Consider the following 126997-nt stretch of genomic DNA (forward strand, 5'->3'; position numbering starts at 1 on the left):
TGATAAATACATACTTTTTTAAGACGGAGTCTCACACTGTCGCCTGGGCTGGAGTGCAACAGCGCGATGTCGCCTCACTGCAACCTCCACCTCCTGGCTTTAAGCAATTCTCTTGCCTCAGCCTCCCAAATGGCTGGGATTACAGGCGCCCGCCACCACACCCGGCTAATTTTTGTATTTTTAGTAGAGACGTGGTTTCACTATGTTGGCCAGGCTGGCCTTGAACTCCTGACCTCATGATCCACCTGCCTCAGCCTCCCAAAGAGATGGGATTACAGGCGTAAGCCACTGTGCCCAGCCTGAGAAATAATCTTGAAAAGCCTATTAATACACTTGCAGTTCCAGCAACATAAATTTGGCTTTCCTACATTCTGGATATACCAATAATAAACAAAGGCATCATGGTTTTTAAAACTTTATTTCGACATTAACTATGCTTACAGAAATACACTCATATTGGTTAATAGAATGCAATTTAACTTATCCTACACAATTTGGACCAAAAACTTGGTACATGGTTTAAGATTTTAAAAAAGGATTTGCAATCTGGTTTATTTTTATCTATTACAAATGTATAAAAGATCTTCCATCAAATGCTGCTAAAGAAGGCAGCAAGAACCTTGAGAAATTTACCTTTGGTTTGCCTCAGAAAAGTAACACGTATTGCACTGCATAAGTTTATAAAATTGGTGCAACAAAACATTGTTGTAATGTTTCAATGCCAGTTTAGAAAGTTCAATAACTAATGGATATGCAAGGGACTGGGAGGGAACCTATGTACACATGTGAAACTGTAAAAGCTAACTGATTTAGTTAATATTGCATGTAGATTGTAAATCTACACAAACCAAGATTCAGATAATTTCTTCAATCTGAATTAACACTATCTGTTCACTTCATCTGCTGAGGTCAACCAGGAAACTAGGAACACCAGCTGTTAAGTTTTTCTAACTTATGTAAAAAAGAAAATTAACTTTCTTCCTCAGCTTTTCAGTCCAGAAGTGACAGTATGCTACAGGCAAGGTATTCCTTCCATTGTCAACATTCATAGGGTGACATGCAATGAGGTCTACCTGGGTTTTAATTTGTATCAACACTCATATGCAAAATAGTCTCCAAAGTTAATTACCACATGACTTTAGAAGTGACTCTAAAAAATAAAATGGCCCTTCTTAGAAGACTAGAGCAAAAGATCCAGCCATACTTATAAGTCTTATTAAAAAAAAAAATGCAGGCCCTTGTGAATTACACAATTTTTAAAAAAAGTAGCCCTAGAATAAGAAGCAGCTCTGAAAAGAGGAAAAAATATAACTTAAAATATCTTGAAAACCAATGTGAATACAGGTTCAAAAGATAGTTAAGAGATTCATTTTCATAAGACTACCTAAGATTAAGGCTTATAATATACGCTAGTATTTCAAGTTTATCACTAATTGCTAAACATCAATTTACAAATAACATGTTCAATTTTTGTTCTTTTATCCAAAGGGAAAATTCTAGGTTAAATTCTATCCAGTGTGGGGGAGGGGGACTAGAAAATAAAAATATTCAAACAGTTCCATGCAAATATCACATTTTTCAAATGGAAGAACTTCCACCTAGACCAGAAGTTCATACTGCTAATGTACTTTTCATTGAAACAATTTTTAGTAAGTACAAATACACGGCATTAAGGTTCAGAACCTAATATAGGCCTGACAATCAAGTCCTTATTTTCTGGAAGAAGGCCTCAAGTCCAATCAATTTCCAGTAACAATGTTTTTACAAATCAATCAAATAATAAGGGGTTTTAATTTCCTTCATGTTTTTCTTTTTAGCACTTTAGTCTTAAGACTAGATTAGAATTAGAATTCCCCAAAAGGCAAATGGTTTTTCTTTGCAGTATGAAAGAATCCACAAAAAAACCTCTTCCCCAAACTAATTCCTAATAACCAATCTGTGCTTAAGATGAATCTTTCTCTATACAATGTAAACGGTAACTTAGGTAAAATGTACCCATGAACATTAAAACTAGTCGTTAGTAAGACTTAACTAGCTTTATAATTTAAGTTTTAAAACATAAATATTTGCAGCTTGATCTTCTGTTGACAATGATTGTCGGAGCCTAGAATTCAACATTTACAACGTCCATTCATGCACACAAAACACACACCATTATCACACAACTTACTCCTCATGTCTTAAGAGAAGAATCTTCTGCTTCTTTAAATCTTTGGCCTCCCAGTCAATTCCATGTTCAAACAACTTTTAACTCAAACTTCACTCTCAGATTTTTAACAAGCTTTCTACCCACACATTATTAATGCGTTTCCTAATCTTTCATGTTGTACTGCCAAAATCTGAAACCTGCCTCAAAGAGATCATCAGATTTTTTTAAAAATGATATATAAAGTGGTTATTTCAAAACAGAATATGGGAGGTCAGAATTCAAGATTCCCTAATGGGATCGTATTTTATTTTACTGCAATTAATGACTGCTATCAGTAAGAAAAATCCTCTATTGGATTCTTTCATACACTTTGGCAACTGGCCAAAGAACCTACAAAAATGTTTTGAAGTACATGCCCTTTTTCATACAAAGTGCCCTCATAGGAACACTAGGATAGCTGCAATTCATTTGAGGCCTCACCTGTAGAAAGAGGCTATCACACAGACAGCCAGGACACCCACCAGTTTGTGGAGATCCCTGAGAAAGTATGATTTTTAAAAATCTGGACTGTACTTGTTTCACCAGCCTTTAAGTTGCAGCTGGTCTACCAGCACTCATACTACCTCTCTTATCCTAGGTTTGCCGCGTAATAGCTATGGCTTTGGAATCTCCCAAGTGATATTCTATAAATGAAGGAATAATTATGTCTCCTAATTCCAGGTTTGCAGTTTCCAAATAACACTTACAGTTCTTTATTGTAAAGTAGCCATATGGACACCAACCATCTATGAGAAAAGGTTTTCCTCAAGCATTTAACACTCTACAATTAGGAATTAGCTGTACCAAAACACACAGAAAAAAAACCAAAAAACTGATGGTTGGTATTTGAGATAAAAATTTGTTCGATATGGAACCTAGTGATTTATTGCAAAATCAAAACTGATAGCTGTGAATTTACTACATCCACTCAAAATAAATAAGTTATATGAAATACAGATTCTGGCATAGATATAAGATGTAAAAATCAAAATCAATGGATTGAACCTGCATGTTTCATTTGCTCACAAACTTGCACACACTATTATTCTGCAAAATAGACAACTGCAGCAAAGAAAAAGAAAACTGTCCTTTTGCAAACAAGTCTAAAAGCATCCCTCCAAAGCGCCGAACAAAATAAACATGCATATATATGTATAAAGTGTTACTGTTCAACACAAATGCTATTTCTAGGAAAAATTTAACTGCATAGGCAAAAAAAACAAAAACAGAAACCAAAAGAAAAAAAAATGTGCAACATCTTAAGCCATTAAAGCACCAAAATAAAAAACACACCAAAATCACTGTTTTTATGATGATTAACATACACAAATAAAAAATATTGATCAAAACTCAGGAAGTAAATACTTGGACTGACAGAAATGTCTATTGTTGGGAAAATTTTCTTCAATTTAAATGTCTTATCTCTAAAAAAAAAATCTTAAAGTGCTAACTTTATATAAAGCAGGCAAATTCTTCAAGTAATTTGCTATTAAGTAAGCCAATTTTTTATAGATCTCAATAAAAAATGAATAAACTAAAGTGAAACAGGAAGATAAGACATGGAGGAAAAAAATGACAAGTTGTAGCTGGATAAAGCAATAAAATGCTGTTATACCATCTTAGGCTTCTAATTTCAATTAAACACATAAGCTAACAGATTTAGGTATCTGCTGGTTTAGTACACTAACTCTCTTACATTTGCTAAAATTTACACAACAATCAACAAACAGGTACACATAAAAAGTCCTAAGGAAAAGAATGCCACTTAAAAATCAACATCAGATACTAATTAAAGCAATCTTAAAAGGTTGTCTGCTACTATAAATGAATATAAAATGTAATATACCTTACAAACTAAGAACCGAAACCTTGTTCAAAGTTTCATTACTCCTGCCCTTGAGCTGCTTCTTCAAGATAGTACACATTAACCAAATGGCGATTGAGGTGTTTGCTGTAATCTTTTCCCTTTCTGAAAGAACGATCACAGAAGATACAAACAAAATCTCCCTTAGCCGCTTTGACTGCCAAGGCTTCCTTTGCATTTTTTCTGCTAGATTCTTGTGGAACTGGCCGAGCCCCATGCAATCCAGAATCATCACTACCCTCTGACATGTTGTCACTTAGGTCACTTCCTTCATGGCTGTGGATGCCTTCATCTTCATCAATTTCCTGAGACTCATTTACTGCCATGGTAGCAGGAGGTGATGCCAGTGCAGTTTTGGACACTGCTTCATGTTCTTCTACTGCTGAAGGGGGAAGCACTGGTGAAACTGCTTCTTCAACTGTTGAATTTATACCAGGGAGATTCTCTCTTATGTTCTGATCAGTGTCCATTTTCATTTCACAAACCATAGTGTCAGTCTGATGTTTACCATTTAAAGTTTCACCCTCTGGCGTATTCAAGTTTTGTCCAGAGGATGAAACATTGGTAGATTCGTTGATATTAGCAGCAAGACCAGGTAGGCTCTCATCTGCCTCTTCTGCTCCTACTTTCTGAAGAGGGGCTTCTTTATTTCCTTCACCTATGTTGAGTAATTTTTGGTCTCCTGATGCCTCTTCTCTTAAATTTTCCTTTGGCAGCGGTGGTGATGGTGGTGAGAGATCCTCTGTGCTTACACTTTCCTTTAGAAGCCGGCTATCTTTAACAGGCACTAAGCCAACTTCAATAAGGACTTGCTCCTTCCGTGCCCTTTCACTCTGCATGTTAGACTTTTCCTTTTTATCTTTTCGGAGAGGAGGCTTTTTGGAAACTGACTCCATATGAAGGGGAGGCTCTCTGGGAGGTGGCTCCCTCTGATCAGGCTCCTTCTGAACCACCCCCATGGGAGGAGATGCCTCCATCTGAACAGGCTCGTTCTGGACCACCTCTATGGGAGGAGACAGCTCTATCTGAACAGGTTCCTTCTGAACCACCTCCATGGGAGGAGACAGCTCTATCTGAACAGGTTCCTTCTGAACCACCTCCATGGGATGAGACAGCTCCATCTGAACAGGCTCCTTCTGGACCACCTGCATGGGAGCAGGTTCTACCTGGGCAACCTCCATCTGAGCAGGTTCCACGGGAGCAGGCCCCATTTGGGCAACCTCCGTCTGAGCAGTCTCCATGGGAGGAGGCAGCTCCATGTGAGCAGGTACCATTTGGGCACCCGCCATCTGAGCAGGCTCCAGGGGAGGCAGCAGCTCCTTCTGAGCAGGCCCCTCCTGAGCCACCTCCATCTGAATAGGCTCGTCATGAGCAGGCTGTATCTGGGCACCCTCTACCTGAGCAGGATCTATGGGAGGTGGCGGCTCCACCTGAACAGGTCCCTTCTGAATCGCCTCTGTGGGAGCAGGCTCCACCTGAGGAGGGTCCATCTGAGCAGATTCCTTCTCAACAGGTTCCTTCTGAGGAGGCTTACTGCTTTTCTTACTTGATTTATTTTTCAGAGTTTTCTTCTTTGTACTTTTTTTCAAGCAAGTATTTTGCTTTTTATTCTCCTCCACTTTGCTGTCACCCTTTGGCACTTCCTGACTATTATTTTTGGATTTGCTTTCTACCTTCTTTTTCTTTTTTGTTGAAGATTCCTCATCAGCATCATGTAAAGAATGGGTGTCAACTTCCAGCTTCCTTTTGCTTTTCTTAGTTTTACTGAATTTTTCTGAATTGCTTCCTGTATGCACATCCATTTCTTTCGTCTCTGTTACTGATTTTCGAGTTCTGGTAGTCACCTGAATCATTGACACATTATTAGAAGGCTTCTTCTCTTTTGAGACATCTCTTTTCTCTGCTTTGACGGACTTTTCGTTTTTCTTTCCAGCCACATCCCCTTTTATTTTTGTTTGTTCTATTTCTGTTTTTTCATTGGTAATATCAGGCAAGTCCACCTCTCGTTTTTTGGTTTTCTTTAGTTTCACTTTTGAGACATCCATTGTTTTATTAGGACAAGTAGGATGCTTAGATTTGAAGTGATACTGTAGATTACACTTCTTGGAAGCTGCATAGTCACACACAGGGCAATTGAACTGCCGTGGGTTCACATGTAGCTCTACGTGTTTTTTGAAGTTGCTTCTATCTGCTGTTTTGTAATCACAGTGTGGGCAATTAAGAGGTTTAGGCCCATTGTGAACCTGTCTTGCATGGCGGGTTACTTCGTGTTGATTAGAGGCCACGTAACTGCACTGATCACATTTAAATGGCTTCTCACCTGAAGACAAATCAAAAGTATGAGAGAAGACATAGATTAAGACAAATTCAAGATTAAAATATAAGGAACTGTATATGTAAAGTAACAACAAAGACTATTTATTGAAAATGCTGTATCATGCACCTTACATTTATCATATTTATTTGTATAACATTTCTCTTATCCTTTGACATTGATTCTCAAAAGAGAGGAATAAATCTCAGTCAACCACAAGCTTCAAAAAAGTTCAAGTTAGAGTCCTCAAGTACTATTAAAGAACAGAGATTCTTTAAGACATACACAACTATTGGCAAAGTTCAATTGGGCTCTGGATGTTAATTTGGGGGAAAATTATCAATTTTAATTTTTTGTGTGTGTTTAGTTAAAACAAATACCTAATGAAGTAGAAAATAAAATTCTGGCCAGGTGCAGTGGCTCACGACTAGAATCTCAACTCTATGGGAGGCCATGGCAGAAGGACTGCTTGAGCCCAGAAGCTACAGAACAACCTGAGCAAAATAAATAAAAACAAAAATTAACTTTGGGAGGCCAAGATGGGCGGATACCTTTTGGCCAGGAGTTTGAGACCAGCCTGGCCAACATGGTGAAACCCCATCTCTACTAAAAAATACAAAAAAAATTAGCTGGACATGGTGCTGCACACCAGTAATCCCACCTAATCGGGAGGCTGAGACACGAGAATTGCTTTAACTCAGGAGGCGGAGGTTGCAGTGAGCTGAGATCGCACCACTTCACTCCAGCCTGGGCAACAGTAAGACTCTGTCTAAAAAAAAAAATTAGCCAGGCATGGTGGAGTGCACCTGTAGAAGTCCCAGCTACTTCGGAGACAAAGGCAGGAGGACCGCTTAAGCCCAGGAATTTGAAGTAGCAGTGAGTTGTGAATGTGCTACTGTACTCCAACCTGGGCAACAGAGCAAGGCCCTGACTCAAAAATAAATCTATAAATAAAATTCCCAGCCAGGCATGGTGGCTCACACCTGTAATCCCAGCACTTTGGGAGGCCAAGGCAGTGGATCACCTGAGGTCAGGAGTTCAAGACCAGCCTGGTCAACACGGTGAAACCCTGTTTCTACTAAAAATACAAAAAATTAGCCGGGTGTGGTGGCAGACGCCTGTAATCCCAGCTACTCGGGAGGCTGAAGCAGGAGAATTGCTTGAACCCAGAAGGTGAGGTTACAGTGAGCCAAGATCGCTCCACTGCACTATAGCCTGGGCAACCAGAGCGAAATTTTGTCTCAAAAATAAATAAAAATAAAATAAAATTCCCGTACTCCCTCCACCCTAATTTTCTTATGGTAAATCTTGAGAAAAATATCTTTCACGCTGGGCTATACTCCCAAATCCTAGATGCAAAAGTTTTGAAATTCTGCTTTAGCCTGAGCAAAGGCTTTTTCTTGAAATTTAATCCTTCTGTCCATCATGGCAAGAGCTGAGTAAATTTTCACTTAGCAAACTTCCTGTGCTAGCATTGCTATTTTAAAGCAAAAATACAAGCCAAGGTAATTATTCAGAAAACTTTCCTGATTTCCTCCCCTCCTCTTTCTATAAAACACATAAAGGAACTAGGTAATGAGAAGTGGCACACAAATAGATATGGTATATAAATAAAGTCACAATCACTGATACATACAAAACCAGAACCACCCCCACCCCCAAATTAAAGGCATAAGAGTAATACATTCTACCTGAATACATACCCATCTAGATCACACTCTAGTAAATATTACCAAATGGTATCCATACCCCACTGGTCCAATGGAATGCATAGTAGAAAAACGGAAATTGACATTTATGAAAATTCATCTCAAACATTCTCAAATTCATATCAAATCTTACTAAAACTTTTCATAAAACAAAACTCAGACATTAGGTAAAACCATGTAGATGTTAAGTTTTACATGATTAGAAAATGCCTGGTGATAAAATAATCACCTTATCCAGGTAGTCAAATTGGATATTCAGCTGACTGGACAATTCTTCTCCATGTTGGTCTACTAACAGATTTATAAATATGCAAGTTTCTACAACATGCTACATTACTCTAAACCTGGTTCTATACTGTCCTCTCCAGTGAATGATTTAAATGAAGACAAACATTTTCTTAACATATATGGACATAGAACATAGAAAGATAGGTAGCATAAGGCCTAAGAACTTCTAGATAGAGCTAGACTGGGAGATAAAACAACGAGCTCTGCAAGTTGCTTACTCTGAGACTTTGAGCAAAGTCCTGAAACCTCTCTCGAGTTCAGTTTCTTTTTTTCTTTTTTTTGAGACAGAGTTTCGCTCTTGTTGCCCATGCTGGAGTGTAATGGCACAATCTCGGCTCACCACAACCTCCGCCTCCCAGGTTCAAACGATTATCCTGGCTCACCCTCCCTAGTAGCTGGGATTACAGGCATGTGCCACTAAGCCTGGCTAATTTTGTATTTTTAGTAGAGATGCGGTTTCTCCATGTTGATCAGGCTGGTCTCGAATTCCCGACCTCAGGTAAGCCGCCCTCCTCAGCCTCCCAAAGTGCTGGGATTACAGGCATGAGCCACCATGCCCAGTCTCAATTTCATCTATAAAATACTCTCTAAGTGTTGTCAGCTATAAATAATCTTATCTATGTAAAGTCCTTAACATGAAACAGAGAGCAAGAACTCAAAATGAATTATCTATAATTGTTCACTTTTGGAACCAACTGGTAACTCTGAGTATGGATAAATAAAAGGCGGACTTGGCCGGGCACAGTCGGTCACACCTGTAATCCCAGAACTCTAGGAGGCATTTTTGCAAAAATATAAAATTTTGGGAGGCATTTTGTAAAAACAAAAAAAAATTAGCTAGGCATAGTGATGTGCATCTACAGTCCCAGCTACTTGGGAGGTTGAGGCAGGAGAATCCCTTGAACCCGGGAGGCAGAGGGTGCAGTGAGCCGAGATTGCACCACTGCACTCCAGCCTTGGCAACAGAGCGAGACTCCATCTCAAAAAATAAAAAAATAAAAAAGGCTGGGTGCAGTGGCTCATGCCTGTAATCCCAGCACTTTGGAAGACCGAAGCAGGCGAATCAAGAGGTCAAGAGTTGGAGACCAGGAGTTCGAGACCAGTCTAGCCAACATGGTGAAACTCCATCTCTACTAAAGATACAAAAAATTAGCTGGGCATGGTGGCACGTGCCTGTAATCCCAGCTACTCGGGAGGCTGAGGCAGGAGAATCGCTTGAACCCAGGAGGCAGAGGTTGCAGTGAGCTGAGATTGCACCACTGCACTCCAGCCTGGACAACAAGGTGAGACTCCATCTCAATCAATCAATCAATTAATGAGAAGACTCTTACGTATCCTGTCTTTCCTACATTATGACTAAATAGATAAGTAGAATTTATCTCTCCTCTTCAAATTTACACTAATAATAAAATAATTATAATTAAAATAGGACTGTTTTATAACTCTAATGAATAAGGAGATCTATACAGCAAGCAAGCATCAATCAAGGTACAAGGGTCTACCTAAGGAATGGTGAACGGAAAGGGAGGATGTAGAAATTTTCTGTTTAAAATTTGATGGCATGATTTATTTGCTCCATTGTTTTTCTCCCATAATTTTTACTTTATTGCCATTAAATCTTGCTTATATCATGTTCATCAAGATTTTCTAATTAGTACCTACCTGAATATTAATCTTTTTGCCCTGTACAAACAATTTTAAATTCTTTTTCCCAATTCTAGTAACAGCTTCTCTTCTTTATAAATCTGCCAGTCGTCTGTTTTATGCCTCCGAAATGAATTTATAGGTGTAAGCCAAGACAAAAAGGGAAAGCGTTTTCCAAGATTTATACATATGTAACAAAAATATTTTTAGAAGAATGGCCAGGCATAGTGGTTCACACCTGTAATCCTAGCACTTTTGGGAGGATGAGGTGAGGAAGATTGCTTGAGCTAAGGAGTTTGAGACCAGCCTGGGCAACCTAGTAAGACCCTGTCTACAAAAAAATTTAAAACTTAGACAGATGTTGTAGCACAAGCCTACAGCGCCATCTACTCCAGAGGCGGAGGTGGGAGTACCGTTTGAGCCTAGGAGGTCAAAGCTGCAGTGAAAAATACACAAATACAAGCCTCTCAATTTTTAAAAAATTTTTGAATTAATTCTATTAAAAATAAAAACAAAACAAAAATCTAGAGAGAATGGCAAATAAATTTTTCTCTCTCTTTTTTTTTTTGAGACTGAGTCTCTCTCAGCCGCCCAGGCAGGAGTGCAGTGGTGCGATCTCGGCTCACTGCAACCCCTATCTCCCAGGTTCAAGTGATTCTCCCGTCTCAGCCTCCCGAGCAGCTGGGATTACAGGCACCTGCCATCATGCCAGGCTGATTTTTGTGTTTTAGGAGTGATGGGGTACCACCATGTTGGCCAGCCTGGTCTTGAACTCCTGACCTCAGGTAATCCGCCCACCTTGCCTTCCCAAAGCGCTAGGATTACAGGTGTGAACCACCATGCACAGCCAGCAAAGAAAATTTTTAAGTAAAAAGTAATGGGGACATACAATACATTACCAGCAATAAAATGAAGTCCAATAATGCAACATGGATAAGTCTCAAGAACACTTTATAAAAGAATGTTCTAAAACTAGGTACAGTGGCCCATGCCTGTATTCCTAGCACTTTGGCAGGCTGAGGCAGGTGAACTGCTTGAGCCCAGGAGTTCAAAACCAGCCTAGGCAACATAGTAAGACTCCATCTCTACAAAAACAAAAAAACAAAAAAACAGGCATGGCAGCGCACACCTGTAGTCCCAGCTACTTGGAAGGTTAAGGTGGGAGGACTACGTGAGCCCAAGAGGTTTAGGCAGCTGTAATTGCACCCACTGCACTCCAGCCTAGGTGACAGTAAGATCCCATCTCAAACAAACAAACAAAAAATGCTATAATGTTCTTTGGTAGGAGACAAAATATCATCCAGGGGAAAGACTGAGTGGAAAGGGCAAAGTGTTTCTGAGCAGAAATATTCCATCTCTTGTTCTTGAGTGATAATCAAATAGGTGAAAGCACAGTCACTGCGCTGTACACTTAAGATCTGTGCATTTTTAAATTTATAAATTATACCTCAATAAAATATTGTTTTTAAAATTTATTCTACAAAGGCTCTCAAACCATTACAATATCTTTCAAACAATCCCAGCTATTAAAAGAGTCCCTTGGAACCAACTTTATCAATAGAAAAAATAAAAAATATGTATGTCTGGGCAGTGATTCATACCTGTAAGAGACAAGAGAATTGCTTGAGGCCAGGAGTTAGAGGCCAGCCTGGGCAACACAGAATGACCCAGTCTCCATAAAAAGAAATAGGATATTGGCTGCACGCAGTGGCTCCCCCCCCCCCTGTAATCCCAGCACTTTGGGAGGCTGAGGTGGGCGAATCACAAGGTCAGGAGATTGAGACCATCCTGGCTAACATGGTGAAACCCTGTCTCTACTAAAAATACAAAAAATTAGCCTGGCATGGTAGCACAAGCCTGTAGTCCCAGCTACTCAGAGGCAGGAGAATCGCTTGAACCCAGGAGGCAGAGGTTGCAGTGAGCCGAGGTCGCGCCATTGCACTCCAGCCTGGGTGACAGTGAGACTCGGTCTCAATAAATGAATAGTATATTTAAATAAAAATAATAGTCCCAGCCAAACGCGGTGACTCATGCCTGTAATCCCAGCACTTTGGGAGACTGAGATGGGTGGATCACCTGAGGTCAGGAGTTCAAGACCAGCCTAGTCAACACCTCTACTAAAAATACAAAAATTTGGCCGGGCATGGTGGCTCACGTCTGTAATCCCAGCACTTTGGGAGGCCAAGGCAGGCAGATCACGAGGTCAGGAGATCAAGACCATCCTCGTTAACACGGTGAAACCCCATCTCTACTAAAAATACAAAAAAATCAGCCGGGTGTGGCGACGGGCACCTGTAGTCCCAGCTACCCGGGAGGCTGAGGCAGGAGAATGGCGTGAACCCGGGAGGTGGAGCTTGCAGTGAGCAGAGATCGCGCCATTGCACTCCAGCCTGGGCGACAGAGCAAGACCCTGTCTCCAAAAAAAACAAACAATTAGCCAGGCATGGTGGCAGGCACCTGTAATTTCAGCTACACAGGAGGCTGAGGAAGAATCTATAGCTTGAACCCGGGAGGCAGAAGTCGCAGTGAGCCGAGATCGCGCCATTGTACTCCAGCTGGGTGACAAGAGCGAAACTGTCTTGAAAATAATAATAATCCCCAATTAGCTGAAGTGGTGGCATGTGCCAGTAGACCTAGCTACTCAGGAGACTGAGGCAAGAGGATGGCTTGAGCCCAGGCATTTGAAGTTGCAGTAAGGCATGATCACAACACTGCATTCCAGCCTGCACAACAGAGTCCCCAACTCCAAAAACAACAACAAAATTACTTATTTGTGAGCTTGTATCCTATAATATGTAATCTGAAACTCAGTATCTTCTTAGTACTAAGATTGGAGACAGCAAATACTTGTTTTTAGTACCCAGCATACATACAATAGCTAGTGGCTACTACTAGTTTTTAAGATACCATTAAAATACTTGCTATACTGTTAACAACAAATACTAAAAATCATTTTTAAAATATAGCAGGCAAAACTCAAAACATTTTGCAAACCCAAATACAATGGTTTCAGGCAAAGATTATTAACTGGTATAAAACATCATAAACATTTAAACAGTGACAAGACAAAGTATTACTAATTGAACAAAAGGATAAAAGTATGTAGTCATTCTAAATACAGTGACCTAACATTATATTAATGGATCAACCACATGTGACTTTAAATGAGGCTTATCATTTGTGAGAAAGATTATCAAGCATTTAAATTTAATTTACAATAATTAAACTTAGTTTACAATATAAGGGACAGAAGAAAAGCTAAATGACACCATGAAAAAACAAGTGGACATATCCAGAAGGAAGGACATTCTACAGGAAAAAAGGTCTGTAAAATGGGGATAATAGAACTCATGCAACATAAAACAGTTATGAAGACTAAAACTAGTTAACTAATATAAAGCTCTTGGCCAGGAGCAGTGGCTCACACCTGTAATCCCAGCACGTTGGGAGGCTGAGGCAGGCGGATCACCTGACATCAGGAATTTGAGACCACGCTGGCCAACATGGTAAAACCCCATCTCTACTAAAAATACAAAATTAGCCAGGTGTGGTGGCGCATGCCTGTAATCCCAGTTACTCGGGAGGCTGAGGCAGGAGAATCACTTGAACCCAGGAGACAGAGGTTGCAGTGAGCTGTGATCACACCATTGTAATCCAGCCTGGGCAACAAGAGCGAAACTCCATCTCAGAAAAAAAGTAATATTACTGCTACTACAAAACTCTTAAATATTTCACTAAAAAGCTAGAGTACAACTATCAACAGGACATGATGCCTACCTCCAAAGTCTGAGATTGCATCCACGTTACCATCAGAGAATGAAACCAAAAAAAACACCCAAAAATAATAAAACCAGGTTTCTGGTTAAGTGGCACCACTCAATGGCTTAGAGGTTTAGGAAAAAAAAACACTCAAAGTACATTAGTGTGACAACCATGTAGGGTCAAGAAAGGCTAGCAAGCATACTATAGGACACCTTCATAGCTGTTCAAATAAATCAGAATCTGCAATATAATCAAGTCTGATTATCAAGTCTTGTTACTAACTCATGGCAGCAATGTCCAGTAGAAATATAATGCATATCACACATGTAATCTTAAATTTTCTAGTAGTCATACTACAAACGTAAAAAGGAAACAGGTAAAATTAATTTTATTACTTTTTAAAGCCAATGTATATAACAGTTTTGCCATATGATCAACTTGAAAAATAAATATTTAACATTCTTTATTTTTTCTCTAACCTGCTTCAGAGAAAGATAGTCTTTTCTTCATACTGTTTGAAATCTGTGGCCGGGCACAGTGGCTCACACCTGTAATCCTAGCACTTTGGGAGGCCAAGATGGGCAGATCACTTTAGGCCAGGAGTTCAAGACAAATTACAAAAATTAGCTGGGCATGGTGGCACCTGCTTGTAATCCCAGCTACTAGGGAGGCTGAGGCATGAGAATTGCTTGAACCCGGAAGGCAGAGGTTGCAGTGAGCTGAAATCTATGCCACTGCACTCCAGCCTGGGGGACAGAGTAAGACTCTGTCTCAACAACAACAACAAAAAATCTGGTAAGTACATATTTTATAAGTATCAATTTAAACTACTACTGCTTCAAAAGCTTAATGTGGCTAATGGCTACTCAGCTGAATAGCACACATCTAAGGTAAGGTAATCACTAACTTAAGGGGGACAGGCCTACATAGGCTTTTGTAACAGCAAGATTGAAAATACTTTTCCCACAGGGATATACTTTCTAAATCTGTATTCTAATCAGAAGCGGTAGTTCGGCCAGGCGTGATGGCTCATGCCTGTAATCCCAGTACTTTGGGAGGCCAAGGTGGGCAGATCAGGAGGTCAGGAGTTCGAGACCAGCCTGATCAACATGGTGAAACCCCATCTCCACTAAAAATACAAGAATTAATCGGGCGTGGTGATGTGCGCCTGTAATCCCAGCTACTCAGGAGGCTGAGGCAGGAGAATCGCTTGAACCCGGAGGCAGAGGTTGTGGTGAACTGAGATCACACCACTGCACTCCAGCCTAGGCAAAAGAGCAAGACTGTCTCCAAAAAATAAAAAATAAAAAGTAAAAGTGGTAGTTCACCAAGAGTCAATCAGGGCTACCCATTCAAGCAAGATCACCGATGCTAACATTACTTTTTAACTTGGCCACTTACATACTTTAATAGGGACTTCTTTATCGAGATGGAGTTTTGCTCTTAATGGCATGATCTTGGCTCACCGCAACCTCTGCCTCCCAAGGTTCAAGCAATTCTCCTGCCTCAGCCTCCTGAGTAGCTGGGATTACAGGCATGCACCACCATGCCTGGCTAATTTTGTATTTTTAGTAGAGATAAGACTTCTCCATGTTCGTCAGGGTGGTCTCGAACTCCCAGCCTCAGGTGATCTGCCCACCTTGGCATCCCAAAGTGCTGGGATTACAGACTTGAGCCACAGTGCTGGCCAATGGAGACTAACTCTGAGCGGTGATGGTGATTGTTTCAGTCCCTGCAGTGGACGAATCTCTCATGTCACGGTCCTACACTCTTACTATAGCTTAATAAATTGGCATCCTAGATTGTCATTTTCTTTTTCAAGCTAAGATTTTGCAGTCAGTCCTCAAAAGCTCTACCAAACCCTGAAACAGAACAAACCTAAATTTCAGGACCTGAGAAGCTAAGAAGGAATCCCTGACACTTGTCAACCACACATTGTGAGTCTCAGCTTTATACTGTTAGGAGAAATGTGAGAAGTAGGGGTTAAAGGATCAATCAGCCTTGGTGTACATTAGTTTAACTTTTGTTGGAGTCACGGAACACTTCAAAGATTTGATGAGAATTAAGGCCCCTCCTCCCAGAAAAAGTGTACAAAAAAATTTCATTTTCAGGAAGTCCACCTTTGGATTCCATGTCCTCAGATTGACAGAACATTGATTTTCAAATTCTGACTTCTAAATTATATTAAAAATAAATAATAAATAAACGACTCGGTTACAAGCCCTTAGAAGAACTTCCCTAAAATGGTCGTTGACTGAAAATGATAGGAAAGTTCCCATTTCTTACCAACCTGAATGAGTACGCATATGTCTAGTTAGATGAGTCTTCTGAGAACTTGAGTAAGGACAAAGTTCACATTTATATGGGCGTTCTCCTGCAAATTTCAATAATGAAGAGTGTTTAAATGTCACAAAATAAGCCAAATACAATTCTTACTAACAATGCAACAATATTCAGTGCTCAGCACATTTTAACAAGAATTTTTTTTTTCCTATTTCTGGCAAAAAGATCAATTTATCATGTATTTAAAATGTAAGTTATTTATTTCAGAAACTATGACTACATTATTTTGGCTTTGCTGACAAAAAAACATTGACTTTCTGAATTCTCAAAGCCCTTTGAATTTTCACAGTGATACTGCATGTTAATACATTAAGTAGTGAGAAGTGAAAAACTATCTTTATAAGGTACAAAGCATATTTTTGTTATATAAGATTCACCTTTTAAAAAAGTCTACCCCAACTGTCTGATGCTATTAACAGTTTTTTTTTAACTTGTAAATGACGAATCTACTACCATTTGAAAGTGTGAGCTTAAAACAACAATACTTTTGAGTGAGAATGTAACTGCTTTATGCTAAAAATTTTCAAGTGGTAGAGTTCCAGACCAGACTGGGCAATACAGCAATACCCCATTTCTAAAATTTTTTTTTTTTTTTTTGAGACGGAGTCTTGCTGTGTCGCCCAGGCTGGAGTGCAGTGGCCGGATCTCAGCTCACTGCAAGCTCCGCCTCCCGGGTTTTTACGCCATTCTCCTGCCTCAGCCTCCCGAGTAGCTGGGACTACAGGCGCCCACCACCTCGCCCGGCTAGTTTTTTGTATTTTTTAGTAGAGACGGGGTTTCACCGTGTTAGCCAGGATGGTCTCGAACTCCTGACGTCATGATCCGCCCGTCTCGGCCTCCCAAAGTGCTGGGATTACAGGCTTGAGCCACCGCGCCCGGCCCATTTCTAAAAATTTATTTTAAAAAACTAGCCTGGGGCTGGGCACGGTGGCTCATGCCTGAAATCCCAGCACTTTGGGAGGCCGAGGCTGACAGATCACGAGGTCAGGAGTTCAAGACCATCCTGGCCAACATAATTAAACCCCACCTCTACTAAAAATAGAAAAAAAAAAAAATTAGCCAGGCACGGTGACATGTGCCTATTGTCCCAGCTACTCAGGAGGCTGAGTGAGTCAGGAGAATCGCTTGACCCCGGGAGGTGGAGGTTGCAGTGAGTGAGACCTCATCTCATTAAAAATAAAAAATAAAAAAAAAAGCCTGGGCTGAGCATGGGGATTGAGGCCCCCAACTGTAACCCCAACACTTTGGGAGGCCAAGACAGGTCAATCACTTGAGCCCAGGAGTTCAAGACTAGCCTGGGCAACATAGCAAGACCTCCTCTCTACAAAAAACAGAAAAATTAGCTAGGTGTGGTGGCGCATGCCTGTGGTCCCCGCTACTTGGGAGGAACGAGATGGGAGGATTGCTTGAGCCCAGGAAGGATGAGGCTAGTGTGAGTCATGAGGCTAGTGTGAGTCATGATTGTACCACTGTGCTCCAGCCTGGGTGAAAGTGAGACCCCATAGTCTCACTTGGGAGGCTGAGGCAGGATGATCACTTGAGCCCAGAGTTTGAGGTTGCAGTGAGCTATGATGGCACCACTATACTCCAGCCTCGAGTACAGAGAGAGGTCCTGTCTCTAAAAGTAAAAATAAATAAAAAACAGTAAGTTAAAAAGAAAAATGTAAGAGAAGATCATCAATTTTCTTTTTATTGTTTTTTATGAGATAGGGTCTCACTCTGTCGCCCAGACTGGAGTGCGGTGGCGTGAACATAGCTCCTGCAGCCTGGACCTCCCGGGCTCAACAGATCCTCCCACTTCAGCCTCCTAAGTAGCTGGGACCATAGGTGTGGCAACCAAGCCCAGATAATTTTTTTTTTTTTGGTAGAGACCAGGTTTTGCCATGTTGCCCAGACTGGTCTCTAACCCCTGGGCTTAAGCAATCTACCTGTCTTGGCCTCCCAGAGTGCTGGGATTACAGGCATAAGCCACCATGCCCAACCAGTTACCAATTTTTAAAACAAATTACAAAAGTTACAGGGACTGAAGACTAGAAGCCAGTGATTTAATACTGAATAATTTTAAGACTCAAAGGTAGGACACGTATATTCTTTTTAGACACGGCTATCAACAACAAAACAAGGTTTTTTTTTGAGACGGAGTCTCCCTCTGTTGTCTATGCTAGAGTGCAGTGGCGAGATCTCAGCTCACTGCAAGCTCCGCCTCCTGGGTTCACACCATTCTCCTGCCTCAGCCTCCTGAGCAGCTGGGACTACAGGCGCCCGCCACCATGCCCGGCTAATTTTTTTTGTATTTTTAGCAGACACAGGGTTTCACCTTGTTAGCCAGGATGGGCTCGATCTCCTGCCCTCGTGATCCACCCGTCTCGGCCTCCCAAAGTGCAGGAATTACAGGCGTGAGCCACCACACCCAGCAAAACAAGCTTTTAAAAAAAGGTGTACAATTTGTTTTAATATAGTCTCCAGACACAAGATAATTATGACCTTGGTAAAGTTACTAAAACACCCCGTTTCCCCATCTGCAAAACTAACAGAATCTTCATTCCCTGTAATTGCAAAAGTTTAAATAATACATGCAGAGCATTTAACACTGTGTCTGGCACATAGTAAAGCCCTCAATAAATGTCAGCTATCAATTTTGTCTAAGACAGAAACAAATGTTGTCTAATAAAATAAGGAAAAGGTGGTACACAGAAAACAAGAATAGGCCAGGCATGGTGGCTCATGCCTGTAATCCCAGCACTTTGGGAGGCAGGCGGATCGTTTGAGCCCAGAAGGTCGAGGCTTCAGTGAGCCGTGATCATGCCACTGCACTCCACACAGGGCAACAGAGCGAGACCCTGTCTCAAAACAAAAAACAAACAACAACAACAAAAAGAATGGTGATAGGTGGGAAATGTGTTCCTAGTAACTATTCTTCTGTAATTCGCTGGTAGCTATGTATTAGCTGTAAAGAGCTGGTAGCAACAGAATGCCTACCTTATGACCTGGAACAATCAAGATAGTTTTACATTAATGGAATTCTGTAAAAAAGGGATATACAAATAGCCAATAAACACATGAAAAGATGAACATTGGCCAGGCGCGGTGGCTCACGCCTGTAATCCCTGCACTTTGGGAGGCCGAGATGGGCGGATCACGAGGTCAGGAGATCGAGACCATCCTGGCTAACACGGTGAAACCCCGTCTCTACTAAAATACAAAAAAAAAAATTAGCCGGGCGCGGTGGCGGGCGCCTGTAGTCCCAGCTACTCGGGAGGCTGAGGCAGGAGAATGGCGCGAACCCGGGAGGCGGAGCTTGCAGTGAGCCGAGATGGTGCCACTGCACTCCAGCCTGGGCGACAGAGTGAAGACTCCGCCTCAAAAAAAAAAAAAAAAAAAAAAAAAAGATGAACATTATCATTAGCTGTGAGGGAAACGCAAATCAAAACCACATGAGATGAAGACTTCATATCCACTAGGATAGCTGTAATCACAAAGACAGATGTTAACGATATTATTGCTGAGGATGTGCTGAAATTGGAACCCTCACACATTGCTGGTGGGACTGTAAAATGGCATGGCTAATTTGGAAAACAGTTTGGCAGTTACCCAAAATGTTGCTACTATACTGCCCCACAATCTCACTCTTAGGTATACATCCAAAAGAAACAAAAACATATGTCCACACAACACTTAAACATGAATATTCATAGCAGCATTATTCAGATTGCATATTATGATGCCACTTATATGAAATATTCAGAATAGGCCAATCTATAGTGAACTGTATATGTAAATTGTATCTCAATGAAGTTGGAAAAAATTAAATACCATTGCAGATAAACTTGAAGAATCAAAAATAATTTACTTTTAAATTCTTTTGTTTTATTGTTTTTTGAGACAGAGTCTCATTCTGTCGCCCAGGCTGGAGTGCAGTGGCACGATCTTGGCTCACTGCAACCTCTGCCTCTCGGGTTCAAGCGATTCTCCTGCCTCAGTCTCCCAAGAAGCTGGGACTTCTCGTATTTTTAGTAGAGACAGGGTTTCACCATGCCAACCAGGCTAGTCTTGAATTCCCAACCTCAGGTGATCTGCCTGCCTCCCAAGGCGCTGGGATTATAGGCATGAGCCACCTCATCCAGCCTGCTTTTAAATTCTTTACAACAGATGACTTTATCTGTGTAATTCCACAAACTAGGCATAACTCTCCTCTAGAAAGCTTAGTTACCTACAGATTTTTCAGTTACACATACAGGCAAAAAGGTTTTCTTTTTTTTTTTTTTTTTTTTTTGAGACGGAGTCTCGCTCTGTCGCCCAGGCTGGAGTGCAGTGGCCGGATCTCGGCTCACTGCAAGCTCTGCCTCCCGGGTTCACGCCATTCTCCTGCCTCAGCCTCCCGAGTAGCTGGGACTACAGGCGCCGCCACCTCGCCCGGCTAGTTTTTTTGTATTTTTTAGTAGAGACGGGGTTTCACCGTGTTAGCCAGGATGGTCTCGATCTCCTGACCTCGTGATCCGCCCGTCTCGGCCTCCCAAAGTGCTGGGATTACAGGCTTGAGCCACCGCACCCGGCCAGGTTTTCTTTAAAAGTAGATTTTGTGAACTAGTTAAATAACAAAATCAAGGCTGGGCGCGGTGGCTCAAGCCTGTAATCCCAGCACTTTGGGAGGCCGAGACGGGTGGATCACGAGGTCAGGAGATCGAGACCATCCTGGCTAACACGGTGAAACCCCGTCTCTACTAAAAAATACAAAAAACTAGCCGGGCGAGGTGGCAGGCGCCTGTAGTCCCAGCTACTCGGGAGGCTGAGGCAGGAGAATGGCGGGAACCCGGGAGGCGGAGCTTGCAGTGAGCTGAGATCCGGCCACAGCACTCCAGCCTGGGCGACAGAGCGAGACTCCGTCTCAAAAAAAAAAAAAAACAAACAAACAAACTCACTAAACTAAAGAGGTCAACCTGAATGAAAGTAATCCCCAGCTCCCAACTTCCCCTGGTTTTGGTGGAGGCTGCAGTGAGTGGAGATTGCTGAACTTTAAATGCTACTTTTGTTTTTGGCTTTTTTTGAGACAGAGTCTCATTCTGTCGCCCAGGCTGGAGTGCAGATGCGCAATCTCGACTCACTGCAACCTCCACCTCCCAGGTTTAAGCGATTCTCCTGCCTCAGCCTCCCAAAGTGCTAGGATTACAGACGTGAGCCATCGTGGAAGGCTTTAAATGTGATACTTGTATATAACCTTGGGAACATCACTTCAGGCTTTTAAATCTGAAGTTTTCCCCTCTGCAAACATGAACTATCATCACAGATGCTATTTTCCTCAATGGATTGTTCTGAAGATTAGCACAGAAAAGAAGACAGCACCTAACACTGGGCACAAGAAACACAATTAAGCCCATTAAGTCAATCAGAAAACTGGGCTACTTAGAAGTGGAAATGAGAAGTAATTCCTGAACACTATCAATTTAAGTGATTCCTGTCTTTTCTACTCTTCCGCACCAGATGAATTTATTTTCCATAATTTTCAGAACTATCCATTTAATACAAGAGATACTTTCGGAATTTACATAGTCAAAATATTAACCTTCAATCTATACATCACCCAATTGTTTTAAAATGTAAAAAAAGGCCAGGTTCAGTGGCTCACGCTTGTAATTCCAGCACCCTGAGAGGCCGAGGCGGGCTGATCACAAGGTCAGGAGTCTGAGACCAGCCTGGCCAACACAGTGAAATCCTGTCTCTATTAAAAAATTTTTTAAAAATTAGCTGGGCGTGATGGCACGCGCCTGTAATCCCAGCTACTCGGGAGGCTGAGGCAGGAGAATTACTTAAGCCTGGGAGGCGGAGGTTGCAGTGAGCCGAGATCGCGCCATTGCACTCCAGCACGAGCAACAGAGCAAGACTCCGTCTAAAAAAAAATATATATATATATATATACACACACACACACATATACATACATAAAAAACTGGATGGACACGGTGGCTCATGCCTGTAATCTTTGGGAGGCCGCGGCGGGCATATCACTTGAGGCCGGGAGTTTGAGACCAGCCTGACCAACATGGAGAAACCCCATCTCTAATAAAAATACAAAATTAGTCAGGTGTGGTGGCACATGCCTGGAATCCCAGCTACTCAGGAGGCTGAGGCAGGAGAACTGCTTGTACCTGGGAGGCGGAGGTTGCAGTGAGCCAAGATTGCGCCACTGCACTCCAGCCTGGGTAACAAGAGTAAAACTGTCACACACACACAAAAAAAGAATCAGAATGAAGGTAATACCGGGCAAAAATAAGCATTAAGACCAAATAAACCAGGCATGGTGGCTCATACCTGCAATCCCAGCACTTCATTAGGCTGAGGTGGGCAGATCACCTGAGGTCAGGAGTTCAAGACTAGCCTGGGCAACATGGGAAACCACATCTCTACTGAAAATACAAAAATTAGCCGGACATGATGGAAGGCACCTGTAATTCCAGCTAAATGAATATGATGTACTTATTTATGAGTTTAGTATACATGATGGCTGGGATTTAAGATATTGTAGGTGAGGCTGGTTTAGTCTAACAATTTGTCTAATTCAAACTGTCAAGTGATTAATGGGGTTGTATCCCCAAGTAACTTTCATTTCCTACTCTACATATTTTTATAATGCTTGACCTTTACTTCTGAAATCAAATTATTTCAAAGCATGGAGACAATCACAGGTTATGATGAATTCCAAAGGGACTACAAATTCTTTTACTGGACTAAATTTTAAAGCATTCGACACATGAGCCATCTATCTGCTGGGGCCTAGCAATCTTGTAACAGAGGTCATTCTTGTAATGGAATCTCACCTGCAAGTTTTATTGTTTAAGCCTACCACTTAATAGTTTCAAGTCTTTGGGATGTAAAAAATAACTAAATAAAATAAATTTTTAAAAATTAAGTCGGCTGGATATGGTGGCTCACACCCATAATCCCAGCACTTTGGGAGACTGAGGGCAGATTACTTGAGTTCAGGAGTTAGAGACCAACCTGGGCAGCATGGCAGAAACCCTGTATCTACAAAAAATACAAATATTAGCCAGGTGTGGTGGCATGCATCTGTGGTCCCAGCTACTTGGGAGACTGAGGCAAGAGGGTCACTTGAGTCCAGGAGGTCGAGGGTGCAGTGAGCAGTGATCACACCACTGCACTCCAGGATGGGTGACGAAGTAAAGCTATCTCAAAAAAAAAAAAAAAATTGGCCAGGTGCGGTGGCTCACACCTGTCATCCCAGCACTTTGGGAGGCTGCGGTGGGTGGATCACGAAGTCAGGAGTTTGAGATCAGCCTGGTCAACGTGGTGAAACCCTGTCTCTACTAAAAATACAAAAACTTAGCTAGGCATGGTGGTGGGCACCTACAATCCCAGCTACTCGGGAGGCTGAGGCATGAGAACTGCTTGAACCTGGGAGACAGAGGTTGCAGTGAGCCAAGACCATGCCATTGTACTCCAGCCTGGGGAACAGAATGACACTCCGTGTCAAAAAAAAAAAAAAAATTAGCCAGACACAGTGGTGGGCGCCTGTAATCCCAGCTACTTGGGAGGCTGAGCCAGGGAGGTGGAGGCAGGAGAATCGCTTGAACCTTGAGGCAGAGGTTACACTGAGCCGAGATTGTGCCACTGCATTCCAGCCTGGGCGACAGAGCCAGACTCCGTCTCAAAAAAAAAAAAAAAAACAGTTTCAACTTTTTTTATACAGTTGCGCTTAGTATGAGTTCAAACACGCTAAACACAATTGTCTGAAAAATACATTTTCTACATGTGTTTGCTTTCATAGCAAAATAGTTTCAATTGGTGATAATCCCACCCATGTTTTAAAAACTATCTTCTCACATTTCTTTTTTGTGGACAAAGACAAGTTGTTCCATTTAGGAACTCAATGCTATAAGTCAAATGTTTCCAAGTTTGAGGCTTTTGTTAAGTGGAGATATGCAAGGTTAATCACTGAGTTTTCCTTTTTATTTAAGCCCTCAATTCCTTTCAGAAACTATACTGCATCTTAAATGTGTTCACTGTCACAGAAATAAATATAGAAACTTTTTTTTTCTGTTTTCTTTTTGAGACGGGGGTCTTTCCATGTTTCCCAGACTAGTCTAGAACTTCTGGGCTCAGGCAGTCCTTCCGCCTTGGCCTCCTGAAGTGATGGAATTACAGGCATGAGCCACCATGCACGGCCAGTCTAATTTGCTGAAGGTAAATCCCAAGTTAGGATATGTACTTTAGGAAGAGCATGGTAAGATCTCTTGGCTGTTTCTCCCAGGTAACATTCTGTGCTTTACATGTAACTTCACATAATCCTCCCATCCCAGATATTGTTACTCCATGGAGAAATTTCTGAACAAAGAGATTAAACAACTTGTGCAAGGTCACAAAGATAGCAAAAATGGAACCTGGATTTGAACCAGAGTCCTTTTTCTCAAGCACTACTTAACCACTCAAGTAACAATCAGAAAAGAGAACTGAACTTATGGACTAGAAAGCTTCTCTTACCTGTATGAGTTCTAACATGCTGAACATAATTGTTTTTTCTGTCTGAAAAATAGTTGCATTTTCCACATGTGTACACTTTCCTTGGAAAATGGTTTCTTAAATGTTTCCTCCAGTGATACTCGCTCACTGTTGTGTATGTACAAATGATGCACTTGTAGACTCGCTCATTATCCCCAGCTCTGGTGTGGTGTTTCAGGTGTGCAGTATAGTGATCGTATCGATTGGTATTGTAGCCGCAGCGGTCACAGCGAATGGGGCCCTTGGAGAAATCTCCCTCTTCTGCAGTGGAAGAGCCAGATTCCCTGGCTTTTGCCTGCTTCTCCGCACTCTCTTCCACAAAAAATTTCTTAGCACTGTGAACTCTGATGTGATGCACAAACTGTTCTTCAGATTCTGCTTCATACTGGCATGGCTTACAGCGAAAGGGTTTGGTCTTCGAGCTCTTGCCTTTGTCCTCTGCTCCAGGTGTTTCAGGAGAAAGATCTTTATTTGAGCTGTAAATCTCTGGAGCACCTGATGCCTCAAATACAGGCTGAGGTTCTACAACGCTGAGTTCCAAACTTCTCAGTTCCATGTTTTCCAGTCCATGAGGTTCACCTTTTATTTCAGCAGACTCTTCAAGTCCTTCTCCTTCTTCACTATCTGAAAAGTTGTTATCCCCAACAGGCATCAATTCTGCCATCTGTCTTTCTTCACCGACCAGGTAATCACAGCAGCTGCCATTTACTTCCCCAGTTAAGGCTACGTTTGCCAGCATAATAAGCTGAGGTGCGGCCAGTTCAGCTTTGGAAAGGTCATGCAAGTCATACATGTCGTTAGGCAAGGCCATTCCAATGTTGCCACTGCTGGTAAACAGCCCTCCTCCTCCAGAAGACTGCCCCATTACCTGGGTGGCCATAACTGTATTCTGAATTAAAAACAAAACAAAACAAGAGCACCAGTTTAAACACTGCTGTTACTGGCTTAAAACCACATCACTGTAAATCTTCATAACTTAAAAATTTTCCAATATGATCTTTATAACTCAGTAAACTTCATCACCTATTAAAAACAAATCTTTAAAACAGCAGTTAATTCCCAATAGTCTTTACGGCAATCACCAAAAAAAAATGTCTACTATCCCTAGAAAACACTTCTACCAATTGTTTGACGTAACTCATTCACCATCCAGCCACTGGCATGTGGTCCCTCAAGCACTTTTAATTGTTCTGGTGGGGATAAAAAGTAACCTTCATATTTACTGTTAAAATTACTCCAAAAATTCAAAACATTAGTAAATTATTGTCCTCCCAACTTTTCCCCCCTTCAACAGTTCAATGGTCTGAATCAGAAAGCCCAGAAATCCACAAGCCATTCAGTGCATTTATTAAGTACACAAACACATCTGGAAAGTAGAAGCCTGCAATAATTGTTCAACTTAATTGGATTTCGCATGAACTCAACTAACTCCAAAAGAATAAACTACTGTGAAAAACTACCACTACCAGTCAGTCCCTTAATTTTTCGACAACTCCACAGGCTTAAAAGGAAAAACATTATGGACCCCTTTTCTTGTGAAAAAGGAAGTTTGATTTATTCAAAACTTCACAAATAAAAATTAATAAGCTTATTTTTCTGCAGGCTGAAGTTCCACAACACTGAATTCCAAGCTTTTCAATACGAATAAAATCATCGTGGAACTCAACTCGACAATCAGCAACTTTCTTGCATTGTGCTTGACTTGGCCTACTTGCCTAGTGGAAGCCATTACAAGATCACCTTCTTGAAAACAAGTTGGGCTTTCTAAATGCTACGTTACTTCTCAATCTAAAAGGTGCCATTCTCAAACGAAGTGTTCACTTGCAAATTAAAAGAAGTAACAAGTTCTAAGAAAATAAAGTTAAACCGAAAATACAAAAAGTAATCCGCCTCATCCAAGTGTATAAACACAAACCGGTTTAGTTCTACGTACCAACAAAAGTTGGAAGCAAATGCCATCACAGAAAACAGGGCGAAGGCTGTCCTGGGGCTGAACAGCCCAAGCTACTCGGCAATTTGGCCCAACATCGACTTTTCTAATCGCTCCCTACCCCCTAACTGCCACCCCAAATGGAATTTTAACGATTGTTAGGAAGACCATCCAAGCACAGCCCGAAAGCCCAACATGCCGCACGAATTCCTCCGTGCTGCTGCCACCAGCGCCTGCCTCGGCGGCGGCATTCCTAACTGAAATAGGCATTCGGCCATTTTCTCAAAATACCAAACACAAAGCAGCTCTTTGCAAACTCGGGCGCTCTCGCTTCCTCTCGCCTCGGCCCGCTCACTGCACATATTTACACACCAACTCGCGGGAGTCGCCCTGACACTCGTCCCGAGCCTTTTCCTGCGCTCTCCAACACTAAAACGGGGGAAGGGAGCAAGCTCGGGACGCTGTTTGGCCGGACCGAGTCCTCCCGGAGTCCAGGCAGCCCCCTCCCCAGCCCTAGGGCCCCCGTCCCGAGAAAGAACGGAAAGTTACCGCGCAGCCGGCGTCCGGGCTTCTCCGACCTCCCCCGGGCCCCTCCGACTGCCCCGGGACTCGCCCAACGCCCAGGGCCGGGGAGGCTCCGCGGGCGCCCTCGCGAGGCGTCGGGCTCCGAGCACCGGAGAGGGCCCCCACGCGGGCCAGCCGCCGCCCCCGCGCCCCGGAAGTTTGCGAACTTCACTCCCACACGGCGCCCGGCAGGACGCGCGCCCCAGCCCCGCCAGCTCCAGCGGTCGGGTAGCCGGACGCGGGGGCCAGCGGCGCCGGGCGGCCGAAGCGCAGAAATCGCTGTCCAGCCCCGCTGGCGGAACCGCCCGGGCCCCGGGGCTGACTCAACCCGCCCGGCCGCACTCAACGGCGCCTTCCGGCGACAGGGAGAAGCCCTGGGGGAGGGGACCAGGAGGGCCGCGGGCCGGCGCGGGGCTGCGGTGGGACCCGGGGGCAGGAGGAGGAAGCAGAGGAAGTTTCAGGACTAGGGGCCCGAGCAGCTCCGCTCCTTGGTCTCAGAGGACCCGACTCGGAGGAGCGTCCAGTCAGCGCGGAGGCGGCGTCCCGGCCTCCAGTGGGGAGGGGGTCCAGGCGACGCGCCGCTCCCAACAAACACCCCCAGCCCCCGGGCGGCGGCTGTGTAACCCGATCCTGCTCGGCCGCCAGCCCCCGCCCGGCGCGGCCGCCGCCGCCGGAGCCACAGTATCTGCAAATCAGCCCTGGACAGCGCCTGGCTCCTAGTCCTTCCGCGCCCTCCCCCTCCCGCCACCGCCGCCACCCGGCCGGCCCTCCCCCAACCCTGACCGAGCCCCCAGCCGCGCGCCGCACTTACCGGCCTTCCTCGGGGAGGAGGGGCGGGCGACCCCAAGTCGCCGCTCCTTCTCCTACTACTTTTCTTTGTTGCTGGAGTTTCGGGGGAGGGGTGGGGGAGGGTGGAAAAGTTGGGTGCTGGGGCCGTCGAGGACGAAGAAGGCCAACGAGTGGGGCTACAGAGGGTGCTCAGACCTCCGGGCCTCGCCCTGCCGTCTCGGCTGCCGCCGCCGCCGCCGGGGTCTGGGGCCCCGGGCCTCGGCGGCGCTCGCTCCGCTGCTGCGCCGCGAGCTCGCGGGAGCCGCACATTCCAACACAGGACGCTGCGCCGCGCACCCAGTCCGCGTCGCCGCCGCCGCCGCCGCCGCCGCCCGCGGGACACGCCCCCTCCGACGCCCGCGCGCGCCCCCGAGACACGCCCCCTCCGACGCCCGCGCGCGTGGCCGCTAGGCGCGCCCCGCCCCCCGACCAAGCAGGGAGTGCCCCAGTCTCCAGCCCGCCTGGGGGTGCGTCTAGGGGGAGCCGCCCGTAATCCTCGCTGCCCCTCACTCCTGCCCTTAGGTCAGAAAAGAGGCGGGCCCCACTCCCTTTCTCGATTTCTTTTACAAACAAACAACAAAAGTTCCCCCCAGCCCTGGCGTGCATACATGAGAATAGAGCTGTTAAAAGAAGAATCCGCAGGCTTTGACTGGTCTCTTTAGAGCTATTGTCACCGGCCTCTCAAGTATAAAGCGCTCCAAGATACCCTTCAGATCTTTTCAAGTCTCCACCCATAGCTATCCTTGACTAATTAAGCTTCGTTTTAAGCATTTGCGGTAAAAAAAAAAAAAAAAAAAAAGCCTTCCAAATTTCAAACTTCCGGAGGGGGAATGTAGTCAGTTTGGAAGACGTGAGAAGACGTTTCGGGAAGGAGGTTATGGACTCAGAAAGTGAGCGTGAGGACTGAGGGGACAGATCCCTAGACGTAGCAGGTTGCAAGTCATTGCTGAGCCCGGAAAGCACGACTACAGGGGAGGAATTACCCTCAGATGACAGAAGAAAAGGTGCTGAGGACGGGAAGGCTGCCTGGAACCACGTTGTGTCGGAGTAACCCGGCTCACGTCTATGAAGCGAGATAACGAAGCGGAATGCCTGGCCCATGGTCATGTGCTGAGAAAAACAAAAACAAACAACAGGAACAGAGAGAGAAAGAGTAATTCCACCCCCTTTCTCACCTGAAATAGCTTATCCAGTCGGCCTTTGAAACACCTTCCTAAATGTCTGTCATAAGTCACACCTGTCCTCAGAAGCATAATGGCTCCCCATGACTACCAACTTAAAGCTTAAACCTCTTAGTGTGGCGTTCAAGCCCCTACTTAACTTGACCTAGATAAGCCTATTGCTGGTATTAGAACATAAGTAGCAAGTGCTATGGGGGTTTGCCAGTAGGGAGATGGATCCCAAGAGGTTCTAGAAACTCTTCACAGTAGACGCATTCTGTCTGAACTTGGAGAATGAGGAAAACTTCAACAGGTGGAAAGTAGGGCAAGGAACACTCCACACTGTGAAAAGGGCAAGCTCAAAACCTCAAAGCAGTTGTTAAGACATCCCAGCTTCTCTTCAGGGTACCTCACTTCCTTCTCTTTGAAGTTCCTTTATTTGTTTCTCTTGGGGCAGGGCTTCCAGACTCTTCATTTCCTGGTATACCCACATAGGACCTCTGTTTCCCTCTATCTGGACAATATATTACTAATTAATGCAGTCTCCGATGCAAGATGAAATGAAGACTCTAAGGTGCTCGGCCACCAAAAGTTTCAGTGAGGCGATTTCAAATGTAAGACCTCTCCATGAATCAAACTCGAAAAGTACTCATTTTCATTCAACCAAAGAGACAGGAAGGGAGGGAGGGAGGGAGGAAAGGAAGATCAACATTTTTAGGACTGGTACAAACTTTTCTATATATATTTTATTTGTTTAACTAAAATCGAATTTGAGGTCACATGGCTTTTTTGGATGCTGTAGCCCAGGGTACAGTTCAGGTCTCTACCAAGGTTGTCAAAGACATGAACTTGTTTTCTTTCCCTTTTTTGTGTCCAAAAAGGCAAAAATGAAATATCTCTTGTTAAACTTGCTAAACGTCCTTCATTTCCTCAATCTGCTTACTGGAAATGTCTTATTAATTGCAAATTTATTCCCACATATTGTGATGCAAATAGAAGAATGGCAAACGGGCAGCTGCATTCATTTAAAATTAGCAGAGGCCCTTGTTCAAAGGATGGCATATTGAGAGTGACCCAAATTATCATGACATGAAGGCCACAGGTCAAATTCAAGGCCAAATTACAAATCAATAGAAAATTTCCTTGGGGGAAGCTGTTACTATGAACTTGAATTCCCAATTGTTTTTCAAAAGTCTGTATTTTACTTTGCTGTATCCAAACGTTAGGATCTTCTGCAAGATAAAAACTTTGAGAATGAGTTCTGCTTTTCTTATATGGTTTTTGCCCTGCAGATTTAACTTGTCGATTTTTTTATTTTAATTATCATATGTTCTTAATAATATTTTCTCTAGAGATTTATTTCTTTTTTTTTTTTTTTTTGCAAGACAGAGTTTCGCTCTTGTTGCCCAGGCTGGAGTGCAATAGTACGATCTCGGCTCACCACAACCTCCGCCTCCCAGGTTCAAGCAATTCTCCTGCCTCAGCCTCCCGAATAGCTGGGCTTATAGGCATGCGCCACTACGCCAAGCTAATTTTGTAGTTTTAGTTAGAAACGGGGGTTTCTCCATGTTGGTCAGGCTAGTCTCAAACTCCTGGCCTTAGGTGATCTGCCTGCCTCGGCTTCCCCAAGTGCTGGAATTACAGGCGTCAGCCACGGCACAGGGCCAATTATATATATATATACATATATATATATATATATTTTTTTTTTCTTTTCTTTTCTTTTTTTTTCAAGACAGAGTCTTGCTCTGTCGCCCAGGCTGGAATGCAAAGGTGCAATTTCGGCTCACTGCAACCTTCACCTCCCGGGTTCAAGCGATTCTCCTGCCTCAGCCTCCCGAGTAGCTGGGATTATAGGCACGTGCCACCTCGCCTGGCTAATTTTTGTATTTTCAGTAGAGACGGGGTTTCACCATGTTGGCCAGGCTGGTCTTGAACTCCTGACCTCAGATGATCCACCTGACTGGGCCTCCCAAAGTGCTAGGATTACAGGTGTGAGCCACCGTGCCCGGCCGGCCAATTATATATTTTTTAAAGTTCGGTATACCTGGTCTGCCTAATTTCTTCTCTATATCTCTCCTTTGCCTTCTATAGAGACCCACCAACAGGCCCTGAGCTACACTGGCTTCAAGATTGATGGTATCTGAAGACAGACAGATTAAAGGCCTGGTCTAGTCCTGTTTGATTGTTTGATGCAGCATCATCTACTCTTTTTTTCTTTTTTCTTTTTTGATAGGGAGTCTCGCTCTGTTGCCCAGGCTAGAATGCAGTGACGAGATCTTGGCTCACTGGAACCTCTGCCTCCTGGGTTCAAGCAATTCTCCTGCCTCAGCCTCCCAAGCAGCTGAGATTACGGGCACCTGCCAGGACGCCCAGCTAATTTTTGTATTTTAGTAGAGATGGGAATTCACCATGTTAGTCAGGCTAGTCTCGAACTCCTGACCTCAAGTGATCCACCCGCCTCGGCCTCCCAAAGTGCTGGGATTACCTGTGTAAGCCACTGAGTCCAGCCAGCATCATCTACTCATGCTGCCGGTTGGACTCTGACCTCTTATTCTGGTTCTGATAACTGGAATAGTGTCTTATTCCTTATAGGCATCAACAGCTTGAGCCAGGGAGGTGTTCCCTACATGCTGAGAAGGGAAAGAGGTGAACAAGAGAACTTGAGACTTGAGCTGGGCTCCTTCCTGCCTTCTTTTGAAGCCTAGATCACATTTGGAACTACTCTCTCCATTGTTCTCTTCCCTTCAGCCACTCTGGCCTCCTTGAACCCTGGCTAGTCTTCTAACTCAGATCCATTGCTTTGCTTGCTGTTCTTCTTTTGAAAGACTATCCAGGGGCTGGGCGCGGTGGCTCATGCCTGTAATCCCAGGGCTTTGGGTAGGCCGAGGCAGGCAGATCATGAGGTCAGGGGTTCGAAACCAGCCAGACCAACATGGTGAAGCTCCGTCTCTACTAAAGATACAAAAAATTAGTGGGGAGTGGTGGTGCATGCCTGTAATCCCAGCTACTTAGGAGGCTGAGGCAGGAGAATCACTTGAACCTGGGAGGCGGAGCGTGCAGTGAGCCAAGATCATGCAATTGCACTCCAGCCTAGGCGACAGGGCAAGACTCTGTCAAAAAAAAAAAAAAGAAAGAAAGAAAAGAAAGGAAAGGAGAGGAGAGGAGAGGAGAGGAGAGGAGAGGAGAGGAGAGGAGAGGAGAGGAGAGGAGAGGAGAGGAGAGGAGAGGAAAGGAAAGGAAAGGAAAGGAAAGGAAAGGAAAGGAGGGGAGGGGAGGGGAGGGGAGGGGAGGGGACGGGGGGGGGGAGGGGAGGGGAAGGGACTACCCAGGCAGTGGTTTACACCTGTAATCCCAGCACTTTGGGAGGCCGAGGCAGGCGGATCACAAGGTTAGGAGATCAAGACCATCCTGGCTAACATGGTGAAACCCCGTCTCTACTAAAAATACAAAAATCGTTAGCCAGGTGTGGTGGCAGGCGCCTGTAGTCCCAGCTACTCAGGAGGTTGAGGCAGGAGAATGGCATGAACCTGGGAGGCGAAGCTTGCAGTGAGCCAACATCGCACCACTATACTCCAGCCAGGGCAACAGAGTGAGACTCCGTCTCAACCAAAAAAAAAAAAAAAAAAGACTATCCAGGACCTCTCCATCACTGCTGCTCATCCCTTCACCTCCTTGACACAAATGTCATTTTCTCAGCAGCCATACTATTTAAAATTATAATCCTCTCCCATTTTCATCCAATCCTGATGCCCTTCCCTGCTGTTTCTGTCTCTAGCATTTATTACTAACTTGCTAGGTATTTTTATTTATTTACCCTACTTATTGTTTCTCTTCCTTCACTGGAACTTAAGCTCCAGAAAGGTAGAGACATTTCTTTATTCCCAGCACCTATAACTTGGCAGTTCCTCAACAAATATTAGTTAGATGAATGGTTACAAAATCCTAGCTTGGTATCACAATCTCTCAAAGTGGGGACCATCTTTACCCATGTTGGTACCCACCATTCAGTACCCATCACAGTCTTCCCTCATGCTAAGCGTGAGCTTGCCTCCTTGAATCTCATAATAACTACTGTTAAATAAATAAATGCTCCTGGATCTCTGGTCTCGGCGTTCTGCCCTCCTGGTGAAAATCTCCCTGCCTGCTCTTCTTCATATTGTATTCCTAGCACATTCCTGGTTTCACACATCAGCCTCTGGTTGGATTTTCCTTGGTGATCATTAACAATCTGTTTTGGCCAGGTGTGGTGGCTCACGCCTGTAATCCCAGCACTTTGGGAGGCCGAAGCGGGCAGATCACCTGAAGTCGGGAGTTCTAGACCAGCCTGAGCAACATAGAGAAACCCTGTCTCTACTAAAAATACAAAAAGAGCCGGGGCATGGTGGCACATAACTGTAATCCCAGTTACTCAGGAGACTAAGGCAGGAGAATGGCTTGAACGTGGCAGGCGGAGGTTGCGTGAGCCGAGATCGCACCAGTGCACTCCAGCCTGGGCAACAAGAATGAAACTGCATCTCAAAAAAAAAAAAAAAATCTGCTTCAACCTTAGGTGTCACTCCATTTGATGGGTTTAAATACAAGTTGCATAGCCCATCATCTGCATTTCTCTGCCCCTCTCCTCTCTGGCCTTCACCATTGTCCTTTTTTCCAGAATTCTCCCTCCATGTGGTATGTAGACCACAAAACGTCACAAATGCGAGAGATCTTAGAGGTGCAGGCTCTTGTTTTATGTATAAAAGGAGACAGGCCTTCAAGCTTTTGGCTTGTCCAAGTTACAACTAGTTAGGGCACAGATGGAAGTAGGACCCGTGACTCAATTTCCAGTCAGTCCAGTGCTCTTTCCATGTCTCTCAGACACTTTGTCCAGTCTTCTTTCTGCTCTTCCCTGGCCCCATTCCCAAAAACATCTTTTAATCTTTGGGACCTGATGGGTGACTATGTACAATGGCTTTAGAGATGTATGTATTTGAGATACGGGGACTTTTCGGATCCCCAATTCCATAACTCTGAAGCCTACTTTTTTTTTTTTTTTTTTGAGACGGAGTCTCGCTCTGTCGCCCAGGCTGGAGTGCAGTGGCCGGATCTCAGCTCACTGCAAGCTCCGCCTCCCGGGTTTACGCCATTCTCCTGCCTCAGGCTCCCAAGTAGCTGGGACTACAGGCGCCCGCCACCTCGCCCGGCTAGTTTTTTTTTTTTGTAGTTTTTAGTAGAGACGGGGTTTCACCATGTTAGCCAGGATGGTCTCGATCTCCTGACCTCGTGATCCACCTGTCTCAGCCTCCCAAAGCGCTGGGATTACAAGCTTGAGCCACCGCACCCGGCCGAAGCCTACTTTTTATATTATGATTAATTACCTTCTGGGTCGGGCCCAGTGGCTCACACCTATAATCCCAGCACTTTGGGAGGCCGAAGTGGGAAGATCACTTGAGCCCAAGAGTTCGAGACCAGCCTGGGCAACATAGTGAAACCTCATCTCTAGTAAAAATCGTTTTTTAAAAATAGCTGTTGTGGCCAGGCGCAGTGGCTCATGCCTGTAATCCCAGCACTTTGGGAGGCCAAGGCGGGTGGATCACGAGGTCAGGAGATCGAGACCATCCTGGTTAACATGGTGAAACCCCGTTTCTACTAAAAATACAAAAAATTAGCCAGGTGTGGTGGCAGGCACCATGTAGTCCCAGCTACTCTAAACGCTGAGGCAGGAGAATCACTTGAACCTGGGAGGCAGAGGTTGCAGTGAGCCAAGATCGCACCACTGCACTCCAGCCTGGCAATAGAGACTCCGTCTCAAAAAAAAAAAAAAAAAAAAAAAAAAAAGCTGGTGTGGTGGGGTGTGCCTGTAGCCCCAGCTACTTGGGAGGCTGAGGTGGGAAGATTGCTTGAGTCCAGGAGATTTAGGCTGCAGTGAGCCAGGATTACACCACTGCGCTCCAGCTGGGTAACACAGCAAGACCATGTCTCAAAAAAAAAAAAAAAGATTTATTACCTTCTGGCTTGGGAAGCAGAAGCCCTTATTGTCTCCCATGGCATTTAAAACACTCAAGAGCCAACATTGACATGTTAATTTACAAAGCTAATCATCAATTTAGAGGAATATGGACTTGACTCAGAAGACAACTTCTGGCAACCTTTCCTTCTTCCCAAGGAGAGGTTAAAACCTTCCCACATGAGCTCCTAAAGTGCCATAAGTATACTCTTGTACCTGTATTCTTTCCCATGTCTTTCTCATCTGTCTGAGAGGGTCTAGAGACAAGAAACCGTATTGTGTGTTCTCAACATGCTGATATTTCTGACACAGTAATTAAAATCAAACTCCTGGCAAAGTGTATCAACCCAGACAAAGCTCAAGCCAGGCACTGGTTTTATGCATAAATGTTTCCTAGATTAATGAGCCTGTACATTTTCCTTGTTTGTCTAAAAATTATCACTAAACCTACTAGAATGGCTAAAAGTTTAAAAAACTAAGTATAAAATGCAACAAGGACTGGGTGCAGTTCTCATGTGGGGCTAGGAGGTGGGTAAAGAAGTATAAAATGGGTTTTGACTTTCACCAGCTCATTATCTAGTTGAGGAAATAAAATATATCCTGCGTTAGTAAAAGCACAGTCAGTAAGAGCTTTTAGAGTTTGAAGAATTTGCTTCCAGCTAGTAGATTTAAGTAAGCTTCAAGGAGGAGGTGGGATTTGTTTTGCCAGAAACGATGCAGTCCATGGCACAGTTTACATGGGGAGAGTCCAAAGTACAGAGATCAGTTACCTTAAGGTCATTCCTAATGCATCACTCCATGAAAGGCAGGGAAACTGGTCCTCACGAAAGATGAAAAGGCAGAAGAAGCAATGCAGGAAAAACAGCTAAACCAAGATGGCACATCAGCTGGAGTTGGAGCAAAAGAAGACTGAAGATGAAGTGTACAGGATCAATGGGGTACAGAAGCCCTTTTACATATTGGTGTGGCCTGCTCCAAAGAGGTATTTAAAAAGCAGAGATCCGACCAGGCACAGTGGCTCACACCTGTAATCTCACCGAGATCGCACCACTGCACGACAGCCTGGTGACAGAGCGAGAGACTCCGTCTCAAAAAAAACAAAAAACAAACAACAATAACTACAACAAAAAATGGCTGGTTGCAGTGGCTCACACCTGTAATCCCAGCACTTTGGGAGGCTGAGGCGGGCAGATCACAAAGTTGGAGTTCAAGACCAGCCTGTCCAGCATGGTGAAACCCCATCTCTACTAAAAATACGAAAATTAGCCAGGCATGGTGGAGGGTGCCTATAGTCCCAGCTACTGAGGAGGCCAAGGTAGGAAAATTGCTTGACCCTGGGAGTTGGAGGTTGCAGTGAGCCCAGATTACACCACTGTACTCCAGTCTGGGCAACAGAGTGAGACTCTGTCTCAAAAAAAAAAAAAAAAAAAAAAGCAGGGATCAAGTCTTTCAGCAAAGCACAACCAACAGCACTACAATCCAATCATAAGCATGGATGTCACAGACAAACCGTGAACTAATGAAGTGCATGAATTTCGATGAAGATTAAGTCTAAATTCCTGGATTATACTAAGAAGAAATAATGTATTTCCCTAAGAAGCTAGTCTGCATGTAATCTATAAGGACAAAAATGAAGGTGAAACATTGGGCACTATTAGGCCAGGCGCAGTGGCTCACACCTGTAATCCCACCACTTTGGGAGGCAGAGGCGGGTGGATCACCTGAGGTCAGGAGTTCAAGACCAGCCTTGCCAACATGGTGAAACCCCATCTCTACTAAAAAATACAAAAATTAGCTGGGCGTTGTGGCGAGTGCCTGTAATTCCAGCTACTTGGGAGGCTGAGGCAGGAGAATCACTTGAACCTACGAGGCAGAGGTTGCAGTGAGCCCAGATCACACCACTGTACTCCAGCCTGGGAAACAAGAGAGAAACTCTGTCTCAAAAAAGAAAAAAAACAAAGAAAAAGAAAAATTTTACACTACTCACCTGAAATTGTCTAACAATGATTGAGACACTGAATCTGGTAGACAGAGATGCATAATCTAGGTTTAGGACAGGGATAGTTCACTCAGATTTTTCATGGCTTAGAATAAATGTCAAGTTTTTGTTTTGTTTTGTTTTGTTTTGAGACAGAGTCTTGCTCTGTCACCTAGGCTGGAGTGCAGTGGCACGATCTTGGCTCACTGCAACCTCCACCTCCCGGATTCACACAATTCTCCTGCCTTAGCCTCCCAAGTAGCTGGGACTACAGGCATGAGTCACCATGCCTGGCTAATTTTTGTGTTTTTAGTTGAGATGGAATTTCACCATGTTGACCAGGCTGGGTGCGAACACCTGACCTCAAGTGATCCACCCATTTCTGCCTCCCAATTACAGGTGTGAGCCACTGCGACTGGCCAAATGTCAAGATTCTTTATCTCTTCTGGCATTAAGTCCATACTCAGCCGGGCACAGTGGCTCACGCCTGTAATCCCAGCACTCTGGGAGGCCGAGGCAGGTGGATTACCTGAGGTCAGGAGTTCGAGACCAGCCAGGCCAACATGGTGAAACCCCGTCTCAACTAAAAATACAAAAATTAGCCAGGTGTGGTGGTGCAGTCCTGTGATCCCGGCTACTGGGGAGGCTGAGGCAGGAGAATTGCTTGAACCCGGGAGACCGAGGTTGCAGTGAGCCAAGATCGCGCCACTGTACTCCAGCCTGGGCGGCAGTGAGAGACCAAAAAACAAACAAAAAAATTAGCCGGGCATCATGGCAGGTCCCTGTAATCCCAGCTACTTGGGAAGCTGAAGCAGGAGAATCACTGGAACCTGGGAGATGGAGGTTTCGGTGAGCTGAGATCATGCCATTGCACTGCAGCTTGAGACAGAGCCAAACTCTGTCTCAAAAAAAATAAAATAAAATAAAATAAAGGCTGGTGGCTCATACCTGTAATCCCAGCACTTTGGGAGGCCGAGGGCGGGGGATGGTGGGAGATCACCTGAGGTCAGGAGTTCGAGACTAGCCTGGTCAACATGGCGAAACTCCATCTCTACTATAAATACAAAAATTAGCTGGACCTAGTGGCAGGTGCCTGTAATCCCAGCTACTTGAGAGGCTAAGGCAGGAGAATTGATTGAACCTGTTAGGCGAAGGTTGCAGTGAGCTGAGATTGTGCCACTGCCCTCTAGCCTGGGCAACAGAGTGAGACTCTATCTCAAAAAAAAAAAAGAGTCCCTACTCATCAAGTAACTTAATGGTTAATAACATGCCCTTCCCAGTATTTTGATTTCTAGCCACAATTAATTCATTTATCAACTAGTATTCTAAATTACGCATGTCTTCCTTCTATTCCCTTATATCTCCTGCCATATCACTTCCTTTTCTCACATTCATTAAACTCCAGCCACACATGCCAGCCTTTGCAGATGCAATCATTATTATTATTGTTGTTATTTTTGAGACAAGGTATCACTCTGTCACCCAGGCTGGAGTACAGTGGTGGGATCTCAACTCACTGCACCTCCGCCTCCCAGGCTCATATGATCCTCCTGCCTCTAAACACGTGACACTGCCTGGCACAGTAGCTCACGCCTATAATCCCAGCACTTTGGGAGGCGTAGGTGGGTGGATCACCTGAAGTCAGGAGGCCAACATGGTGAAACCCCATCTCTACTAAAAATATAAAAACTGTCCGGGTGTGGTGGTGTGCGCCTGTAATCCCAGCTACTCCAGAGGCTGAGGCAGGAGAATCGCTTGAACCCAGGAGGCGGAGGGTGCAGTGAGCTGAGATCGTGCCACTGCACTCCAGCCTAGGTGACAGAGTGAGATGCTATCTCAAGAAAATAAATAAATAAATAATAAACACATAAGACCCTTCCTGGCTAATTAAAATATGTATATATATATATTTGTAGAGACAAGCTATATTGCCCAAGCTGATCTTAAACCCCTGGGTTCAAGCAATCCTCCCAATCTTAGCCTCTCAAAGTGCTGGGATTACAGGTATGAGCCACTAAGACTGGCCATATTATCATTATTTTAGAGACAGGGTCTTGCTATGTTGCCCAGGTTGAACTTGAACTCTGGGTTCAAGGGATCCCTCCACCTTGGCCTCCCAAAGTGTTGGGATTATAGATGTGAGCCACTACACTTGGCCAAGTTGTTAATTTTGATAAACTATTTTATTTATTTATTTATTTGAGATGGAGTCTCACTCTGTCACCCAGGCTGGAGTGCAGTGACGTGAATTCAGCTCACTGCAACCTCCGCTGTCCTTGGTTCAAGCAATTCTCCTGTCTCAACCTTCCAAGTAGCTGGGATTACAGGTATATGCCACCATGCCTGGTTAAGTTTTGTATTTTTAGTAGAGACAGGGTTTTGCCATGTTGGCCAGGCTGGTCTCAAACTCCTTAGCTCAAGTGATCTGCCTGCTTTGGCCTTCCAAAATGCTGGGATTACGGGCGTAAGCCACTGTGTCTGGCCCTAAACTAGCTATTTTAGTTGGTTCATAGTGACATCTTCCATCAGCAAAAATTTCATAGAATAAATAGCTAAATTATTTTTGCCTAATCCGAGAATTGTTTAGCACAGGAAAAGGAAGATGTTTGTTCAGAGAATATAGCACAGAGACAAGAAAGTTAATTTCAGTTCTCAAGGCAAACAATTTTAAAATACACATTAAGGGATTAGATTAACAATTGATTGGAGGGACATGGTGGCTCATGCCTGTAATCCCAGCACTTTAGGAAGCCTAGGCAGGTGGATTACTTGAGTCCAAGAGTTCAAGACCAGCCTGAGCAACATGGTAAAACTCAGCCTCTACAAAATATACAAAAAGTAGCCAGATAGGTGCCTGTAGTCCCAGTTACTAGGGAGGCTGAGGTGGAAGGATCTCTTGAGCACAGAAGGTTGAGGTTCCAATGAGTCATGGTTGCCCCACTGTACTTCAGCCTGAGCCTGGGTGACTGAGCAAAACCCTGTCTCAAAAAAAAAAAAAAACCCAGAAACCAAAAAAACAAAAAAACCCATGGTACATCAACAAGAAAAAAATATTATCAGCCATTAAATAGGAAAATTATTTAAAATACTCAAAAATATGTTTATGTCTTTATAATGTTAAATGATCAAAACAGAAGACAAAATACTAACTTATGTGGCTGTGATAATGTCAAAACATGTGAGCATGTAGAAGAAAGTATGCTAAGAAAATAATGCTAGGATGGTGACGTGATCAGCATGTCAGTCAGGGTTCTACTAGGAAACAGAATTCTTTCAAAGTACTTAAAACAGGGAATTTGAGGCAATTAATTTTTTATGGAGGTGATATGGTTTGGCTGTGTCCCCACCCAAATCTCATTTTGAGTTGTAGCTCCCATAATCCCCAAATGTTGTGAGAAGGACCCAGTGGGAAGTAATTGAATCTTGGGGACAGGTTTTTCCATGCTGTTCTGGTGATAGTGAATAATTCTCAAAAGATCTCATGGTTTTATAAAGGGCAGTTCCCCTAAACACACTCTCTTGCCTGCCACCATGTAAGATGTTCCTTTGCTCCTCATTGACCTTCTGCCATGATTGTGAGGCCTCCCCAGCTATGTGGAGCTGTGAGTCCATTAAACCTCTTCACTTCATAAATTACCCAGTCTTGGGTATGTCTTTATTAGCATCATGAGAATGGACTAATGCAAGAGGTGATTGAAGTGTTGAGTATACAAGCAGGACAGTCAAGGAGATGGGGACACCAACAGAAGCTGGAACCACCCCAGGCCTGTTTACCAGGAGGGGAAGTCATGGAAGAGCTGGAGCAAACGAGTAAGTAACTGCTCTTGCTATAAGACACTGCCCAGGACAATCTCTTGCCAGTGCTTCCCACTGACCAAACCCAGCCTGATGCCAACTTATATGAAGCCTGGGAAATAAAGGCAGCAAAGACCAGCCCCACTGAGATTCAGAAGAGTGCAGAGACCAGATCTGAGGCCACATTGGCAGCTTTTCATTTGCTTTAAAAAATATTTATTTAGGCCAGGCGCGGTGGCTCATGCCTGTAAACCCACCACTTTGGGAGGCCAAGGTGGATGGATCACCTGAGGTCAGGAGTTTGAGACCAGCCTGACCAACATAGGCTCTATTAAAACTACAAAATTAGCCGGGTATGGTGGCATTTAGGATAGTTAGCTCTTCTTGTTGAACTGATTCCTTTTCCATTATGTAATGGCCTTCTTTGTCTCTTTTGATCTTTGTTGGTTTAAAGTCTGTTTTATCAGAGACTAGGATTGCAACCCCTGCTTTTTTTTTTTCTTTCCATTTGCTTGGTAGATCTTCTTCCACTCTTTTATTTTGAGGCCATGTGTGTCCCTGCACTTGAGATGGGTCTCCTGAATACAGCACACTGATGGGTCTTGACTCTTTATCCAATTTGCCAGTCTGTGTCTTTTAATTGGGGCATTTAGACCATTTACATTTAAGGTTAATATTGTTATGTGTGATTCTGATCCTGTCATTATGATGTTACTTCGTTATTTTGCCTGTTAGTTGATACAGTTTCTTCCTAGTATCGATGGTCTTTACAATTTGGCATGTTTTTGCAGTGGCTGGTAATGGTTTTCCTTTCCATGTTTAGTGCTTCTTTAAGGAACTGTTGTAGGGCAGGCCTGGTGGTGACAGAATCTCTCAGCATTTGCTTGTCTGTAAAGGATTTTATTTCTCCTTCATTTATGAAGCTTACTTTGGCAGGATATGAAATTCTGGGTTGAAAATTCTTTTCTTTAAGAAGGTTGAATATTGGCCCCCACTCTCTTCTGACTTGTAGAGTTTCTGCTGAGAGATCTGCTGTTAGTGTGATGGGCTTCCCTTTGTGGGTAACCCGACCTTTCTCTCTGGCTGCCCTTAACAGTTTTTCCTTCATTTCAACCATGGTGAATCTGACAATTATGTGTCTTGGGGTTGCTCTTCTTGAGGAATATCTTTGTGATGTTCTCTGTATTTCCTGAATTTGAATGTTGGCTTGCCTTGCTAGGTTGCGGAAGTTCTCCTGGATAATATCCTGAAGAGTGTTTTCCAGTTTTATTCCATTCTCCCCCTCACTTTCAGGTACACCAATCAATCGTAGATTTGGTCTTTTCACATAGTCCCATATTTCTTGGAGGCTTTGTTTGTTTCTTTTTACTCTTTTTTCTCTAACCTTGACTTCTAGCTTTATTTCATTAATTTGATCTTCAAACACTGATACCCTTTCTTCCACTTGATCGAATCAGCTATTGAAGCTTGTGCATGTGTCATGAAGTTCTCATGCCATGATTTTCAGATCCATCAGGTCATTTATGGTCTTCTCTACACTGTTTATTCTAGTCAGCCATTTGTCTAACCTTTTTTCAAGGTTTTTAGCTTCTTTGCAATGGGTTAGAATATGCTCCTTTAGCTCGGAGAAGTTTATTACTGACCTTCTGAAGCCTACTTCTGTCAACTTGTCGAAGTCATTCTCTGTCCAGCGTTGTTCCATTGCTGGTGAGGAGCTGCAATCCTTTGGAGGAGAAAAGATGCTTGGTTTTTAGAATTTTCAGCATTTCTGCTCTGTTTTTTCCCCATCTTTGTGGTTTTATCTACCTTTGGTGTTTGATGTTGGTGACATACAGATGGGGTTTTGGTGTAGATGTCCTTTTTGTTGATGTGAATGCTATTCCTTTCTGTTTGTTAGTTTTCTTTCTAACAGGTCCCTCAGCTGCAAGTCTGTTGGAGTTTGCTGGAGGTCCATCCACTCCAGACCCTGTTTGCCTGGTTATCACCAGCGGAGGCTGCAGAACAGCAAATATTGCTGCCTGATCCTTCCTCTGGAAGCTTCGTCTCAGAGGAGCACCCGCCTATATGAGGTGTCTGTCGGCCCCTACTGGGAGGTGTCTCCCACTTAGGCTACACAGGGGTCAGGGACCCACTTGAGGAGGCAGTCTGTCTGTTCTCAGAGCTCAAACGCCATGCTGGGAGAATGACTGCTCTCTTCAGAGCTGTGAGACAGGGATGTTTAATGACTTTTGTTCAGCTATGCCCTGCCCACAGAGGTGGAGTCTATCGAGATAGTAGGCCTTGCTGAGCTATGGTTGGCTCTGCCCAGTTCAAGCTTCTCAGCCACTTTGTTTACCTACTCAAGCCTCAGCAACAGCAGAAACACCTCTCCTCCAGCCAGGCTGCCACCTTGCAGTTCGATCTCAGACTGCTGTGCTAGCAGTGAGCAAGGCTCCGTGGGTGTGGGGAATCTCCTTGATTGCAGGTTGCTAAGACCCTGGGAAAAGTGCAGTATTTGGGTGAGAGTGTCCCATTTTTCCAGGTACAGTCTGTCATGGCTTCCCTTGGCTAGGAAAGGGAAATCCCCCAACCCCTTGCACTTCCCAGGTGAGGCAATGCCCCACCCTGCTTCAGCTCACCCTCCGTGGGCTGTACCCACTGTCCAACTAGTCCCAATGAGATGAACCAGGTACCTCAGTTGGAAATGCAGAAATCACCTGTCTTCTGCATTGATCATGCTGGGAGCTGCAGACTGGAGCTGTTCCTATTCGGCCATCTTGGAACCCACTAGACTTCTACTTTCAAATAATACTTTTCTTACTGTCTGAACCTTTTTTTTTTTTTTTTTTTGGAGACAGAGTCTCACTCTTTCACCCAGACTGGAGACTGTCTGAACTTTTTATTTATAATAAGTATAATTATTTTATTTATTTTTTATTTGGCTAAAAAATTTTTTTTTGAGACAGTCTCTTGCTCCGTCACCCAAGCTCAGTGCAGCGGCACAATCGTGGCTTGCTGCAGCCTGGAACACCTAGACTCAATCAATCCTTCTGCCTCCCTAGTAGCTAGGAATATAGGAATGAGCCACCCCATCATGCTCAGCTAATTTTTTTGTTTTTGTTTGAGACAGAGTCTTGCTCTGCCACCCAGGATGGAGTGCAGTGGCATGATCTTGGCTCACTGCAACCTCCACCTCTTGGGTTTAAGTGATTCTCCTGCCTCAGCCTCCTGAGTGGCTGGGATTACAGGCACATGCCACCACACCCAGCTAATGCCCAGTTGAGCTAATTTTTAAATTTTTTGTAGAGAGGAGAGTCTCTGTTTATTTCCCAGGCTGGTCTGGAACTCCTGGCCTCAAGTAATCCTCCCACTTTGGCCTTCCAATGTGCTGTGATTACATATGTGAGAAGTTGAGGCTGGCCGGCTAAGATCATAACATCTTTTTTTTTTTTTGAGATAGGGTCTCACTCTGTCACCATGCTGGACAGGCTGGAGTGCAGTGGTGTGGACATGGCTCACTGAAGTCTCGATCTATTTTTTTCTTTTTTTTCCTGTAGTATGTGTAACCAACCTATGTCACTGCTAAAGCATTCTGTGAGAGACCTGTTTAGGCCTCCTAGGCCCTCAGCTGTCTTAATTTTGAAGATCCTACCAATCATTTTCAAATGCACTCACCCACATAAAATATATATACATACACACACATAGCGTACAAATATATTTATTTATTTGAAATAATGTAACATTCTTTTCTATTAAAAATACTTGGCTATTAGTAACTTATTTAATTTACCAGCAATGATTTCTGAATAATTGTTCTTCCCTTTTAGGATATCTTGGAAGTGGGAAAATGTAACTTTTTTCCTGAAATATAAGGATATTTTTATAAATACTAAATCTATGACTAAGTAAGCTGACATAATGTATTTCATAGACATTTTATTAAATCTTTACTAATTTCTGTCTTACAGTTTACCTTTCAAATTTTGGAGCCACCAAAATAAATAACTTCCAGGTTCTAACATTTTCATAAATTCTCGTAATCTGGTAGACATGTTTGATTCACTTAGAAATGATTGTAGCAGGCTGGGTGTGGTCACACATGTGTGTAATCTCAGCACTTTGAGAGGCTGAGGCTGGAGGATCACTTGAGCCCAAGAGTTCCAGATCAGCCTAGGCAACATAATGAGACTTCCTCTCAAAATAAAAGGCCAGGCAAGGTCAACATCATAAAACCCTATCTCTACTAAAAATACAAAAAATTAGCAGGGTGTGGTGGTAGATGCCTGTAATCCCAGCTACTTAGAGGCTGCAGCAGGAGAATTGCTTGAGCCTGGGAGGTGGAGGTTGCAGTGAGCCGAGATCGCACCATTGCACTGCAGCCTGGGAAACAAAAGCCAGACTCCATCTCAAAAAAAAAAAAAAAGAAAAAAGAAATTATAGAGCTCACATTTGCTTATTCATTGCTTCATTTGCTCAACAACTTTTTTTCTTTTTTTGAGACAGAGTCTTGCTCTATGGCCTAGGCTAGAGTGCAGTGGTGCGATCTCTGCTCACTGCAAGCTCCGCCTCCTGGGTTCACACCATTCTGCCTCAGCCTCCCCAGTAGCTGGGACTACAGGCACCCGCCACCACACCCTGATAATTTATTTTTGAATTTTTAGTAGAGATGGGTTTTCACAGTGTTAGCCAGGAAGTTCTCGATCTCCTGACCTCGTGATCCACCCGCCTCGGCCTCCCAAAGTGCTGGGATTACAGGCATGAGCCACTGCGCCTGGGCTCAACAACTATTATGTAGTTGTAACATGCCAGATTTGCCCCTCGAATCTGCCCTCACCAGTTTAAGACTGGAATAAAAAGGACATGTGTTAAAGAAGAGAAAATGGAGAGGTGACTAGTCAAATGTCTTCTGTATACCAGAGTGTCTATGTGGAGTAGAAATATTGGGAAGAGGATAAAATTGAAGGTGCTATTTGAAGAGCTACTTGAGCACATTCTCTAAAGAAGGCCAACCAGCCACTTGAAAATAAGCCGATTAATTTTTATTTATTTACTTATTTTGAGATGGAGTCTGTCTCTGTTGCCTAGGCAGGAGTGCAGTGGCAGGACCTTGGCTCACTACAAGCTCCGCCTCCTAGGTTCACGCCATTCTTCTGCCTCAGCCTCCCGAGTAGCTGGGAATACAGGTGCCCACCACCATGCCTGGCTAATTTTTTTATATTTTCAGTAGAGATGGGATTTCACCATGTTAGCCAGATGGTCTTGATCTCCTGACCTCGTGATCCACGTGCCTTGGCCTCCCAATGTGCTGGGATTACAGGCCTGAGCCACCATGCTGGGCCTAAAGCTGATTAATTTTTTTTAACTGTCCACCACCAGCCTCCAAGACCCAGAGACTTCAGATCAAAAGCAAATCTCCACCTTCCACATCATTGTTTTAGCAACGTAAATGTTACCTTTGCTTTCTATATTGTGAGGGTTTAAGACGAATAACAATCCCCGAATTAAATAAAAAATAAAAATAAAAACACAGACTGTCTTTAAGGTTAACATGTAATGTAAATCATGTATAGACAACTATGCCAGCCTGGCCAACATGGTGAACCCCCGTCTCTACTGAAAATACAAAAATTAGCTGGGTGTGGCGGCAGGCGCCTGTAATCCCAGCTACTTGGGAGGCTGAGGCACAAGAATCACTTGAATCCAGGAGGTGGAGGTTGCAGTGAGCCAAGATCATGCCACTGCACTCCAGTCTGAGTGAACAAGAGAGAGATTCTGTCTCAAAAAAAAAAAAAAAGAAAGAAAAGAAAAGAAAAAAGGCCAGCAAGGTGGCTCACACCTATAATCCCAGCACTTTTCGAGGCCGAAGTGGGCAGATCACCTGAAGTGTGGAGTTCGAGACCAGCCTGATCAACACGGAGAAACCCCATCTCTACTAAAAATACAAAATTAGCTGGGCATGGTGGCACATGTCTGTAATCCCAGCTACTCAGGAGGCTAAGGCAGGAGAATCCCTTGAACCCAGAAGGCAGAGGTTCTGGTGAGCCAAGATCGTGCCATTGCACTCCAGTCTGGGCAAAAAGTATGAAACTTCGTCTCAAAAAAAGAAAAAAAAAAGAAAAAAACAAAAAACCCCACAACTATGTGGTCACTCTTGGTGGTTTATGCAGACAGCTGTGGTGACATTACCCAATTTCAAGGAAAGTTTTTTTGTAAAATAACATTCATTTGATAGGGAATGAGGGGCAGACAGGAACTTGTAAATACTTCAATCTCACAACATTCTTTGTGTTATAGGCATGGACTCCTATTTTACAGAAGATCCAAAGAGAGGTTCTGTGTCTTGCCCGAGGCAAGTGTCATGGAGTCCAGCAGTCTAGCCTTGTGTATGACTGTGGCAATAGGTACAAACACAGCCGAGCTGAGTCAGGCTGCGGATTAGTGAGTGCCATGTAAGGATGTGAGTGCCAAGAAGCCCTGGACCTCTTCCCTTTCCCAGACTGTTTGAAAGGCCTTGAGTTAGCACCTATGCCACAACAGTTTTAAAATGTTGCTTCTTATAAACCTGATTACTATTGACATTTTCAAACAAGTCAATGTAGAGAGAATAGTGTAGTGAACTTCATATATCCATCGCTTGGTAAAGCACTGCTTTTAATTCAAAAGCTAGCTGAGTCACATGGGAAGGTCCAGGAAAAAAGAGGAAAAGACACAAAGTGCACGACTGGTTTGTCGTCCTAACTGTGCTGTGAATGAGCTGGAACGCACTGAGTCAGTTATGGTTCCACTGTGGGACTCAGTTTCCTAGTTAACTGAGATGGGATTTCTGGGGACTTTCCAGGCCTTGCATCCTATACTTTGGTTCTCATTCACTCCACATACACTCATGAAGCCACCATTCTCTCTTGCCTTAACTAACTAATCTCCCTTTGCCGATTCCTGCTTCTCTACATTCCATTCTTCTTCTAGCAGCCTAAGAAAGGTCAACTTTCAGAAATCCAAATCTCATCATCTGATCACATCATCATTCTCTGCTAAAATCTCCTCAGTGCCTTCACATTTCTTTTTTTTTTTTTTTTTTTGAGGCAGAGTTTTGCTCTTGTTGCCCAAGCTGGAGTGGTGCAATGGCACAACGTTGGCTCACTGCAACCTCCACCTCCTGGGTTCAAGCGATTCTCCTGCCTCAGCCTCCTGAGTAGCTAGGATAACAGGCGCACACCACCACCATGCCTGGCTAATTTTTTGTATTTTTAGTAGAAATTTGTTTTCACCATGTTAGCCAGACTGGTCTTGAACTCCTGACCTCAGGTGATCTGCCCACTTCGGCCTCCCAAAGTGCTGGGATTGCAGGCATGAGCCACCACACCCGGTCCACATTTCTTTTCTTTTTTTCTTTTTTTTTTTTGAGGTGGAGTCTTGCTCTGTTGCCCAGCTAGAGTGCAATATCACAGTCTTGGCTCACTGCAACATCTGCCTCCCAGGTTCAAGTGATTTTCCAGCCTCAGCTTCCCAAGTAGCTGGGACTACAGGTGTGTGCCACCACACCCACCTAATTTTTGTATTTTTAGTAGAGATGGGGGTTTCACTATGTTGGCCAGGCTGGTCTTGAACTCCTGACCTCGTGATCTGCCCACCTTGACTCCCCACAGTGCTGGGATTACAGGCGTGAGCCACTGCACCTGGCCGGCCCACATTTCTTTTAATGTTTGAACTGCTTAACAAGGTCTGTGAGGAACTGCCTAATCTTGACCTCTCTTCTCAGCAGCTCAGCCACACTGACCACTTCCAGCTTCAGCCTCCTTCTGTGTGCTGTTCCAACTACTTGAAGGGTTCTTCTCGGTCTCAGCACCCCACCTATCCCCATTTCACCACAGACACACTTTGCTTGGGCAACTTGCTCTCATTTTTCAGAAATCAGTTTAAATGTCATATCCTCCAGGAAGCGTTCATCTGAACTCAACCAAGTCCTGTTAAAGCTACATATGCTCTGTTAGCCCCCAGTACTTGGATTAAGTGGCCCTAAACACCATCTTAATTAATTAGTTACTTATGTATCTTTTTAATGACTGATTCCCCCAACAAACTGTAAATCCCATAATGTCAGTATTTACTGTTTTGGTCACCATTGCAACTCCAGCACCTAGCACAGTGCCTGGCACAGAATAGACATTCAAATAAATATTTGTGGACACATGACTAATTCCCTGCTAGGCCTTAGGGATAAAAAGAATCTCACAATTTAGTGGAGAGTACAGACTGATAAGTCAGTGGGAAGATGAAAACACATTTCTAGAAGTGCTAGCTGGGGAAAGAATGCATGACATCTGAGGAGACCCATGAAAGGGGTGCTTAATTCAGGCTGGGTCAGAATAGGCCTACGGGAGAGGCAACGGTGACTTTGTGGAGGAAATCCATCCATAAGCCTCAAACGCAGAGGGGAGAGGGGTGGGGTGACCCTTTAAGAATGTTTAGAGATTCCTATTTGATATTCAATATTCTCCCTGACTTTATTGGCCTGGCACCATCCGTTAGAGAATTAACACTGAAAATTTGTCTGCTAGCAAGTTTAAGGTTATCTTGAACTGAAAGTCGAAATAAAATGGACTTAAATGAAATAAGCCAGTCACAGAAAAGTAAATACCCTATGTTCTCACTCATATATGGAAGCTAAAAAAGTTGATCTTGGGCTGGGCATGGTGGCTTACGCCTGTAATCCCAGCACTTTGGGAGGCTGAGGCAGATGGATCATGAGGTCAGGAGTTCGAGACCAGACTGGCCAAAATGGTGAAACCCCGTCTCTACCAAAAATACAAAAAATAGCTGGGCGTGGTGGTGGCGTGCACCTGTAGTCCCAGCTACCCAGGAGGCTGAGGCAGGAGAATCGCTTAAACCCGGGAGGCGGAGGTTGCAGTGAACCGAGATCATGCCACTGCACTCCAGCCTGGGCGACAGAACGAGACTCCGTCTCGAGGGGGAAAAAAAGTTGATCTCATAGAAGTAGGGAGTAGAGGCCAGGTGTGATGACTCATGCCTGTGATCCCAGCACTTTGGGAAGTCAAGGGGGAGTTGAAGCCAGGATTTCCAGACCAGCTTGGCAAATATGGTGAAACCCCATCTCTCCTAAAAATACAAAAAATTAGCCAGGCATAGTGGTATGTGCCTGTAGTCCCAGCCACTTGAGAGGCTGAGACTTGAGAATCACTTGAGCCTGGGAAGTGGAGGTTGCAATGAGCTTACATCGTGCCACTACACTGCAGCCTGGGTGATAGAGGGAGACTCTGTCTCAAACAACAACAATAACAAAAACAAAAAAAAAGTAGGGAGTAGAATAGTAGTTACTACACCTGGGGAAGGCGGATAGGAAGGGAGGAATAGACAAAGGTTGGTTAATGGAGGCAAAAGCACAGCTAGATATGAGGAATAAGTTACAGTATTCCATAGCACTATAGGGGGATTGTAATTAACAACAATTTATTGCATATTTTCAAATAGTGAGACCGGCCACAGTGGCTCACACCTGTAATCCCAGCACTCTGGGAGGCCGAGGCAGGCGGATCACCTGAGGTCAGGAGTTCAAGACCAGCTTGACCAGCATGGAGAAACCCTGTCTCTACCAAAAATACAAAATTAGCCGGGCGTGGTGGAGCATGCCTGTAATCCCAGCTACTCGGGAGGCTGAGGCAGGAGAATCACTTGAACCTGGGAGGCGGAGCTTGTGGTGAGCCGAGATTGCGCACTATTGTACTCCAGACTGGGCAACAAGAGCGAAACTCCAATTCAAAACAAAACAAAACAAAAAAAAACAAATAGCGAGAAGAGCAGATATTAAGTGTCCCAACACGAAAAAATGATAAATGTTTGTTTGGATAGGTATGGATATGTTAATTTCCTGGATTTGATCATTACACATTGTATACATGTATTGCCACATCACACTATACCCCATAAATACAATTATTATATGTCAATGAAAAACAATAAAAGCAAGCAAAAAAATGGATCCTTCACATCCAGAAATAAATTTTAATCCAATCATTGGCCATCATTTTATGATAGTCTCTTTTTTTTTTTCTGAGACGGAGTCTTGCTCTATCACCAGGCTGGAGTGCAGTGGTGTTATCTCGGCTCCTGGGCTCAATTGAACCCCCTACCTCAGCCTCCCAAAGTGCTACATAACAGGCATGAGTCACCATGTCCAGCCCAAAATAAATTTATTTATTTATTTATTTTGAGACAAGGTCTCACTCTGTATTAGCTCAGGCTGGAGTACAGTGACACAACCACAGCCCACTGCAACCTTGATCTCCTGGGCTCAAGGGATCCTCTCACCTCAGCCGACCGAGTGCCTGGGACCACAGGCGCATGCCACCATGCCCAGATAATTTTTGTGTTTTTTGTAGAGACAGGGGTTTCACCATGTTGCCCAGACTGGTCTTGAACTCCTAGACTCAAGCAATCCTCCCACCTTGGCTTCCCAAAGTGCTAGGGTTACAGCATGAGCCACGTTGCCCAGTTCAAAATAAACATCTTTTTTTTTTTTTTTTTTGAGAAGGAGTCTCGCTTTGTTGCCCAGGCTGCAGTGCAGTGGCACCATCTCAGCTCACTGCAAGCTCCGCCTCCTGGGTTCACGCCATTCTCCTGCCTCAGCCTCAGAGTAGCTGGGATTACAGGCACGCACCACCACGCCTGGCTAATTTTTTGTATTTTTAGTAGAGACGGGGTTTCACCCTGTTAGCCGGGATGGTCTCGATCTCCTGACCTCGTGATCCACCCGCCTCGGCCTCCCAAAGTGCTGGGATTACAGGCGTGAGCCACTGCGCCCGGCCAAAATAAACATCTTTAAACTAAAATTGTTTCATACTGTCCTAAAACTTTTTTCCTTAAATAATACATCTTGAATCTCTGAATCTGTTTTTTTGTTTTGTTTTGTTTTTGAGACGGAGTCTCACTCTGTCACTCAGGCTGGAGCGCAGTGGCACAATCTTAGCTCACTGCAACCTCTGCCTCCTGGGCTCAAGAAATGCTCCTGCCTCAGCCTCCTGGGTAGCTGGGATTACAGGTGCGTGCCACAACATTTGACTAATTTTTGTATTTTTAATAGAGACAGGGTTTCACCATGTTGGCCAGGTTGGTCTCGAACTCCTGACCTCAGGTGATCCGCCCGCCTTGGCCTCCGAGAGTGCTAGGATTACAGGCGCAAGCCACCGAGCCCAGCCTGAATCAGTTTTTGTATAAAGATCTATCCAATGTTTTAAACAACTTCCCAGAAATCTGCTAGGCGTGGAGGCTTTATGTATATAAATACCAGCTCTTTTTTTATTTTTTTTTTGAAATGGAGTTTCGCTCTTGTTGCCCAGGCTGCAACCTCCACCTCCCGGGTTCAAGTGATTCTCCTGCCTCAGCCTCCCAAGTAGCTGGGATTACAGGCATGTGCCACCACGCCTGGCTAATTTTGTATTTTTAGTAGGGACGGGGTTTCTCCATGTTGGTTAGGTTGATCTTGAACTCCCAACCTTAGCTGATCTGCCCACCTCGGCCTCCCAAAGTGCTGGGATTACAGACGTGAGCCACCACGCCTGGCCAAGACCAGATCTTTATATACATAAAGACCAAACTGAATTTCATGGAGAAATCTCCCTAGCATAGGGTTCTGAGAGGATAGAATCAAAAGGGTCCAAAAGGTCAGTATAAAAGTGTAAATAAAGGGAATGTTCCACAAACCTCTTTTTTTCACTTGGTGCATTTGTGATATGCAGTTTCAGGGATAAGATGAAAACTTCTTCATTTACAGGAAGGAGGCCTTTAAATGGAGACAAGTTTTGACCAAATAGATAAACTGAATCCCACCACCCCCTCCCACCTCCACCCCACCCTCACTTCCTTAATCACTGTAGGTAAAAAATCCTTTTGAGAAAAAAGATACATTTTATTTTCAAATTGACCTATTTTGCTGAAATTATTTGTCTTTTCTTTTGTCTTTCTTGTCTTTCTTTTCCGGTTTTTTTTTTTTTTTTTTTTTTTTCGGGGTCTTGCTCTGTGGTTGGTAGCCCAGGCTGGAGTGCAGTGGTGCGATCATGGCTTACTGCAGCCTCCACTGCCTGGGCTCAAGAAATCCTCCCACCTCAGCCTACTGAGTAGCTGAGACTATAGATAGGCACACAACACTATTATATATAAAGTTTCGGTGCCCCAAAAGAAATAGCACTCGAATATAAAATTTTCTTTTTAATTCTCAGCAAGGCAAGGTACTTCTATAGAAGGGTGCAACCTTACAGATGGAGAAAAGGTGAGCGCACACTTGGACAAGGGAGGGGAAGGGATTCTTATCTCTGAGGCATGTGGCCCCTGCTGTGTGTTCCCCTATTGGCTAGGGTTAGACCGAAAAGGCTAAACTAATTCCGATTGGCTGATTTAAAGAGAGTGACGGGGTGAGTGCTTTGGCAGGAAAAATGGTTATGACAGAGCAGGTAATCGGAATTAGTCAGGGTGGAGTAGGTAATCGGAATGAGTCAGGGTAACGCAGGTAATCGAAAAAGGTTGCTTTACGAGGAAGTTAAGTTTAAAGGTAGAAGGCAAAGAATTGAACATACTGACATACTGATTCTTTGAAAAGAAATTTAGAACTTATATCTAACACCACCACACCTGGCTAATTTTTTGTTTCGTTTTGTTTTTTGGGACGGAGTTTCGTTCTTGTTGCCCAGGCACTATCTTGACTCACTGCAGCCTCCACTTCTCCGGTACAAGCGATTCTCCTGCCTCAGCCTCCCGAGTAGCTGGGATTACAGGCTTGTGCCACCAAGTCCAGCTAATTTTTTGTATTTTTAGTAGAGACAGGGTTTCTTCATGATGGTCAGGCTGGTCTCAAACTCCTGACCTCAGGTGATCTGTTTGCCTTGGTCTCCCAAAGTGTTGGGATTACAGGCATGAGCCACTGCGCCTGGCTAATTTTTTTTACTTCTTTCTTTCTGTTTTTTTCTTTGAGACAGAGTCTTATTTTGTTTTCCAGGCTGGAGTGCAATGGCATGATCTTGGTTCACTGCAACCTCCACCTCCAGAGGTTCAAATGATTCTCCTGCCTCAGCTTCCCAAGTAGCTGGGATTATAGGTGCCTGCCAAAACTCCAGCCCAATTTTTGTATTTTTAGTAAAGATGGGTTTTACCATGCTCGCCAGGCAGATCTCGAACTCCCTACCTCAGTTGATCTACCAGCCTCGGCCTCCCAAAGTGTTGAGAATATAGGCGTGAGCCACCACTCCAGGTCTTTATTTCTATTTTTTAGTAGAGAGGAGGTCTTGCTATCTTGCCCTAGCTGGTCTCAGACTCCTAAGCAATTTTTTTTTTTTTTTTTTTTTTGAGATGGAGTCATGCTCTGTCCCTCAGGCAGGAGTGCAGTGGCCTGATCTCAGTTCACTGCAACCTCTGCCTCTTGGGTTCAAGTGATTCTCCTGCCTCAGCCTCCTGAGTAGCTGGGATTACAGGCTTGAGCCACCACACCTGGCTAATTTCTGTATTTTTTGTAGAGATGGGGTTTCACCAGGCTGGTCTTGAACTTCTGAGCTCAAGAGATCTGCCAGCCCTGGCCTTGCAAAGTGCTAGGATTACAGGGGTGCGCCACTGTGCCCAGTTGATTTTTGTATATTTAGTAGAGATGGGGTTTCACCATATTGGCCAGGCTGGTCTCGAACTCCTGACCTCAAGTGCTCTGCCTGCTTTGGCCTCCCAAAGTGCTGGGATTACAGACATGAGCCACCATGCCCGGCCTTTTTTATTTTTTTGAGAAGGAGTCTTGCTCTGTTGCCAGGCTGAAGTGCAGTGGCGCAATACCAGCTCACTGTAACCTCTGCCTCCCGGGTTCAAGCAATTCTCCTTCCTCAGCCTCCCCAGTGGCTGGAACTACAGGTGTGCACCACCACGTCCAGCTAATTTTTATATTTTTAGTAGAGACGGGGTTTCACCATGTTGGCCAGGATGGTGTCGATTTCTTGACCTCATGATCCACACACTTTGGCCTCCGAAAGTGCTGGGATTACAGGCATGATTTTTTTTTCTTCATAAAATTTTATTGTTCTTTCTTTCTTTTTTTTACTATTTATTTTAATTTATCTTTTAAAATGTATTATTTTTTGTTTTTCCTTTTTGAAACTTCCAGGTTCTAAGAGCACTAAGTCCTGGTGAGGGATATTTCAGCTGAACCCTAGAACCTGAAAATCTCAATACTCTCTCTCCCTCCAAAACATATATTATATGCCAATGGAGTGTGAGGAAGGAGTATGACCTTCAGATCTTTATTTTTTTTAAAGATTGGGTTTCACTATGTTGCCCAGGCTGGTCTCGAATACCTGAGCTCAAGGGATCCACCTGCCTTGGCCTCCCAAAGTGCTGTGATTACAGGCACGAGCCACCACACCCGGCCATGAGGTTGGCAGGGGCACATGACTGTAATCCTAGCTACTCGGGAGGCTGAGGTGAGAAGATCGCTTCATCCTGGGAGGCGGAGGTTGTAGTGAGTCGAGATTGCACCACTGCACTCCAGCCTTGGCGACAGAGTGAATCTCTATCTGGAAAAAAAAAAAAAAAAAAAAAAAAAAAAAAATCCCAGCTCTATTAAAAACTCTGTGCTCAGGAAAAAAAAAGTGTGGAGGTTCTGACACTTGTTAAAAATTATACAAAACATGGAAGAGAGGCAAGAAAGAGGGCCATATGTTTTCAGTGTCATACTTGAGTTCTGTATGACAGACCTACCCACAGATGATTTAATTCCCTAAGGAAATGATCGTTTTTGGCATGCTATTTACTGTTGACTAGGCCCAGACTCTGGGAAGTTGCATGTTAACTTGCAGATTTTTGTCTGGTAAAGATGCAAATGACTTCTCTTTAGTAGAAAAAGTACCCCAAATGGCCATAATCTTATTATCCTGTAGCATATTAACTAGTTTCAGTCTCTAACCTAGCAAATTTACTCCAGCATGTCTTTCCTGGAGAACTTTATAAATCTCTGTTTATCAAATGCTCTTTGAACCAGCTTTACTATCTGCAGATTCCTTCACTGATAAGTCAAACAAATCTTTCTTTCTCTCTCTCTCTCAAACACATACTAACACGCACATATGTATATATTTTCTGGGAACCATATTTTAACTTTGGGCAAGTTACTGATACAGGAGCTAGAAAGAAATTATTTAGGCAGATGGTGAGGGTAAAAGAGTCTTCAGTAAGGTTTCCTTTCAATAAAAAGCAGTCCCGAAATAATTTCTTTTCTAACAAAGAGCAGCCTGAAAAATCAAGCTGCAAGTAGAGATGAATAAGCAAGCTAAAAGCTTGCATAGGTAAATGCTGGCAGCTGTGCCAATAGAAAATGGATACCTGGAAGACAGGGATGTTCAACATAGAAGTTCCCTCTTTCCTTTTCTTTGTCACCATATGTGCAGTAAGAAAGCAGGCAACATGGCACTGGCCAGGTAGAGACTCCATCTGCATAATAAAAGATTAGGGTGGGACTGCCAACTTCTTTGCGTGGTGTGCTATGCAAACAGCACACCTGGTCTGACCAATCTTTTGTGCCCTATGTAAATCAGACACTGCCTCCTCAAGCTTGTCTATAAAATCCTGTGCATTTCACCATGGAACTAGAAGACCCACTAGGGTGTGCCATTTCTCTCTGCAGGGAGAGAGAGCTATTCTCTTTTCTCTTTCTTTTGCCTATTAAACCTCCACTCTTTTTTTTTTTTTTTTTTTTTTTGACAGACTCCTGCTCTGTTGCCCAGGCTGGAGTGCAGTGGCACGATCTCAGCTCACTGCAACTTTTATCTCCTGGGCTCAAGCAATTCTCCTGCCTCAGCCTCCTGACTAGCTGGGATTACAGGCACCTACCACCACGCCTGGCTAATTTTTGTATTTTTAGTATAGATGGGATTTCACCATATTGGACAGGCTGGTCTCAAACTCCCAACCTCAGGTGATCTGCTCACCTTGGCCTCTCAAAGTGCTGGGATTACAGGCATGAACCACTGCACCTGGCCTAAACCTCTGCTCTTAAACTCACTTCTTTTGTCTCCGTGTCCTCGATTTCCCTCGTGTGAGACAACGAACCTTGGGTATTTAACCAGACAACGATGTTGCTTCATTACTAATAAATATGATTTTCCTTACCCCTTAGTTTTCTCTTGTAGTCAGTGCCATATGGAAAAATACCTTTTTCTTGGTAGGAGATTTTTCCAGTCTCCACAGCTTCGAGGGCTTATTTTACTCAGCTCATAATTTACAATTGGGTTTTGAACATGTGAGGTTTAAGATGTCCTTGAAACATGCCAGAGGGAATTTATTTTATTTTATTTTGTAGAGGTGGGGCTCTCACCGTGTTGCCCAGGCTGGTCTCAAATTCCTGGGCTCTGGTGATCCACCCTTCTTGGCCTCCCAAAGTGCTGGGATTACAGGCATAAGCCGCCACACCTCATCAGAAAATTTCAAGTAAATTCTGAGTTTGGAATTCAGGAAGAGGTCTGAGCTGCCAATATATGTTTGTGAGTCATTGGCATCATCGAGAAGGTACTTAATAAAGCGAAATGGGGCCAGGCGCAGTGGCGCACACCTGTAATCCCAGCACTTTGGGAGGCCAAGGCTGGCTCTTCATCTCTACAAAAAAAAATATTTCCTGGACATGATGGTATGTGTCTGTAGTCCTAATTACCCAAGAAACGGAGGGGGTAGGATTGCTTGAGCCCAGGAGGTTGAAGCTGTAGTTAGCCATGATCACACCACTGCACTCCAGCCTGGGTGCCAGAATGAGACCTCATCTCAAAAAATAAAATAAGAAGTGAAGGTGGGGCGCGGTGGTTCACACCTGTAATCCCAGCACTTTAGGAGGCTGAGGCGGGCGGATCATGAGGTCAGGAGATCGAGACCATCCTGGCTAACATGGTGAAACCCCATCTCTACTAAAAATACAAAAAATTAGCTGGGCGTGGCAGCAGGCGCCTGTAGTCCCAGCTACTCGAGAGGCTGAGGCAGGAGAATGGCGTGAACCCAGGAAGCGCAGCTTGCAGTGAGCCGAGATTGTGCCACTGCACTCAAGCCTGGGCGACAGAGCGAGACTCCGTCTCAAAAATAAATAAATAAAAATAAATTTTAAAAAAAGAAGTGAAATTGCCATATCGTTTATTTCTTTTCTTTTACATTTTTTTTTCTGCAGAGACTCTATTGCAGAGACATTTATTATTTTTCCTTCCAGAATCAACCGTAGCCAATTTAAAAAATATTTTTCTATTTGTAAAGAACTCATCTTACATTGCTTGTATAAAACCTAACATTCTCTGTGTCAATTTGTTCTTGTACTATTTCACACAATTAAGAATTTGATGTTTGTTTGTTTGTTTGTTTCTGTAGAGCCAAGGCCTCACCATGTTGCCAAGGCTGGTCTCAAACTCTTGAGCTCAAGTGATACTCTTGCCTTAGCCTCCCGAAGTGCTGGGATAAGTGCTGGGATAACAGGCGTGAGGCCGGGCGCGGTGGCTCAAGCCTGTAATCCCAGCACTTTGGGAGGCCGAGACGGGCGGATCACGAGGTCAGGAGATAGAGACCATCCTGGCTAACACGGTGAAACCCCGTCTCTACTAAAAAAAAATACAAAAAACTAGCCGGGCGAGGTGGCGGGCGCCTGTAGTCCCAGCTACTCGGGAGGCTGAGGCAGGAGAATGGCGTGAACCCAGGAGGCGGAGCTTGCAGTGAGCTGAGATCCGGCCACTGCACTCCAGCCTGGGCGACAGAGCGAGACTCCGTCTCAAAAAAAAAAAAAAAAAAAAAAAACACAGGCGTGATAGGTGTGAGCCACTGCACCTGGCCTGTTTGTTTGTTGAAACTACTTTTTATTTTCTGTGATCCTCTTGGCTTCGTGGAATTTTTTTGTAATCACTTGTTTCTGCAAATCTTTGTCAGGTTTCCAAATACATTTTAAATATCATTTATAAGAAATAGCTTGTCGGCCGGGCGCGGTGGCTCAAGCCTGTAATCCCAGCACTTTGGGAGGCCGAGACGGGCGGATCACGAGGTCAGGAGATCGAGACCATCCTGGCTAACACCGTGAAACCCCGTCTCTACTAAAAATACAAAAAAACTAGCCGGGCGAGGTGGCGGGCGCCTGTAGTCCCAGCTACTCCGGAGGCTGAGGCAGGAGAATGGCCTAACCCCGGGAGGCGGAGCTTGCAGTGAGCTGAGATCCGGCCACTGCACTCCAGCCCCGGCTACAGAGCAAGACTCCGTCTCAAAAAAAAAAAAAAAAAAAAAAAAAAAAAAGAAATAGCTTGTCAATTTTAAACAATGCTAGGGCTGGGCTCAGAAAGATGTTGAAAAGTTCATAATGATAAGTGTAACTTAAACTACTTTGGCATGTTTGAAGTATAATTAATATTGGAAGACAATGGGAACAGAATACAATGTTATTTAATACGGCCGGAGTCTCTGGTTTTCCTTATAGGGAAATGACCAACAGTGGAAACTGGAGAGCAAGGATCAGCAAATAGGGCCTCTCATCCTTCTAGATGCTTTCCTTGATTAATTAGCTGTGATGGCCTGGGAATCAAGATATTTAGCAAACTGTTTAAAAGTTCATAATGAGGTTCCTTCAATCGTTGTTTTTGTTTGTTTGTTTCGAGATAAGAGTTTTGCTCTTGTTGCCCATGCTGGAGTACAATGGCGCAATCTCGGCTCACTGCAACCTCCACTCCTGGGTTCAAGCGATTCTCATGCCTCAGCCTCCCACGTAGCTGGAATTACAGATGCCGCCCCCATGCCAGTCTAATTCTTTGTATTTTTAGTAGAGATGGGGTAACACCATGTTGGCCAAGCTGGTCTCAAACTCCTGACCTCAGGTGATCCACCAGCATTGGTCTCTTGAAGTGCTGGGATTACAAGTGTGAGCCACCGCGTCTGGCCCCTGCCTGAAATATCTTAATCCTTCAAAAAACATTGCTGGCTGTGGAAGGTGGAAATGCTTACGGAAGGCAGCCTCTGGGGCAGCGCCATCACTTTAGCCAGGGTTTCCTCTTTCCCCTACTCTGTCCTCTGAATTCCCCAGCTGCAGCCGCGTAATGTTAAGAATCACTTTGCCTCGCAGGCAGCTTGGGGATCTGGCTGAGATCTGAGATTGAAATGCCACCTAAAATCGTGGGTCAGTGGTCATACATAGTAGAAAGGAAAATCACAGATTTCAGGGAAGGCAAAGCCTTGGAAGTCCCCTTAGCTCACAGTGTAGCCCTCAGCACAGCCTGCAGCCACTTGGCACCGCTGATACTGAAGGCCTAGGCGGCTGTTACTGAGGCAATAGTCTCCATTGTTGTGGGCAGCCTCCCAGGGTAATTGACAGCGACAGGGGTGAGGCAAGGGAGAAAGACCGAAGAACAGACATCAAAGGCAATTATCGCAAAACCCAGCTTGTCCTGAATGGAGGCAGTCACTCAGAATGTCATTTTGGAGATAAATTCCTGCGACCGATTAAAAATTTTGATAGTTACCAAGGTAAAAATAAAACCCTAGGGTTTTCTATGAAAAGGATGTTTTCACCAACAGCAAAGCAGCATCTGCTTCCTGGGGTTGGTTATTTCCTGGTTTGCAAATACACTCCTCTCCAGTACCTCAAACACTGTTTGATCACATTTCCAAAGTGGTCCCATCTGTTTTTCATTCCTCAGTAAATTCATACATTCTTTTCTGCTAGCTTGCATCAAATAGTTATGCAGCATCTACTACGTGCAAAGCATTGCTTCAGCTGATATGAAAATTTTACCTTGGATGTGGGCAGGGGAACACATTAATGCAAGATCTTGCTTTAATTATCACCCTGCCAATTATTTTTGTCAGTATTGGCTCCAGGCCATCAGGAAAAAATCCTCTCCAGGGGCTGTAAAATCTGATAGACCAGATGTTTGGATGTTTCTTGAGAATTAAGCTCTTCCTATTTTTCTCCTCCTTTTTCATTTATTTATTTTTTGTTTTGAGATGGAGTCTCGCTCTGTCACCCAGGCTGGAGTGCAATGGCGCAATCTCAGCTCATTACAACGTCTGCAACTGATTCTCATGCCCCAACCTCCTGAGTAGCTAGAACTACAGGCACACACCACCACACCTGGCTATTTTTTGTATTTTTAGTAGAGATGGGTTTTCACCTTGTTGGCTAGGCTGGTCTCGAACTCCTGAGATCAAGTGATCCTCCTACCTCGGCCTCTCGAAGTGTTGGGACTACAGGAGTGAGGCACTGTGCCTAGCCTCTTCTCCTCAATATTGGGAAATAGATCCCAAATTCAAATGCCTTTGTTTCAAAAATATTTTAACATACTTATATTTTAGTGTATGTACGTCTCAACTTTCCTTTCTTGGTAATACACATGCATATTAACTCCCCCTTTTTTTTTTGAGACAGGGTCTCACTGTTGCCCAGGCTGAAGTCCAGTGGTGTGATGTCAGCTCACTGGAGCCTCAACCTTCTAGGCTCAAGTGATCTTCCCACCTTAGCCTCTCAAAGTGCTGGGATTACAGGTGTTAGCTACCACACCCAGCCCCATTTTCACTTAACAATATACCCTAAAGGTTTTTTCATACCAATAAAATATCCAAATTTGTATGTTTTATTCATTTCATATCACTAGCTGATATTATTTTACTATGTTATTTATCCTTAGTTCTTAGATGTCCTGTCTAGAACATTTAAAAGGAAAAAAAAAAAAAAAGAAAAAATAATTATATATTACTTATAGATCTTCTCCTTACCTCTGTTTATTGTCATGTTTTCCCACCATAATGCAAGGTTTAAAATGCAGAGACTTTGTCTGGTGTGTTCCGTGTGTCTGGAACAATGCCTGGCACACAGTAGATACTTCATAAATATTTGTTAAATGAATAATTGAAAAAACAAGTCACAAAAATATTTTACTTGTATTTATTTATTTTTGAGGCAGGGTTGCATTCTGTGGCTCAGGCTGGAGTGCAGTGATCTTGGCTCAAGGCAACCTCCACCCCTCTGGTTCAAGCGATTCTCCTGCCTTAGCCTCCTGAGTAGTTGAGACTACAGCCTCCTGCCACCACACCCAGATAATTTTTTTTTTTGAGATGGAGTCTTGCTCTGTCACCCAGGCTGGAGTGCAGTAGTGTGATCTTGGCTCACTGCAACCTCCGCCTCCTGGGTTCAAGCGATTCTCCTGCCTCTGCCTCCGCCTCCCGACTAGCCGGGATTATAGGCACATGCCACCACACCCAGCTAATTTTTGTATTCTTAGTAGAGACGGGGTTTTACCATGTTGGCCAGGCTGGTTTCAAACTCTTGATCTCAAATGATCTGCCCGCCTCAGCCTCACAAAGTATGGGATTACAGGCATGAGCCACTGTGCCCTGTCCATGCCCAGCTGATTTTTGTATTTTTAGTAGAGATGGTGTTTCGCCATGTTAGCTAGGCTGGTCTCCAGCTCCTGAGCTCAAGTGATCTGCCTGCCTTGGCCTCCCAAAGTGCGGGGATTACAGGTATGAGGCACCGTGCTGGCTGAAAATCTTTTGCTTTGTTTATTTTTGTTTGTTTCTTTTTTTTTTTTTTTTTTTGAGACGGAGTCTCTCTCTGTCGCCCAGCCTGGAGTGCAGTGGCCGGATCTCAGCTCACTGCAAGCTCCGCCTCCCGGGTTTACGCCAGTCTCCTGCCTCAGTCTCCCGAGTAGCTGGGACTACAGGCGCCCGCCACCTCGCCCGGCTAGTTTTTTTTGTATTTTTTTTAGTAGAGACGGGGTTTCACCGTGTTAGCCAGGCTGGTCTCGATCTTCTGACCTCGTGATCTGCCCGTCTCGGCCTCCCAAAGTGCTGGGATTACAGGCTTGAGCCACCACGCCCGGCCGTGTTTCTATTTTTAATCAATCAATTAATTTTTTTATTTTTTAATTTTTGAGACAGAGTCTTGCTCTGTCACCCAGGCTGGAGTGCAGTGGTCTGATGTTGGCTTACTTCAATCTCTGCCTCCCCGTTTAAAGCAATTCTCCTGCCTCAGCCTCCTGAGTAGCTGGTACTACGCCAGGCTAATTTTTTGTATTTTTAGTAGAGATGGGGTTTCACTATATTATCCAGGCTGGTCTGGAACTTCTGACCTCAGGTGATCCATCCGCCTCGGCCTTCCAAAGTATTGAGATTACAGGCATGAGCCACTGCACCCACCCAAAAATCTTTTACTTTAAATGTTAAGATGTAGCTACTATTTTATTAAATGTTTACTATTTGACTTTTCTGAACTTTTAGTTTACTCCGCTAACCATAAAAGATACTTTCCCCCCCCCCCCCGAGATGGAGTCTTACTCTGTCACCCAGGCTGGCGTGTTGTGGTGCTATCTCAGCTCACTGCAACCTCTGCCTCACAGGTTCAAACGATCCTCCTGCCTCAGCCTCCCCAATAGCTGGGACTACAGGTGCCCACCACCACGCCCGACTAATTTTTTTTTTTTTTTTGAGAAGGAGTCCCACTGTGTTGCCTAGCCCGGAGTGCAGTGGCACAATCTCAACTCACGGCAACCTCTGCCTCCCAGGTTCAAGCGATTCTCCTGCCTCAGCCTCCCAAGTAGGTGGGATTACAGGCACACGCCAATACGGTTGGCTAATTTTTGTATTTTTAGCAGAGGCAGGGTTTCACCATGTTTGTCAGGCTGGTCTCGAACTCCTGATCTCAAGTGATCTGCCAGCCTTGGCCTCCCAAAGTGCTGGGATTCCAGGTGTGAGTCACTGCGCCCGGCCTAAAAGATACCTTCTTGCCGGGCGCGGTGGCTCAAGCCTGGAATCCCAGCACTTTGGGAGGCCGAGACGGGCGGATCACAAGGTCAGGAGATCGAGACCATCCTGGCTAACACGGTGAAACCCCGTCTCTACTAAAAAATACAAAAAACTAGCCGGGCGAGGTGGCGGGCGCCTGTGGTCCCAGCTACTCGGGAGACTGAGGCAGGAGAATGGCGTAAACCCGGGAGGCAGAGCTTGCAGTGAGCTGAGATCCGGCCATTGCACTCCAGCCTGGGCAACAGAGCTAGACTCCGTCTCAAAAAAAAAAAAAAAAAAAAAAAAGATACCTTCTTAACAACTTATAAAACTTTAGGAAGTAATGTAAACATTTGGGGGAAATTTTCTTTAACATTTTGGGGGCATAACTTAAAGAAAGGCCTGAACTACCTCCAAACATAAATTTGGAAATGTTGAGAATTTGACTGAAAATAAGCTATTCTGCTGGGCATGGTGGCTCACACGTATAATCCCACCAATTTGTGAGGCTGCCATGGGAGGATTGCTTGAGCCCAGGAACTGGTGACCAGCCTGCGCAACATAGTGAGACCCCATCTCTATAAAAATTTTTTAAAAAAATTTGCTGGGCATGGTGGCACATTCCTGTAGTCCTAGCTACTTGGGAGATTGAGGTGGGAGGATCCCTTGAGACCAGGAATTCGAGCCTGCAAAGAGCTATGATTGTGCTGTAGCAGGATGAGCCGCAGACAAAACTCCTCAGACACCGGATTAAAGAAGGAAGAGGTTTTTTATTCGGCTGGGAGCGTCGGCAGACTCGCGTCTTAAGAGCCGAGCTCCCTGAAGAAGAAATACGTGGCCTTTTTAAAGGCTTACAACTTTAAGGGATCCATGTAAAAGGGTCATGATAAATCAAGCAAGCGTGGAAAACGTGACGGGGGGGCTACATGCATCAGCTAACAGAACAAAAAGTTTTACAGTGCTTTCTCATACAATGTCTGGAATTTACAGATAACACTAGTAGTTTTGGTCAGGGGTTAATATTATCATTATTATTTTAACCACCAGGGCCAGGTGGTGGTGCCAAGGTCGTCTAGCTATTTATCTTATTTCTGTTTCTTTCCAGCTTTTTGCTTTCTCCCCCTTCTCCTCTCTTATAAACTAGGGAAAAGGCGAGACGGGGAAAAGCTGGGAAAGACAGCAGGAGAAGTGGTGGTCTCATTCTATAGTGCCATTACATTCCAACCTGTGTGACAGAGTGAGACCCTGTCTCCAAAAATAAAATAAGACATTCTAATAAAGTTAACCAGAACAATCTGAAATCTTTTATGTTCTTTTCAAGAAGTGATGGTAAATATTCCCATGACTGAAATTCAAGGAACTTTGAACAACTGAAAGTATCCAGAAAAATCAGTGACTAAAATTGGACAGACAAAAAATGTAAAATATCATAGTTATATGCTCCATCATATATTCACTAGCTCCTACTGCTTGCCTGAAAATATGAACTTAGTGCATAGCTCACAATTCTTCTTTGAGTACAGCTATTGTTGATACATTGAGCTTATAAGCTTCAAGTGGCTGAAATTGTTGCTTCTTGAGAGTGTTTATAGATCTCTCTAAATGAGAAACAGAAAACAATATTCTTCCTTTGTTTCTTGCTTGGAATAAATAAAGCTCAAAGTAACATACAAAGATCAGAGGGAAAATGGGACTCCAACATAATAATTCTGGAGGGCTGGGCATGGTAATTCACGCCTGTAATCCCAGCACTTTGGGAGGCAGAGGTGGGCAGATCATGAGATCAGGAGTTCGAGACCAGCCTGGTCAACATGGTGAAACCCCGTCTCTACTAAAAATACAAAAATTAACCGGGCATGGTGGCACACACCTGTAATCCTTAGGAGGCTGAGACAGAAGAACTACTTGAACCTGGGGGACAGAGGTCGCAGTGAGCCGAGAGCACGCCACTGTACTCCAGTCTGGACGACAGAGTGAGACTCCGTCTCAAATAAATAAATAAATAAATAAATAAATAAATAAATAAATAAATTCTGGAGGCTTCCGTGTGTGTTGATCATCACTAAACATATCTGTATATGGCTTCACAAAACAAAAACAAACAATAAGAAGAAAAGCCCTTCAGAGATAAGGAGTTTTCCCTTCATGTTTTGTTGTTGTTGTTGTTGGTTTGGTTTGTTTTTGGGGTGGAGTCTCACTGTTGCCCAGGCTGGAGTACAGTGGTGTGATCTCAGCTCACTGTAACCTCTGCCTGCCAGGTTCAAGTGATTCTCCTGCCTCAGCCTCCTGAGTTGGGACTATAGGCTCCCACCACCATGCCTGGCTAATTTTTGTATTTTTAGTAGAGACGGGGTTTCACCATGTTGGCCAGGCTGGTTTTGAACTGCTGACCTCAGGTGATCTGCCTGCCTCGGCCTCCCAAAGTGCTGGGATTACAGGTGTGAGTCATGGCACCCAGCTCCTTCATGTTAAAAACATTTACTGGCCGGGCGCGGTGGCTCACGCCTGTAATCCCAGCACTTTGGGAGGCCGAGACGGGCGGATCACGAGGTCAGGAGATCGAGACCATCCTGGCTAACACGGTGAAACCCCGTCTCTACTAAAAAATACAAAAAATAGCCGGGCGATGTGGCGGGCGCCTGTAGTCCCAGCTACTCGGGAGGCTGAGGCAGGAGAATGGCGTGAACCCAGGAGGCGGAGCTTGCAGTGAGCTGAGATCCGGCCACTGCACCCCAGCCTGGGCGACAGAGCGAGACTCCGTCTCAAAAAAAAAAAAAAAAAAAAAAAAAAAAAACATTTACTGTGAGGCCGGGCGTGGTGGCTCAAGCCTGTAATCCCAGCACTTTGGGAGGCCGAGACGGGCGGATCACGAGGTCGGGAGATCCAGACCATCCTGACTAATACGGTGAAACCCCGTCTCTACTAAAAAATACAAAAAAAAACTAGCTAGGCAAGGTGGCGGGCACCTGTAGTCCCAGCTACTCGGGAGGCTGAGGCAGGAGAATGGCGTAAACCCGGGAGGCAGAGCTTGCAGTGAGCCGAGATGGCGCCACTGCACTCCAGCCTGGGAGACAGAGTGAGACTCCGCCTCAAAAAAAAAAAAAAAAAAAAAAAGACATTTACTGTGGGCATTCTCAAGGTGCCGTGAGGAATTCAAAGGTGTCCATGACAAGATCTTAGCCCTGGGTCTCTGCCAGGATATTCTAGGATAGATAAATCTGAAAGCCAATATAAAATGAAAATGTGAAACCCTTGTTAATTTTTTTTTGAAAGAGAATTTCAAGACAGTGACAACAGAGCATTATATCCAGCACAGGGTGCTTCTAACTGCAGGGCTCCATATGGCTATACATGTTGCATACTGATACAGTTTGGATATTTGTTGCCTCCAAATCTCATGTTGAAATGTGATTTCCAGTGTTGGAGGTGGGGCCTGGTGGGAGGTGACTGGATCACTGGGTGGATTCCTCATGAATGATTTAACACTATTCCCTTGATGATGAGTGAGTTCTCCTTCAGTGAATTCACGTGAGATCTTGTTGTTGAAGAGTGTGGGAACTACCCCACCCTCTTTTTCACTCCCACTCTGGCCATGTGACATGCTGGCTCCCCATCACCTTGCAACATGATTGGAAGCTTCCTGAGGCCTTGCCAGAAGTGGATGCCAGCACTATGCTTCCTGTAGAGCCTGCAGAACCGTGAGCCAATTAAACCTCTTTTCTTAAATTACGCTGTCTCAAGTACTCCTTTCTAGTAATGCAACGACTGACTAATACACATACCCATGAAGTGGTTCCTGAAGAAAACCATTAAGATAAAATAGAATGAAATAAACGCTAAAGAAATACAAAGGTGCTGAGGAAATAAAAAGGAAGAAGCAATTATGTACCTGCACTACAGAAAAGGAGCTAAAAGGCCAAACACAGTGGCTCAAGTCTGTACAATCCCAGCACTTTGGGAGGCTGAGGAGGGTGGATCACCTGAGGTCAGGAGTTCGAGACCAGCCTGGCCAACATGACAAAACTTCGTCTCTACTAAAAATACAAAAATTGGCCTGGTGTGGTGGCTACTCAGGAGGCTGAGGCACAAGGATCACTTGAACCTGGGAGACGGAGATTGCAGTGAGTCGAGATCACACCACTGCACTCCAGCCTGGGTGACAGAGCAAGACTCTGTCTCAAAAAAAAAAAGAAAAGAAAAGAAAAGAAAGAAAAAAAAAGGGGCTAATAGATTATAGACAAACATGTTGCTACCTCACACTTCCCTCTCCTAGGGGTCGGTCTCTAACATTTCTGTTAGTGCACTTACCACCTCAAATGGTAATTATCTGTTTGGGAGCCAGCCTGCTCCACTACAACACTAAAGCTCCTGGAGGTCCGGGCTGGGCACTGCTCCCTCTTTGGCCTTGTGCTAGCACAGCAGCAGCTATAAGCACCACAATAGCAAGAGCTCATGAACGTTTGTCCATGGATCTAATTATGCGCCTGTCTGGGAGTGGCAGGAAAGTTTGACTTCACTGAGCAGGAGACGTCTGAACAGGTCTTAAAAAAGTGGTTCAAAAGAGGAAAGTACTTAAGTAGAGGAAAGACGGCAAGAGAAGTGAAGACAGATAAGTGTAACAAAGAAAAAAACCATTAGGTATAAGCAGCAGTATAGCTGTTGATTATCTACCTGATGAATGATCATGATCTGCTTTTCTTAAAAGTCTGTGCCACCAGACAGGATTCTTTTGGCTGCAGATGGCAGAAGCCCACCTGGAGGAGAAACAAGGAAGAGTAGAGGTGCAAGTGGGTCCCAGGACTGCCTGAAATCCCACTGTGATGTCGCAGGAATCTGTTTATCCTGATTTCCCCCACTACTCTGCCTATGTATGGGCTACGTGGCCTCTGGGAGGCCCCAGGAAAGGAATCTTTTTCTTTTTCTTTTTTTTTCTTTTTGAAATGGAGTCTCTCTCTTGTTGCTCAGGCTGGAGTGCATTGGCGCAGTCTTGGCACCATTGCAATCTCCTGCGTTCAAGCGATTCTCCTGTCTCAGCCTCCTGAGTAGCTGGGATTACAGGTGCCGGCCACCACACCCAGCTAATTTTTGTATATTTAGTAGAGACGAGGTTTTGCCATGTTGGCCAGGCTGATTTCAAACTCCTGACCTCAGGTGATCCACCTGCCTCGGCCTCCAAAAGTGCTGAGATTATAGGCATGAGCCATTGCGCCTGGCCAGGAGTCTTTTTCTTTAAGTATGAATAGAAAAAATTCCAGGAAATGATTCTGATTGGTCTAGATTGAGTCACAGGTCTTGTGGTGATGGTTGGAAGTTGGAGGTACCCACTAGAACCCCTGACTTGAGTCAGAGTAGTACTACTTCCCCAAAAGAAGCAGGACGCTATTACTAATGGAAAAGTGGTGTGCTATGTAAATACTACAAACTGGTAGTATCTACTGTAGAAACGGCTTTTAAATCTTTTTAACCTTGGTTCCCAGCAAGAAATGCATTTGATCATTAGGACTTGCTATACTAGCAGGCTAGATTCCCTTGGAAGGAGATCTGGGCTGGGGAGTTACATGCAACTTGTTCATTGGGGAGCACCCTAGGAGCAGCACCTGTCAGAGAAGGGAAGCAGGACTGGACAGAGGCAGAGGTTGAACTGTGATGCCCTTACAACCCAGGGGGAGCCTCAGTTGATCCCAGAGAGAGTTCTGAGGGTGGGTCATCAGTGGTATCCCAAACTGAGGCAAGAGTAGGGTGGCCAATCATCCCAGTTTACCTAGTTTGCCCTGGGTTTTCAGGACATGGGACTTTCTGTTTTAAAGCCAGGAAAGTCCCAGGCAAACCAGGACAAGTTGGTCACTCTGGGAGGGCTGGGCCTTTGTACCTACCTTTCACATTGGCCAGTCATTGGACGTGGGCTTTTCCTGGGAAGGAGTCCTGACCCTGGGTTTACTCAGCTCTCTCAGACCATGGGCAGCTCCTGGGCAGGGATTAAATTATGAGTAGTCAGCAAGCAGCATTCCTGGGAGCTGGGGACTGTGTGCCTTAGTCCTGAAGGACAGACTCTGGGTAGTACATCACAGCATCTTCTGCAATCCGCAATATATAAAACTAAAACTAGGCCAGGCGCGGTGGCTCATGCCTGTAATCCCAGCACTTTGGGAAGCCAAGGCAGGCAGATCACAAGATCAAGAGATCGAGACCATCCTGGCCAACATGGTGAAACCCTGTCTCTACTAAAAGCACAAAAATTAGCTAGGCATGGTGACATGCATCTCTAGTCCCAGCTACTCAGGAGGCTGAGACAGGAGAATTGCTTGACCTCAGGAGGCAGAGGTTGCAGTGAGCTGAGATCACACCACTGCACTCTAGACTGGTGACAGAGCAAGACTCTGTCTCAAACAACAACAAACCCTAAAACTAATATATATAAAACATATATATATGTAAAATTATGTGTGCATGCTGTGTGTGTGTGTATATGTGTAAACTTATATAACTGTTTCAGTAAAAAATACCTATTCTTGCTATATACGATGTACCTTGATATTTTCTTTTTTCTTTTCTTTTTCTTTCTTTCTTTTTTTTACATGGAGTTTCACTCTTGTTGCTCAGGCTGGAGTACAATGACTCCATCTTGGCTCACTGCAACCTCTGCCTCCCAAGTTCAAGCGATTCGCCTGCCTCAGCTCCTGAGTAGCTGGAACTACAGTCATGCGCCACCATACCCGGCTAACTTTTTGTATTTTTAGTAAAGATGGGGTTTCACCATGTTGGCCAGGCTGCTCTCAAACTCCTGACCTCAGGTGATCCATCCACCTTGGCCTCCCAAAGTGCTGGGATTACAGGCGTGAGCCACCACACCTGGCCTCTTTCTTTCTTTCTTTCTTTCTTTCTTTCTTTCTTTCTTTCTTTCTTTCTTTCTTTCTTTCTTTCTTTCTTTCTTTCTCTTTCTTTCTCCTTCTTTCTTTTTCTTTCTTTCTCTCTCTCTCTTCCTCCCTCCCTCCCTCCCTCCTTTCCTTCCTTCCTTTCTTTTTTGAGACAGGGTCTCACTGTGTCACCCAGGCTGTAGTGCAATGGGGAAATCTCAGCTCACTGCAGCCTCAGGTTCAAGCGATTCTCCTGCCTCAGCCTCCCGAGCAGCTGGGATTACAGGCATGCGCCACCACGCCCAGCTAATTTTGTATTTCCAGTAGAGACAGGGTTTCTCCATGTTGGTCAGGCTGGTCTCGAACTCCAGACCTTAGGTAATCCGCCCGCCTCGGCCTCCCAAAGTTCTGGGATTATAGGCGTGAGCCACTGCACCTGGCGTAATTTTTGTATTTTCAGTAGAGATGTGGGATTTAGCCATGTTAGCCAGGCTGGTCTTGAACTCCTGGCCTCAAGTGATCTGCCCACCTCAGCCTCCCAAAGTGCTGGGATTATAGGCATGAGTTACCTTGCCTGGCCTACCCGGCCTAGTTTTCTTTTCCTTTTTATACTGTTGTTACCTTTGTTTTCCTTCTACAAATAACTTGTTTCAGAGGAACAATTGTTGAATTCATTTTCCCTCCTGATCTTGGTATGATTAGCTTCTTTGTATCATTCAGGTCTCTGGTCAGATGCTACCGGCACAGAAAGCTCTTTCCCGACCACCTTTTCTAGAAGATCCTTCTGGCCTCTCTCTAACTCCTTTTATTGTTCTTTATTTTTCATCTAAGTACAGTAAGCTCTCTCTGTCTGTGGGTTTCGTATCTGCGAGTGTGACATCTGTGGATTCAACCAACCATGGATCCAAAATATTCAACTAGAAAAAATAGGTGACTGCTGCTGTACAGACTGAATAAGTATAGGCCTTTTTTCCCTTTGTCATATTGTCTAACAAGAGAGTATAAAAACTACTTATATAGCCAGGCGCGGTGGGTCACGCCTGTAATCCCAGCACTTTGGGAGGCCAAGGCGGTGGATCACGAGGTTAGGAGCTCAAGACCAGCCGGCCAAGATGGTGAAACCCCGTCTCTACTAAAAATACAAAAATTAGCTGAGCATGGTGGCAGGTACCTGTAATCCCAGCTGCTGGGGAGGTAGAGAACTGCTTGAAGAGGCAGATGTTGCAGTACAGAACTGAAACCTGTTGACAGAGCCATACTCCGGCTCAAAAAAAAAAAAACAACAAAAAACTGGCCGGGCACGGTGGCTCACTCCCGAAATCCCAGCACTTTGGGAGGCTGAGGCGGGTGGTTCACCTGAGCTCAGGAGTTCAAGACCAGCCTGGTCAACATGGTGAAACCCTGTCTCTACTAAAAATAGAAAAATTAGCTGGGTGTGCTGGCGGGTGCCTGTAGTCCCAACTACTCAGGACGCTGAGGCAGGAGAATCACTTGAACCTGGGAGGCAGAGGTTGCAGTGAGCCAAGATCAGGACACTGCACTCCAGCCTGGGCAACAGAGCATGACTCCGTCTCAAACAAAACAAAATAAAAAACAAACAAACAAACAAAAACACTACTTATATGTATTTACATTGTATTAGGTATTATAACTACACTAGAGATTATTTAAAGCACACGAGAGGGTTGGGCAGACTGGCTCATGCCTGTCTTGGGAGGCTGAGGTTGGAGGATCACTTGAGGCCAGGAGTTTGAGACCAGCCTGGGGAACATCGCAAGACCTTGTCTCTATAAAAAAAATAAAAACAGGCCAGGCATGGTGGCTCACGTCTGTAATCCCAGCACTTTGGGAGGTCAAGGCGGGTGGATCACGAGGTCAGGAGATCAAGACCATCCTGGCTAACACGGTGAAACCCTGTCACTATACAAAAAATTAGCCGGGTTTGGTGGCGGGTGCCTATAGTCCCAGCTACTCGGGAGGCTGAGGCAGGAGAATGGCGTGAACCCAGGAGGCGGAACTTGCCGTGAGTCGAGATCACACCACTGCACTCCAGTCTGGGAGACACAGAGAGACTCCGTCTCAAAATAAATAAAAAATAAATAAAAATAAAAACAAAAATAGCCCTGCGTGGTGTCACATGCCTGTAGTCCTAGCTTCTTGGGAGGCTGAGGCAGGAGTTTAAGCCCAGGGACTTAAGGCTGTGGTGAGCTGTGTTTATGCTACTGCACTCCAGCCTGGGTGACATGGTGAGACTGTCTCAAAGAAAAACTCAAACTTTTTTTTTATTAAGAAAAAAATGTATGCGGGAGGATGTGTATAGGTTATATACAAGTACTATTCCATTTCATATAAGGGTCTTGAGCATCTTTGGATTTTCTTATCCATGGGGGGGTCCTGGAACCAATCCTTCATGGATACCGAGGGACAGCTGTATTAATCAGTGCTTGAAATCTTATTATTTATTTGTCTACTGCCTGTGTTACCCATGGTAAGATGAGCTTCATGAGGGCAAAGATTTGTCTGCTTTGTTCACCCAGGATCCCCAGTGCCTAGAACAATGCCTGGAAAAAATATACTGGATATTCCATTTGTACTGGGAAAGGAAGGAAAGAATGAATGAAGCATGGAAGGAAAGAAGGGGAAAAGGAGGAAGACAGAAGGAGGAAGTGGGAACGAGAGGGAGAGAGAGGGAGGAAAGAAGGGGCTGATGTGAACACATTCGAGGTCTGGGAGATGGCATTTTGTGTTTGAGGTTGTATTGGTAATACTAGCTGCTACAGTAAATACTGCTCCCGCCCCACCCAATCTCCGTAGCTTAATACAAAAAAGGTTATTTCTCACTCACAATGTACTCTAACACAGATGTTCCTGGTTGGGCAGTTCTCCTCCAGGAGTGATTCAGGGACCCACATTTCTTCCTTCTAGCTTTTTTGCCGTATTAAAAAGGTAGCTGGCCGATGTGGTGGCTCACGCCTGTAATCCCAGCACTTTGAGAGGCCGAGGTGGGTGGATCATTTGAGGTCAGAAGTTTGAGACCAGCCTAGACAACATGCCAAAACCCCATCCGTATTAAAAGTACAAAAATTAGCCGGGCCTGGTGGCGTGTGCCTGTAATCCCAGCTACTCAAGGAGGCCGAGGCAGGAGAATTGCTTTCACCTGGGAGGCGGAGGTTGCAGTGAGCCGAGATCCCACCATTGCACTCCAGCCTGGGCAGCAGAGCAAGACTCAGTCTCAAAAAAAAAAAAAAAAAAAAATAGCTCCCAGGATTGTCCGGGGAGTCATGTTCCTTCCTTTCATCCGGTAAGGTTAAACGGCATGCAGTTCTAATGGACCAGGTCTGGAAGTGATATATATATATATATATATGTGTGTGTGTGTGTGTGTGTGCTGAAGTCATATATATAGATACACACACACATATGTATGTATATGACTTCTCCCACCCCCACTCTGTTGCACAGGCTGGAGTGCAGTGGTGTGATCACAGCTCACTGCAGCCACAACCTCCTGGGGTCAAGTGATCCTCCTATCTTAGCCTCCTGAGTAACTGGGACTACAGGTGAATGCCAGCCACCATGCCCAGTTAATTTTTGTAATTGTTGTACAGACAGGGTCTTGCTATGTTGCCCATGTTAGTCTTGAACTCCTGGGTTCCAGCAATTCTCCTGCCTTGGCCTGCCAAAGTGCTGGAATTACAGGCATGAGCCACCACACCCGGCTGTATATCATTTTTGACCACATTCTACTTGGCACATCCTAAGTGCAAGTGAAGTTGAGAAATATAGTCTAGCTGCATGCCCAGGAGAAAAACAGGTTTGGTGAATAGCTAGCCAATGTCTGCCACTATGGTTAAATTGGTTCCTGTTAGGTTTCTACAAATAAATAATTTGAATTAAAGTAATTCACTACTGTATATTTGAACTGTATTTATAACATCTCAAAACCATTTGTTTCAGATAATTTCTAAAGTCTCTGTCTATGATAAAATCATTTCCTATTTTTGGGAGCTGTCTTTTATATTCTCTAGGGAGAGGAAAGAAAAGAGAAACTTGAACCTGATTTTGTAAAACATCTATTTGTATCTAAATTGCTTTACAAGATTGTGAAATGTTTAAATATAAGCTGCAGTTTTGACTTGATTACAAAACCTGTTAGAGTTGCCCCCAGAAGTATGGATTTTCTCACAGAGGGGCTGTCGACACTGCAAAATACATTTCAGAAGGTTTGAAAATCTTACCACATTGAAAGGAATGGATTTTTAGAAAAATTCCAAATTCTAGTTTAGGTACAGCTGCAGCCGGTGTTTCCACTTAGATTACCTTACCATAATGCTTCTTTTCTAACTTAACACTAGTCAAGACCATAAACTCCAGAAGAATGAGTTTTAGGCCATCGGTAAGAGGGGTAGAAAGGTGATAATATGAAAGGAACTAACATTTACTGAGCCTTATTTGTCAGAACCATGCAAGACACCGTGCCCATAGTTGATTTTCTTTAATCCTCACTTCAACACTGACAGGAAGGTAGAGCAGGATAGCGTGCTCCCGGTCTTATTGGTGGAGACCCTATCTCTAGGAGGCTAATTCGCCCGTGATCCCACAGCCAACAAGGGACAAACATGGATGTGGCTAAGGTTCATCTGACTCCAAAGCCCACACTCTTGACTAGACCAGACTAAGCAAGAGAGTGAAAATGAAGAACTTGGGAAATGAGCTAGAGACTAACACTAAGAAGCCATGGAACTCAGCTCCTCTGTCTTTTCTTTCCTAAGAAATTCCCAAAGATGATTAATTCCTTTGTTAGCCACTAGCCCTGTAGAAAGACTCAAGTCAGGTGTATGGTTAGAGCTTCAGATCCAACATGTATCAGCTTTCTGATGTTTCTCATCCCTTATCAAAATTGCCTTGCAAGGAGTTTTTCCAAACCAGCTGTCTGTGGGAGCAATTAAGTTCCAATCCTGATTCTGATGGTGAAGGTCTGGCTGCCCTGACCACACCTCCATTGGGAAAAAACTGAAACTGACAGATGAAGGGAGCAATTCCAAGAATAATTTTGGCACTTGATTTAAGACTGGAAAATAATTTCCTTCTTATTTGGGCAAGGAAAATGCCTCAAGGACAGTAAGAGCTTGCAGGAGCGCTCCAGCGGAGAGGCCCTTTACCTCTTCTCTTCTGCCAGGGCTCAGGTCTGCAAAACAGCTGAACTATTTGCCACTTTCCTGAGTTTTGCTCTCTGTAGTTTATAGTGCAACTGGAAATATGTACATTATTTAAATAAAAAATTAAGCCAAATAGCAAGACTTTGGAGTGTTAGAAACAACAATATTTACAGTACTTGTACAACACTTGTACATGAATTAAACTAAAATTTTAATGTCATCTATAAGGTAAGTTTTTGAACTCTAAGAATTTTATATTGGCCAGGCACAGTGGCTCATGCCTGTAATCCCAGCACTTTGGGAGGCCGAGGCAGGTGGATCACCTGAGGTCAGGAGTTTGAGACCAGCCTGACCAACATAGCGAAATCCCCTCTCTACTAAAAATACAAAAATTAGCCGGGAAAGGTGGTGTAATCCCAACCACTTGGGAGACTGAGGCAGGAGAATTGTTTGAACCCGGGAGGCGAAGATTGCAGTGAGTTGAGATTGCATCATTGCACTCCAGCCTGGGTGACAGAGCAAGACTCCATCTGAAAAAAAAAAAAAAAAAAAAAAGAGGCTGACACTTAATGTACCGATATTTAATGATCTCCAGGTTGTATTGTTAAATTGTTAAATGAAAAAAGACAAATGCAGAACAGTGTGGAAAGTATACACAAAAGCAACAGTAGAGAAAGGGGAGTGGAGAGAATATATGTTTTTGCTTTATACGCATGCCATGGTTTGAATGATTGTGTCTCCCCCAACCCCCTTCCCCAAATTCATATATTGAAACCTAATCCCCAATGTAATGGTATTTGGAGGTAGGGCTTTTGGGTAGTGATTAAGTCATGAGGGTGGAGCCCTCATAATGGGATCAATGCTCTTATAAAAGTGGCCCCAGAGAGATTTTTTACTGCTTTCAGCCATGTGAGGACACAGCAAGATGGCTGGCTATGAACCAGGACGTGGGTTCTCATCAAATACCCAATCTGGGCCAGGTACTGGTAGCACACATCTGTAATCCCAGCACTTTGGGAGGCTGAGGCAAAAGGATTGATTGAGGTCAGGGTTCGAGACCAGCCTGGACATCATGGTGAGACCTTGTCTCTACAAAAAAAAAAAAAAGTAAAAAATAAAAAAATAACTGGTTGTAGTGGTATGTGCCTGTAGTCCCAGCTACTTGGGAGGCTGAGGTGGGAGGATACCTTGAGCCCAGGAGTTTGAGGCTGGAGTGAACCATGATCCCGCCACCGCACTCCAGCCTGGGCAACAGAGTGAGACCTTGTCTCAAACAAACCAAACAAACGAATGAGAAAACACCTAATCTGCTGAACCTAGATTTGGACTTTCCAGCTCCCAGGACTGTGAGAAATAAATTTCTGTTGTTTATAAGTCACACAGGCTATAATATTTTGTTATAGCACCCCATATGAACTAAGATAATGTAAAAATTGTCTCTAAAAGGACACAGAGAAACTTGTAACATTAGTATTTCCAGAGGAGAACTGGGTAGCTGGATTACAGGGGTGAGAGGTAAACTCTTTGTATCTTTTGAGTTTTGAACCATTCAACTATATTAACAATTTAACAGATTTTTTTTTTTTTTAATTAAAAGGCTTGAGAATTTAAAAACAGCCGGGTGCGTTGGCTCACACCTGTAATCCCAGCACTTTGGGAGGCCGAGGTGGGAGGATCACAAGGTCAGGAGATCGAGACCATCCTGGCTAACACGGCGAAACCCCGTCTCTATAAAGATACAAAAAAATTAGCCAGGCGTGGTGGCGGGCGCCTGTAGTCCCAGCTACTCGGGAGGCTGAGGCAGGAGAATGGCGTGAACCCGCGAGGCGGAGCTTGCAGTGAGCCAAGATCGCGCCACTGCACTCCAGCCTGGGCGACGAGCTAGACTCCGTCTCAAAAAAAAAAAAAAAAAAAGAGAAAAAAAGAGAACTTAAAAACATACAATAAAATAAGCATAACAAATAGTTTTGTTTTGTTTTTTAATAGAGACAGCATTTTGCCATGTTGCCCAGGCTGGTCTTGAACACCTGGACTCAAGGGATTTGCCCACCTCAGCCTCCCAAAGTTGCTGAGATTACAGGCATGAGCCCCCGCACCCGGTCACAAATAGTTTCTTCACTTTAGTAATATGATTTATTTCTTCATTTTTTATTTTTAAATTAAATTTTCTTTTTTTTTGAGACAGAGTCTCGCTCTGTCGCCCAGGCTGGAGTGCAGCTGCGCAAACTCGGCTCACTGCAAGCTCCGCCTCCCGGGTTCACGCCATTCTCCTGCCTCAGCCTCCCGAGTAGCTGGGACTACAGGTGCTGCCACCATGCCCGGCTAATTTTTTTTTTTTTTTTTTTTTTTTTTGTATCTTTTAGTAGAGATGGGGTTTCATCGTGTTAGCCAGGATGGTCTCGATCTCCTGACCTCATGATCTGCCTGCCTCGGCCTCCCAAAGTGCTGGGGTTACAGGCATGAGCCACTGCACCTGGCCTAAAAAAATTTTTTTTTTTGTTTTTTTTTTTGTTTTTTTTTTTTTGAGACGGAGTCTCGCTCTGTTGCCCAGGCTGGAGTGCAGTGGCCGGCTCTCAGCTCACTGCAAGCTCCGCCTCCCGGGTTCACGCCATTCTCCTGCCTCAGCCTCCCGAGTAGCTGGGACAACAGGCGCCCGCCACCGCGCCCGGCTAGTTTTTTGTATTTTTTAGTAGAGACGGGGTTTCACTGTGTTAGCCACGATAGTCTCGATCTCCTGACCTCGTGATCCGCCCCTCTCGGCCTCCCAAAGTGCTGGGATTACAGGCTTGAGCCACCATGCAGATTACAGATGTGAGCCACTGCACCGCAGCTGGTGATGTTAATTTTGGTTACATAGACAAGATGTTGTCCAGTTTCTCCACTATTTTGGTCCATGCAATTAGTTTTATTTTATTTTTATTTTTTATTTCTGCATGCAATTAATAAGCAATCTATGGCAAGATATTTTGAGACCAGGCCGGGCGGAGTGGCTCAAACCTGTAATCCCAGCTCTTTGGGAGGCCAAGGCGGGCAGATCATTTTAGGTCTGGAGTTCGAGACCTGCCTGACCAACATGGCAAAACCCCGTCTCTGCCAAAAATTCAAACATTAACTGGGTATAATGGCAGGTACCTATAATTCCAGCTACTCGGGAGGCTGAGGCATGAGAATTGCTTGAATCCAGAAGGCAGAGATTGCAGTGAGCCGAGATTGCAGTACTGCACTCCAGCCTGGGCAATAGAGCAAGACTCGGTCTCAAACACAAAAAACAAAACAAAACAAAAGATATTTTGAGACCATGAAAATGTCTAGAAATTTCTTAATGCTTATCTTTTGTACATTTTCTGTTTGGTTTTGAATTTTCTCTGATTTTTCTGCTATTCACAGTTATTATAAAGAGAGCATTAAATGTCTAAATGTTGAGAAATTACTTAATGGGTATAATGTACACTATTTGGTTGATGGTTACACTAAAAGCCCAGATTTCACCATTATGCAGTATATCCACGTATCAAAACTGCACTTGTACTCCTTACTTTTATACAAATAAAAATAAATAGGCTGGGTGTGGTGGCTCATGCCTATAATCCCAGTACTTTGGGAGGCCAGGGTGGGTGGATCACTTGAGGTTAGGAGTTCAAGACTAGCCTGGCCAATATGGTGAAACCCCATCTCTACTAAAAATACAAAAATTAGCCAGGCATGGTGGCGCATGCCTATAATCCCAGCTACTCAGGAGGCTAAGGGAGGAGAATTGCTTGAACCTGGGAGGCAGAGGCTGCAGTGAACCTAAATGTCTAGCTGTTAGGGTGTATGATACAACCCCATAATTATTTCAGTCCTTTTAGTTCTGATCTTTTTTTTTTTTTTTTTTTTTTTTTTTTTTTTAGAGATGGGGTCTCACTATGTTGCCCAAGTTGGTCTCGAACTCCTGGGCTCCAGTGATGCTCCTGCCTTGGCCTTCTGAAGTGCTAGGACTGCAAACGTAAGCCACTGTGCCTGGCCAATTCCATAATTATTGTTATTTATTATTTATTATTTCTTTTTCAGACAGAATTTTGCTCTTGTTACCCAAACTGGAGTGCAATGGCGCAATCTTGGCTCACCACAACATCTGCCTCCTAGGTTCAAGCGATTCTCTTGCCTCAGCCTCCTGAGTAGCTGGAATTATAGGCATGCGCCACCATGCCCAGCTAATTTTGTATTTTTAGTAGAGAACGGGTTTCGCCATGTTGGCATGTTGGTCAGGCTGGTCTCAAATTCCCCACGTCAGCCTCCCAATGTGCTGGGATTATAGGCGGACTGGTGTGAGCCACCGTGCCCGACCCTTTTTTTTTTTGAGACGGAGTCTCACTCTGTTGCCAGGCTGGAGTGCAATGGCACTATCTCAGCTCACTGCAACCTCCGCCTCCTGGGTTCAAGCAATCCTCCTGCCTCAGCCTCCCGAGTAACTGGGATTACAGGTGCACATCACCACACCCAGCTAATTTTTTGTATTTGTAGTAGAGACGGGTTTCACCTTGTTCGCCAGGCCAGTCTTGAACTCCTCAAGTGATCTGCCCACTATGGCCTTTCAAAGTGCTGGGATTACAGGCGTGAGCCACCGTGCCCAGCTGAAAAGCATTCTTATGATGGCTTCTGTTTTTTGTAAAATGTCAATGCCATGACAGACTCTGACAGGAACCATGCAGTAGGAAGGAGCCTGGTCCTGCTCCCCCTTCCTCCTTCACATGTTTCTCTAGTGCCCCCTACTAATTGACCCTAACAGAAGCTGGCTGACAAAGAATAAATGTAGTTTGTAGAGTTTCAGCCCCACCATCTCAAAGCCCAGCACAGAGGTTTCAAAAACCACTGGCATGGGCTGGGCACGGTGGCTCATGCCTGTAATCCCAGCATTTGGGGAGGCCAAGGCAGGTGGATCATGATATCAGGAGTTCAAGACCAGCCTGGCCAAGATGGTGAAACTTTGTCTCTACTAAAAATACAAAAAAAAAAAAACTAGCTGGGCATGGTGGTAGGTGCCTGGCACCTGTAATCCCAGCTATTCGGGAGGCTGAGGCAGAGACTTGCTTGAACCAAGCAGGAGGAGGTTGCAGTGAGCTGAGATCACGCCACTGCACTCCAGCCTGGGCAACAAAGTGAGATTCCATCTTAAAAAAAAACCACAAAAAAACAAACAAAAAACACAGCAACACAAAACCAAAACAGAAACACCCATAAAACAAGGTTACATATTGACTAGTTGACAAAAATATGACCACAGGCTCAACAGAACCTAACCCTGCATTTCCCGTGCACGCAATGGCTCAATATTTGCTAATTCAGTGCTTATGGCAACTTCATAGAATATAACTACTGCAAGTAACAAGCCTGCTGCCCAGGCTGGAGTGCAGTGTTGTGATCTCTGCTCACTGCAGCCTCTGCCTCCGAGGCTCAAGTGATCTTCCTATCTTAGCCTCCTGAGTAGCTGGGACCACAGGTGAGCACCACCACACCTGGATAATTTTTTTTTTTTTTTTGTAGAGACAGGGTTTAGCCATGTCACCCAGGCTGGTCTCCAACTCCTGAGCTCAAGCAATCCACCTGCCTCAGCTTTCCAAAGTGCTGGGATTACAGGTGCTAGCCATGGTGCCTGGCCCAGAGCAGCATTTTCAACCTGCATGTCATAACCTATTAATAGTTCATAAAATGTTATAAAAAATTTAATAGTTCTTAACATAAAATATTTTTAAGAGACATAGACTATAAAAATTTGAGTACATAGTACATAATCAGGGTAAGTATTGTTTTTATAAAATTTGTACTTTCATTTTATGTGTGTGAGTGTGTGCATAGTAGTTGCTGTGTAAAATGTATTTCTTACTATTTGCTGAGGTCAAAGGGTTTGAAAGTCACTACTGCACAGGTCTCAGGGTATATGGAAAGCAGTTCTTCAGTACATTCTAGGGAGCCTAGAGATTGTTTAATTTTTTGTTTTGTTTGTTTGTTTTCTTTTGTTCAAGATGGAGTCTCACTCTGTTGCCCAGGCCGGAGTGCAGTGGTACAATCTTGGCTCACTGCAACCTCCTCCTCCTGGGTTTGATCAATTCTCCTGCCTCAGCCTCCCAAGTAGCTTGGGTTACAGGTCCTAGGCACCTGCCATCACGTCTGGCTAATTTTTGTGTTTTTAGTAGAGACAGGGTTTCACCATGTTGGCCAGGCTGGTCTTGAACTCCTGACCTCAGGTAATCTGCCCGCCTCAGCCTCCCAAAGTGCTGGGATTACAGGCATGAGCCACTGCACCCAGCCTAAGCCTGTTTAATTGTTAACCCTAACACCGATACAGGAAAGTCAACTTTTTTTGATTAAAAAGCTTTTCTCAGGGAACACTTTTACATTGCTGATGGAAATGTAAATTAGTACAACCACTATGGAAAACAGTATGGAGATTCCTTAAAGAACTAAAAGTAAAACTACCATTTAACAGTAATCCCACTGCTGGGTATCTACCCAAAAGAAAAGAAGCCATTATATGAAAAAGACACTTGCACACACAAGAAAATGGGTTATGTATATATATATATATATACACACCATGGAATACTACTCAGCCATAAAACAAAATGAAATAATGGCCTTTGAAGCAACTTGGATGGAGGTGGAGGTCATCATTCTAAGTGAAGTCACTCAGGAATGGAAAACCAAATACCATAGATTCTCACTGATAAGTGAGAGCTAAACTATGAAGATACAAAGGCCTAAGAATGATATGGCTGGGCGCCCTAGTTCATGCCTGTAATTCCAGCGCTTTGGGAGGCCGAGGCGGGTGGATCACGAGGTCACAAGATAGAGACCATCCAGCCTAACAGGGTGAAACCCTGTCTCCGTCCCAGGAGGCGGAGGTTGCAGTGAGCCAAGATCACCCCACTGCATTCCAGCCTGGTGACAGAGCAAGATCCCATCTCAAAAAACAGAAAAAAAGAAAGAGGCCGGGCGTGGTGGCTCACGCCTGTAATCTCAGCACTTCGGGAGGCCGAGACGGGTGGATCACGAGGTCAGGGGATCAAGACCATCTGGCTAACATGGTGAAACCCTGACTCTACTAAAAATACAAAAAAATTAGCCGGGAGTTGTGGCAGGCGCCTGTAGTCCCAGCTACTCAGGAGGCTGAGGCAGGAGAATGGCGTGAACCCGGGAGGTGGAGCTTGCAGTGAGCCAAGATCATGCCACTGCACTCCAGCCTAGGGGATAGAGCGAGGCTCCGTCTCAAAACAACAACAGAAAAAGGACTTTGGGGACTCGGAAGGAAAGGTAGGGGGGTTGAGGAATAAAAGGCTACACAGGGTACAGTGTACACTGCTCGGGTGACAAGGGTACCAAAATCTCAGAAATCATCACTAAAGAGCTTATCCATGGAACCAAAAACTGCCTGTACTTCAAAAACTATTGAAATTTTTAAAAAATGTTTTTTCTCTCCGTGGTTTATACCACTTCCTTATAGGCTTCATTTTTTCCAGAGGTTAACTTTTTTTTTTTTTTTTTGAGACAGAGTTGTGGTCTCTCGCCCAGGCTAGAGTGCAGTGGTGCGATCTCACTGCAACCTCTGCCTCCTGGGTTCAAGCGATTCTCGTGCCTCAGCCTCCTGAGTAGCTGCAATTACAGGCATGTGCCACCACACCCAGCTAATTTTTTTCCTGGCCTTAAGTGTTCTCCCCACCTCGGCCTCCCAAAGTGCTGGGATTATAGGCATGAGCCACCGTACCCAGCCTCCAGGGGTTAACTTTTCTTTGCTACCTGCTGCTTAATATCATTGATAATTTCCATCTGTTCCACGGATATTATATTTCCTGGCAACTGTTAGCTGGACTCCTTCAATTTTACCCATCTTAAAATTAAATTTGCATGTTTTTCTTTCTTTTCCTTTTTTTTTTTTTTTTTGAGACGGAGTCTCGCTTTGTCGCCCAGGCTGGAGTGCAATGGCGTGATCTCGGCTCACTACAACCTCTGCCTCCCAGGTTCAAGCGATTCTCCTGCCTCAGACTCCCAAAAAACTGGGATTACAGGGCCTACCACCAGGCCTGACTAATTTTTTTTTTTTTTTTGTATTTTTAGTAGAGACAGAGTTTCACCCTGTTGGCCAGGCTGGTCTCAAACTCCTGACCTCAAGTGATCCACCCATTTTAGCCTCCCAAAGTGCTGGGATTACAGGCGTGAGCCACTGCACCTGGCCAGTATTTACATTTCTCCCTCTCTCTCTCCCCAGCTTCTCCTTCCCTTCCTTTTTGGGAGTTGCCATAGGAGTCTGTAAGATAGCTCCCAACATTTCCCCCTCCTGGTATTCATGCCTTTGTGTACTCCCTCCCCTTCCTTTAAGTGTCAGCTGAACAAAGTGACTTGCTTCTAACAAATAGAATAGAATAGGGCACGAGTAATGGGCTGGCACTTCCAAGATTAGCATACAAAAAGAAGATGTGATTTTCATCCTGTATTCTCTGGATCTCTCTACCTTCATTCTGGGGAAAGTCAGCTGACATGTTGTCAGCAGCCCTGTGGAGGGGGCCATGTGGCAAGGAACTGGTGACTTGGGCTAACAGCTTGGGAGACCCTGAGACCTGCCAACAACTACTGAGTAAGCTTGGAAGTGGACTTTCCCCTAGTAGAGCCTTGAGATGACTATTGCCCTGGCTGACACCATAACTGCTTCCTTGTGAGAGACCTTGAGCCAAAGGACCCAGCAAAACCATGTCCAGAATCCTGACCTGCAGAAACAGTGAGATAGTATTTCTTGCCCCCGACAGTCATCTGTTTAGCTTCAGCCCAGTCAACTCTCACATGGATAACTTCAGTAGCCTTTTATTTTTGAGCTGGAGTCTCGCTCTGTTGTCAGGCTGGAGTGCAGTGGCGCGATCTCAGCTCACTGCAACCTCCGCAAGCTTCTGCTTCCCAGGTTCAAGTGATTCTCCTGACTCAGCCTCCTGAGAAGCAGGGACTACAGACATGCACCACCAAATCTGGGTAATTTTTGTATTTTTAGTAGAGACGGGGTTTCACTGTGTTGGCCAGGCTGGTCTCAAACTCCTGACCTCAGATGATCCACCCACCTTGGCCTCCCAAAGTGCTGGGATCACAGGTGTCAGTCACCACACGCAGCCTAACTTCAGTAGCCTTCTAGCTGCCTCTTCATAAGGAAATAGTCATCCATTTCTTGCTTGTGTCAAACCCTGTGTGAGACACCCTCACTCTAGCAGTTCCCTCACCTCAACCAATGTATTCACCATATGACAGAGTAATTTTCGGCTGGGCGCAGTGGCTCTTGCCTGTAATCCCAGCACTTTGGGAGGCCGAGGCAGGAAGATCACAAGGTCATGAGATCGAGGCCATCCTGGCTAACACGGTGAAACCCCATCTCTACTAAAAATACAAAAAATTAGCCGGGCGTGGTGGCAGGCGCCTGTAGTCCCAGCTAGGGAGGCTGAGGCAGGAGAATGGCGAGAACCCGGGAGGCGGAGCTTGCAGTGAGCCGAAATCGTGCCACTGCACCCCAGCCTGGGTGACACAGAGAGAATCCATCTCAAAAAAAAAACAAAAAAAAACAAAAAAGAAAAACCAGAGTAATTTTCCTGAACGGCCCACCTTCCCAAGGGGTCAAGGCCAAATTCCTTAGCACAGCTCATAAGCTCCTCCATGCTTTGGTCCTGGTCTCCACTGCCGTCTTGCCCTGCCTGCCCCTACTCTCCAGGCCAGCTGACCCTTTGGATTCAGCTCACCCTCATTCACACTCGTTCATTCAGAAAACATTCATGAGGCCAGGCCTAGTGGCTCAGGCCTGTAATCCCAGCAGCTTGGGAGGCCAAGATGGAAGGATCTGATGAGCCCAGGAGTTTGAGACCAGCCTGGGTAACATAGTAAGATCTCATCTCTGTTAAAAAGAGAGAGAGGATCAGGTACGGTGGCTCACTCCTGTAATCCCAGCACTTTGGGAGGCTGAGGTGGGCGGATCACAATGTCAGGAGATGGAGAACATCCTGGACAACATGTGAAACCCTTTTCTAACTAAAAATAGAAAAATTAGCCGGGCGTGGTGGCTGGCATCTGTAATCCCAGCTACTCGGGAAGCTGAGGCAGGAGAATCGCTTCAACCAGGGAGTCGGAGGTTGCAGTGAGCTGAGATCACGCCACTACACTGCAGCATGGTGACAGAGCGAGAATCCATCTCAAAAAAAAAAAAAAAAAAAAAAATGAGGGCCTACTGAGTGCCTGGTGCTTTTGAAAGGCACTCAAATTCCAAGATGAATAAAATGGAACAGTTCTATGCCCAAGGAACTACCAAATTACTATATAGTAGATTATATCTTTGGGGTGTTCTTCAAGTACCATGGAAAACTAACCAGACTCGGGGGTCCTAGAAAGGCTTTCTGGAAGATAAATGAGGGAGGGCATCCCAGGCAGGCAGAATAGACAGACAAAAGCCTGGACGAAAGTCCTGGCCTCTGCCCACCTGGGAAAAGCTCCTCAAGTTCTTTTGTTTTGTTTGTTTAGAGACAGGGTCTGCTTCTGTGGCCCAGGCTAGAGTGCAGTGGCACAATCATGGCTTATTGCAGCCTGAAACTCACTATCCATAGAGCCAATCCTGAATCATGCATCATACATCACTGCCTGTATAAGCACTTACTCTTTTTTATTTTTTTGAGAGGGAGTCTCACTCTGTCCCCCAGGCTGGAGTGCAGTGGCACCATCTCGGCTCACTGCAAGCTCTGCCTCCCAGGTTCACACCATTCTCCTGCCTCAGCCTCCTGAGTGGGTGGGACTGCAGGCGCCCGCCACCATGCCCGGCTAATTTTTTGTATTTTTATTTATTTATTTATTTATTTATTTTTTTGAGACGGAGTCTCACTCTGTCGCCCAGGCTGGAGTGAGTGGTGCGATCTCAGCTCACTGCAAGCTCCACCTTCTGGGTCTACGCCATTCTCCTGCCTCAGCCTCCCGAGTAGCTGGGACTACAGGTGCCTGCCACCTTGCCCAGCTAGTTTTTTGTATTTTTTTAGTAGAGACGGGGTTTCACTGTGTTAGCCAGGCTGGTCTCGATCTCCTGACCTCGTGATCCGCCTGTCTCAGCCTCCCAAAGTGCTGGGATTACAGGCTTGAGCCACCGCGCCCGGCAATATTTTTAGTAGAGACAGGGTTTCACCGTGTTAGCCAGGATGGTCTCGATTCCCTGACCTCAAGATCCGCCCATCTCGGCCTCCTAAAGTGCTGGGATTACAGGCGTGAGCCACTGAGCCCGGCCAGCACTTATTCTTGAAGGAAAGAACTGCAATGGTTCTTCCTTTATTTGGGCCCAACTGCTTTAAGATGGCTCTGAATGCCCAGGGGATGGAGGGAGGCAGAGGAGGGAGAAGGCCCCAGAGAGCATAGCAGAGGAGGCATTGGCCCACGGCAAGAGGCATTGAGCGCCTCCAAAGCCAAGATGCGAGAGGCATCCCTCAATCTCCAGTTATCTGATTCTGGGAACCTGTAGGCACTTTCAAGCTGGAAGGAAAATGAGTCTGAAGCTTGTTTGCTCCCTGGGGGCAGTTCTGTGATGGTCAGGTTTTGAATATTTGCATATAAATGAAAACCAGAGACAACAGTTACATAAACTCCTAGGTGGGCTGATTTGGGGAGCAGAATTGGAGGAGGATTGAACTTCAACTCCTCTAGAAATCTGCAGAGCAACTTAATGGACTGCAGAGTCTATTCAGAAGGATGGGCTGAGTGGGGTCTGAATACTTGAATTCTCTTTTATCTTTGTTTAGGATGAGAGAAGCTAGGGGTGGATGGAGGTTTCTGGAAGGCTTTTGCACCATGGCCCTCACCCTCTTATTTATGCCCTGCACACTACACTTTACTCTGTAACCCACCCGCTACCACTAAGATAGCAGCCCCTGCCTCCAGTTGACATCAGATGTTGAATTTTTCCAAAGGGCTGGAACTTTTGCAGTTGTCCCTGGTCTGTGACTGTATCACAATGCCAAATCTCTCTCTCTCTCTCTCTCTTTTTTTTTTTTTTTTTTTTTTGAGACAGGGTTTTGCTCTGTCATGCAGGCTGGAGTGCAGTGACACAATCGTGGCTCACTGTAGCCTCAACTTCCCAGACTGGAGCAATCCTCCCACCTCTGCCTCCTGAGTAGCTGGGACTGCAGGCAGGCACTAATGCCTGTAGCATGTACATAGTAATGCAGCATGCTTGGCTAATTGCTTTTTCTTTTTCTTTTCTTTTCTTTTTTTTTTTTGAGAGAGTTTTGCTCTTGTCGCCCAGGCTGGAGTGCAATGGCACCATCTTGGCTCACTGCAAACTCCACTTCCCAGGTTCAAGCAATTCTGCCTCAGCCTCCCAAGTCGCTGGGATTACAGGCATCTGCCATCATGCCCACCTAATTTTTTTATTTTTAGTAGAGACAGGATCTCACTATATTGCCAGACTGGTCTCAAACTCCTGACTGTCTTAATTTAATTTAATTTAATAATTGTCTTAATTTAATACTTAATTTAGGAGAGCTAAATAATTAAACATGAGGCCAAAGTACATAAGAAAGCGGCAGTCTTTTATTGCAAATATGCACACACTCTCGGGTGAGGTTCTCTGGTCCTCAGGTATGGGGCCAGGGAAGTCACGCCGGCGCTTTCGGGTGAGGTTCTCCGGTCCACAAGTAGGAGGGGCCGAAGAAGTCACGCCGGCTCCCACCGGCACCGGACTTTTATACGTTGGTACTGGAAGGGGGAGGGCAGTGGGCGGGATAAGGGCGTGATAGGGGGTCTCCATAGGCGTGGCCGGGTAAGTTTCGATCTCTTCGGATTTACGTCACCTGGCGCCTGCTCGGTTGATCTGCATCTTCCTGGGCGCGGGCTGCATTTTCCCGCACGTGGGAAAGTTGGTGAGGAAGAACCCGGAAGCAACATGGATTGTGCCTTCTTGTTCACCTTCCTCCATCTTGTCCTTTCTCCCTCACCCAAACACTGACCTCAGGTAATCCACCTGCCTTGGCCTCCCAAAGTGCTGAGATTACAGGCGTGGGCTGTGCCCGGCCTTTTTTTTTGTTATTTTGTTTTTTTTAAAATTTTTTTGTAAAGACGATGTTTTGCTATGTTGCCCAGGCTGGTCTCAAACTCCTGGATTCAAGTGATCCTTCTGCCTTGGCTTCCCAAAATGCTGGGATTACAGGCATGGGCCACCTTGCCCAGTCCTTCAGCACCAAATCTCTAACCTAACCCCATGTTTTATCCCCTTCAACAACCCCATGTGGCCTGTCTCACTCAACATTGCTTCAGAGACCCAGTGTTGTCGCTTAGTACTGCAGGGGGTGCTACTGATAATGTCAGCAGCAGTGATTCCCACGGGTCAGAAGAACTCCATTCTTGCCTCCGGGAGGAAACAGTTCAGCCGAGGGGCATAAGACAGAGTGACAGACTGAGGCAAGTTTTAGAGCAGGAGTTAAAGTTTATTAAAAAGCTTCAGAGCAAGAACAAAAGGAAATACACTACACTTGGAACAGCGGCAACCAAGCAACTTGAGAGATCCAAGTGCTCCAACTGACCTTGGCTTGAGGTTTATACATTGGCATGGTTCTGGGGTGTGCATTCCTTCTCCCCTGATTCTTCCCTTGGTGTGGGCTGTCCTTGTGCAGTGGCCTGCGGATACTTGGGAGGGGCCGCGTGAGCAGTGCAGTGTGTTTGCTGAAGTTACGCACATGCTCATTTGAGGCATTCTTCTCTTACCAGTTGAGTGTTCCTAGAGGAAGGTCATATACCAGTTAAACTCTGCCATTTTGCCTCTTAGTGCATAAGCTTGAGCCCACTCCCCCAACTCCTGAGATGTTATCGGGAAGCTGTAGATCACCAGCGTCAGGTGTTTTCTTTCTTTTTTTTTTTCCAGACAGAATCTTGCTCTGTCACCAGGCTGGAGTAAAGTGGCGTGATCTTGGCTCACTGCAATCTCTGCCTCCTGTGTTCAAGCGATTCCACTGCCTCAACCTCCCGAGTAGCTGGGACTACAGGCATGCACCACCACGCCCGGCTAATTTTTTGTATTTTAGTAGAGATGGGGTTTCACCATGTTGGCCAGGATGGTCTTCATGCCCTGACCTCGTGATCCAGCCGCCTTGGCCTCCCAAAGTGCTGGGATTACAGGCGTGAACCACCGTGCCCGGCCACTAGGTGTTTTCTATCTATTGGGAGACTGCCTTTCCCTGGTGCCTGTTGCAACCAATTTTTATTTTATTTCATTATTTTTTAGATGGAGTCTTGCTCTGTCGCCCAGGCTGGAGTGCAATGGTATGATCTGGGCTCACTGCAACCTTCGTATCCCGGGTTCAAGTGATTCTCCTGCCTCAGCCTCCTGAGTAGCTGAGACTACAGGCACCTGCCATCATGCATAGCTAATTTTTGTATTTTTGTAGAGATGGGGTTTCACCATGTTGGCCAGGCTGGTCTTGAACTCCTGACCTCAGGTGATCTGCCCACCTCGGCCTCCCAAAGTGCTGAGATTATAAGTGTGAGCCACAGCTCCTGGCCCAATTATTATTTTAGAGAGACAGTTTAACAGCTGCCTGACCATCACCTGACAGTTGCCTGATCATCACCTGACATTCCTAGGGGGAGGGTAGTCCTCTTCTGCCCTGCTCACATCTGCCTAACTACCTATTCTGACAGTACGGCGCTGTTTTGGAATTTTAGGTTAAAAACTGAACTCTCCAGTGATGGAGAAATAAAGAATGTTTCAACTGAATTGTCAGGACAACTGGTGACCAGATAGATACACATGTATCTTTCTTGAATTGGGCCTCATGTAGAAAAGATTGTTCATTGTGAACCCCACGCCTGTTTTACTGCCGTCTCTCAAAGTTTCACAGAAGAGGCACAAAGGTCCCTTAGTAGTCAAGACCTTGAAGCTCAAGGATGTGTCCTATTTATTCCTGGAGCTGCCACACTGCAGACATTCAGTAAACATGACGGTCTATTTAGGAGAGAAGAAGCCACCCACATTCTCTGGGTCAATTTCTCCCTCATGCTTTCCCTTTCTGCATAACGCCATAGCTTCTGGTGTCACACCTGCAAAACCAAACCAAACAAGCTTCCCCATAAGCCATCCCTGCCCCACTTTCTTTCTCTCATTTGCCCCTGCCATCCACCTTAGCTACTGTTCTGTCTTTCTAGAAAAAGAGATTAGCTCCATTTCCCCTATTCACTCCCTACACCCCAACATCACAAAATCTTTCAGCTTCTATTATTCACAGAAACCATATTCACTACATTGATCAGTAGCCTTTTTTTTTTGTAGTTGCCTCTTAATTGAGAAACCAGCAGGGCCCCTTACTGTCACTTAGCTTATATTGCTGTTGACTATTTTGCCTTGAAATGCTTCTATAGGCTGGGCTCATTGGCTCATGTCTATAATCCCAGCACTTTGGGAGGCCGAGTGGGACGGATCACTTGAGGTCAGGAATTCGAGATCAGCCTGGCCAAAATGGCGAAACCCTGTCGCTACTAAAAATACAAAAATTAGCTGGACTTGGTGGCACATGCCTGTAATCCCAGATACTCAGAGGTGGAGGCAGGAGAATCACTTGAACCTGGGAGGTGGAGGCTGCAGTGAGCCAAGATTGCACCACTGCACTCCAGCCTGGGAGACAGAGTGAGACTCCGGTAAGAAAAAGAAGGAAAGGGAAAGGGAAAGGGAAAGGGAAAGGGAAAGGGAAAGGGAAAGGGAAAGGGAAAGGGAAAGGGAAGGGAGGGGAGGGGAGGGGAGGGGAGGGAAGGGAAGGGAAGGAGAAAGAAAGAAATGCTTCTATAGTATCTTTTCCGACAACACACTGTCCTGGTTCTCCAAGGACCTTTTCAGGCCAAGTCCCCTCTCACCCTCAGGCTCCTTCAGAGCCTCCTTTAATTCCACTCCTACCCCAATAACATAGGCATTACTGAGGGTCCTAGTAAATTAAACTAAGTTTGGCCAGAGGCTGCCTCCTTACCTTGAGTTCCTACTGAAAGAACTGCAACCTAACTTCAGCAGGTAAACTGAGAGCCTAATATAGAAGTTTTGTTTTGTAACAAATAGCTAAGTGTCAGCCAAGCACAGCAGCTGAGCTTCAGTCAGTCACAGGCTACCAGCTGATCAGATCATGTCTTAATACTGAGCTGTAACCGATCAAGCTGTTTTCCACACCTCATTTCTGTTTTTTCTGTCTATAAGTGATCCCTGCCTACCTTACATACTGGAGCTCTCTGAAGCTCTGCTTGTTCCCAGTGCCACCCGATTCAGGAATTGTTCTTTAGGCTGGGCATGGTGACTCACATCTGTAATCTCAGCACTTTGGGAGGCCAAGGTGGGTGGATCATCTGAGGTTGGGAGTTCGAGACCAGGCTGACCAACATGGAGAAACCCCATCTCTACTGAAAATACAAAATTAGCCAGCTGTGGTGGTGCATGCCTGTAATCCCAGTTACTCGGGAGGCTGAGGCAGGAGAATCGTTTGAACCTGGGATGCAGAGGTTTCAGTGAGCCAAGATTGTGCCGTTGCACTCCAGCTGGGGCAACAAGAGCAAAACTCTGTCTCAAAAAAAAAAAAAAAAAAAAGAAAGAAAAGAAAAGAAATAAATGAATAAAAGCTGGGCATCATGGCATGTGGCATGTGGTCCTAGCTACTCAGGAGGGTCCCTTGAGCCCAGGAGTTTGAGGCTGTGGTGAGCTAGGATTGCGCCACTGCACTCCAGCCTGTGCGACTGAGTGAGACCAGTCTCTAAAAAATAATATATATTTTTAAGGAATCATTATCTGTTAAATTACCCTCTGTTAAATTTAATTTGTCTAGAGTTTTTCTTTCAATAGTTCAGTTGCTCCTCTCCCCTCCCTCCCCTTGCCAGAATTTTGCTCCTGAAAATGTAGGAGCACACTTTGCCAGCAGCACTGTCCTTACTGAGAGCTTTATAGAAATGCAGAATCTTAGGCCCTACCTCAGGCTTTCTGCATCAGAATCTGCATTTTGTTTTTGTTTTTTGTTTTTGTTTCTTTTTGAGATAGAGTCTGTCTCTGTCACCCAGGCTAGAGTGCAGTGGTGCGATCTCGGCTCACTGCAACCTCTGCCTCCTGGGTTCGATTGACTCTTCTGCCTCAGCCCCCTGAGCAGCTGGGATTACAAGTGCTCACCACCATGCCCAGCTAATTTTTGTAGTGTTTTTTTTTTTTTTTGAGACGGAGTCTCGCTCTGTCGCCCAGGCTGGAGTGCAGTGGAGCAATCTCGGCTCACTGCAAGCTCCGCCTCCTGGGTTCACGCCATTTTCCTGCCTCAGCCTCCTGAGTAGCTAGCTGGGACTACAGGCACCTGCCACCACCCCCGGCTAATTTTTTTGTATTTTTAGTAGAGACGGGGTTTCACTGTGTTAGCCAGGATGGTCTCGATCTCCTGACCTCGTGATCCGCCCGCCTCAGCCTCCCAAAGTGCTGGGATTACAGACGTGAGCCACTGCGCCCGGCCAATTTTTGTAGTTTTAATAGAGACGGGGTTTCACCATGTTGGCCAGGCTGGTCTCAAAATTCCTGACTTCAAGTGATCCACCCACCTAGGCTTCCCAAAGTGCTGGGATTACAGGCCTGAGCCACCATGCCTGGCCTTTTTTTTTTATTTTTATGTTTTGAGACTTGGTTTTGCCATGCTGCTCAGGCTGGTCTTGAACTCCTGAGCTCAAGTGATCTACCCACTTCAGCCTCCCAAAGTGCTAGGACTACAGGCATGTGCCACCACGTCCAGCTATTTAAAAATATATATTTTTTGTAGAGATGGGGGTCTCACTATGTTGCCCAGGCTTGTCTTAAAGTCCTCCTGCCCAGGCTGGTCTTAAAGTCCTCCCAAAACACTGGGATTACAGGCATGAGCCACCGTGCCTGGCCTAAGTTATAATAATTTTTTAAAAAATTGCTTACTGGTTGAGAACATAGGCTCTAGAATTAAACTTCCTGGATTCCAGTTCTGGCTATGCTTTTCACTAGTTGGTGACCTTGAATATCTTGCTTAACTCCTCCATACCTTGGTTTCTTAATGTAGAAAATGGAAATAATAATTATTCATACTTCATACATTTTTGGTTTTGGTTTTATTTTTTGAGATAGGGTCTCATTCCCATCACCCAGCCTGGATGCAGTGGCGTGATCATGGCTTGCAGCAGCCTCAACTTCCCAGGCTCAGGTGATCCTCAGCCTCCTGAGTAGCTGGGACCACAGACAGGAGCTATCACACCCGGCTAATTTCTTGTCTTTTTAGTAGAGATGAGGTTTTGCCACATTGGCCAGGCTGATCTCGAACTCCTGACCTCAAGTGATCTACCCACCTCTGCCTTCCAAAATGCTGGGATTATAGGCATGAGCCACCTCTCCTGGTTCGGGTTTTGTGAAGATTAAATTAGCTGATACCTATAAACTAACTGCTTAGGAGAATGTCTGACACATTTTGTGATGTTGATGATAACTTACATTAACATGCATGCCTTGTAGGATCCCCTACTTTGACCCTGATGCTCCTACTTTACTAGCTGTTGGACTTTCAGCATGCTTCTTAAATTCTCTAAGTCTTGGCTTCTTATCTGTAAGTGGGAATAATAACACAGATAATACTTATTATATTAGATTGTAATGGAAAATAAATTAGATCATTCATGTACAGTGCTTATAATAAGTGCTTGACAATATGAAGGGTTAGTTTTGTTTTGTTTTGTTTTGTTTTTGAGGCAGTCTTGCTCTGTCTCCCAGGCTGGAGTACAGTGGCACGATCTCAGCTCACTGCAACCTCTGCCTCCCAGGTTCCAGCAATTCTCTGCTTCAGCCTCCTGAGTAGCTGGGATTACAGGCATGTGTCAGCACGTCCAGCTAATTTTTTGCATTTTTAGTAGAGATGGGGTTTCACCATGTTGGCCAGGCTGGTCTTGAACTCCTGACCTCAAGTGATCTGCTTGCCTGGGCCTCCCAAAGTGCTGGGATTACAGGGGTGAGCCACCTTGCCCAGTCAAAAAAAGGTTTTTTGTAAGATAAGGTCTTGCTATGTTGCCCAGGCTGATCATGACTTCCTGGGTTCAAGTGATTCTCCTGCCTCAACCTCCCGAGTAGCTAGACTACAGACACGCCACCCAGCTAATTTAATTTTTTTTTTTTTTGGTAGAAACAGGGTCATGCTACACTGCCCAGGCTGGTCTCAAACTCCTGGCTTCAAGCAGTCCTCCTGCCTTGGCCTCCTAAAATGCTGGGATTACAGGTATAGGTCACCATGCCTGGCCTAATATGAAGGTTTTTTGTGTTTTTTTTGAGACAGAGTCCCACTCTGTCACCCAGGCTGGAATGCAGTGGCTCAATCTCGGTCCACTGCAACCTCCGCCTCCCAGGTCCAAGCAATTCTCCTGCCTCAGCCTCCTGAGCAGCTGGGATTACAGGAGCCTGACACGATGCTCAGCTAATTTTTTTTTTTTTTTTTGAGACGGAGTCTCACTCTTGTTGCCCAGGCTGGGGTGCAATGGCACGATCTTGGCTCACTGAAACCTCCGCCTCCTGGGTTCAAGTGATTCTCCTGCCTCAGCCTCCCAAATAGCTGGGATTACAGGCATGCACCACCATGCCCGGCTAATTTTTGTATTTTTAGTAGGGATGGGGTTTCTCCATGTTGGTCAGGCTAGTCTTCAACTCCCGACCTCAAGTGATCCACCCGCCTCAGCCTCCCAAAGTGCTGGGATTACAGGTATGAGCCACTGTGCCTGGCCCAATTTTTGTATTTTTAATAAAGATGGGGTTTTGCCATGTTGACCAGGCTGGTCTTGAACTCCTGATGTCAAGTGATCTGCCTGCCTCAGCCTCCCAAAGTGCTGGGATTACAAGAGTGAGCCACTGCGCCCGGCCTTAAATTTTTTAATAAATTGAAACAAACTGAATAATAATGTCTATTTCACAGGTTACTGTGGAGATAAAATGAGAGTACTTTGAAAACTTTAATTTGAAAGCTTTACTTTGAAAGCTTTAGCACTAAATGATGCACTAGTTATGTCAATCCATTTCCACTAGATGGCAGTAGACATCGCCAAAACCAGCTTAGCTCTACTAGCTGTTGGAGAACGTACATTTTTAGGAAATGACTTAACTAGTCTTGGATTTGTGATTATATTGAAATGTTGGAGTTTTGATTTCAAATGAATGGACTACCTGCTTGAGCTTAGAAATATTTTTGCTTGATGTGGATTGTGAAAAATGATTATTCTTAATATAGAGCCTGTTCCATACCCCTCTCCCTCAGTTTCCATCTTCATCTTTGGATGTGCACATCTTTGTTTTTCATCTTTGTTTTTGAGACAGAGTCTTACTCTGTTGCCCAGGCTGGAACGCAATGGCGTGATCTCGGCTCACTGCAACTTCTGCCTCCTGGGTTCAATCGATTTTCCTGCAATCCCATCACTATGGGAGGCTGAGGATTGAGCCACTGCATTCCAGCCTGGGTGACAGAGTGGGACTCTGTCTCAAAAAAAAAAAAAACCAAAAAACCTTTGTATTAGGCCAGGCATGGTGACCTATACCTGTAATCCCAGCATTTTAGGAGGCCAAGGCAGGAGGACTGCTTGAGGCCAGGAGTTTGAGACCAGCCTGGGCAGTGTAGCATGACCCTGTTTCTACAAAAAAAAAAAAAAAAATTAAATTAGCTGGGTGGCGTGTCTGTAGTCTAGCTACTCGGGAGGTTGAGGCAGGAGGATCACTTGAACCCAGGAAGTCATGATCAGCCTGGGCAACACAGCAAGACCTTATCTTACAAAAAACCTTTTTTTGACTGGGCAAGGTGGCTCACCCCTGTAATCCCAGCACTTCCTCCCAAAGTGCTGGGATTACAGGGGTGAGCCACCGCACCTGGCCTGGAGATATCTTTTCTACCCAACAAAATCATTTGCCACTTATTTTCCATAAGCTAACATCTAACTTTACAGACTCTGGGCCCTATCAATGGTAAATAAATGAAATGAAGTGACTTCCTCTGGAATCAGATAACTTTCATGCCGGCCTTTTAGACAGTACTCTAGTATGACTTTGAAAGGACATACTTGGGCCGGGCGCGGTGGCTCATGACTGTAATTCTAGCACTTTGGGAGGCCGAGGTGGGCAGATCACAAGGTCAAGAGATCGAGACCATCCTGGCCAACATGGTGAAACTCTGTCTCTACTAAAAATACAAAAAATTAGCTGGGCGTAAACCGGGTGCGGTGGCTCACGCCCATAACCCCAACACTTTGGGAGGCCGAGGCAGGCGGATCATGGGATCAGGAAACCGAGACCATCCTGGCTAACATGGTGAAACTCCATCTCTACTAAAAATACAAAAAATTAGCCGGACATGATGGCAGGTGCCTGTAGTCCCAGTTACTGGGGAGGCTGAGGCAGGAGAATGACATGAACCCGGGAGGTGGAGCTTGCAGTGAGCCGAGTTTGCGCCACTGCACTCCAGCCTGGACAACAGAGCGAGACTCCATCTCAGAAAAAAAAAAAAAAAAAAAAAATTGCTGGGTGTGGTGGCATGTGCCTGTAGTCTCAGCTACTCAGGAGGCTGAGGCAGGAGAATTGCTTGAAACCACTGGAAAGCAGAGGTTACAGTGAGCCGAGATCACGTCACTGCACTCCAGTCTGGGCAAGGAAAGCAAAACTCCGTCTCAAAAAATAAATAAATAAAATAAAATAAAATAAAGAAAGGACATATTTGGAGGACACATTAGGATAATTTTTCTTAAATGTTTAAACTTGGTGCCAGAGGCAATACGGAACATACATGTTGGGTTGCCAACTTGATCGACAATTGCATTTCAATTATGTTAGCTTCAGGGTTAAAGTTTCTATCTACACCACAGAGCCTAATGGTAAAGAAAACCACATTGAATTAGGCTTGCCTTTTATTTATTTTTTGTAGAGATAGGGCTCTCACAATGTTGCCCAGGTTGGTCTCAAATTCTGGCCTCAAGCTATCCTCCTATCTCTGCCTCCCAAAGTGCTGGGATTAGAACACCTGGCCAAATTCTGTGTTTTGACCACTGTATTTTCCTAGCTATTTTCCAGCTAATCAGAAGCACATACAAGTCAAAAATACCCAGGACACATAATTTCACAATGCTGTGTAGAAAGCAAGGCAAGAAAGGTTATATTAACATTTAATTCTATGTCATATCATTGTCTTGTTTACGGTGAGCATATTTTGTAAAATAATTGGGATGCCTACTCTGACAAAAGGTTATTTTAATTTTTCTCATAGAAACCTTGGAATCTTTTAGATGAAAGTTTCACAAATGTCTAAACATTAAATTACATTACGTTTAAATTGCCCTTCATTGTAGAATATAATAAAATTACCTATTCTTTTTTCTTTTCTTTTCTTTTTTGAGAAGGAGTTTCGCTCTTGTTGCCCAAGCTGGAGTGCAATGGCCAGATCTTGGCTCATTGCAATCTCTGCCTCCCGGGTTCAAGCAATTCTCCCGCCTGAGCCTCCCAAGTAGCTGGGATTACAGGCATGTGCCACCATGCCCAGCTAATTTTGTATTTTTTTTTAGTAGGGATGGGATTGCTCCATGTTAGTCAGGCTGGTCTCAAACTTCTGACCTCAGGTGATCCACCAGCCTACGGCCTCCCAAAGTGCTGGGATTACAGGCCTGAGCCACCGCACCCGGCTAAAATTACCTATTCTTAATACTTAGACTTAAGGCCACTACGATTTACTAGAATAACATTAATTACTCAGGTTCATTTAAATCATGATGATGTTAAAGAAGGAAAAGAGACTCTGTATGCTCAGAATATTTTGAATTACATACCTTTATGGCTGAACACAGTGGTTCATGCCTATAATTCCAACACTCTGGGAGGCTGAGGTAGGGGAATCACTTGAGGTCAAGCCAACATGGTGAAACCTCATCTGTACACAAATATAAAAATTAGCCAGGTGTGGTGGCGCTGGCCCGTAGTCTTAGCTATTTGGGAGGTGGAGACATGAGAATTGTTTGAACCCGGGAGGCGGAGGTTGCAGTGAGCCGAGATCGTGCCACTGCACTCCAGCTTGGGGAACACAGCGAGACTCTGTCTCAAAAACAATAACAACAACAACAACAACAACAACAACAACAAAACCCAAAAAACGAAGGCCAGGCGCGCTGGCTCACGCCTGTAATCCCAGCACTTTGGGAGGCCGACATGTGTAGATCATGAGGTCAAGAGATCAAGACCATCCTGGCCAACATGGTAAAATCCATCTCTACTAAAAATACAAAAATTAGCTAGGCATGGTGGCGTGTACCTGTAGTCCCAGCTACTTGGGAGGCTGAGGCAGGAGAATAACTTCAACCCAGAAGGCAGAGAGCCAAGATCAGGCTGGAATGAAGACTCTAGCCTGTTGACAGAGCAAGACTCTGTCTCAAGAAAAAAAAAAAAAAGAATTATGTCCCTTTACTATTCAGATTCTATAGATAATTTTCAGAGCTTCACCTTTATATTTTGAGATGATAGTAGACTTGCGTGTAGTTGTTAGAAAACAGTATAGTAATATCTTGCGTAACTATAATGTAGAAAACAGGAAACTGACAATACAGTCTACTAACTTTAATCAGATTTCACCAGTTTTACCAATGTTCATTTGTGCGTGTTTGTGCGTATATTTAATTCTATGCAATTGTATCCACATTTGAAGATTCCTGTGACCACCAACCCCGTGAAGATACATAACAGAATAAAAAAAACCCAGGGTTTACTTTCTTTTTCTTTTTTTTCTTTTTTTTTAAAAAAAGGGCTGGTCGTGGTAGCTCACACCTGTAATCCCAGCACTTTGGGAGGCTGAAGTGGGCGGATCACCTGAGGTCAGTAGTTTGAGACCAGCCTGGCCAACATGGCAAAACCCTGTCTCTACTGAAAATAGAAAAATTAGCCTGGCGTGGTGGTGCACGCCTGTAATCTCAGCTACTTGGGAGGCTGAGGTAGGAGAATCACTTGAACCCAGGAGGCGGAGGTTGCAGTGAGATGAGATTGCGCAACTGCACTCCAGCCTAGGTCACAGAGAGAGACTCCATCTCAAAAACAAAAATAAAAAACAGCCACCGCGTCTGGCCTGCTTTGATTGATTGATTGATTGTGGGTTTTTTTTCTGTTTTTTTTTTTTGACACGGAGTCTCACTCTGTCACTCAGGCTGGAGTGCTGTGGCACAATGTCGGCTCACTGCAACCTCTGTCTCCTGGGTTCAAGTGATTATCCTGCCTCAGCTTCCCGAGTAGCTGGGACTGCAGGCATGTTCCACCACACACCTGGCTAATTTTTGTAGTTTTAGTAGAGATGGGGTTTCACCATGTTGGTCAGGCTGGTCTCGAACTCCTGACCTCAAATGATCCACCTGACTTGTTCTCCCAAAGTGCTAGGATCACAGGCACGAGCCCCTACCCCTGGCCCCAAGTTTTCTTTTTTGTGGGATAAATGCCCAAGAGTGCAATTACTGAGTCATATGTCATGTGGTATTTGTATGTTTAGATTTTTTTCTTTTTTTTTTTTTTTTTTCGAGACAGTCTCACTCTGTCACCCAGGCTGGAATGCAATGGTGCGATCTCGGCTCACCACAACCTCCGCCTCCCAGGTTCAAGGGATTCTCCCTGCCTCAGCCTTCTCAGTAGCTGGGATTACAGGCACCCGCCACCAAGACCAGCTAATTTTTGTATTTTCAGTAGAGACAGAGTTTTGCCATGTTGGCCAGGCTGGTCTCAAACTCCAACCTCAGGTGATCCACCCGCCTTGGCCTCTCAAAGTGCTGGGACTGCAAGCGTGAGCCACCGCGCCCAACCACTTAGATTGTTAAGAAGCTGCCAAACTCTATTCCAGAGCAACCATACTATTTTATTTTATTTTATTATTTTATTTATTTTTTGAGATGGAGTCTCGCTCTGTCACCCAGGCTGGAGTACAGTGGCTCGATCTCAGCTCAGTGGAACCTCCACCTCCTGGGTTCAAGCGATTCTCCTGCCTCAGCCTCCTGAGTGGCTAGGATTACAGGCGCGCGCCACCACACCCATCTAATTTTGTGTTTTCAGTAGAGACAGGAGTTCACCATGTTGGCCAGGCTGGTCTTGAACTCCTGACCTCAGGTGATCTGCCCACTTCAGCCCCTGAAAATGCTGGGATTACAGGCACGAGCCACCGCGCCCAGGCTATTTATTTATTTATTTATTTTTTTGAGGTGGAATCTCATTCTGTCGCCCAGACTGGAGTACCGTGGTGCGATCTCAGCTCATGGCAACTTCTGCCTCCCGGGTTCAAGTGATTCTCCTATCTCAGCCTCCTGAGTAGCTAGGATTACAGGCGCACGCCATCATGCCCGGCTAATTTTTGTATTTTTAGTGAAGATGGGGTTTCACCATGTTGGCCAAGCTGGTCTTGTACTTCTAACCTCAAATGATCCACCCTCCTCAGCCTCCCAAAGTGCTGGGATTACAGGCATGAGCCACCGTGCCCGGCCAGAGTAGGTGTACTATTTCACATTTCCGTGAACAATGAGTAATCCACTTTTTCCACATCCTTGCCAGCATTTGATGTTACTACTGTTTTTTATTTCAGTCATTCTGACAGGTGTGTAGTGTTATTGCAGTTTTTATTTTGCATTTCCCTAATGGCTTACAATGTTATGCTCATCTGCCACCTGTATATCCTCTCCAGGGTAATGTCTATTCATATCTTTTTGCCCACTTTCTAATCATGTATATTTTTTTATTCTTGGTTTCGAGATCTCTTTATATATTTTAGACAAAATATGTTCTCCTGGTCTACAATTTCTCCTTTTAGCGCTCTCTCTCTCTTTCTCTTTTTTTTTTTTTTGTTTGAGATGGTGTCTTGCTGTTGCCCAGGCTGGAGTGCAGTGGCGCTATCCCAGCTTACTGCAATCTCTGTCTCCCAGGTTCAAGTGATTCTTGTGCCTTAGCCTTCTGCCTTTTTTGTTTGTTTGTGTTTAGAGATGGAGTGTCCCTGTGTTGCCCAGGCTGAAGTGCAGTGGCTATTCACAGGTGAGATCATTAAGCACTACAGCCTCAAACTTCTTTTTTGCTTTTGAGACGGAGTTTCGCTCTTGTTGCCCAGGCTGGAGTGCAATGATGTGATCTCGGCTCACTGCAACCTCCGCCTGCCAGGTTTAAGTGATTCCCCTGCCTCAGCCTTCCAAGTAGCTGGGATTAAAGGGATGTGCCACCACACCCAGCTAATTTTGTATTTCCAGTAGAGATGAGGTTTCTCCATGTTGGTCAGGCTGGTCTCGAACTCCTGACCTCAGGTGATCTGCCCACCTCAGTTTCCCAAAGTGCTGGGATTACACGTGTGAGCCACCATGCCCGGTCTATACTAGAGCCTCAAACTTCTGAGCTCAAGTGATCCTTCTGCCTCAGCCTCCCGGGTAGCTGACATTACAGGTGCTTGCCACTGAGCCTTGCTACTTTTCATCTTCTGTTTTTTTTTTTTTTTTCCCGAGAGTTTCACTCTATTGCCCAGGCTGGAGTGCAACGGCATGATCTTGGTTCACCGCAACCTCCACCTCCCGGGTTCAAGTGATTCTCTTGCCACAACCTCCTGGCATGTGCCACCAAGCCCGACTAATTTTTTGTGTTTTTAGTAGAGACAGGGTTTCACCACGTTGGCCAGGCTGGTCTCAAACTCCTGACCTCAGGTGATCCGCCCACCTTGGGCCTCCCAAAGTGCTGGGATTATAGGCGTGGGCCACTGCACCCAGCCTCATCTTCTGCATAGGATTTTTTTTTTTTTCCAGAGCAAATGCTTTCTCCTATGCTTTTCTCTAAAATTTTAAAGTTTCATATTTTAAGTCTATGTTTCATTTTGAGCTAATTTTAGTATAACAGAGCTTGCTTTTTTATGCCTATGGCTGCATTTCAAAAGCCTAGAATTGATTATTAAACAGGTATCGGATAATATGCTTTGATGGGGTTAGTAATAAGATCTTAGTAGGCTGTAGCATGAGAAACAGTGAAAGCTCCTCTGTAAGCCCCTATGATGACAAGGGGAGCAGCAGGAACTGACAGAAAACTAAAATTGAAAGTCAGACTTCTACAGGCAGAATTAGCTAGATAATTCATGATTAAAAAAACATGATTTTAAAGGTAGTGACCAGATAATAAGACTGAAAAAAATTTTTTATTTTGCCTAAATTGTCTAGACACTTTATCAATTGTTTTTTAATTCATTTTGAGCTATGGTGACCTAAGCAGCAATGAATACCTAAAAAATGACTAAAAACCAAACCACAAGGATTAACCACAAAACATATCTCTTAGCTTGCACCTAGTTTTACCCTCTAACAAACACGCCAGTGGTCTGCATGGCCATTTTTGGGGTATGTTTGGCTTAAGGTCAGTAAACTAAGGCCCATAATCTAAACACGGCCTGCTGCCTATTTTTGTAAAGTCTTATTAGAATATAGCCATGCCAGCTGGGCACAGTGGCTCATGCCTATAATCTTAGCACTCTGGGAGGCTGAGGCAGGCAGATCACTTGAGCTCTGGAGTTTGAGACCAGCCTGGGCAACATGGCAGAACCCTGTGCATTAGTCTGTTTTTACAGTGCTGATAAAGACATACCTGAGACTGGGAAGAAAAGTTTAATTGGACTTAGAGTTCCACATGGCTGGGGGGCCTCACAATCATGGTGGGAGGTGAAAGGCATTTCTTACATGGTGGCAGCAAGAGAAAAAATGAGGAAGCAAAAGTGGAAACTCCTGATAAACCCATCAGATCTCCTGGACTTATTCACTATCATGAGAACAGCATGGGAAAGACTGGCCCCTATGATTCAATTATCCCCCTGGGTCCCTCGCACAACATTTGGAAATTCTGGGACATACAATTCAAGTTGAGATTTGAGTGGGGACACAGCCAAACCATATCACCTACTTCTACAAAAACTACAAAAATATTAGCTGGGTGTGGTGGTGCATGCCTGTAGTCCCAGCTACTTGCAGGGCTGAGGTGGGAGGAGGCTGAGGTTGAGGCTGCAGTGAGCCGAGATCACGCCACTGTACTCCAGCCTGGGTGACAGAGCAAGACCTTCTCTCAAAAAAACAAAACAAAACAAAACAAAACAAGAATACAGTCATGCCCATTCATTGAGTTACAGTCTATGTCTCCTTTTGCACTACAATGACAGAGTTTAGCTGTGACAAGAAGTCTACGGTACTTACTATCTGGCCCTTTACAGAAAATGTTTTTTGACCGTTGTTCTTGGCTCACAAATGCTGAGACAACATGTGAAAAGCACCATTATAGAAAATATTTCTAAGGTATAACTATCAATGTTATTTTTTTTTTTTTTTGAGACAAGTTCTCACTCCTATCACCCAGGCTGAAATGTAGTGGTGTGATCATGGCTCACTGCAGCCTCCACCTCCCAGGCTCAGGTGATCCTCCCACCTCAGCCTCCTGAGTAGCTGGGACTACAGGTGCGCACCACCACACTAGGCTAATTTTTGTATTTTTTGTAGAGACAGGGTTTTGTCACCATGTTGCCTCCCTTCCCCTGCCCTCCCCGCATCACCTGTGAGTGGTGCTGGCACTCCAACTCCTGGGCTCAAGCAATCTGCCTCCCTCTGCCTCCCAAAGTGCTGGGATTACAGGCATGAGCCATCCTGCCAGTCAGTCAGCTCTTCGAAACAAAATAACGTAAAGGCAGCTGTATCCACACACATCACATTTATAAGAAATCTATCTTGAGGTGTAAATGGCTTTTCTTCTGAAGCCGAAATTCTTACTCACACAACTCTGAGCATTACCCCTGAGTCTGGGGTCAGATTTGTGTTCCCAGAGCATCAAAGGTGTTCATAAGCAAGTGCACATGTCATTTGGTAACAGACATCCAACAGAGTTGAGAAAGCTTTATATATAAATTATATTTTATCAATTCTTGATAAGAATCTTCAGCAAAATGACCTATGACCATTTTATGACTGTTGTTCAAAGAACTGAATGTGATGTGACTTAGAAAAGTACTAACACTCATTTCAAATTTACCCCTTGGCCTCAGCAGGATACCAGCCAGAACTCAGCCATGTGTGGTGCCAAGTGGAGTTGAAAACTGCACAGTGTCTTCTTGTTCCAGCCCTTGAGGTTGCTAAGGTCAAGGGGTGGGCATGGGAACATGCCAGTCATAAGGTGATTCTCCATCAGCTCTACACCTCCCCTTCTATACTCTGCTATGTGGTGCCAGGTCTCAGCAGACCTCATTTCTGCTTTTCCAGCTGGCTTCTGGAAGGTTATGCCCATAGGGTCCGTGAGGGGAACACCAGAAGGCAGGAGGAGGGAGAAGGGACTGGCTCCTGCCTGCTGGCTGTTTCTTTCAGCAGTGCCACAGCAATGACTCTTCATCACTCTGACAAAATCAGCTGGCTCCAGTCTCCAGCATTTTTTTTTTTTTTTTGAGACAGAGTTTCACTCTGTTGCCCAGGCTGCAGTGCAGTGGTGTGCTTGGCTCACGACAACCTCCACCTCCCGGGTTCAAGAAATTCTCATGCCTCAGCCTCCTGAGTACATACAGGAGTATGGCAACATGCCCACTAATTTTTGTATTTTTAGTGGAGACTAGGTTTCACCATGTTGTCCAGGCTGGTCTCGAACTCCTGACCTCAAGTGATCCACCCACTTCAACCTCCCAAAGTGCTGGGATTACAGCACAAATCTGACCCCAGACTCAAGGGCAATGCTCAGAGTTGTGTGAGTAGGCATTTCGGCTTCAAAAGAAGGGCTGGGCAACATGGTGAGAACCCCTCTCTACAAAAAATGCAAAAATTAGCTGGGCATGGTGGCATATATCTGTGGTCCCAGCTACTTGGGAGAGAGGCTGAGGTGGGAGGATACCTGGAACCTGGGAGGTGGAGGTTGCAGTGAGCTGAGATTGTGCCACTGCACTCCAGCCTGGGCAAAAGAGCGATACCCTGTCTGAAATTTAAATAATAATAATAATTTATTACGTATTTTCAAGTAGCTAAATGAAAGGATTTTGAATGTTCTCAACACAAAGTAATAATAAATGTTTGAGGTGATGAATATGCTAATTATCCTGTTTTGATCACTACACATTGTATATATCCAAATATCACTATGTACCCCCATAAGTATGTATAATCATTATGTGTCAACTAAAATAGTTAAAAAATATATTAAAAGAGGGAAAGGCGGAACGCTTCCTGAGAGCAAGGACCTCCTTTGTTGAGGTCAGGGCTGTGTCTTCAGCAACAAAACACTATCTGGGACTCAGTAGATGCTTAAGAAATAGGGATTGATTGACAGAGCTCCCAAAGAGTTCCACGAGGGTTCCCTAGGGCTCTCAGGTTCCTGTATGTCGGAGGGAGAGGTCTTCCCCTTAGTCTCCTCGGGGGGAAGGAGAGGGTGTGGGGCAACAACCGCCCCTTCCTCTATCTCCCTCGCCCCTCCTTCCCCATGGCCCCCTCCCCCGTCCTTCTACCTTTCTCCTTCCCAGCCCTTCCCGGTTCTCCCTCGACCCTTCACGGCTCCTCTTCCCGCCGCCCCTCTTGCCTTCGCCACCTACCCCTGCACTTCCTCCCACTCTCGCCCCGCCCCTTCTTCCTCCCTTCCCCCGCCCTCCCTGCGCCCCTTGCGAGTGGCGCTGGCACCAGAGCGCAGGGGCCAGACGCCCGGCGCGGGAGGAGGATGGCGCTAGCGGTGCTGCGCTTGGCGCTGCTGCTCCTGGCAGTTACCTTCGCAGGTAGCGCTCGGAGCGGTCCTGGAGAGCGGGGACCTCTGGAGAAAAGCGGGAGAGGGAGTCACGCCGGCGGCGGCCCCTGCCCGGCTCTGGGCGGCCTTGGCGACGGTACCCGCGCGGCCGTTACGGGCGGTTCCCCAGAGGACCTGCCAGGTGGAGGAGCGCGAATTGGGGGGTGTGGTTAGTTCTTGCTTGGATTTCACTCCCAGCTCCAAGGACGCCTGCTATCTAGAGCGCTTTCTCTGTTAAAGTAGATTTTCAGGTGCCCAAGATGAGGAGTTGGGTTTTTATGTATGGTCCCACAGGAGGAGATGCGCAGGAATGAGGAATTGTGGATGCTTACGAGAAAGGGGCTTTAGTCCACACCTCTCTTACAATGGAGTTAAAATGCTCACATCTTGCATTAAATTTTACATTTGTTACCCCGAGCTGCAAAGGAAAAGAATATCATGAACTATTAATTAAGGGTTACTTCCTTGGCCAGCTGCGGTGGCTTGGGCCGGTAGTCCCAGTTACTCCGGAGGCTGAGGCGGGAGGCTCGCTTGAGACCAGGAATTGAAGCTGCAGTGCGCTAGCGCGACTTTTATTCCGTAGCTTCAAAGTCCTTTCTCAACCAAACCTAATGGCAACAGAACCAAATGTTATTTCTGTGTGCTTGTGGGGAGAGGTGCCATAAAAAACTGAATATCCTTTCTGGAGGAAGTGGGCTGGGGACAGTTTAAAGAAGGTAGGATTTAGAGGGGAAAATAGAAGATGTGACCTGGATAAATCCCAAACTGGATTTTAAAACATTCTTATGAAGCTGGATGTGGTGGCTCACGCCTCGAATTCCAGCACTTTGGGAGGCCTAGGCAGGAAGATCGCTTGAGCCCAGGAGGTCAAGACCAGCCTGGGCAACATAGCAAGATCTCATTAAAAAAAAAAAGTCCTCATGAACAATACCTTACCTTGATCCCATACTGTAAAATGTCTATGCTTTCTTCTTACAGGCCCTCTGTTCCGTCGATTTTCAAAATATAAAACGGTAAGTAGGAAACCACTTGTACTATTTCTACCAATACAGTGAAGCCCAAAACCGTCTGGGAGGGAGGCTGGCTCTCAGGTCTGACCTGCCACTTTTGAAACCATTGAGGACTGCGTTTGAAACCAGGTTGTCACGCAGCCCTTTTGATTCAGATAAAAGTGTAAATTTTAGTTGAAAACAGCCCAGTCTTTGTTTCTGTTAATATTTCCTTTAAAGATTCAAAAGGTCCTTAGAAAAATAGTTATGCCTTGTACTAGATATTTTATGTACTTTATCAAATTAAATTGTGAGGATGTAAAAGGAGACCAACCAAATGAGAACAAGCAAAGGCTGTGTTTTTCAGGGCTTGTTATAGCAAGAGAGTCAGCCACTGTCACCTGCATTTGAATAGGGACTCGAGTCAAAGAGAGGAGTGCGAAAACTATAGTGGAAAAAAGAAATGGCTTCAGGTATGGCCTGATTGGAGGCCGTTGGCACAGGGAAGCTGCAGGTGAGCTAGCTAGAAGCAGGACATTCTATGGTATGGGTTAGGGGTGCGTATTTGGTTTTCTCTGATTGTCCTAAGTTGGAATCAAGGACAGAAATTATGGAAGCTGTCAGTTAGTAATCAAGTCTTAACCATTTTGCGGCTGGGCATGGTGGCTGACACCTGTAATCCCAGCACTTTGGGAGGCCGAGGTGGGCAGATCACGAGGTCAGGAGATCAAAACCATCCTGGCTAACATGGTGAAACCCCGTCTGTACTAAAAATGCAAAAAATTAGCCAGGCATCGTGGCACATGCTTGTAATTCCAGCTACTGGGGAGGCTGAGGCAGGAGAATCGCTTGAACCCAGGAGGCAAAAGTTGCAGTGAGCTGAGATCACACCACTGCACTCTAGCCTGGATGACAGAGTGAGACTCCATCTCAAAAAAAAAAAAAAAAACAAAAAAAAAAACTGTAGTTTTATAGTAAGTTTCAAAATGAGAAAGTGTGAATCCTCCAACCTTTTTTTCTTATTCAAGAATGTTTTGGCTACTTGGAGTCCCTTATATTTCTATCTGAATTTTAAGATCAATTAGTCAGTTTCTGCTGCAAAAAAAGACAGCTAAGGCCGGGCGCGGTGGCTCACGCCTGTAATCCCAGCACTTTGGGAGGCCGAGACGGGTGGATCACGAGGTCAGGAGATCGAGACCATCCTGGCTAACACGGTGAAACCCCGTCTCTACTAAAAAATACAAAAAAAAAAAAAAAAAAAAAAAAAAAACTAGTCGGGCGAGGTTGCGGGCACCTGTAGTCCCAGCTACTCAGCTACTCGGGAGGCTAAGGCAGGAGAATGGCATGGACCCAGGAGGCAGAGCTTGCAGTAAGCTGAGATCCGGCCACTGCACTCCAGCCTGGGAGACAGAGCGAGACTCCGTCTCAAAAAAAAATAAAATAAAATAAAGACAGCTAAGATTTTGATGGGGATTCCATTGAACTTGTATATCTATTTGGAGAGTATTGCTATCTTAAAAGTGTTAAGTCTTCTGATCCATGAACATGGGATGTCTTTCTATGTATTTAGGCCTTTAATTTCTTTCAACAATGCTTTGTAGTTTTCAGTATACGTGTCTTACACTTTGTAAATATTTAGTCTTAATTTTTTTTTTTTTTTTTGAGACGGAGTCTCACTCTGTTGCCCAGGCTGGATGCAATGGTGTGATCTCGGTTCACTGCAACCTCCACCTCCTGGGTTCGAGTGATTCTCCTGCCTCAGGCTCCTGAGTAGCTGGGATTACAAGCGCAGGCCATCACTCCCAGCTAATTATTGTATTTTTAGTAGAGACGGGGTTTCACCATGTTGGTCAGGCTGGTCTCAAACTCCTGACCTTGTGATCTGCCCGCCTTGGGCTCCCCAAGTGCTGAGATTACAGGAATGAGCCACCACGCCTGGCCTTTCTAGATGTTTTATTCTTTTTTTTTTGAGACAGTGTCTCACTCTGTTACCCAGGCTGGAGTGCAGTGGAGCCATCTCGACTCACTGCAACCTCCGCCTCACAGGTTCAAGTGATTCTCCTGACTCAGCCTCCCAAGTGGCTGGATTACAGGCTCCCACCACCATGCCCAGCTACTTTGTGTGTGTGTGTGTGTGTGTGTGTGTGTGTGTGTGTGTATATATATATTTATTTATTTATTTGAGATGGAGTCTTACTCTGTCACCCAGGCTGGAGTGCAATGGTATGATCTCGGCTCACTGCAACCTCCACCTCCTGGGTTCAAGCGATTCTCCTGCCTCAGCCTCCTGAATAGTTGGGATTACAGGCACCCACCACCATGCCCAGCTAATTTTTGTATTTTTAGTAGAGATGGGGTTTCGCCAGGCTGGCCAGGCTGGTCTTGAATTCCTGACCTCGGGTATCCGCCCACCTCAGCCTCCCAAAGTGCTGGGATTACAGCTGTGAGCCACTGTGCCCGGCCTATATTTTTTTTAGTAGAGACAGGGTTTAACCATGTTAGCCAGGCTGATCTTGAACTCCTAACCTCAGGTGATCCTCGGCCTCCCAAAGTGCTGGGATTAAGGGTGTGAGCCACCACACCTGGCCCTAGAGATGTTTTATTCTTTTTGATGCTATTGTAAGTGGAATTGTTTTCTTAGTTTTATTTTCAGATTGTTCATTGTTAGTGTATAGAAATAAAATTGAGTTTTATATGTTGATCTTGTATCTTTCAACCTTGTTGAACTTGCTTATTAGTCCTTTTTCTTTTTTCCAAGACTGAGTCTCGCTCTGTGGCTCATGCTAGAGTGCGATAGTATGATCGTAACTTAATATAACCTTGAACTCCTGGGCTGCAGTGATCCTTCTTTCTCATCCTCCTGAGAAGCTAGGACTACACACACAGGTCACCACACATGGCTAATTTTTAATTTTTTGTAGAGATGGGGTCTTGCTATGTTGCCCAGGCTGGTCTTGAACTCCTGGCCTCAAGTCATCCTCCTACCTCAGCCTCCCAAAGTACATATAATTATATGAGCCACCATACCTGGCCTTGTTTATTAGTAATTATTGGTGTGTGTGTGTGTGTGTGTGTATGAATTTCTTAGGAATTTCTGTATAACAAGATTGTGTCATCTTTGTTGCTTGTTTATTTTTTGAGACAGAGTCTTACTCTTTCGCCAGGCTGGAGGGCAGTGGTGCAATCTCAGCTCACTACAACCTCCGCTTCCCGGGTGCAAGCAATTCTCCTGCCTCAGCCTCTCAAGTAGCTGAGATTACAGGTGACTGCCACCATGCCTGGCAAATTTTTGTATTTTCAGTAGAGGCAGGGTTTCACCATGTTGGCCAGGCTCATCTCGAACTCCTAGCCTCAAGTGATCTGCCTGCCTCGGCCTCCCAAAGTGCTGGGATTACAGGCATGAGCCACTGTGCCCAGCCCTGTGTCATCTTTGAATAGAGATAGTTTTACTTCTTCCTTTCCCATCTGGGTGCATTTTATTTATTTTTCTTGGATAATTGTCCTGGCAAGAAACTTCGGTACAGTGTTGAATAGAAGAGGTGAAAGTGGACATTCTTGTGTTTTTATTTCTGATTTTAGGGAAAAGCATTGAGTCCTTTACCACTGAGTAGAATGTTTGCTGTAGGTTATTTATGGATGCCTTTTATTTTATTTTTGTTTTTGTTTTTTCTATGGATGCCTTTTATAAGGTTGAGGAAGTTCTCTTCTGTTCCTAGTTCGTTGAGTACTATGTTTTTTGTTTGTTTGTTTGTTTGTTTTGAGACAGAGTTTCACTCTTGTGCCCTAGGCTGGAGTGCAATGGAGTGATCTTGGCTCATTGCAACCTCTGCCTGCTGTGTTCAAGCGATTCTCCTGCCTCAACCTTTTTTTTTTTTTTTTTAAATCATAAAAGAGTTTTGGAGATTCCTTTAAACTGTTAACTCCAATGCCAACCACTTCTCTTGCCACTGTGCCTTTGCTTGATCAATTTTATTTCTTTGCGGTAGACATTCTCCCAGCCTTCTATATTAAATTTTACCCATTCTTCAAGACCAGCATGTGTATTTCTTGATTGCCTTATTCCATCCTAAATTCCTTATAGTCAGGATCCAACTTTTCTTTGTCTTTGTGTCTGCCATAACATCTGTAAATGAGTGACTATACCAGTAAACGATATAAGAAACTTTCAGGAGAAAAGCTTTAGAGCAGCGGTCCCCAACCTTTTTGGGACCAGGGACCAGTTTGTGGAAGACAGTTTTTCCATGCACTGAGGCATGGAGTGGGGTGGGCAGAGATGGTCTGGGATGAAACTCAGACCATCAGGCATTAGTTAGGAGTCTCTGCAGGGTGCGGTGGCTCACGCCTGTAATCCCAGCACTTTGGGAGGCCGAGGCCGGCAGATCACAAGGTCAGGAGTTTGAGACCATCCTGGCCAACATAGTGAAACCCAGTCTCTACTAAGAATACAAAAGTTAGCTGGGCGTGGTGGTGGGTGCCTTTAATCCTACCCATTTGGGTGACTGAGGCAGGAGAACTGCCTGAACTCGGGAGGTGGAAATTGCAGTGAGCCGAGATGGCATCACTGCACTCTAGCCTGGGCGACAGAGTGAGACTTTGTCAAAAAAAAAAAAAAAAAAAAAAAAAAGGGCCGGGTGCGGTGGTTCATGCCTGTAATCCCAGCACTTTGGGAGGCTGAGGCAGGTGGATCACTTGAGGTCAGAAGTTTGAGACCAGCCTGGCTAACATGGTGAAACTCCATTTCTACTAAAAATACAAAAAATTAGCTGGGCATGGTGACATGCGCCTGTAATACTAGCTACTGGGGAGGCTGAGGCAGGAGAATTGCTTGAACCTGGGAGGCGGAAGTTGCAGTGAGCCGAAATGGCGCCATTGCACTCCAGCTTGGGCAACAAGAGCAAAACTCCATCTCGAAAAAAAAATAACAGCCTCATAAGGAGTGCGCAACCTGATTCCTCGCATGCCCATGTCACAATAGGGTTCGTACTCCTATGAGAATCTAATGCCATCGCTGACCTGACAGGAGGCGGAGCTCAGTTGATAATGCTCACTGGCCAGCCACTTCCTTCCTGCTAACAGGAGGCCCAGTTCCTAACAGGCCATGGACTGGTACCAGTTTGTGGCCTGATGGTTGGAAACCCCTGCCCTAGAGTATAAAGGTCAGAGAATTGCTTAAAATTTTAGCATATCCTTCTATAAGAATTATTTTTATTTTAATTTGTAATTTTTTTGAGACAGTTTTGCTCTTGTTGTCTAGACTGGAGTGAAGTAGTGCAATTTCGGTTCACTGCAACCTCTGCCTCCCAGGTTCAAACGATTCTTCTGTCTGAGCCTCTCGAGTTGCTGGGATTACAGGCGTGTGCCACCATACCCGGCTAATTTTTGTATTTTTACTAGAGACGGGGTTTTACTATGTTGACCAGGCTGGTCTCAAACTCCTGACCTCAAGTGATCCACCTGCCTCAGCCTCCCAAAGTGCTGGGTTTACAGACATGAGCCACCACGCTCCGCCCTTCTATAAGAATTACAATGACATTAAGGAATAATAAATGTGCAGTGGCCCTCTTCCAGAGGGTGGAGAGGAAGTTTTGGAGCAATGTTTGCCCAGATTCAACTCTCTTCCTGTAGTTAGCTCTTGTGGGATGAAATTTGGAGCCTCCATAGATGATGAACCTGTTTTGAACATTTTTCCTTTGGCACAAATTTGCTTCAATTCTGAATCTCCTGCTTTCTTTAATGTTTTTGGTTAAATGTCAGTGCCTTAAAAGTTCAGATTGAAAGATTAGATTCCTGATTTTGTCTTGGCATTCAGGCAAGGGATTAAGGTGGAATTTAATAGAACATCCACATGGACATTGTAGTGAAGTGCAAATTATGAAGCTAGACAATAAAAAAGTAGGTATGGTGGCGTGTCTCAGACTTTCATTTAAAAATCAGCCAGATTGAAGCCTCTGAGGTCCTTTTTTTTAATTTTTAAATTTTTTTTATTTTTTAGATGGAGTTTTGCTCTCATTGCTTAGGTTGGAGAGTTGGAGTACAATGGCGTGATCTTGGCTCACCGCATCCTCTGCCTCCCAGGTTCATTTGATTCTCCTGCCTCAGTCTCGATCTCTTGAGTTCATGATCTGCCCGCCTTGGCCTCCCAAAGTGCTGGGATTACAGGCATGCACCACCATGCCCAGTTAATTTTGTATTTTTTAGTAGAGATGGAGTTTCTCCATGTTGGTCAGACTGGTCTCGAACTCCCAGCCTTGGGTGATCTGCCCACCTTGGCCTCCCAAAGTGTTGGGATTACAGGCATGAGCTACCACACCCGGCCGGGGTCCTTTTTTTACATAGTTTGTATGGAACCATCACACCAACATTGTATCTGATTTTAGCATTAGAAAATTTTTTTTTGCCAGGTGCAGTGGCTCACACCTGTAATCCTTGCACTTTGGGAGGCCAAGGTGGGTGGATGACGTCAGAAGTTTGAGACCAGCCTGGCCAACATGGTGAAACCCTGTCTCTACTAAAAATACAAAAATTAGCTGGGCATGGAGGCATACTCCTGTAATCCCAGCTACTTGCGAGGCTGAGGCAGGAGAATCACTTGAACCCAGGAGGCGGAGGTTGCAGTGAGCTGAGATTGTGCCGTTGCACACCAGCCTGGGAGACAGGGTGAGACTCTGTCTCAAAAAAAATTTGTTTTTCTGGAAAATAAAAATATTTTTATTGAATGATTCTAGGAAATCTAAGGAGATCTGGGACATTTTCTTCTCTGAACTATTTTATGAGTGTATCTCAAATCATTCTTGAATTTCTCTGTCCCTTTCTTTTTTCCAGCCATTCTGCGCTCGGTATCAATTACCAGGATGTCCCAGGGACTTTAACCCTGTGTGTGGCACTGACATGATCACTTACCCCAATGAATGTACTCTGTGCATGAAAATCAGGTAACATGATTTTACAGCTGTAGACTAGCCAAGTATTCTTCATTTCTTTTTCTTTTTCTTTTTCTTTCTTTCTTTTTTTTTTTTTGACAGTCTCACTCTATCACCCAGGCTGGAGTGCAGTGGTGCAGTCTTGGTTCACTGCAACCTCTGCCTCCTGGGTTCAAGCAATTCTCGTGCCTCAGCCTCCAAAGTAGCTGGGATTATAGGCACCCGCCACCGCGCCTGGCTAATTTTTTATTTTTAGTAGAGACAGAGTTTCACCATGTTGGCCAGGCTGGTTTCGAACTCCTGACCTCAAGTGATCCACCCGCCTCGGTCTCCCAAAGTGCTGGGATTACAGGCGTGAGCCACCACGCCCAGCCTCTTCGTTTCTTTTGTTGAATTTTGATTACTTAGGAGGTAGTGACTATTTTCTTGGATGTAAGAATCAAAAGTGATAATGGTAGTTCTCAGTTTTCAGGGTGATGGTTAAAGAGATGCAAAATCCTCAGTGCATTTTTCAGATCAAGTTAAACAATGAGACGTGTGATTAGTCAACTATAGGCCAGGTAATCAAATTGTGTTATTGCCCACTAATGTGAAATTTCCTAAAATTAAGAGTCTATTTAATAGTTAAACTCCGTGAAGTATTAAATTTTATTTTTTTTTCAAAGGGCATGTGTAGGTGATCTGCACACCCTGTACTACTAGTCAGGAAGTGCAACTTACTGACTCTGCTTAGTAGAATGCTAAGTAATGATACTTGATATGCTTCATGTAGCACACCTGACCAGGTGACTGCAGCTACTCCTTCAGGTATACAGCTTTGTACGTAGTGGAGATTCATTATTTGACCTCAGTTGGTCTTCTGTTTCTTTTTTTTTTTTGAGACTGAGTCTCACTTATCGCCTGACTCACTGCAACCCCTGCCTCCCAGGTTCAAGCTATTCTCCTGCCTCAGCCTCCAGAGTAGCTGGGATTACAGGCATGCGTCATTACACCCAGCTAATTTTTTTTTTTTTGAGATGGAATTTCGCTCTTGTTGCCCAGGCTGGAGTCCATTGGCAAGAGCTTGGCTCACTACAACTTCCACCTCCTGGGTTCAAGCGATTCTTCTGACTCAGCCTCCCAAGTAGCTGGGGTTACAGGCATGTGCCACCACACCTGGCTAATTTTTGTATTTTTAGTAGAGACGGGGATTCACCATGTTGGCCAGGCTGGTCTCGAACTCCTGACCTCCAGTGATCCGCCCACCTCGGCCTCCCAAAGTGCTGGGATTACAGGCATGAGCCACCATGCCCAGCTCTCTGAGTGATTGTTTGGGGTTAATGTCCTGTGCCCTAGGGTTAGGGAAAAAATGGCAGACTGGTGACTTCCACCCTCTTTGTTTCCTAGATTTAGCTTAAAAAATGATTAAGTAAGTGTAGCCATGGAAGGAATCTAATGTATATCTGTATGGGTCTTCTTAACACAAATAATGAGACAGTTTCAGTATGGTAGGTAATAAATGTGTTTCTATGATTGTTCAATTTGCAGGGAAAGTGGTCAAAATATTAAAATCCTCCGACGTGGACCCTGCTGATGGAGCAGTTTACAGAACAGAAGATGGAGAGACCACCTTCACTGGCAGACTAGATAAATTGCGTTTCCCCTTTTTCTCTTTTCCTGTATTTCTTTACATAAAATTTGTTAACACACATCTTCTGAGAGCAGGTATGGAAGACAGCCATGTGTAGTGATGGATAATTTAAAGAAAAAAAGAATCCTTGTTTCTTGGCTTTTGCTCCTAGAGTTAAGCTTGCTGCCCAGATAACTTGTGCATTGCTTTATTTAGTTGAAATAAAATCAGCATTGAATTTAGTTCCTACTGTGCTCTGTTGAAAATATCATTCTCATTGCAGAGGAGGTATCCTTTAAGAGTTTTTCAGCTGGCTCTGAAAATTAAATGGACATAAGACAGATCAACAGGAGGAAAGCATACAGACTTATTTAATACAAGTTTCACTTGGCATGGGAGCCTTCATAAAGAAATAAACACTTGGCCGGGCATGGTGGCTCACGCCTGTAATCCCAGCACTTTGGGAGGCCGAGGCGGGCAGATCATGAACTCAAGATATTGAGACCATCCTGGCCAACATGGTGAAACCCTGTCTCTACTAAAAATACAAAAATTAGCTGGACATGGTGGCACGTGCCTGTAGTCCCAGCTACTTGGGAGGCTGAGGCAGGAGAATCGCTTGAACCCGGGAGGCAGGGGTTGCAGTGAGCTGAAATCGCACCACTGCACTCCAGCCTGGGCAACAAAGCGAGACTCCATCTCGAAAGAAAGAAAAAGAAATAAACACTCAAAGACACAGAGTTGAACACTATATGCTGAATTAGACAAGGAGTTGTGAATTATGAAAGTGTGACACGGCAGAGGGGCTTGGGCTGAGTTAATTGGGTGGAGAAGTGGCTGGGAGGATAAGGATTAGTCTAACAAGGTTGGTTTGTACACGTTTCCCTTGACCTCAATTTCCAATTTCCCCCCGTCCTTGATGATAAGAATGTTACTTTACTTCTGGCATAGAGAGGACGTCTTTCACAGGGGAATTTTATCTCCTGCTTTTAAGAAACAGAAGGAAAGTCAGAATGATCTTGCATCTGCTGTTTTTCAAGTGCTTTTAGCTCAAAATAGTTAATATGCCAGGGCAGCATATATTGGGTTGGCATATTCTTATCTCCTTCATCACTCAGCGGCCTCACATGGCCCTGTTCCTCTCAGGCATGGATGGATTTCAGTAGGTGTGAAGTGCAGTTATTGTTGAGAGGGCAAGATCTATCCTAACTCCTTCTTTCCCTAATTCTTGGATAATTACTTTATGTGTAGTTGGTACAGTGTTCTGCACACGGCCAATAATTGTAAGGTACTTGGTGCTAACATTAACCCAAACTCATAGAGTTAAAGAATCATGGAGGTACAAATATTTATTAGATTCAAAATTTCCTTTCAATACAGTTTCATTCTGAGTTCACGCAGGAGTTTGGCTTTTTCTTCTTTTTAGAGCAGTGGTTCTCAATCCAGGGTGATTTTCAAGGGGACATTTGGCAGTATGTCTGGAGGCATGTTTGGTATAACAGCTGAGGTGTGGGGTGCTACCCAGGGATGCTTCTAAACATCCTACATTGCCACAGGTCAGCCCCCAATGGCAAGGAATTTTCCAGTCCAAATGTCAGTAGTGCTAAGGTTGAGACACCCTGTTTTAGAGTTTGATACAGCATAAACATTTTATAACAATAATATAAGTGAACAGGCATTTAGAATGATAGCATTTTCCAGGTAGAGAAATTTGAGACATAAGGCCTGGGTTTAAATATGTTCCAGCACCAGGAAATTGTGAGACACGAGGCAAGAGGTAGCTGGGAGAGTGGTATAGTGGGGAGAACCTGGCTTTTGGAGGTGAGCTAAATCTGAGTTCATTCTGATTCCAACACTTGTGTTTCAGTTTTCCTATCTGGAAATGGAGTTGATGTTTAGCTCCTGGAGCTGTGGTGAGGAAACTGTTTAGCATAGTGCTTGGCATATAGAAGCCACTGAAATAGGTACTACTATTGTTTCAGACACCCCTCCTAGAGAGGAGAAAACAGGCCCACAAAGGCAAACACATTTGCCTAAGGTGATAGAACACATTTAAAACTGAGCCTGGGCCTGCGTGGTGGCTCTTGCCTATAATCTCATCACTTTGGGAGGCCAAGGTGGGCAGATAACGAGGTCAGGAGTTTGAGACCGGTCTGGCCAATATGGTGAAACCCTGTCTCTACTAAAAATACAAAAATTAGCTGGGCGTGGTGGCACGTGCCTATAACCCCAGCTACTCGGGAGGCTGAGGCAGGAAAATCACTTGAACCTGGGAGGTGGAGGTTGCAGTGAGCTGAGATCGCACCACTACACTCCAGCCTGCATTGACAGAGCAAGACTTCATCTTGAAAAAAAAAAATCATATATGCTTTTTGGAAAATTAAAAAGAAAAATACGCACCGGGTGCAGTGGCTCATCCCTGTAATGCCAGCACTTTGGGAGACTGAGGCAAGAGGATCACTTGAGGCCAGAAGTTCAAGACCAGCCTGGACAACGTAGAAGACCCCATCTCTATTAAATAAATAAATAAATGAAAAAAAAAGATGCAGAATTATATAAAAATAGAGTGAGAGTCTTGCCCATCCTAGCCTCCAGAGGCACCCAAAACTGTTGTGAAATGTCTTTTCTCTCTAAGTACACATGTATACAAAATTACACATGTGCACACACAAACTGTCCTGTAAACTTGCTTTTACTCTTAAATATTGGGTTTGTTTTCATGTCGATATATATTGTTTCTTCTTTTTAAAATAATTATTTTTTTGAGACGGCGTTTTGCTCTGTTGCCCAAGCTGCAGTGCAGTGGCACAATCTCTGCTCACTGCAACCTCTGCCTCCCAGGTTCAAGCGATTCTCCTGCCTCAGCCTCTGGAGTAGCTGGGCTTATAGGCATGCCACCACTACACCTGGCTAATTTTTGTATTTTTAGTAGAGGCAAGGTTTCACCACGTTGGCCAGGCTGGTCTGGAACTCCTGACCTCAAGGGATCTGCCTCATTGGCCTCCCAAAGTGCTGGGATTTCAGGCGTGAGCCACCATGCCCAGCCTGTTTCTTCTTTAAAACAGCTACACAGTATCCTGTTATTGTGCCGTAATTTATCCAGTCTCTGTTGACCTATATCTGGATTATTTATTAGGATTCTCTTGATTGAAAGTGGGAAATCCCAACTCAAACTAGCCTAAGCTAAAGGGGGACTTAATTACCGCCTTGGTGTAGTGAAGTGACTAAGCACATTGGTTCAAACCAGATGTCTGCATTCACTGACCAAGTTACTGCTTAACTCAGTTTCCTCATTTATAAAGTGAGGAAGATAATAGTATCACTTAAGATAATGCATGTAAGGTGTTCAGGACACTTGAAATGTTGGCTGTATTATAGAAAACTATACCTTTTTTTCAAAAACGGCTTGCTTTTTTGACTTACTATTTCACTGATATTTTTCCAAATCTATACATGTAGATCTACATCACTGAAAACACTTGCATAGTATTCCGTTATATAGACATACCATAATTTGTTTATTCAGTCTCATCCTGATGGACACTTACGTTATTTCTCATTTTTCAGTATCACAAATAATGCTAAAATTATGTCTTTCATTTTTATTTATTTATTTATAAATTTCTGTTTATATTTTGAGGTGAAGTTTTGCTCGTGTTGCCCAGGCTGGAGTGCAGTGGCGCGATCAAGGCTCACTGCAACCTCCAGCTCCTGGGTTCAAGTGATTCTCCTGCCTCAGCCTCCTGAGTAGCTGGGATTACAGGCGTGCACCATGATGCCCAGCTAATGTTTTGTGTTTTTAGTAAAGATGGGGTTTCATCATGTTGGCCACGCTGGTCTTGAACTCCTGACCTCAGATGATTCACCCGCCTCGGCCTCCCAAAGTGTAGTGATTACCGGTGTGAGCCACTGCGCCTGGCCTATTTATTTTTTAAAAAGTGAAAAATTTTCTTTTAGTAGAGATGGGTCTCACTATGTTGCCCAGGCTGGAGTGCAGTAGCTGTTCACAGGCGAGATCCTGCTACTCATCAGCACTGGGATTTTGACCTGCCCTGTTTCTGACCTAGGCCGGTTCACCCCTTCTTAGGCAACCTGGTGGTCCCCTGCTCCCAGGAGGTCACCATATTGATGCCAAACTTAGTGTGGACACCCATAGGCACAGCGCATTACAGCCCAGAACTCCTGGACCCAAAATGATCCTCCCACCTCAGCCTCGTGAGAAGCTGGGACTACAGACATGTGACACCACGCCCGGCTAAACTTACGTCTTTGTACTCATGCCCTTCCTTGTTTGTGCACGTTCTGTAGGACAAATTCATAAGACTGGCATTACTTGGTCAGAAGATACACAAATTTAAAATATTGAAAGAAATTGCAAAACAGTTTTGAAAAGGGTGTACCTATCTACATCCTCTGTGATAAATGAGTGCCTGGTTCTTCTTTCTACTACCATTGAGTTAGAGAAGTAGTGCTGTCCCGAATCTACTCAGACTTGTTCTGCAAACTCAGTTTGCATTCTTTTTTTTTTTTTTTTTCAAGACAGAATCTCTCTGTGTCGGCCAGGCTGGAGTGCAGTGGTGCCATCTTGGCTCAGTGCAACCTCCGTCACCCAGGCTTAAGCAATTGTCCTGCCTCAGCCTCTGGAGTAGATGGGATTACAGGTATGTGGCACCATGCCTGGCTAATTTTTGAATTTTTAGTAGAGACGGGGTTTCACCATGTTGGCCAGGTTCGTCTCGAACTGCTGACCTCAGGTGATCCACCCGCATCAGCCTCCCAAAGTACTGGGATTACAGGTGTGAGCGACTGCACCTGGCCAGCATTCATTCTTTATTGAAGAATTATTTTTTCCCCCTTAATGTTCTTCTTCTTCTTACTTTTTTTTTTTTTTTTTTGGAGACTGAGTCTTGCTCCAGGCTGGAGTGCAGTGGCGTGATCTCGGCTCACTGCAACATCTGCCTCCTGGGTTCAAGTGATTCTCTTGCCTCAGCCTCTGGAATAGCTGGGATTACAGGTGCACACCACTGTGCCCAGCTAGTTTTTATATTTTTAGTGGAGATGAGGTTTCATCTTGTTGGCCAGGCTGGTCTAATGTTCTTCTTTAAAGGTGGCATAGTAATTATAGTTGTCTCAAGTAAATGGTGAGAAGAAAGTGCAACAGTCTATGGACAGTTCTAGAATAGAAGCTGCCAAGGATGGAGATCCTCCAAGTCTTGCTCATCATGGTATTTTCAGTATTTCAGAACAGCACCTAGCACAGTGCATATTTGTTGGTTGAGGACATGAAAATACGGCTTAGGAGGCTCACAAAATAATGACAACAAAACCACCAACCTCCACGAATTTCCTTCCTGCAAGAACAGGCAAGATAACTCAAACCAGAAATCCACACACCACAAAGAAAACAAGATTTTGACTTGCCCAAGAGTGAATTTCATTTTTTCCTATGTTACTCTGAAAAAACAATGCTGCATGCCCAGATGATCATGAACAGTTCCAGGAGCATACGTTAAACTGGTTTAGATTCTTTCTTTATTATTTAATTAATTTATTTATTTGAGATGGAATCTTGCTACGTTGCCCAGGCTGGAGTGCAGTGGTGTGATCTTGGCTCACTGCAACCTCCGCCTCCCAGGTTCAAGCGATTCTCTTGCCTCAGCCTCCTAAGTAGCTGGGATTACAGGAGCCCGCCACCAAACCCTGCTAACTTTTTGTATTTTTCAGTAGAGACGGCGTTTCACCATATAGGCCAGGCTGGTCTTGGATTTCTGACCTTGTGATCCACCCCCCTCAGCCTCCCAAAGTGCTGGGATTACAGGTGTGAGCCACCATGCCCGGCCCTTTTTTTAATTTTGAAAATTATTCTTATTTTTGTAGAGATGGGGCTTCGCCATGTTGCCCAGGCTGGTCTTGAACTCCTGAGTTCAAGCGATCCGCCTGCCTTGGCCTCCCAAAGTGCTGGGATTACAGGCATGTGCCACGGCACCCGGCCCTGGCTTAGATTTTTTTAATGACAAAAAGTCTTTACATCTGATCATTCACTCATTTATGTAGTACACACTTGTAGATATCTACTATGTGATGAGCATGGGGTATACAATGACAAATGACCCTTAGCTCCTATACATGCAGAACTTATAGGATCATTCTTTTTCTCTGAAAAGCAGAAAAACTCTCACTCCTGAAAACTAAGAATCTGATGTCTGCTGTAGACTTGTAAGTTCCGTGAGGTTAAAACCAATATTTGTTGTGTTCCCTACTGAATTCCCAGCACTTGGCATAGTGCCTGTCATACATTATGTGCTTAATAAGTGCTCTGAGCGGGCTTACTGAAGTCAGTTTCATTCTGATGGCTTCTGCATTACAATGGCAAGAGTATTTTGGACAAAAGGAGAAGCTGAACTTCAGGCAGCAAAGCAAGTGGCAACAGTTAGACATAAATCACTTTCATTCAACCTTCAGGGGAGCTACTTCCTCACCATGTCTTGGAGGTGAGCTCACCCAGGCCATAAACCTCAAAATAAGGGGCCCTATGTCCTAGTTTATTGAACATTTATTTGCTGAACACTATATGTGTATGCTTGTGTGTGTGTGTATATATATATACATATATATATATATATTTTTCAGACATGGTCTCACTTTGTCACCCAGGCTGGAGTGAAGATTACAGCTCACTGCAGCCTTGACCTCCCGGGCTCAAGCAATCCTCCTGCCTCAGCTTTCCAAGTAGCTTGAACTACAGGCATGCACCACCATGCCCAGCTAACCCTTTTTAACTTTTTTTTTTTTTTGTAGAGACAGAGTCTGGGTCTCACTATATTGCCCAGGCTGGTCTTGAACTCCTGGGCTCAAGCGATCCTTCCATCTCATCCTCCCAAAGTGCTGGGATTACAGGTGTGAGATGCTGTACCTGGTCAACACTATTTGTTTTTAAGAAAGCACTTTGTGGATATGAAGAAATAGTAACGCTTTTACACTGTTGGTGGGAGTGTAAATTAATTCAGCCATTGCGGAAGACAGTGTGGCGATTCCTCAAGGATCTAAAACTAGAAACACCATTTGAACCAGCAATCCCATTACTGGGTATATACCCAAAGGATTATAAGTCATTCTATTATAAAGACACATGCACACATATGTTTATTGTGGCACTATTCATAATAGCAAAGACTTGGAACCCAAATATCCATCAATGATAGACTGGATAAAGAAAATGTGGCACATATACACCATGGAATACTATGGAGCCATAAAAAAGGATGAGTTCATGTCCTTTGCAGGGACGTGGATGAAGCTGGAAACCATTCTCAGCAAACTATCACAAGAACAGAAAACCAAACACCACAAGTTCTCATAAGTGGGAGTTGAACAAAGAGAACACATGGACACAGGGAGGGAAAATCACACACCAGGGCCTGTCAGGGGGTGCAAGGCTAGCGGAGGGATAGCATTAGGAGAAATATCTAATGTAAGTGACAGGTTGATGGGTGCAGCAAACCACCATGGCACATGTATACCTATGTAACAAAACTACATGCTCTGCACATGTATCCCAGAACTTAAAGTATAATAAAAACAACAACAACAAAAAAGCACTTTGTTTTATTTGTCTCTATTATTTATTTATTATTAATTATTTTATTATTATTTATTAGTTTTTTTGCAGCAAACCACCATGGTACATGTATACCTATGTAACAAAACTGCATGCTCTGCACATGTACCCCAGAACTTAAAGTATAATTAAAAAAAATAAAAACAACAACAAAAAAGCACTTTGTTTTATTTGTCTTTATTATTTGTTTATTTTGAGACAGAGGTTTGCTCTTGTTGCCCAGGCTGGAGTGCAATGGCGCAATCTCGGCTCACTGCAACCTCCACCTCCCGGGTTCAAGTGATTCTCCTGCCTCAGCCTCACAGGTAGCTGGGACTACAGCACCCGCCACCACACATGGCTAATTTTTTTGTATTTTTAGTAGAGACGGGGTTTCACCACATTGGCCAGGCTGGTCTCGAACTCCTTACCTCAAGTGATCCGCCTGCCTCAGCCTCCCAAAGTGTTGGGATTACAGGTGTGAGCCACTGCACCTGGCCTTTTTAATTTTTATTTTTAAATAATAGACATAGGAGTCTCACTATGTTGCCCAGGCTGGTCTCAAACTCCTGGGCTCAAATGAGGTTTCCACCTTGGCTTCCCTAAATGCTGGGGTTATAGAAGTGAGCCAGCACAGCCAACCATGGAGTTTTCTTCCCGTAGAATTAAAGTGATCTTAGGATAAAAAAAAATTGAGAACCCACATTCCAGGGCTTCTTTCACCTGTCCCTCTCCAAACTCCTAATTGAGATCAAATTCTGCTCATACTGAAATGTCCTCTCTTAGTCACAGGGTCTTCAAAGAAAATAAAGCATCAGACAAAATATTGAAAGCATTAAACTTCCTTCTACCTCATTCCAGTTCTCATCCACAGTTGCTCTCTGACATGATACAACTATGTTTAGGTTATATTGTATACGCATTTAACTGGTACACACAACGAATAAAATACAGAAGAAAAGGAACTTGGGGAAGAAAAGACCTCATTCTCACCTCCTTCTATAACACCCAGATCTAAGCCTCTGTTTCTGTATTCTCCAGGGTGACAGGAAGCAACATACCTACACAATATTTAGCAATATGAGCAATCACATGTGAAAGCAGTTGCCAATAACAGAATCATTTAGACTGCCAAATTGAATAATTGGCACATTCTCTCTTGAGAGCAGAGAGTTTTATTTTTCTGTGTTGAAAATCAGATAATATTTAATTTAATGGTTGTCTATAGTTGCATTCACTACAGTATTTTTTTTTTTTTTTCGAGACGCTCTGTTGCCCAGGCTGGAATGCACAGTCTTGGCTCACTGCACCCTCTGCCTCCTGGGTTCAAGTGATTTCTGGCTAATTTTTGTATTTTTAGTAGAGATAGGGTTTCACTATGTTGGCCAGGCTGATCTTGAACTCCTGACCTCAAGTGATCTGCCCTCCTCAGCCTCCCAAAGTGCTAGGATTACAGGCGTGAGCCACCATGCCCAGCCCACTACAGTCTTCTTCTTCTTCTTTTTTTTTTTTTTTTGAGATGGAGTCTCGCTCTGTCACCCAGGCTGGAGTGCAGTGGTGCAATCTCGGCTCACTGCAACCTCTGCCTTCCTGGCTCAAGAGATTCTCCTGCCTCGGCCTCCCGAGTAGCTGGGACTACAGGTGCGCACCGCCATGCTCGGCTACTTTTTGTATTTTAGTAGAGACGGAGTTTCACCATATTGGCCAGGCTGGTCTCAAACTCCTGACCTCATGATCTGCCTGCCTTGGCCTCCCAAAGTACTGGGATTGCAGGCGTGAGCCACTGAGCCTGGCCAAAACCCACTCCAGTATTCTTAATCCATAGTATTGGAACTTCAGGCACATTTTATGCGGGCCTATGATTTAAAGTGCTATCCTTTATGTTTTATATTGATTAAGAGAGAAACATCAACTCTGTTTCTTAGTACTCTAGCAGATTCAAAAACTGGTTTTATTACTGTGCAGAGGATTGTGTTTATATGACATTTATGATAAAATTAGATTTCATAGTTTTTGTGGCTTTTCTTTCTGTCCCCAAGTAAAATTAGATTTCCTTATCCGTAGAAAGAAAAAAAATTGGGGGAGGAAATACATTAAAACATTAATGAAATTAAATAATCATACTCAAATTTTCTTCAAGCAGTATACACTATTTTGCTAATTATAATAAAATGGGTCTTATTAAAAATCAGAGTGGGGGGAGGAGGAAGCAAGGTCTGATTTTAAAAGCCATGAGATGAAGGAAGTCTTGTTTGAACCAACAAATGCACGAGTCAGAAAGAGCCCAGCAATAATCTCTTACAGATAATGACCAAAAATGCTTCCTGGCCAGTGTGGAGACACCAGGGGGCAGTGAGTGCCTCCCTGAGAACTGCTGCTGCTCCTAGCTCAAGCCGCTCAGCCTGCGGTCTACGATTCATCGATTCATCGTCACCAACCTTGGGAAAGTTACGTTGCACTTAAATGCTGCTTCCAAAGGCTCTTATGCTTTGATTTCTTGAAGACACTGTTTCTGTGAATAAAACTGAACAATGGTCCGGAGGAGGTTAGCATGTAGTTGAGGACCTGGGTGAAAAGATGGGAAATAAAGACAAACCGAAACCATTTTGCCTTCTGGAGTAGGAGTCAGGGAAAGGGATTTGACAAGCTGCCACGGTAGGGTTCAAACTTAGCGGTCCAGGTTAACCTAGCTCCCGCAGCCATCAGAAAGAGGGGCGTGCTTCTCTGTGGGTGGCGGGTTGAGGAGGAAGTTCCCAATTTTCTTCTCCAGCTTTTCTGCCTCAATACTGTGGTCCCCTGTCCCACCCCCAGTTCACAATCTTTCATTTTGGCTAAAACTTCTGCCTTTATGCATTACTTCAGGCAATGCATATAACATTCTATCTTTGCTTGGCTATACTGTTTACAAAGTTGTTCATACTTTATATTTTCACGCATGTTTTCCACCCATGATCTGAAATGGTTTGGGCTTTTGACCTTCACTATATTGGAAATGAGTACAGCCCAAGTGACTAAAGCTGCTGTTGGAAACCACTGGATTATTGGACCAAGCCCTAATGACATCGCATTGGCCTGAGACCACTGACCAGCCTGCTGGCTAAAGCTCCTGATGTGGGCAGAGTGAAAAGTCCAGGATCTCAAATACGGAGCTTGGCAGTGAATTTCTTTCTGAAAAGGAAGAGCAAGGCAACACTGTGGAAGCATTTTCTATTCAAAGACTTTCACAGGCATCTGTGCACATCAAATCAGCAATGAATATATATGTGAGACAGATGACCCTCATTTTCAATGTTGTTTGGAGGTCTTTGGAAGACTGAAGAATTCCTTTGTTTGCCACAGGTGATTTATTAGGGAAAGTTGTCTTTCTAAACCATATATTTTCGAAAGTTGCAACAAGTCTTACTCATGCAGAAAAATCTTTCAAAAGGAGCATTTACTGTAGAGATTTTAGGGTAGTGTGGTTTTACACACTAAATAAATGCTTGTAAATATATTT

At 44.7% G+C, this 126997-nt stretch overlaps 2 protein-coding genes across 7 annotated transcripts; one reads left to right on the plus strand and one right to left on the minus strand.

Moving 5' to 3' along the window:
* Positions 1 to 402: 402 nt before the first annotated feature.
* REST (RE1 silencing transcription factor) lies at positions 403 to 28242 on the minus strand. Of its 2 annotated transcripts, none has more exons than XM_002804106.4 (4): positions 27929 to 28242; positions 24606 to 25512; positions 16060 to 16143; positions 403 to 6372 (listed from the first exon to the last, which is right to left on the minus strand). In XM_002804106.4, the coding sequence occupies exons 2-4, from the start codon at positions 25501 to 25503 to the stop codon at positions 4073 to 4075; spliced, it is 3282 nt and encodes a 1093-aa protein (XP_002804152.4). In that variant the 5' UTR covers positions 25504 to 25512; positions 27929 to 28242; the 3' UTR covers positions 403 to 4072. The 2 variants fall into 2 exon arrangements, with proteins under 2 accessions (XP_002804152.4, XP_014994111.3); XM_015138625.3 differs by lacking the exon at positions 27929 to 28242 and adding an exon at positions 27103 to 27200.
* A 4836-nt stretch (positions 28243 to 33078) lies between these two features.
* On the plus strand, positions 33079 to 116146 carry SPINK2 (serine peptidase inhibitor, Kazal type 2). 5 transcript variants are annotated; one of them, XM_078003526.1, is made up of 5 exons: positions 33079 to 33082; positions 106288 to 106378; positions 107365 to 107399; positions 114198 to 114307; positions 115823 to 116146. In XM_078003526.1, the coding sequence occupies exons 2-5, from the start codon at positions 106324 to 106326 to the stop codon at positions 115866 to 115868; spliced, it is 246 nt and encodes an 81-aa protein (XP_077859652.1). In that variant the 5' UTR covers positions 33079 to 33082; positions 106288 to 106323; the 3' UTR covers positions 115869 to 116146. The 5 variants fall into 5 exon arrangements, with proteins under 5 accessions (XP_077859652.1, XP_014994112.1, XP_014994114.1 ...); XM_015138626.2 differs by lacking the exon at positions 33079 to 33082 and having other exon boundaries at positions 106229 to 106378; XM_078003524.1 differs by lacking the exon at positions 33079 to 33082 and having other exon boundaries at positions 106251 to 106528.
* The last annotated feature ends 10851 nt before the right edge of the window (positions 116147 to 126997 follow it).

The sequence above is a fragment of the Macaca mulatta genome, chromosome 5 (genome assembly GCF_049350105.2).
Source record: "Macaca mulatta isolate MMU2019108-1 chromosome 5, T2T-MMU8v2.0, whole genome shotgun sequence".
NCBI classification, from domain to species: domain Eukaryota; kingdom Metazoa; phylum Chordata; class Mammalia; order Primates; family Cercopithecidae; genus Macaca; species Macaca mulatta.

Bases quoted from the DNA above. Each gene is read 5' to 3' on its own strand.
- REST (XM_002804106.4), bottom strand. From the start codon at position 25,503: ATGGCCACCCAGGTAATGGGGCAGTCTTCTGGAGGAGGAGGGCTGTTT. The intron at 16,144-24,605 runs GTAAGAGAAGCT...TGAAATTTGCAG, and splicing joins GCATGTTAGAACTCATACAG to GAGAACGCCCATATAAATGT. The intron at 6,373-16,059 runs GTTGGTAAGAAA...ATTTGTCTTCAG, and splicing joins ACATATGCGTACTCATTCAG to GTGAGAAGCCATTTAAATGT.
- SPINK2 (XM_015138628.3), top strand. From the start codon at position 106,324: ATGGCGCTAGCGGTGCTGCGCTTGGCGCTGCTGCTCCTGGCAGTTACC. The intron at 106,529-115,822 runs GTGGAGGAGCGC...TTCAATTTGCAG, and splicing joins TTCCCCAGAGGACCTGCCAG to GGAAAGTGGTCAAAATATTA.